The sequence below is a fragment of the Microtus oregoni genome, unplaced genomic scaffold (assembly GCF_018167655.1).
Source record: "Microtus oregoni isolate MIOR12 unplaced genomic scaffold, Mior012 000002F_ref0000024, whole genome shotgun sequence".
Lineage (NCBI taxonomy): Eukaryota > Metazoa > Chordata > Mammalia > Rodentia > Cricetidae > Microtus > Microtus oregoni.
In genome coordinates this window covers 85,043,413-85,187,591 of record NW_024543061.1, presented here as the reverse complement: position 1 = coordinate 85,187,591, position 144,179 = coordinate 85,043,413, and the positions used below count along the sequence as shown (strand labels likewise).

The 144,179-nt window shown below is 45.5% G+C and overlaps 1 protein-coding gene across 2 annotated transcripts; it reads left to right on the top strand.

Annotated features, from left to right (window-relative positions):
• Positions 1-71,397: 71,397 nt before the first annotated feature.
• On the top strand, positions 71,398-137,770 carry Lmntd1 (lamin tail domain containing 1). 2 transcript variants are annotated; one of them, XM_041643755.1, is made up of 9 exons: positions 71,398-71,446; positions 75,904-76,154; positions 79,122-79,314; positions 89,395-89,581; positions 91,413-91,532; positions 108,624-108,844; positions 109,513-109,685; positions 133,857-133,914; positions 137,221-137,339. In XM_041643755.1, exons 2-8 carry the CDS (start codon positions 75,926-75,928, stop codon positions 133,910-133,912), a joined length of 1,179 nt encoding a protein of 392 aa, XP_041499689.1. In that variant the 5' UTR covers positions 71,398-71,446; positions 75,904-75,925; the 3' UTR covers positions 133,913-133,914; positions 137,221-137,339. The 2 variants fall into 2 exon arrangements, with proteins under 2 accessions (XP_041499689.1, XP_041499682.1); XM_041643748.1 differs by lacking the exon at positions 133,857-133,914 and having other exon boundaries at positions 137,221-137,770.
• Positions 137,771-144,179: the final 6,409 nt, after the last annotated feature.

Genomic DNA, 144,179 nt, shown 5'->3' with positions numbered 1-144,179 from the left:
TGTCACATAGCTTGCCATTCTGATCCTCAAGATCAACCTGAGAAGACAGCTGCTGGGCAGAGCCGGGTCCACTGGGGAGGAATGAGCCATTAAAGCCAGAAGGCAATGTTTCTGGCAGTGTCTGGAAGAAAAAGTGCTTTATGGGGAATGGAAAAGGTCCTTCAAAAGCTCTCTGCCAATAAAGGAGAGAATGTGCTATATGCAGAGACAGCACATAGTTGTGATGTGCTCAGTTGACTGGCAGAAGCATGATCATGAGAAACATCGAATCATGGTTTTCTACAAGTTACAGCCAAGCCCTTTCTTGTGTTCTAGTTGGAGATTAATGAGAGAAAACCCACCTTGGTTGGTAGGACTTTTGTGGATAGAGATGAGTGGATCCTGGACAAACGTGGACAATTGGTCCTTCCTGCTAGATTGTTCTGATTTAGAGTATTCTGTGCATTAGATGTTAATAAGACATCAGGTTTCTATGCTTGGCACGTCAGAGTAGGTAGCACCATTCCTCTGCTTCCCCTTAATAATGTAAGTCTTGCCCATGGAGACCTGTGCCAACAACGGCATAGATAAACCCACCTAGGTGGGGGAACACACCAGGACTCAAGTACCTTGTGGCAGCAGGTGGTAAACCAGAGACACCCGTGATGCATTCAAGAGACATTAACAGTCTGCGTCTGTACCTTGAGGATAGTTGGGAGAGAACTTGGTCTCAAAGGTGGATACAAGGCAAAGCTTCAGTTCTCAGAACTGGAAAGAGTAAGACAAGGTCAAGTCTCAAAGACCGGTGAGCAAGAGAGACCCACTGTCGAAACGAATGGTGATGGAACTGGGGAGAGGTGGGATGTGGACCAGTGCTCAGGGACGAGACCCTGGATTTCAGGGCAGAAAGCGAGGTTCACGTGAGTCAGCGGACACCTCCCTGGGTATTCGTCTTCAGTATTTTCCCAACCGCAAAGAGATCAGTGAACCCTGGGTTATTTAAACATGTCCTGCCCGGGAAGGGCAGAACTTGACATATCAGAACCAGCCAAGGGGGACAAAGAGAAAGGAAGTGACCACTCATTACCACTGGGTACTTTGAATCCCTAGGCTTTGAAGCCCTCATAACCCTCCTACTAGACCTAGCTACATGAGTTCTGAGTGAGGAGCCCACTCCATGTATCAAAGAACTCAAACCGAGCTAGGATCACATAGATGTGGCAATGACCTGCTAGTAACAACAGGGTTTGCAAATGCTGAGTAGCGGGTAAACGGAGGGTCAGCATTCTCCATGATTGCCCAGGACTCATCCAGCTTTAGCCCAGACGTCCCTCAGAGTGGATAAGCAGATAAGAGTAGAGGTCGACATGGAGCTTTATGTGACTTGACATGATGTGCACAGATGTAAGGGGAAATGGAGAGTTTTGGTAAAGTTTTCATTGCATTGAAGCAGAATTTACATGTAGAGAATCCAGGTTGTTGTTCATCTTTGAGTTAGCAAGATCTGTAGTAGGAGCTGCGGGTTGCATTCTGCCACCCAGCTCCCGCCACCGGCTAGCTTTACCCGAAATAACAACACACAAATTGTATTCTTTTAAACACTGCTTGGCCCATTATATCTAGTCTCTTCTCGGCTAACTCTCGCACCTGGACTAGCCCATTTCTAATAATGTGTGTAGCACTCCAAGGTGCGCTTACCGGGAAGATTCTAGCCTACATCCATCCTTGGTTGTAGTTTCATCGCGTGTGCCCGGGAGAGGGCAACATGGCCTCTGCCCCAGAGAGCAGAGCTGTCGAGTCTGATCTCACTTCCTCTTCCTCCCAGCATTCTGTTCTGTTTACTCCACCCACCTATGTTCTAACCGATAAAATGGGCCAAGGCAATTTCCTTATTAGCCAATGACCTTCCTCCATCAAAGATTTGCTCTTGGAGATTTCAGGGCTAAGACTTGCAGCCCTGCACATTCTGAACCCACATGAAAGCCCCTGGGCTGAACTAGTCTGGTGTTGAGTTACGACACTGAAACCATTGCACCACCATTTAAATGGTGCAAAGCAATAGCCCTTGTAAGTCTCTGCTAAAATACTGCATCTTAAAGCAAGGCATCTTACAGAGTATTTCAAATGGCTAGAGAGGAAATGAAGAAATTAATCACCCTGAAAAGCACCAATTAATGTGATTCTTTATGTTATTGGAATCTTACTGAACTATCAATTTTAAAAAGTAATAAAAACTCTGGGACTTTCATGGCTATCCTTCAACTGGAGACTGTTATCCCCCAGCTTAACCGCTTACTGATTTGTATCACTGAAACAACATGCTTGTAATCACTTCTTTTATTTGTGAATTGCATCTCAGATGTGATTCTTTGCCGGAAGTTCTTTCAAAGTAAGATCTACAAGCAGTGAGAAGATAGATTTTTCTCCAGAAAGGGCCTAAAATGGGTTCTTTGGGCATCACCTTCCTGCTGCTCATTTACCCCCAGAATTACCCCATTACTCAGAAGTCTACTGGAGACACTTTATTTCACAGTGTAGACAGTCTCAGGGCTTTACTGTCTCCTTGGTTCTGTTCAGACACTCTCTGGATCATCTTGATAGCCATTATTAATTCAACTAACATCTCTAAAGGAGGACACGGAACCTGTAGCTCTCCCTCTAGAGTCTGGTTTGGATGCAGAAGCTCATGTGTGGGGAACCTTGCCGTTCTCTGCACCACGTTCTAGTTTCACTCTGTTGCTGGCACAAACACTCAGGAGAGAAGGAGTTTTGTTCCACCCTTCAGGTCGCTGTCTATCTCTGAGGAAAGCCAGGACAGGAGCTCAAGCAGGGACCTGAAGCAGGAAACTTGGAGGAAGCTTCTTGCTGCTCATTCAGTTTACCTGCCTTGGGAATGGTGCCACCCACAGTAGGCTGAGCCCTCCTTTAGGAATTAACAGCCTAGAAAATATCCCAGAGAATTCCACTGGCCAGCCAGATTTAGGTAATCCCTCAGTCGAGGCTTTCCTGTGAGATCCCATAGCAGCAGGGTGGCTCTATCTTGCTGTGTGATTCCCCCGCTTTGCCATGATGCAGTAAGACGCCTCTCACCAGGGATTAGGCGAGTGTTGGGAACATGCTCTTGGCCTTCCCAGCCTTCATATCTGTGAGAAAATTTAACCTCTATTGTACACAAAGTGCTGTGTTTTCCACAGCAACAGAAAGTGCAGTAAGACACCAGGTTCTCTAGAGCTCTCAGCTGCCTTTGCTGTGTTTTCCCTGAAATGCTTCATGGGTATCTTAGAAAGGTGGAAAGCCGTTCTCAGCTGTGCCCCTTGTCAGCTGGCACTACCACCTAGTAACTGGGATGGCCAGAAAGTGTGACGTCTCTTAGACTTTACTTTTTCTGTGGAGTGTCTTTCCTAACCAATGTTCCTTGAAGTCTTCAGTGGCTGCCTCAGAAGACCATCTGCCACAAACCTTCCTGCCTCGTGTGGCCCTCTGACCTCCTCACAGCGGGTGATGCCACCTCCTTGCACTGCTAAAGTGCCTGTGGAACACGGTCTGTAGAAGAGAGGCTGGAGTGAGCCTTCCGTGCCTTTCTTACCCATTTGTGAGTTCACAAGGCCTAGCAGAGACGATTCTGAAGGCAGCCACCATGCCACACACTCGTAACATTCTTATACTTGACTTCAAATGAGTTCCTTTGTAGTGATGAGGCGAGCAGGCCTGCTTTTCATCCTGCCCGGCTCCTGCACAGCTAGCTTTTCACCCGAAATAACAACACACAAATTGTATTCTTTTAAAAATTGCCTGGCCCGTTATATCTAGCCTCTTCTTGGCTAATTCTCATATCTTGCTTAACCCATTTCTAATAATCTGTGTAGCACCATGAAGTGGTGGCTTACCAGGAAAGAGTCAGCATGTCTGACCTGGCAGCTGGCTCCATTGCGTCTGCCCTCACTTCCCTTCTTCCCAGCATTCTGTTCTGTCTACTCCACCCACCGATGTTCTGACCTATCAGGCCAAGCAGTTTCTTTATTAATTAACCAATGAAAGCAACAGATAGACATATGACCTTCCCACATCATTCCTTGGCCAAAGCTGTGCATTCTGAGTTCTCTGGAAGGTTTGAGGCCATCAGTTCTTCACTCATCCAAACCGGGCTCAGAGCGGAATGTCAGTCATCTGTGTGGACAAGTGATGTTTGTACCTTAAGGCCCTAGACAGCACCCAGGTAGCTTTGTTTTAGCAGCTTGAGGCTGTGGGATAACAGCAGCAGGTGGGTGCTCTTAGAACGCTCTGAGAAGGGTGTTGGGGTTGGCAGAAGAGACAGGCACTGGCCCTTGTCTGTGATGCTAGAAAGGAAGACTTTGCTGGATGGTGGCATCCAGGGACCTCTGCCCACTAGAAAAGAGTCAGCCATGGAATGCAGAGATGAAAATATGGACCCTGCGTGTCATCTTGTGGTCTCACTTGGAGTCTTTGCTGAGTCTGCTTGTTTGCTTTGGTGATCACCCTGTTAGCCAGCAGACATTGAACAGGGCCCAGACATTGAACAGATCATCTCTGCTGGCACTTTAGTGTGGAACTTAACCCTTGCAGACCTTCTGACCCATTTGAGAAGAGTTGGCCTATCCGTGCTAACCAGCGTGTATCACCATGACCCTGACCCCACAGCTATACGAGCAGTCCAACTTGTGTTGTCTCACTGAGCGCTGGATGGAGGGCCCAGCTCAGCAGGTTTGGCATTCTGTTGACAGTGGTTCTGGAATCGCTGTGCTTTCCAGCACTGCCTGCTTAGCTTTCCCTTGTTATCAGCTTAGGAAGCATGTTGGAGTTTATCCTCATGTTCTGTGCCTCCTCCTTTTCCCAATACTCTTTCCTCCGTAGATGCCCAAATAGCTGAATATTTGATAAAGTGCTCCCCAACCCAGTCCTCCTGGGCAACAGATGTGTGGGGTTTGCAAAGGATGCTGAGTGAAACTGAAGAGTATTGTGTTAAATGAAATAGGCCAGGTTCAGACAAATGACTATTCTGTGTTAGTGCTTCTGTGTGGATCATAGATTACTCAATATCCCAGAATAAAATATATGACAGAAAAGGAAATCAGAACAGGGCTGTATGCAACAGGAAGGGGCTTGTGAGAGGGAGAATATCTTTAGGAAAATTAGTTTATTAATAAAACTGAAAAATATACCGACCGTGAATCTGCTAAGGCTGGGTGCTGGGTATGCTTAGCCTGGATGTGTTTGTTTATGGACCTGGCCTTTTTCCCAGTCATGCAAACCTAAGGAGGACATTGCCCCCTCCCCAGGCACCTCTAGCTGCGGTGAGGGGAATGAGATGATTTGACTGACAGGGCCCTGGGTAACAGATCTTCCTATAAAGACCTGGCCTGCTGAGGCCTCTATTACAGAGGGCACCCCAGTCCTGCTTCTCTTCCAGACTACTACGAGGGCCCCTTCTTTCCAGGTGCTATTTGGTTTAGCCATGTGCAATAGTGTCCTGCAGTCCCAAACTGCCCTCCCCTTCTCTCTCCTCCCCTTCCCTCCCCTCCCCTCCATTTTTGGGGCATCGTGCTATCCTGTTTCACAGCTTCATCCACTCTGGGCTTCCCATGGCTTCTGCTAATCAAGATTTCTCCATGAAGCCAGAACAACATCTCCAACTGTTTCTGGAAGTCTCAGCATGGGTATCACACCAGGAAACTTATCACTTCCCAGACTAGATTTATTAAATTGTCTCTCAAACCTGTTTTTCTCTCTTCCTGTGTTTCTTATTTTGTGTGTGTGTGTGTGTGTGTGTGTGTGTGTGTGTAGCATTATCTTTTTGATTCCCTCAGCCCCAGGAAGTCATCTTTCTTCATTTTTTTCTTCAATTAAAGACCCAGTGGTACTTATTTTATATCCCGTGAGTGTGTGAGGAACACTGCCTAATAGATGAGGCCCATGTTCTCAGTGAGTCTGTGAACCACACCCCGTGTTCGTGGATTTTTACCACTAAGTGGTTAAACTTAGTCTTGGAGTCCAGACTTTGGGTTACTATTTCCAAAGCTAGTGCCTTGATACAGTTTTTTTCTTTTTTATCTTTCTACCACTGTTGTTGAAGCTCAGGTCTTACAGAAAGGCCTATTACCCAGTGCTCCATTAGCAAAGTCATGTCATGAACCGCAGTCTCCAGCCATCCGCCACACTCCTGATGGAAGCTCGTAGACCCTGCAGGCAGGGTGGTATCTGCCTAGGTTTGTATTGCTGTGGAGAAAAAACATGACCAAAAACAAATAGAGGAAGAAAGAGTTTATTTTTGACTTACAGGTCTTTATTATAGCACAGCCCATTGAGGGAGGCAAAATCAGGAACTCAAGCAAGGCAGAGTCCTGGAGGCAGGAACCTGGAGGCAAGAACCATGGAAGAGCACTACTTAATGGCTTCCTCACCCTGCCAAGGGGTAGCGCTATCCACAGTGGGCTGGGCCCTTTCGTATAAACCATCCATCAATCAGCAAGTGGCCCACAGGCTGGCTTATGTACAGTCTGATTGAGGTGTTTTTCCAGCTGAAGTTTCCTCTTCCCCAGTGACCCCAAGGCCATATTTTTACAGGCACACAAAAGTGGCATCTGCCAGAAATAGTTACTTAACACATTACATCTCTGTTTATTTTGGAGTTCCCGACATCCAGTGTCATCCATTTTGAATCTCAGACCTGGAAAAATTCAGTTCAACATTTTGGAAAGACATGAGAGAGAGAGAGTGGCTGAAAATACTGGAATCTAAATAGATAATGGGAGAAATTAAACCAAAAAGGGAACTGGAAAAACCGCACAAATGTTTTGAGGATTTGCACTAATGTTTTTGTTTTCATTTTAAATGTGTGGACACAGAGCCATAGCTGGAGCTTACACAGGAGAACAGCGTGACAGCTCTAGTTCAGCATGATCAAGGAGGCGTGTCACTCATATGATGGATGTCTGTGTCACTATGTGTCACCTTCGTACAAACTAGAGTCACCTACAGGAGGGAACCTCAAGTGAAGAATTGCCTTCATCAGATTTGCCCATAGACAAGTCTGTGGGCCTTTCTCTGACTGATGATGGATATGGGGGAGTCCCGCCCACTGTGGGCGGTGCCACCCTGGCAGGTGGTCCTGTAATGCACGCACATTGAGCAAACTGCAGGGAACAGGTGCCTCAGTCCCTGCCTCCAGTAGCTGGGTGAACTGTCCAAAGTAGAAACTAAACTAGGAGGCCCTGTGCTTCTCCAGTTAAAACATAATGGCTAGAAGAAGCACTAACGTTTCTCAGTCAGCATTTAAGAAGCTTTGCAAGTGTTGGCTGACAGAATCCGTTTCTGGTTTACCAAGAGAACTTTGGCTTCAGTCCCTTGTCCCCTCATACAGTGACAGAGCTTTGATGTGTCCCCATGACTCCTGCCGTCATTTCTCCCAGTGAGCTGACTTCGCTAGCTGACTCTGGAGGTGTCATACTCACGTTACTGCACGGTCATCCCGGTCATGACCTTCAGTAGGAAGCTGCAGTCTGAGGAGTACCAACGGCTGACGGCCCACTCCTGCCCTTGCCTGCTGCTCTCCACACAGCGCTCCGGGTTCGCTCTTGCTTTCTAGAATTCTCTCAGAGAGCAGCCAGTGGGCTCCCCTCTTGCACCTTACCTCCCTCCCTCCTGTGCACATTTCCTGCTTCATGGTGAGAAGGTCATCACTCAGAGAAGTGAAATCTTACAGAAGTGCTGAGAGCACGAAGTAAATTTACTTGGTTGGATTCCAAGAAATAGTATCAAGAGTTTTGCGCATAGTCTCTGGGGTGGTGGCGGACGCAAGGCTCGTTTGTCTTTAGCAATCAGAAATTCGGCATCCTCTGTATGCGCAAGACAATTTAGTAAGGCTCCGATGCTGGCACCGAAATGCGACTGTGATGGCCGTCGTCGACGTGTTTACTCGGAGAGTGCCTTGCTCCTGGATGGCAGGCAGCGCCGGGATGTTGGGTTGCTGTCTGAATTCCTTTTCTCATTACTGTGATAAAATGCCTTTAAAAAAGTAACCAGGAGAGGAAGGATTTGCTTTGGCTTGTGATTTAAGAAGTATAGTGGATCTCAGTGGTGGGGAAGGCGTGGCAGCGGGTGGCTCTCTGGGATAGGAGTAACTTTTGCCCCCCTGGTACTCCCAGAAGTTGAATGGCAAAGGAGGGTTAAGCTGTAAACCTCAAGGCTCACCCTGTGACCCACCTCCTAAAGATTCACAGCCTTCCACAACAGTCCCGGTGGCTAGGGACCGAGTGTCCTCACCTGTGGGTCTGTGGCAGCATTTCCCAGCCATCCTCAGCAGTGTCCTTGGTCTACTTAATGTTCTTTCTACAAAGTCTCAGCCCCACTCACCAACCACAGCTGCCCCTGCAGCGCAGGCCTCCTTAAAGGTCCACTTCAGTTGGAGGTCATCTGCTGGCTCCCAGTTGCCTTAGCGTATTTTCCTTGGGGGAGATGCCATCCGACATACCTTTAACCCACGCCCTGGAAGCCTTGGCCCTGTCTGCTCTCGTTCTACCGGCTCCAAGGAATGGGGACTTCCCACAGTTCTAGGGTCAGCTTTGCTCTTCCTTAGCCCACCATAGTATTGTCAGTGTTTCTATGGATGTGTATGGAATATTGAATGGATCTGGGATATGTAAAGAATGTACCCCTTCAGCTCCAGATGTTGTGAAGGGTTTGTCCATATGCACTATGCCCACTTTACTTCCTGGTCACTTCTTATCTTCAGCTCCCCAAGGGCTGTTTTCCTGGAGGCTACAGATTACTCCCTGGTGCGATTTCTCTTAATGCTGATGATCTAACCCAGGGCTGTGAGCATGCTAGACCAGTGACTGAGTGTATCTCAGTCCTGCTTAGTGCTGTTTAATATTCTTGTCTCATTTTGATGGTGAGATCTTCTGGGGCAATGAACAAGCGTCTGCTCACCACATATATGCCATCAACAAAAATCCGATTCCATGCAAGTATGGTTTGGTGAGCCGTTGAGCTTTTAAGTTGAATTAGGATTGAGCAGGAATGTGGGCAACTTGTGAACACCACACCACTGAAGACAAGAACTCTGTCTCAGGACCAATAGCTCTCAACCACGAACTACCTTTAAATCCTCAGAAATAGCTGGCTGCTCTCAAACCCCGTCTCTGCAGTGACGGACCATCAATGTGCCCAACGTGGTGCTGGTCGCATGAAGAGATGACATCTGTAGAGAGGTCGAGAGAGCAACGGCTGTGCCATGCCTGAAGGACAGCATTCACAACAGAGTTGTTAACCCTGGACACTGCTCTTTAGACCAGTCCCCACCTCACACAACCCTCCCCTGTTTCCGTGACTCCTCTTCAGCCCTCAGCCTGTCTCACACACTTCTTCGGGCTCTTTCTCGTGCCATCTGAAATAGATGTCCGGCACATACTGTGTGTTTCTTCTACAAGCACCCATGGCAATACTGTTACCCTCGGCCCCATCACCACTTTAGCTCTCCAGATGCACCTGAATGCCTCCGGAACCTCTTTCCTCAGCTCTCAGCAGCCACAGGACCTCCGTCCTCCAGGAGCTAACGGTCTTCTCCTACTGCATTTTTTATCTTTGTGAGTGGTGCCATTGACCATCCTCTTCCTGGAGCACTGGTGCAGCGTCCAGTCCTCTTCCTGGAGCACTGGTGCAGCGTCCAGTCCTCTTCCTGGAGCACTGGTGCAGCGTCCAGTCCTCTTCTTTGCCCATCAGCCAATCATTTCCAAAGCTCTGCCATCTCTGCTTCTGAAATATTGCTCAGTCCACCCCATTCCCCCATCTCTTTTGTGTTACTATAGTTACTATGGCTCAGTCCCTGTGTGGCATCCTGGAGATTCCTGAAGCAGTGTTCAGTGTGGGCTCCTTGCTACCATTCTGGCTCCACTCCAATTTGTTTCCCAGGCTGCCACAAAAATACCTCTTTGTAAGCATACAAGGTAAACTTAGCCACGCCCCTTCCTTCCCTCTCAGTTCCTGTCTCTGCTCAGCAGGCATTCTGATGCCCAGCCCCCAGCCCCAGCTTTGCCACTGCTGACATCTGGTGACGCTTCAGTTTTTACACTGTTCCCAGGCCTCCTCTGTGGGTGTTTATCATCTCCACGAGTCTGTTCCCTCCAGGAGGACTCCCTCCCCAGGGCATACACACGTGTATGTAAGTATGTATTATATTATCCATTCAACATAGTATATACCATGTTCCACACATTTTTCCAGCATCAGTTCCCACAGGAGGGAGAAGTCAAGCCTTGTCAGCCAACTCATGAGGCTCAGAGAACACTGTGTAGCTGGATCCTTCCCATATGTTCCTCCTGTACCCTTCTGCTATACACCTTTCCCAGCTCTCCATTTTTCTGTTCATACATTGTGTGCGTGCATCCGTGAGTGTGTGTGTGTGTGTGTGTGTGTGTGTATACAACTTGGAGCTGGTCTCTCCTTCCACCGTGTGTGTTCTTGGAATTGAACCCAGATTGCCAGGTGTGGCTGCAGGCACCTTTATTCCCTGAGTCCCCTCACTGGCCCCTGCTATATCTAAATCTAACAAGGGGACAGTGCACAATGTCCTTTGCTTGTCTCAGTGTGGAGACTCAGCTTCAGTGTGGCCTGGTTCACTGTGACCTCTACCGTGAGCAAAGCCACACATCAGAGAACAGTGCCGGCTTGGGGAACTATTTGGAGGGCCCTCCGCATTCTAGTTTGGTGAGTCACGGTCTCTCTGAGCTCGGTTTCTTTCACCTGTCACAGGGGCTGTGACAGCCTCCCACTGGAACACTTAGTTTCCTTTCTGTATTTATCAGCCATCCATTGACTTCTCAGCCCAACCCAGTGTGTGAAGATAGTCTGCTTATGATGCGCTCTTCATCTGGAAGCCCTTTGCACAGGCTCTCATTTGCTGAGATGCCCCTGACGGCAGAGAAGGAAGCTTAACAAGTCTGTCAAACATGGTGGAGGAAGGAAACAGTATGAGAAGGCAGAGGCCAGAGGAGCCAGGCATTTAGAGCACTAGAGGAAGGAGATGATGCACGTCGTGGACTCACCGCTTCAGATGCTTTGTTATGTGACTTGCATGTATCACACTTAAGCCTCACAGTAGCCACGTGAGTTGATTTGGTAAGCACCTGGTCTGAGAGATGAAGGGACCAAAATCAGAGAGATTAAGTAACCATCAATAGTGTTCCTGGGCCACCTGGCCCCCAACCCAGGCCGGGGCACTGCAGAAATGAGCTGAGCCTTCCTGCTTGCTGTGTGCATTTTAAGTTGCATTGCATCCCATGGCTAACTATTTGCCTGAAAAGCTTCGGGACATGAAACATTTCCCTGAGTGTTGGTTAGGCCAAAGCTCGAAGATTTCAGTGAGGACAGCTGGTGCCCTTCTGTGCTTCTTCCTTCCCTGAGATCTTCAGTGTCTCCTCGTTGACCCCACCTAGTATGGAGCCTCGTTTGCCTGCTTCAGGGTTTCCTTCAGCCCATCACATTAACCCTTCCAAGTTATTTCTTCTTTCCTTCTCGTTGTGCAATATATCCCCATCAAACTGACTTGCTCTTGGTGACTCCCTTATTTCTTCTTGAAATAGCCTTCTCTGCATTTCCCCTCTAGATGTCTTTCTGAGTACTACTGTCATGCTTAAAAACCTCCCCGCCATCTTGATGTTCTCACCACCCCACCTGTCTTTGAACAACAGCAGCTTTGCTTGCCAACCCCCACTTCTGCCGCGCACAGTTCAGGGTGTCAGTTGTTTCTGTTGTCTTGTGCTCTCTGCTGTCGGATGTCTGGAAGTTAGGTGATGGGAAATAATGAATACAGTTTGTGTGTTGTTATTTCGGGCATAAGCTAGCAGGCGGCTGGGGTGTTGGGGACGCAGCCCCGCCGCCGCTCTTATTACTACAGAAGTGAAGCCGGACAGAGCTCTAAAGCCTGTGTGCCCGTGCTGACACTGGACTTCAGACATAGCAAGTGAACTTCATATTGGAAGCTCACAGATGTGATGATCCCACCACCACCGAAAAGAGGGGCCTCCTTGCCAGATGTGCAAAGTCAGCATAGGGCATGCAGAAGATAAAAAGGCAGATAACAGACCAGCTCGAGACAAGAACAAGAGCTCCAGCCACAGATATCCACATACTGCACAGGAGGTTAGAACCCAGTGTGCCAGCTCACAACTGTAGTCTCAGCACTTGGGGGCCTGAGGCAAAAGTTCAGTAACCAATGTTGAGTCCAGGCTAGCCTGGGCTACAAAATGAAGCTATATCTCAAAGAAAACTGGAAGTTAAAGATTACCTTAACAATATTCAGATGTGTGTGTTATATGTGCATATTTGTGTAGGTGTATGTGTGTGAGCGCATGAAGTGGGAGCTCCATGGTTACTGTTGTATTTAGTCATGCACTACCTCATTTCTTGAGGCAGGGTCTCTCACTGAACTTGAAACTCATCAACTTGGCTAGGCTGGCTGGCTGGCTGACTAGTTGGCCAATGAGCTCCAATGATCTACCTGTCTCTGCGTACTACCCACAGTTCTGGGGTGACGTATGTATACTGCTGCAGCCGACGTTTTATGGGCACCAGGATCCAAACTCAGGTTCTCGTGATTTCATAGTGGGCATCTCACCGACTCGGCCATCTATTCAGGGCTTCCCGTGTTTAAAGAATCTCAGGAAGCGCAACATAGCATAGACAGGCAAGCTGATGGAATTCAAAAGACAGTTCATAACCAGAACAAGAAATTCAGCAATCACTAAGAAAGGACCAATCCAAAGTCTTGGAGCAGAAGAACTCAACAAATGAAATAATAGAGTTCAGAGCCTCAAAAAACAGACTAGATCAAGCAGGAGTAACTTAGGAGTACACCAACAAAGGAGATGAACAGCCTCTACAGTCAACAGTATAAAGCACGGACGAAATTGAAGACAATGGAATGTAGAAGGGTCTCCTGTGTCAGGATCAGCAGGACTAATAGTGTTAAAATGTCTGTGTCTGAGAGTGGCCTACAGAGCCAGCTCGGAGCCAATCAAAACAACCAATGATATTCTTCACAGAAAATAGGAAAAAGAAATCCTAAAATTCACATCAGAGAAATACAGTTACTTAGCAGGTAATGCGTAAGAAATTGGAGAATGAAACCAGATCCTTACCTATCACACAGCACAGAAATCATCCCCAGGGGCCGGAGAAGGATTCAGTGATTGAGAATGCTGGCTGCTCTTTCAGAGGACCCAAGTTCAGTTCCCAGCACCCACATTGAGCATCTCACAACCACCTGTAACACCAGGTATGGGGATACAATGCTGTCTTCTGATCTCTGCAGGCACATGCACCTATGCATGCGCGCGCGCACACACACACACACACACACACACACACACGCACGCACGCACGCGCACACACACACACACACACACACACACACACTGAAAGAAAGGTATTAATAAATTTCTAGTGACACAAAATAGTTCAAAGGCTTTGGTGTGAAAATACCATAGAAAATACTGTGGTATTCCTTCAAGATATGCATACTATACATGTAAGAAATAACTCTTTGAATGGGACTCCAACAGCTCAGAAAGTAAAAGCCAGAGTTGACGAATAAGATCACAACAGACTAAAGGGCCTCTGCCCAGCCATGGAAGCCATTGCTGGAGTGAGGAGACAGCCTGAAGCATGGTGGAAAGCCCTTTCCAGCTCTCCTCCAAAGGTCTAATGTCTTGAATATATAGAGAATTCGAGAACTTGAACACTATAAGACAAGTAACCAACCAACCAGTGGACAAACTGACTTGACAGACTTTTTTTTTTAAAGAAGTACAGATGGCCAATAAAGGGAAATTCAAATCAAAACTGCTCTGAAATTCAGTCTCACCAGAGTCAAAATGACCACAATAAAGGAAACAAACAACAGCTGATGTCAGTGAGACACAAGAAAGGAACACTATACAGTGTGGGTGGGGTGTGAGCTAGTACCGCTACTACCAAAAACAATTTGGAGGGGCTCCAAAAACCTAAAGCTGAAGCTTCAATATGGGCAAACTGTCTCATTAAAATACACCAGAGTGAAAGTTGGCATTGCACTGAGATTCTAGAGCATCTGTATTTACGGTGGTACTACCCTCTAGGGCCAAGAACTGCCATCCGCTCAGGTTTTCATCAGCTGACAAATCGATTAAAAAAATGATCTAGATACATGACAGCGCACTAGTCACATAAGAAGGCCCAAATCACGTCATCCCAGGAAAATGGACGGAACGCGAGATCATCGTGCTGAGTGAACTAAGCCAGGCTCAGCGAGGCAGTAACTGCATGTTTGCCCATGTGTGGAGCCCAGAAAAGATGTGACATTGGAAGTGGAGCGTTAGAGAAGACACGGGAGTCGGGGGAATAGTAGGAGGGAAGAAAGGGTGTCTATGATCAGAGAGCTTACATGCATGCAGAATGCTATAACAAAGCCGACAATTCACATACATAGTAGATATTAATAAGAGTCTATGGAAAAGGAAAACATAAAATGTAAGAAAGGAAGGTTGGAGGGTGAGCCAAGAGACTGCATGGTATTTTTTGTTTTGACTTGGTATGTTACATTATGTATGTGCATGTGTGTGAGTGTGTATACATTATATATCTGAAGTGAAATTACAGAGGAAATGTAAACTCAAAAGCCATATGAAGCAATACAATCTCTCCACAGTATTTGCAGAGCAACAAAATGGTGTTGTCTAGTTACTGAGAGCACCAGTCTGGGAAGTTCTTAAAGCCATCTCTTCAGAATGGTGCCCTGAGACTCTTCTAGCTTTGAGAGCCAGCTGCTAAAATCATGGCTCACTGGGACAGGACAAATCCAAGTCTCTCTGGGTAGTGATGTTTTAACCAGGAAGTATTTTCTAACAGTAAATTCTGATCCCGCAGGTGAGTCATGACTCACACTGGGAGCTCTGTTGGAATCCATGGCCATCTCCAGTGAGTCAATTGAAAGGGAATTTGAATATTTTGGCCAGGATACAAATATAATGCCTTTTGCAAGTGTGCAGGGAAATTTAACTCCAGGCACGGAAGCTACTCTGCACCACCATTGTTATGATCCACTCCTCTGCATCCCCAACGAGCAGAAAGATGTGATCCACTTGTGTGGGCTGAAAGGGAGATGGTGGTGATTTTGATTTCAGCTTTTCGAGACATGGTATCATGCGTATCCCTGGATGTACTGAAACTGTGAAGACCAGGCTGGCCTCGGACTCACAGGCTACTGGCCACATGTTTTCTTTCTCCTGTGTGTCACGTACGCACCCTGGACAGTCTCTTTTTATAGAATGCTGTCAAGGAAGGCTGCAGTGCTGCAAGGTGAGGTGGGATGAGCAACTTGTGCCCCTTTGCTGTGCAGGGCTCCTTGACAGAGGGCCAGTCCCCACTTGAAGTGGAGAGATGAGGGAGTGGAACCCTAGAAAGGACTGAAGCTCACCCCACTTTATACTTCGAAGCAGGGCTTCAGACTGTGCTTGTGTTAGGTTTCACTAATTGCCCAGGCATTTTTAGAATACATTGCACATTTCTGATTAATTCTAAATTAAATATAAGGTGTTCTGTTTTCATTTCTTGCTGTTCTGTTGTGCTCTAACTGTGGACTTTGCCAGGTGAGAGACGCTGGATGAAAAACAACATGACATTTATGTTTCTGTTCTCAGAACTCTTAAATGCTGAGCAAACAAAGCTACTAAATGTAATGGCGTGAGTCGTTCCATATTGACAGTTTTATTTTGGCTTATTCCTATCTCTCCAGAACAAACACACGTTATTTCTAAAGGAAAGTAATAATTTGTCAATTCGACTTAATAGATTATTAGCAATAACTACTCGCCAGACAGTCCCTTCCCCAGCAAAGTGTAGCGCTGGTTAATTTTGGCATCTGTTAGAGAAAGTAATTGTGTCATGGGAAGTCTGTCCTGCAGAGCTGGAGATGCAGATACGTATGCTAGGCAAGTACTTGGCCGCTGTGCTCCAATCCCCAGCAAGTGAGAACTTCTCAGCTGACAGGCAGAATACAGATAGACTAGGAGAGGGAGGGTAAGTCTGGAAAACACAGAAGGCCAGGGCTATTAATCTTGCAGCTCTGAAAGCTACTTTTAGGAAATTTACTCATGAATCTACTTTAGCACTCTTCTGTGCCCTACAGTTCCATAATCATATGTGCATATGTGCACACACATGCACACGTATGGGGCAGAGCATCACTAATTGTCAGCACTTGTCTGAGGACTTCTCCCCAGGGGCTTTGCCCAGTTTTCTCCTTTTATAAAGTTGTTTTTTAAATTTTATGTGTACAGGTATTTTGCCTGCATGTATGTCTGTACACCATGGGACTGAACTAGATCAACCATAATCTGTTACTTCTCTTTGCCCAACTGTAAAATGGAAAGCAGGCTGACTTCATCTCTCCTCTAAGGGCTTACAGCCTGAACAAGCCTCTCTCAGTGACTCACTGATAAATAGCTCCCTCTCTAAAATCTTTTGGGGAAACCAAGCACAGAGCATGCTGTGATGGAAAGGAAATCCTGCCATGCATGGTCTGGGCAGGAAATTTTGCTCGCTGGCTCTTAGGTTGAAGCCTGGGTCCCTCGATGATTGTCAGGCGCTGGGTAGGTTGTTGGAAGCTTCTGAAAGTGAGACCTTGTTGCGCCAATTTTGTTGTAATGAGTAGCAGTGGGCTGCGTCCTGCCACCAGGCTACCTTAACCTTGAAATAACCACACAGAAACTGTATTAATTAAATACTGCCTGGACCATTAGTTCTAGCCTCTTCTTGGCTAATTCTTTCATCTTGATTCAACCCATTTCTAATAATCTCTATTCACCACGAGATCATGGCTTACCGGGAAAGATTCAGCATGTCTGACCTGACGACTGGCTCCCTGGTGGCTCTCTCTGACTCTCCTTTCTTCTTCCCAGCATGCAGTTTTGTCTCCCCACCTAAGTTTTGCCCTATCAAAAGGCAAATTATCAAATAAATTCTTTATTTAACCAATGAAATCAACAGAAATACAGAAGGACCTCCTACAAGACCTGACTAAAGGAAGCTGCTCCTTGGGAGCACCCTTGCAGACATATGTCGCCCTGGCCCTTCCTGTTGCCCCCACCCATTTCCTCCTGCTGTGAGGTTTCCTCTGCTGAGTGCTTCTACTGTGATTTGTTCTGTCTCAGTACAGTCCCAGAAATGTGGAGCAAAGCAGCCATGGGCCAGAAGCTCTGAAGGTGCAGCCAGGGCCGTAGATCCCCAACCACTTCTTCCCTGTGTTTGCCACCATGGTGCACAGCTAGCACAGTCAAGTAGGTGTTTCAAGAGTAATGTAGTCTTTCCTTCTGTACAAGGAGTACAAATTTTGAAAAAGATGGAGAAGCTGTTCTCTCTGTAGATTAATGAAAATACTGGCTCTTCACTTAAGAAGTCAGGTTTGTTACTGTTACTATGGCAACAGCCTCTGGGCCCCAGCACTGGGGTTTCTCTGGCCTGGCTGAACATGTTATTGCTGCCTTTGTTTAGTTAGTTTTCACACCTATATTTTCAAGCTCTTGAGTGGATGTAAAGTTAGGGAATCTGTAAGAGGAATTAGACCTTGCCACCTGAGACCTGCTGACCTTGAAGCATCCTCGGGACCCTCATCCCTTGGCCGTGTGAGCCTCCATCTTCTACTTGTTTCTAAAGTGGGCAGTGCTGGTTTGGTGGGAGCATGTGGGTGCAAGCTCATCCAGCCGTCAGGAGGTGGGAGTGCACGCTGGGTGTCCGGCACTATCGGCCCATCGTAGTCTGCCTTCCTGTGCAAAACAGACAGACGGACAGACCAATGCGTGGTGCAGACGGTGGTGGCTGCTGTGAAAAAGGAAAGTATTGAAAAACAGTTATAGAGAATTTTTTTAAAAGAATGAAGAAATAATGAAAATTTTAAAAACTCATGATTTTTTTTTCATGTGTGATTTTGGCTTACTTGTCAAAAATTGGGCATGCATAGGAATGTAGACAGATAGCTGGATCTCAATTTTATTCCTTTGATTAATGTACCTGGTTTTATATGTGTCCACACTGCTTTTATTACTATAACTCTGTTGTTTAATTTGAAATCTGGGATGATGATATATTCACCAATGATTTTATTATTTGGGATTATTTTTTATATCCTAAGTCTTTGTGTTTCCTTATGATTTTTGAGATCAGTTGTATAATTTCTGTGAAGAATTGAGTTGGAATTTTGATAGGGATAACATTACATCTGTAGATTACTTTTGGTAAAACAGCCATTTTACAACGTTAATCTTGCCAATCCAGGAGCATGGCAAGTCTTTCCATATTCTGGTTTCCGATTCTTTCCCCAGGATCTTGAAGTGTGCATTGAACGTGCCCTTCACTTCATTGGATAGATTTATTACAGGAGTTTTTGAGGATATTGAACAAGATACTGTTTCCCTGATTTATTTCTCTGTATGTTTCATTGATATATAGGAAGTCTCCTGTGTGTGTGAATTTTGTACCCGACTGCTTTGCTTATCAGCTGTAGAAGTTTCTGGTTGAAGTCTTACAGGTCTTTAACTTGTGGTGTCATTGTCTGCTAACATGGACATCTGCTAACATGGACACTTCTGCTTCTCCCTTTCCTTCTTTTATCCCCGTTCTCTCCTCTTGTCCAGGATTGGGCAGGGTTGGAAGGAGTGGACAGCCTTGTTTTGTTCCTGATTTCATAGGCACATACTTCATATTTTGTTCCATTTTCTGTGGTGCTGGCCTTGGTTTGACGTGCATTGCCCTTACTGTGTTGACACATGTCCCCTGCATCACTGCATTCCTTGGGGACTCGGAATTTCGCCAAAGGCCTTTTCTTCATCTGATTTCTGTCCTTGAGTCGTTTTCGCTGTGGATTGCATTTGTTAATTACATACATTGAACCATTACTGGGATGAGGCCAGCTTGGCTGTGGTGGGCGATCTTTTGAATGTATTCTTGAATTTGATTTGCAAATATCTTATTGAGAATGTTTGTGTCTGTGTCCATCAGGTTACTAAGATGGCGGGAAATTTTACTCTCTGCCTCAGCCTCCTCAACCAGGTTCCTCTGCGAACCTCTGCCCTTGGAGTAGTGACAGAGAACACAGATAGGACTGGGAGCCGTCCCTTCATGTGCTTCAGATGGCCAAGCCATTCCAGCAACTGAGAAATTAGAGGTCTGGAATCTGTCTACAGCAAGGGAACCCACATAACAGAGGCCCGGCCATGGCACTGAAGTGATTTCACTCTTCCAGTTCCTATGTCTTGGCCATGTGCTCTCCGTTGGTTAGCCCAAGTCCTTGGGGTGGGAATGCCTGGTTTCAGCCCTGTTTTCCTGACTACACCCCATGCACCGAGCCCCCAGAAATGTGTTGAAGGAGTGTGGCTCATCTCCGTGGAGCAGTCAGGTGTGCTCAGGGATTTCTGTTCACAGGTGACATCTAAAAAAGAAATGGGGAAAAAGAAAAAGGAAGTTAACAAGCATTTTTTAAAAAATTCTATAAACTGAGGGTGTTTCTTGTGGTTGTTTTGAGGCAGGGTCTCCTGTAGCCCAGGCTGGCCTCAGTCTCTCTCTATGACTAAAGTTGACCTCCAAGTCCTGGTCTTCCTCCCTTCCTTCCAAGAGCTGGACCTGATTCTCTTCTTACTGAGTTAGTTATCTGCATCCTCTGAAGACCAGGAAGGATCTTTGGGGTGCTTACCGCAGTGTAGAGACTGTGGCGTCTGAAGGACCCCTCACCATTGCCCCCTCAGCCCTGTGCAGAACCGGCTCCTTCCGCAGAGAATCCCACACCCCTGTCCTGAACCGCTTGTCCGTCTTCAGCACTTCATGTTGTCTTGTTCAGGTCATCGTGACATGCTGCAGCCTGTCTTAATTGTTTCCTTCCAGCCTTGTCTGTGGTTCTGTTTGGTTAGATGTAAGTGGTCATGTTGGCCTCACATGTGGAAAGCTTACAGTGGTGGGTGCCCCGGGCTGGTGGGCTCCGAGGGCTGCTGGGCGATGAAGGGGAAAAGGCCCGCTGCACGATAATAGCAACAGCTTCTCCCTCCTGTAGAGGGACAGAAGTAACTCCTCCCCCTGGAGCTCTGGGTGATGGAAAGGGACCATCTCCCATGAGGATTTCCCCAGAAATAGGAAGGACCCCGAGAGACTGCTACACGGGTCAGCCTGGGTTTAATTTCAAATCCGTAGTTGGCAGAGGCTAGGTGAGACACGAAGGAGGTTAATAGATTTTGGGAAACATGCATTTGATTTGGTAAAGCCCTAATCATGTCTAGCTTCCTCCCTCTAGGTTTTAGGGTTTCATAAGGGGTTAATTTAAGAACAATTCTCCCAGGAGCCTGTTCCATCTGGGGAGGAGGGACAACACACAAAGCAAAGGGCCCTGTAGATCAGAGCTGCTGATGAATCTGTGTGCAGGTGACCAGTGCGAGCTCTTCCTGCCTCCCACAGGGCACCTGGACTTCCAGGGCTCAACCAGGCCATTTTGAACATGCCAAGGGAAGGCAGAGGCCCATCCATAGCCTGCACAGATGCCAGAGACGGTGTCTCTTTAGGGTTAGTATGTACGAGGATAGCAAGATGGCACTGCTGAGAAGAATGACTGGGCCTGGCCTGTTTGGGGTCCTTTGACCCTGGTGGTCCCCTGTAAAGAATGAGTTCCCGTGGGAGCCCTGTGTGTCAGGTCTGGGTGCCGCCATGGCCAGCCTTGGCCCCCCGTTCTCGCCTAGCAGGGATCGGGATCTGTTTAACTGCTACTGGGTAGGACGGGGGTTTTTAACTGACGGTTCAGCTAGTTACAAAACCTCTTCCTTCTGCCCTGGAGTGCCTTTGGTGTGCGTTTCTAAGGAAAAGACATGCAAAGTGCAATGTTTCACTTAGTTCCAACTCTCGCTGTGCAGGTATCGGGCAAAGAGGCATGCTAACCAGCTCTTCGCCAGCCCCAGTGTGGGCTGCTGTAGAAACACACGCCGGACTTGCTCAGCCTGCTCAGCAGGGACCACTGCCCAGATTATGAACTGGGGCCCCTCTGCTGTCCTCATTACTTCGGTTCTATCTCCCTAGGCTCTAGGAGAGTCACCATGAAAGGTGACCCCTGTCCCAGGTACCACAGCCACTCACCTGTCTGACCTCTCCCACACCTGCTTGGCACTGAACCAGGGTAATTTTCACTTACCCAGGGCCAGCTGTGCTCTGGCTGCCCTGGCTTGGTCAGGATCTGCCTGTGGGCTCTTGTGCTCGCTGACCCAGCCCAGCCTGAGAAGGTAAAGTTGGGCTGGAGCTGTTGACCTTCATCCAGCCCTGCATTCCTTAGCCTCCCCGTCTGCAGCACAGATGCATTTCCCCTTAGGATTTACCCAGAGATGGTGTGCTGAGGAGTGCTCAGCGGATCCCAGAGCGCTGCAGTGGGGATTGCAGGGTAGTCCTGGTTGGCATGCTCTGTCAGGGCCACTGTCTGCCTCTCCGTGCCTCTCAGGGCAAACAGAGAGAAACTATGGGGCTCACTGGCTCCTCTCCCCACTCCAGTCTGCAGAAGTTTGGGATTCGTCTTTCAGATAGGAAAAGGAGATGCTAAGGTCTGGGACTAACCTCCCTGAGGTCTTGTGCTGTCCAGGCTCCTTTTATGATGGTGCTGATGCCTCAGATGTCTGTCTGTCTGTCTGTCTGTCCAGCATGTCAATTCTCTCAGGTGTTTTCTCATCTCTGTGGCCTCAACTGTGGCTCTCCCAACTAGTGGTTCCCATTTGAGCCTTTAACCCCTAGGGCTGTATGTGATGCTAGGACCTTAAACAAAGGTGTTCCAGATAAATGGGGCTGTGATCCAAAAGTGGAGGGCACACCTGTGAGGGATTTCTTCTGATTTGAAGTAGGACGATCCGCCTCTAATCTGGATCTTTGAGGTAGGAAAACCAGATCTTTAATCCAGATCAAACCTTGTGCTGGAGGCCCTTGTGTGCACCCGGAAGAAGGAAGCTTTCTCTTTGCCTTCCTAGCACGTCCATTCCCTCCTCACATCAGAGCCCACTTCTTCAGGATCCAGCATATGGAAACATCCAGCCTGCTGGGCTGAGCAGCAAGCGGGTTCCTGGACTTCCCACTCAAAGCCAACGTTGCTGGATTAGCGGGACTGCAGCCTATAAACCGTTCCAATAAACCCCCTCTCTATACAGAGAGGGAGATTCGTTCCCTAAGTTCTGTTCCTCTGCAGAGCTCTCCCTAATACACACCCTTAGAAGGAAGGAGTGGGAGAGATGAGCTTTCTGCAGAGGTTATGAGAACACAGCAAAGGTGGCTGCTTGCTGGCCGAGGGGAGAGGCCTGCCTGAAACCACCTCCTCCATCTTGACCTTGCATTCCTAGGCTATAACTATGAGGAAATGAATCTCTTCTATTTAGGCCACCAGAGCACGGTACTCAGTTACCATAGCTCACAGAACTCCCGTCTCTGCAGTCAGTTTGGTTGACCTGCTGGTCTGCATCCTCCCCACCCCTGGGGTTGGCTCAGCTTTAGTGCTTTGCCTGTAGTCCTGACCCACAAGAGTGCCTTTCCTGGGAGGTCACGCTCCACACTGCCTGCCTGGAATGTTGCCTCCTGGAGCTTTGGGTCTCCTTCAGTGTCTAGGACTGACTCAACCTTGATTTGTACGCACTATTTTGAACTGTTTGTGGGTGTCAACCAGAAAAACATAATTTTCACCTTAAAGGGACTAAGCAATAGTTTGCTCTGGAGCCATTGGACCATAGCACAGAGCACAGATCTAGGTTACCCCAAATCCCATTTTCCACTGTGGGAGCAATTTCATGAAGAACAAAGAAAGTCATAAAGCAAGTGAAATTTAAAATACATGGGTGGGTTGCAGGGAGGTGGTAACAGCAGTGTGGGGGAGCCTTGCTATGGGGTGTGGATGCTGTCTGATGCTGCCCAAAGCCAGTAGTCTGCTAAGCTAACAGACTCCACGAGATGTTAGCTCTGACCCAGAGGTGAGCTGGCTGTCCAGGGTGCCGAAGCTAGCTTGAGCACCCGCAACATTCCCACCTCTTCAGGCCACTGTGGTCTTAACCAGTAAATCAGTCTTGGTGGGGCAGCTTTGTTCTAGGAATTCTTGTCTACTTTATGGGAGGCTAGAGGCATGGCTGAGTACATATTAGACTAGATACGTTATATTTAAAAAACAAAAACAAAAAAACAAAAAAAACCCCAAAAACAGCAAAATAAAATAGTCAGAATGGGGAAACTCGGAGTGGGAGGAGTTAGGGGAGAGAGAAAGGTAAGTACGCTCAATGACAGCGTGCTGGGGTTACCATGTGAAATTACCAGACGTGAAAGCAAAGCTTTCTGCTTGACTGTCTGTCTGGTGGAACTGACCCAGGGCCTCTCATACACTAGGTAAGCACTCTCCCACTGGATTCTATCCCTAACCTTCCAGTCATCTTTGACTTTGACACTGGGCCTCACCAAGTCTCCTACGCTGGTCTTAAACTCACTTCCAGGGCCTCTGGCTTGCCATCCTCCAGACTCCGCTCAGGAGTAGCCAGGAACGGAAGTCTGCACCACCAGGCCTGGCTAAAGCTAAGTGTAACTGAGCAACAGGCTCCAAGTGTTGTTGGGCCACAGCTCAGTAAGAGGGGATGAACGGGGCGGGAGGGCGATGCTCATAATGCAGACGGTCTCGGCCTTCCCAGCCCCAGCTGCCATCCATCCTCGGCTTGAAGGACCTCAGCCTCTGTCACTTAACCGTCTGTCTCCCATTGTCCCCAGTGTGGGTGCACCAGTCCCTCTGCAGAGAAATGGGAACGAGACGTGGGCTTGGGGCTAAGACTCGGCACCTGTCACTTTTAAGCGGAGTGACATGCTCATAGACAAACTGTTCAGAGACGGCAAAATAAATAGTTCAAAGGCTTCTGTACCATGGAAATCACTCTCTGGCTGCCTGTAAACATCAAACAGTAACATTTGTGTAAAGTACTTTCTAAAATGCCCAACGTAACAATCCTGACTTCTCTTCCCTCCTTCCACCTTTCACATTCTCCCCAAAGGGAAGGATCGCTTCTCAAAGGCCCCGGCTCTGCCGTAGCCCACACATCTGCCCTCTAAGGAGGACAGACATCCCTCGCCAGGTGCTTCCTCTTCCACCTTTGATGAGCACCACACACCTAATTCTAGAAAAACATTTGTGCCTGATAAAGTTCTGAAAGCCTTTTAAAGGCAGTAGTAACCAGGAGTGTGCCTTTGCCACCAGTTTTCCTATCCCAGCTTATCTCCTTAAACTTGAATGACCTAATAGTCCTTCTGGAGGGTGTCTCCGAAGTCTGGAATGCTCTCTTTCCCACCTGGGAGAATTTCTGGCAAGTGAGGAAGCCTCACACCCCGCAGATACCAGAGCAGTGGTTGAGGAATTCAGCATGTTAGACCTGTGGCCCTAAAGAGCAAAGTGTACATCATCTTATATTTTTGTTATTAATAAAAATAGTATTTCTGGGCCTAGAGCGATGGCTCTTGTGATGACCACTTATAACTCTTTGCAGAGGACCAGAGTTCACTTCCCAGCACCCACGTGAGACAGCTCACAGTCTCCTGCAGCTTCAGCTTCGGGGGATCAGACATGTGGCAGATACACAGACACTCACAAACACATATGAATAAAAATTAAAAATTGACAACTTGGATTTCTGAAGCAAGACATACATGTCAATTACTCAACAAAGCAATCCCACAGTGCCAGGCTCGGCAGCCCCCGCCTGTCTTTCATGCCAGCACTGAACACTGAAGACGGGCACAATAAACGTGAGCCTGCCTGGGCTGCACTGGGAGTCTCAGGTCAGCCTGGGCTGCACCGGGAGTCTCAGGTCAGCCTGGGCTGCACCGAGAGTCCCAGGTCAGCCTGGGCTGCACCGAGAGTTCCAGGTCAGCCTGAGCACCCATCAAGATCCCATCTCAAAATAATCATTCTAATAATCCCACAAGGAGGAGACTTCCAGCTGTTAGTACACCTTTAGGAAACATCTGGCCCTGGGACCAATCCCTTCTGAATGCTTCATGCCTCACAGGTTTGATAATTATTGGCTTTTACCTAATTGCTCCCTTGACGCAAATGACCTCCATTGCTTCTTTGTCTAAGACACCTGACCCAGTCAGCACAGGGTGGAGGAGGGAGAGGTGTGCTCACACCTACACATTGACTTGTAAATTAATAGTTCAAATTAAAGGGTAATTTCCAATTTCAAGGCGTGTGTTTTAAAATCAAACCAATCTGGGATACCGCAAGCACTCCTCAGACAGGCACATTGCTGAGATCTGTGGAGCTGAGCACGGGCGGACCATTGTCTTTAGTAGCTTCAGCTTGCAGTCTGCACAAAATTGTGAAGGCTCACCATGGACAGTCTCTGAATATGCCTGTTTTTCTCTTACATCATGGTGTAAATTGAAGGACTTTACCTAGTTAAGAAACGAGCGTGCGATTCACAAATGTCCCACACACCCTCCGGGGGCCTAAGGCCAAAGTTTGTCTCAGTCACCTGTGGATTAGATTCTCTTTTCCCTACAAAGACATAGTTACTTCTTGGCCAGCTCGAATGACCATTCATAAAAAGATGACATAGTTGAAACTGCCTTTCTAGTCAGAGGATCTGAAGGTGAAGGGAGGAAGGATGGAAATGTATCCACTTCCAGTGTAAGACAGACAAGCAGAGCAAAGCCTGAGACACAGGAAGCGATTCCCCGAGGCCTGATTTCTGTAGCCAGTGAGAGGCTAAGCAAGAAAGGACGCTTCTGAGAGACTGTGGGATGAGGAGGCACAGACACATCCGTGAAGGGATTCACGAAGAGTTTTCTCACCTCGGATGACAAAATAATACAGAAAAAAGCAAATAACCAGAAATACTTTATCCTCATTAGTTGATTTTCTTTTCTTTTTTTGTTTATTCATGTATTCTGTGTGTATACCATATGTATATGGGTGCCCATGGGGGCCAGAGAGGGTGTTGGATTCCTGGGAGCTGCCCGTCACGAGTGCTAGGAACTGGGACCCACGGGGCCATCCCTCCAGCCATCGCTAGTCTACACATCTGAACCCTGCCGCGTTCTTTTGAACAGTTACTGTGCGCATCATCGTGTTTCATTTTTGTGAATGAGTTGGTCAGTAGTTCTTTTCATTTGGGGTTTTATGAATCAAGGATTTAATTAGTTACAACGACAGAAAAGAGATTTATGGCATAATTTTGATACATTAAAAAGTTTAACAAGTGTTGGCCTTTTATTGGTAAGTGGAGTCATAGCTAGATACCGACATCTGGCCAGGCTAGAGTGAGCTGCTAGTTGTGCTGATTATAAACTGCACAGATTTATTAGAGCAGGTTGTCTGAGATGTTTCTCTCACTTCTTTCATGATCTATGATTATTCATAACAAAAACATAGATCCTTCCATTTTAACTTTTCACTTACATTGACATGACTTGTAGTATACAGCTGTTCTTACAGTAAGCTCAGGGGACTGCACTGTGATGGTTTCTGTCTCTGAAATACAGCATTCTCTGCGTGCCTCGCTTCACTCTGCTTTTTCTCCTGTGGTAGCGAGAGCTGGGGAACACTGAAAAACAGGCTTGCCCACACCAGACACAAGCTCTGCAGACGGGTTGAGACCCAGCAGCACTCCAGGGGCTCTGAGAAGAGGGTTCAGGGCTGGGCTGAATACCGGCAGCCCATCAGGAGAAAAGCAGGGGGCCCGTGAACAGGAGATTGGATGCTCTGAGTCAGGGTCACAGGAGTGAGCCAAACAGCAAATCCTAAGCATCTGGAGGGATCCTGAAAGGCAAGGCGAGGGGCTGCAGGAAGGGAGACGCCAGTCTTAGAACTGGTTCAGAAACACTGGCTTTGCCATAGACAGCCTCTGCATAGTGGCCTTGTGCTACCAGAGGGGTAGACTTCTCCACCTAAACCACCGTGACTGTCAGCATCTGCTAGAAATATCCGTAAAGGAGAAGTGTGTGTCCACAAGATGAGGGGATCAGAGAGATCACATAAAGCAGTTGCCTTGTGGAGGAGCAGCACAGGAGAGGGCAAGGGAAACTGCTTGGGGAAAATCGATGTAGCGGGCATGGTGGGAGATGCTTCATGCATGACTTCTGCTGTGGTTTGTGTGTGTGTGTATGAATGTGAGCGCAGGGGCCCTCAGAGACCAGAGGTGCCCGGCTTCCCTGGGGCTAGAGTCGGAGACTGCTGTGAGCTGCCTGGTGTGAGTGCTAGGAGCCCAGCTGGGGACCTCTGGAAGAACAGGGGGTGTCCTGAACCACCCAGTCATCTCTCTGGCCCTGGTTTATAGTGCTTCAGTGTACCAGACCCAGGGCACAAGCATGCCATTGAATTTAGACTACATGGCAAGCAGTGCAGCCTCCAATTAAAAACTACTTTTGTTTATCCTTACCTTGTCCTAAAATACCCTTGAGTTTTGATGAAAGTGAACTTGCAGTCTGATTTGCCATGAACTTTAGCCAGAGAGATTTGAAAAACTACTTTAACCTTGTGTAGATTATTTTCTTAGGGTTAATACTTCAAGTGAGAAAGGGGCAGGAGGTGGAATATAGACACCCCTTGTGAAGATACCCTCATGTAACATACTGCCATGTATTAGTAGACTGGATATTCACATCTTGTTTATAAGATGAAACAGACAAAACCAGACTTCCTAATACTCGGGATGCATACTGGCCGCCAAACCTCTACCTGGACCACTTTAGAACATTAAGGAGCGAGGTGGGCACCGTGAGGACTGGGTGTTCAGGCTTGATGTCAGTACACACTGGTTCTTTGCCAAAGGCCATTATTCAAACACTGTGATCCACTTCTGTGTAATTGGACTTCCAAATGATGTTAGCTGTCATTAACCAGGCTTACCCTCACAAAGCGGTCACATGGTCAAAAGGAGGCTTATAGAGGATCAGTGGATGGCAGGTAACCCACAGATGGGAGAAGAAGAAGATAATCACCCAGCAGACACATCTCCTAAGGCAGACCTATTTCCCGGTAACATTTATGAAATTAAGACAGCGATGGTCTAATTAGGTAGTGTGGCGGACCTCTCGAACGGCGAGAAAGAATGACCACCACACCAGGATTCCACTCAGATCACGCTTTTACTGGAGTGCCCTTGATTGATGGGGAGCATGGAATGAGGGGGCGGGAAAACGAGGAACAGGGAGCAGACGGGAGAGGCAGCAGGAAGCGAAGGGACCAGGGTGCACTTAGGCAGCCGCTTAAATAGGAAATTGGCACACGGGTAGCCCTGTGATTGGCTGCCACCAACAGCTGACACCAGACCGCATCGGGATAGGCTCAAGGATCCTCATCCACTGCGCATGCGGAAAGCGGGGAAGCGCAGCTCTCAAAGCCATAGCCAAATATGGAGTTGTTTATAACCAACAAGACAGGATGTCGGCGCCATCTTGTAATGGCGATCCTGTCCGGCTCACTACAAGGTAGGACAAGCGAGATTCAAATTATCAAAGGATTATTTCAAATGTGGGCTAGTATCAGCTGCCATTAATAAGCCCTAAGTATACGGCAGGCCTTGAAGTGTTAGCCAACAGTAGCTCACATTATTTTAGAATGCAAACGCCTAAATCAGAGGTCAAAGCCACTCGCTATAGTGATGGATAATGGTTAAAACTGCCGAGAACACCTCTTTAGAGAAAGACACAGTTCAGAGCGGCAAAAGTATGTTTAGGGTCATTTCTAAAGTTGTTGGAAATACTGCCGTCACCCCAAACCCAAACTCATTTAATGATTATTGAAATGAACCTCAAATCAGCAACTCAAATAAGCAATTTTTTATAATAAAATATTATACATGATACAGTCCAGAGGTAAATTCATTTGGGGCTTAACTTGCTGAGAATTATGGTCAGAAAATAGTGAGAGTTTCTTTCCGACGATCAAACTGCTCTGGTCCTTTCAGAACAGAAGGCTGTGTACATCCAGTGGTACCGCCACAGTTCACAGCCCCAGCAGTCGCCCTTGTGAGCCGGGCATTTGTGGCAGTGTTCACTGCATTGCATGGCACGGCAGGATGCAGCGTCAAGCATGTACGTGTGCTCAGACCCAAAGCTGTAATGCGGGTCTATGGTACAACACAGGTGAGCATACTCAGAAATACTGCAGACTTGCTCCATGTTGGCTTTGAGTTCATCTTTGGTCACTGTGTTCTCGGTCTCTTACCAATGCCAAGCTTCCCCAACTCCTACAATCAGTTATACAACCTCGAATGAGGTCACAACCCACCATGGAAGAAGCTGCATCATAGAGAAGTTCTCAGATTTGTAAACTTAGAACATTTAAAGACTAAAGTGTAATAAAAGGAACTGATTCATTAAGAAAAAATAAGAAATACTGTATCATGAATTAAAAAGAAAAACCCAGAGACAGATATTGGGATTCAAGCTGAAGATCAGAAAAGCAAACCACTAGAGAGACCTTTTACTGCTACCAAATCTTCAGACCAAAAGGGCGAGATCCTGTCTTCATGAATCCTCAGACTCCACACTCCACTGGGTTCCTGTCTCTTCCCCTGTATAATCCTCTCTCTGCTGAGTCGTATTGCTCATGTCTCTGCCTCCCGAGTGCTGGGACTATATGTATGTGACTCCCAAACTCTGGGATTAAAGTTGTGAACCACCACCACCTGAATCTGTTTTTGGATTGATTCCTTGTAGCTTAGGGTAGCCTGAACTCACAGAGATCTGTCTGCCCCTGTCTCCTGAGTCCTGAGTGTATGTGCCACCACTGCCTAGCCTCTAGTGGCTTAATTTTGGATTCTGGTCCTCAGACAAATTTTATTTATTAAAATAGAAATAAAATACCACTATGAAAGATTGCAGTGCAAATAGTCTGGAAAGAAAGTGTTTGGGGGCAAAGCATACTTGCTGTTCACCTTCGTGAACTACAACAGAGGCATGCCTCTCACTGTGCCACCTTCCGGGGACACTCTGGAAGTTGTCTCCGGTTCAGCTAACAGTCATCTCTCCCTGAAATGTGCTTGATTCTTTGCTTTGCATATTTTCAATCTGCTTTTTCTCCTCTACTTATCAGAGCCAGGCTCATGCATGGCAGACATTACCCTCACTCCCAACTCTGCCAACTTAGGGGCTTTAAGAAAACCACAAGGAGAAATGGATCTCAACTAGCTCTCTGTCAAAAGAGAAGCAAACCTTGGAAGGAAAGATCAGACTATAAACAAGACGAGCGTGGGGAGACAGAATACTCAAATGACAGCTCGGGCAGGTGAGAGGTTAGCGCATCCTAAGAGGGTCATGAGAGATGGGAGATCATGGAGAGAAGGCTAGTAGCCGGCCTCAGAACTCATTTACAAACACCATTGAGTGTGTGAACAACAGTTCTTGCGGGTAGGGCAGGTCTTCATCAGACAGCCTACTGGCATTTGCCCTTCTGGATGGCCTGTTCTTTCCACACCTTCACTGAAGCTTCCCACAGTGGACGTACAACTCCCTGCAGCAGTGGGGACTGAAACCTTTTTAGTGGTAATTAATATTTACTGGTGACCTATTTTTTGCTTGCAATTTGCATACATTATCCTTTTTATGTCCCTAGCAGCCCCATGAAGCAGGGAGTATCCCAGCTGTATTTGGCCGAAACAGAGGGTCCGGCATACACAACAGGAGAGGCAATCCGGAAGACACCGCTCCATGTTGGAAGCAGGTTGCTCTAGTTCCAAACCCAGCTTCTTTTGCTTAGCTTCTGACATTGTCCTGTTGTTCAGATTCTCTGTATCCATTGTCCCATGTTCTTGTTCAGTTAGCATGTTAATAATCTCTAACTGATTGGCTGCATCTTAGGACATAACTGCTGGGGGACAATGGTTTTACCCTGTAAAGATTTGTTTCTTGTACTTGTTTAATAAAATGCTGATTGGCCAGTAGCTGGGCAGGAAGTATAGGTGGGATGACCAGTCATGAAGTAGAGGCGAGGCAATGAAAATAGAAGAATTCTGGGAAGAGTAAAGCTCAGTCAGCAGTCATCACCAAGACACAGAGGAAGCAAGATGAGAATGCCTCGCTGATGAAAGGTACCAAGCCTCATGGCTAGCACAGACAAGAATTATGAGCTAATAAAAGTTAAGAGTTATAAGAAGTCTGAGCTAATAGGCCAACCACTTTATAACTAATGTAGACCTCTGTGTGTTTCTCTGGGACTGTACAACTGTGGGACCAGGCGGGACAGAAATCTCAGTCAACACATAACTGTGCTCTTTGATCTGTTTGAAGCAGTCAAGGTGCTTGGAAAGTAGTAGGTATGAGCAATCCCACACTCAAAGGGAGGTGTCATAGTGACCACCGCTGATTCTTCCTGCCTTGCACTGCTGAAGCTCCTGTGTGTGGTGACTTCACACTTTGCATTTCCTCGGCTTCCCTACCCTTGCCTCTGTTCTCACCCAGCCTAGATACATGGCCTGGTACTGAAACCATGCATGTGAAAGCACTGAATTCTTTGGCCTCTGTCCACGTGCTTACCCAGCTAGTTCCCAACCCTTTGTGTACCACCAAACACTTCTATATCTGCACCTACTGCATCCTTACAGGAACCATGACACTGAGGAAGTCATCCGGTCAACAGTTCTGCCAATTAGCTGAGCAGACAGATCTCCAAAGAAGTACAGACAACCAGTAAATGTTTGGACATGTCTTCAGGCATCTGAGAAATTCAAAATAAAACTGCTTTTGAGAGTCTACCCAGTCAGAATAATGACTATCAAGAAAATGATTGACAGCCAATACTAATGAGGATGGGGATGCAGCATCCTCTAAGCACAGGACATTTGTGTTGGGGGGGGGTGGCTCTGGGTCTCTTTGGCTTGACTGTCTTGTCATTAAACCTCTATGCTAAGAACAGTTTGGAAAGGAACTGATGAAGACACAGTAACTTTGCCCTGTTGTTCCTGATGCAGAAGTTACATCGTACAAGTGTAGGGCTGTGTGAAGGGAGGAGCTGCTGAATAATAATGCTCACCACTGGCTCACACATTTGAGTCCTTGGTTCCCAGGTGGTAGAACTGCTTGGGAAGGATTAGGAGGTGTGGCCCTTTTGGAGGAGGCATGTCACTTGAGATGGACTTTGAGGTTTCAAAAAGCCAAGTGCCATTCCCAGTGAGCTCTCTCTCTCTCTGCATCCTACTGGCTCATCAAGATATGAGTTCATCAACACAAACTGCTTGTGTCGCCATCATGGACTTTTACCCTTGAGAGCCATAAGTCACTTTAAACACTTTCTTTTCTTAGTTGCATTGATCATGGTGTTTAGCACAGAAATAGAAAAGTAATGAAGACACCAGTATAAAGTCAACAGGAAGGAGCCTTTCAGATGTAGAGAAAACCTGTGTGGTGGCATTTCTTTTGTATTTTATTTAAAAAGCTTGCCTGAAGATCAGAGTGTAGAGAGCTGCATGGAGCCGCACCTGATGGTGCTGGCTTCCGCCCTCCGTGATCCCGAAAGTGAATGCTGTCTGTGATAATCAACTCCTGATATGGCTAAGGCCTGACTCATGCTATTATCATGCAATGATCGTCAGCTGCTTGCATTTGCGTGGACCTATGGGCAGTGCCCACCTGGCAATCCGGGGTTGGCGGCCTGTGCCTTTTTAAGGGCTGGGAGAGGTTTGCCCAGAGAGAGAGAGAAAGAGAAAGAGAAGGAGAAAGCTTGCTGTGAACAAGGTCCTGAATAAACTGCTTGCAAGAAGAGCTCTGGTGTTGCGTCTTCCTTGCTGGTAGAGGCGGGCGTGACATCAGAGAGTAAAACAGTCTCACTGGCCAGCCTTACAGACCAGATAATGGTAGCTAACACCTTTAATCCCAGTAGCCACACTAGTTTGCCATAGAAACCAGGTGGTGCACACTTTTAATCCCAGCCCTAAAGAGGGATATAAAATGGGAGGAAGCAGCTCTCAGACACAGTCTCATTCTGAGATTCTTGAAGGCAGGATTACCATTTAGCACTGAGGTAGAGGTAAGAGCTAGTGGCTGACTATTTTGTTTTTCAGTAACACACAGAGGTTTATATTAATTATAAACTGTTTAGTCTGTTAGCTCAGGCTTATTATTAACTAGCTCTTACAACTTAAATTAACCCATAATTCTTGTCTATGTTAGCCACGTGTCTTGGTACCTTACTCAGTGAGGCATTCTCATCTTGCTTCCTCTGCATATGGCTGGTGACTGCAGACTGAGGTTTTTCACTTCCCAGTGTTCTTCTAGTCTGGTCACCCCACCTGTATTTCTTGCCTGGCTACTGGCCAATCAGTGTTTTATTAAACCAATATGAGTGACAAATCTTTACAGGGTACAAAAGCATTACCCCACAGCAAACCTGTCCTTGTCTTGTCCTGCTCTGAAGAAGGTCATCATTTTCCTGACTGGGCTCCACAGCTCAGGTCTTGTTCCATTATTGAGGATCTTTCTCTTTCAACTCCCTCATACTGTTTTGCATTCATAAAGTCTACACCTGTGCCATCAAAGATAATCTTCCATATCAAACGCTTAACATCTTTAATTTATCTGTAAGCCATATGAGGAATTATTTCCAGATCCAAGATCTAGTGAGAAAATAAGATCATTTTAAGTATGAAAGGATCTACAGTCTTCAAAGATATATATAGCTTGGGTTGGTTATAAGCATGCTGAAGGCCATGGTCTCTCAAGTCCTGTTTTGCAATTTATAGTGTAAATTGTTAAATGAAACATGATATTCATGCTATTTGTTGTTCCTAAGCTGTAAGTATAGGTGAAAAAATAGCTTTAAAAACACATTTTTTTTTTTAGCAAAAATAACTGATCAACTGAAAGTAATAATAGGCAACATGGTCATGGCATTAAAATTTTATCTTGAATTCCCTTGTCTTTGTAAAGAAAATAATTGGCTACAAGCAAGATGCTTTTCCTAATTTTATTTTATTCATGGTCATGAATGTATACAATGTTGCCGTGTTGCTGTGAAATCAACACACACATTTAGGAAATTCATGAGTAGTGTTTTCTAGAGTGAGAAAACTCACTTCTGACTTCAGAAGGAACCAAGACAAATTGATGGGCAGAGCTGTGTGTGGTGTGGGAGGATGTCTTTCCAAAGAACATTTCCACAGTTCATGCTCATATTCATAAGTACATTCTTCCCCAGAGCATTGTTCTGTGGCTGCTCTGCTTCCATCTCATGAAGGGCAGTCTGGGCATGGTGACATTTATCTTTTGACATCAAATGACCTATGAAAAGAACACACTGATTGTACACAAAGCTTTGGGGAAAGTCGTCCTGGGAGTAGAAACTGTTCTTTTTAACTTAGAGTTCTTTCAAGCTGGAGGGGAGGAGGGAAAAGAACAGTGAGGAAGAGGGGGGCAGAGGGAGAGGAGGAAGGGAGGATGGAAGAGGAGTCCCCTGTGGGTGCATGAGAAGACAAGCGATGTGCTGCTCGAGTTACAGGGAACGATCATAGCCCATGGAAGTCCACTGCCTTGTTAGCATGTGACATTTCCCCTGTACCAGCTGAGAAGGGAGTTAGTGTGGGGTCTTTGCAGAACCCGAAATATGGCTCTGTGGTATAGACCTTTGTTACAGAAGAATGTACCTTGTATATAAGGACTGACCTTATGTAAGCATGAAGATGTCTAACTCTGCTCATGTGGTAGGACCTAGACTGTCCCCTAAATAATCACTGAACACATCTCTATAACCAATAAAGATTATTGTTTAGTAGTAACTCTCACTGGTAGGATAATAAATAATTTCTAAGCTTCGTATACTCCACACGGACACCTCATTTCCTTAAAACAAAGCGGTGCACTTGGTCCTGGTCACTTACCTGCCTGCTGTCAGGCTTGGCAGCCTAACTGCTTCTCTATTTTAAAGGAGCAAAGGTCTTTGGTTTAATCCTCACATTGGCCCTTTAGGATGGTGTCTTTGTAGACAGACTGATGACAAACTAAGTATACCATTAGCTTTAAAGTTAATGATGTAGTGAGTTGGTAGTTCTGAAAAGAGAACCAGGGACTCTGTGCTGGCTAAATTTGTGTCAACTTGACACAGGCTGGAGTCATCAAGAAGTGGGAACCGCAGTAGAGAAAATGCCTCCATAAGATTGGCCTGTGAGAAGGACCGTAGGGCATTTTCTTAATGAGGGATTGACGTGGGAAGACCCACCTCTGGGCAAGTGGTCCTGAGTTCTATAGGAAAGTGGACTGAGCAGGCCACGGAAAGCAAGCCAGTAAGCAGCACCCTCTATGGCCCCTGTATCAACTCCTGCCTCCAGGTTCTTATCCTGTTGGAGTTCCTGTACTGACTTCCCTGTTCTTCCCATGTTGCTTTGGTCATGGCATTTCATTACAGCGATGGTGACCGTAACCAGGACAAGCCCCATTGGTAGTATGATGTTTTGTCCTTCCAGTTCAGGAAGGACTTTTTTCTCGGTGTATGTTGAACATAGGGACAGTTGGAGAAAGCGTGATGGTCACTGTTGTCCTGTGCTTCTGGTCACGCTCATGGGGGCTCTCTGGGTTGGGTTAGTCTCTGGTCACGCCCCTCTGGATTATCTTAATGGAGTTATTGACATGGGAAGACCCGCCCACTGTATACTGACATCATTCCCTGGGCTGGGGTTCTGGACTGTATACAATGAGGACGTGAGGTGAACACAGTCATTCCTCGCTATTTTCTTCCTGGCTGGATGCAATGTTGTCAGCTGCTTAGGCGTCTGCTGTCTTTTCTCCATGACAGGCATCGCCACAAACAGTGAGCCACAGTGAACCCTCCTTAAGTTGCTTTTCTTGGGTTATTCTTATCATAGCAGTGGAAAAGGAGCCAAGACCAGGGGCCTCTAATAGGCCCCATCCACGCCAAGCCAAGTCTGTGGTCCAGCTGTACGGTATTTTCATTAGACTGTCTCAGAGTTTTCCAGCATCTCTCATAGAGCTGTGCTTCACAACAGTGACACCTCCAGGCTTGCTGGATTCTTATCAGTTCCCAGTCCTTGCAGGAAATGGTGGTTCTTCCTTAGATTGTGACACTAAGTCAAATATACCAACAAAAATAATAACTTTTGTGTTGCAATTCTTTGTTCTCTCAGTGAGCAGTTGTTCTCTTTTGGCTGGCATCCATCCTCTTCCTGCCACCTTCACTATGACTGGTCTGTTTGGGACCACCCGCTCAGGGTTCCTAAGCTCACTGTAAGAAAAGGCATCCCGAGAAGCTGGTGCTGTAAGCACAGGAATGTAAGAATAAGGACCTGTATGTTGAAATAAGAGCGGCGGGCTGGGCTGCGTCCCGCCACCCGGCTAGCTTTACCCGAAATAATTACATGGAAACTGTATTCTTTTAAACACCGCTTGGCCCATTTCTATCTAGCCTCTTCTAGGCTAGCTCTCGCAACTGTACTAGCCCATTTCTAATAATCTGCTGTAGCCCACTAGCTGGCTTACCAGGAATGATCTTAACCTGCGTCTGTCTGGAGTGTGAGAATCATGGCGACTCACTGACTCAGCTTCTTTCTCCCAGCCTTCTGTTCTGTTTACTCCACCCACCTAAGGGTGGGCCTATCAAATGGGCCTAGCAGTTTCTTTATTGCTTAACCAATGAAATCAACAGATTGATATATGACACTCCCACATCACCTGTACCCCAAGCTCACTGCTTAAACCTCTCAGGAGCAGGCCGTGGGTCTGCATGTTGTTACCTATGATGTCACAGCAGATTCAGAGGTGTCATCCCCAAACATGTGGGTTCTAAGGGATCATAAATGTCATCCCCAAGCATGTGGGTGCTAAGGGGTCGTAGGTGTCGTCTCTGAGCACGTGGGTGCTAAGGGGTCGTGGGTGTCATCCCTAAACACGTGGGTGCTAAGGGGATTCTTATCATCTGTAAAGTTGGGGTGAGGTATCTACTGGCCTTACTGTGTATGTATGTATGTATGTATGTATACACATGTATACACATATATGCATAATGCATATATACACATGCTTATTTATACACACATACATATATATATATATATGTATGTATATATAGTAATGATACAATGCAGATAAAACATACAGTACAGGCTCATATATACACACATATATATTTGAGTAATCATCATCATTTATGCCCTGGCAATGCTTAAGCATGCATAGGCAGCCCATTTATGGCAGTTCTCCCGTTGTTCCTGTCCTGGGCAGTCCTAGGTGCTTGTGTTATTGTCACACCCAAGGTTCTGCAGTCTTCCTTTATGCTGTCTATCCAGCGTTTTTTTGACCATCCTCTTTGCCTTATCCTGTGCACTCCTCCAGGCAGTGCTATCTTTGGGCATTCACCATTATTCTTTCTTAAAATATGGCCAAAGTATATAATATATAAAGTATAAATAAACTATATAGAGGGGGGCGAGGAAGACCAACAGCCTTTACTGCTTGACTTCAGTGTACCCACCCTGTGTGTCCTTGACACATCAGCTATAATCCAGGGATCCTGAAGCCGGCTTTCAACACAAAGAAAAGACAAGGACATGTGCTCAACTATGTTCATAGCAGCTTTGTTTGTCATAGCCAGAATCTGGAAACAACTTAAATGTCCCTTGACCAAAGAATGGATAAGAAAAATGTGATACATTTACACAATGGAGTACTACACAGCAGAAAAAAATAATGACAGCTTGAATTTTGCAGGCAAATGGATGAAGCTAGAAAACATCATTTTGAGTGAGGTATCTCAGACCCAGAAAGACAATTATCACATGTACTCACTCATAAGTGGTTTTTAAACATAAAGCAAAGAAAACCAGCCCACAAATCACAGTCCCAGAGAACCTAGACAACAATGAGGACTCTAAGAGAGATATACATAGATCTAATCTACATGGGAAGTAGAAAAAGACAAGATCTCCTGAGTAAATTGGGAGCATGGGGACCTTGGGAGAAGGTTGAAGGGGAGGGGAGAGGTAGAGAGGGGAACAGAGAAAAATGTAGAGTTCAATAAAAATCAATAAAAAAAGAAAAGACAATGATCCAAAGAAGGTGAAATGGAAAGACTGGCCTGTGTCGTCCCTGGAGAGGGCAGAGGCTCAGCAGAGTCACACCAGGGTTGCCTGGTGGTGGCAGGAAACAAAACGTTTCCTCCATACGGTTAAGCACTAGTAAATGAAGCTGGTATATGTTGAGAGTAGACATTCCACTTCCACAGAGAAATGGCCATAGTGTTCATTTTGGTGAGTGTGACAACAGAGGCAAAGAACATTGAGTGGCGTCAGACCGAGAGGGCACTGGAGTTCACTGTCACCCAGGAAAGCTGGATTTTACAGACAGGGACTTTGAAAATACTGTATGGAGAATCACTGTGTGTGCTGTGGGTGTTCTCAGGAGCAAGACCACAGGAACCATGACTCCCTCTCACTGTCATGCAGAAAGCTGTGCACCAAACCAGTCTCTCCCTCCCTCCCTCCCTCCCTCCCTCCCTCCCTCCCTCCCTCCCTCCCTCCCTCCTTCTCTCTCTCTGTATCTCTTTATCTATCTATCTATCTATCTATCTATCTATCTCTATCTCTCTCTCTGTATCTCTCTCTCTCCATCCCTCCCTCTCTCTGTAGTCCATTTGTAGTTTAAATGAAGTTTAAATTCTAAGCACACATGACAGTGTACATCATCTCCTGAATATTTATAAAGCTAAGACTTCTGAAGACTCAGAGCTGCAAAGGTTCCCTAAGAAGCACTGGACACTTTCTCTAGTTCTGAGGATTTTATTAAAGACAAAAATCTTACAGCCAACATTTCAAAAGAAAGCACAGAACCAGCACTTCTGTGTGGTAGGGATGGAGCTTCTATTTTTTATTTTATTTACATTAACTGTTCACAACATAAGCATCCATTTTGACAAAATTGGCCTATGGCTGGAGGAGGAACAGGGAAGGGAAAGGCAGAAGTGCCCAGGAGGGCTCCAGGAGCTGGGCTGGGAGTTGGCTCTGGGAAGACAGCAGGATCAATGACCATGGGTCTCCGGGAACCTCAGCCAGGCCGCCCTGAGTAAGTGTCTGCAGCTGAGATGGGAATGGGACTCCTGTGTCTCCCATGTCTGGGATCCTAGCACAAAGGGCAACCCCGGGGCTGTGCACTCCTGTTGTATGCTGTGCTCTGCATTCGTGTGTGGTCTTTCTCACTTGGCACTTCCATACATTAAGTCAAACTCCCCTGTTCCTTCAGGTTCAGTCTTGTGTTCTACAGCCATTCTCCACAAATGACACTTGGATTATGGTTGTGCATGGCAGTGATGCCATCGGGCTGTATTGGAGCTGAAATTTCCACTTATCTGCATTCAGATGTCGCCAGCATCACATCATAGCAAGAGGTGTGACTGCCACGTGTTTGTTCTGATGCTGATGTGGCTAACTAACATACTGAGGCACCAGGTGTAAGAAGCGTGGTGCACACAGTGTGAGTGTGTGGTACCTGGTGCTGGTGGCAAACATGCTGACAGTGTTCACACATGCCTTGTGCCCCCTCCCTTCTCCTTCCTCTAACGGCGGCTGCTGTGAGACAGTGTGCCACGCCACACCCGCACTGCGAGTGGTCAGTTCCTGATCACATCAAGAAGCCAGATCCAGCAGCTGGCCTGTTCACATAGGACAAAGTTATTGGTGATGCTGTTCTCAGATCTGTGTCATTGGGCAGTGTGTGACTGCATTTAAAGTAAGGTGTTGGAAAACTGTGTGTATGTGTGTGTGTGTGTGTGTGTGCGCGCGCGCGCGCGTGCTTGCCCACGTGTGCATGTGTGGAGGCTGAAATCAATGTCAGTGTCTTCCTTGAATGCGCCTCACTTTAGGTTTTGAGCAGGGTCTCTCGCTGAACCTGAAGCTAATCTGTTAGACCAGGCTGATTGGCCAACAGACCCGGGTTCTTGCTGCCCGCCCCCTCCCTATACCCCCTCCCCACACTGCCTCCCTGGTGGGGGTGGGGTGACAGGCACACACTGCTGTGCTAGATCTCACCTGGGCGCTGGAGATCTGAACTCAGGTCCTCATGCTGGCACAGCTCCTCAGTCCTGCTGTGTCATGTTGAATAGCAAAAGCATTAGTAATTAGCATAAACGTTACTGGCAAAGCCAGTGGTGAAACAGATCTGAGGGTTCACAGATTGGCACGCCAGACTGTTGACCAATCAGAAACTTGCTTTCCTTTGGGGTGCAAATCATTTCATGATGCTAAAGTTGGCTGCTGAATTTTTCTCGTTTACTTAGTGATTACAGGTTTTAAGTACTGTATTTGGTTGCTGTGACTGCATCCAGACAGAAGTATTGTCTTCTCCAACTTTGCCCTCTTTTGTGCTTCCCAGCTGTTGTGTGAACTTTCCCTGAGTGGGGTATAGAACAAATGTCTGCTCCACCCCAGGTGGGGCACCGACAACAAACCAGAGAAGCAATTCCACTCAAAGCTGGCTTGGAGAAACAGCGAGTTTAGAGTTGCTTAGAGGAGCACAGGCAACCTGTGATCCTTTACCCCACTGGTAAGAGTGCCCCCTCTCCAGGCAACCCTTAGCTACTTACATATCCTCAGAGAGAGGCAGAGCCTCCCCACCCCACCCCCATCCATGCCCTGCCTGGAGGACGGCGTTCCCCCACAAGGCACAAAGAACCCTGACATTTATTCAAGGCATCATCACGACATTTCCACAGCTGGCTTGGTCTTAGCCATGATTATTGAATCACGTCTGGATTCACATCGAATGATTTTACCCCTTAAGAACAGATTCTTGGTTTCATCTTCAAGCCTGGCCTCTCGCATCCCTTAAGGCCTTTCTCTCGGGGATATTTGCTCTGGTGCTGGCTCCTCCTTACCTTATGGTCTTAGTGATTTTAGAACAGGGAAAAGGGAAGTCGAAGTTATGCCCACCCAAAGAGCAGTGTGTATTTTAAGGAAGGAAGTTCTTGAAGCCTTAGGATTGCAAGTATCACTGATGGTGTTGAGCGTCCCTCGTCTGCCTGTTCTGCTTCTCGTCACCTGCGCCAGGGGCTCCCACCCACCATTGTGATTCTGTGAACACGGATGCCCACACTTCAATCAAGACCCAGTCGGTCAAGATCCCAAGGGTTCAGCCTGGCACGTGGAGCTGCTAAATGCTCCCCTGGTGCCTCTAATAGGCAGGTTTGGCTGAAGCCGATCAAAATGTCCTACTTGGGTGAGTTCCTGCAGTCTTTTGGCACATATACAGTCCCAGAACAGACAGCACGAAGTGTGGAGGGCAGCTTTGAAATTGTGGTAACTGTAGTCTGAAAAGCCTGCGGCAGAACCTGAAAGAGCAACTCGAGTGGGAGGGGCTCAGAGTGTACACACTTGCCGTGTGAGCCTGTCACATGGGGGCAGTGACCACACCCACTACTGTAGGGGCCACTGTGCATGTCCACTGTATTGGCTGTGTGATTTGGGGCCGTTGTGCATGTCCACTGTATTGGCTGTGTGATTTGGGGCCACTGTGCATGTCCACTGTATTGACTGTGTGCTGTGGGGCCACTGTGCATGTCCACTGTATTGGCTGTGTGATTTGGGGCCGTTGTGCATGTCCACTGTGTTGCCCATGTGCTGTTGGGTAATTATACATGTCCACTGGGTTGACATTGTGCTGTGAGGCCATTGTGCATGTCACCTGTATTGACTGTGTACCATGGGGTTGCTGTGCATGTTGACTGTGCTGTCCATGTGTGTTAGGGGAATTGGACATGTCCACTGTGGTGATCATGTGCACGGGGGTTGCTGTACATGTCCACTGTGCTGTGTGCATCTACTGTACTGTGCGCGTCCACTGTGCTGTGTCCACTGTGCTGTACATGTCCACTGTGCTGTGTGTCCACTGTGCTGTGCGTGTCCACAGTGCTGTGTGTCCACTGTGCTGTGCATGTCGACTGTGCTGTGTGCATCCACTGTGCTGTGCGCGTCCACTGTGCTGTGTGTCCACTGTTCTGTGTGTCCACTGTTCTGTGTGTCCACTGTGCTGTACACGTCCACTGTGCTGTGTGTCCACTGTGCTATACATGTCCACTGTGCTGTGTGTCCACTGTGCTATGCGTGTCCACTGTGCTGTGCGTGTCCACTGTGCAGTGCGTGTCCACTGTGCTGTGTGCATCCACTGTGCTGTGCGCGTCCACTGTGCTGTGCGTGTCCACTGTGCTGTGTGTCCACTGTGCTGTGCGTGTCCACTGTGCTGTGCATGTCCACTGTGCTGTGCGTGTCCACTGTGCTGTGTGTGTCCACTGTGCTGTGTGTGTCCACTGTGCTGTGCTGTGTGTCCACTGTGCTGTGCGTGTCCACTGTGCTGTACACGTCCACTGTGCTGTGCGTGTCCACTGTGCTGTGCGTGTCCACTGTGCTGTGCATGTCCAATGTGCTGTGTGTCCACTGTGCTGTGTGTCCACTGTGCTGTGCATGTCCACTGTACTGTGTGTCCACTGTGCTGTGCGTGTCCACTGTGCTGTGTGTGTCCACTGTGCTGTGTGTGTCCACTGTGCTGTGCGTGTCCACTGTGCTGTGTGTCCACTGTGCTGTGCGTGTCCACTGTGCTGTGCGTGTCCACTGTGCTGTGCATGTCCACTGTACTGTGCGTGTCCACTGTGCTGTGCGTGTCCACTGTGCTGTGCGTGTCCACTGTGCTGTACACGTCCACTATGCTGTGCGTTTCCACTGTGCTGTGCGTATCCACTGTGCTGTGTGTCCACTGTGCTGTGCGTGTCCACTGTGCTGTGTGTCCACTGTGCTGTGCGTGTCCACTGTGCTGTGTGTGTCCACTGTGCTGTACACGTCCACTGTGCTATGTGTCCACTGTGCTATACATGTCCACTGTGCTGTGTGTCCACTGTGCTATGCGTGTCCACTGTGCTGTGCGTGTCCACTGTGCAGTGCGTGTCCACTGTGCTGTGTGCATCCACTGTGCTGTGCGCATCCACTGTGCTGTGCGTGTCCACTGTGCTGTGTGTCCACTGTGCTGTGCGTGTCCACTGTGCTGTGCATGTCCACTGTGCTGTGCGTGTCCACTGTGCTGTGTGTGTCCACTGTGCTGTGTGTGTCCACTGTGCTGTGCTGTGTGTCCACTGTGCTGTGCGTGTCCACTGTGCTGTACACGTCCACTGTGCTGTGCGTGTCCACTGTGCTGTGCGTGTCCACTGTGCTGTGCATGTCCAATGTGCTGTGTGTCCACTGTGCTGTGTGTCCACTGTGCTGTGCATGTCCACTGTGCTGTGTGTCCACTGTGCTGTGCGTGTCCACTGTGCTGTGTGTGTCCACTGTGCTGTGTGTGTCCACTGTGCTGTGCGTGTCCACTGTGCTGTGTGTCCACTGTGCTGTGCGTGTCCACTGTGCTGTGCGTGTCCACTGTGCTGTGCGTGTCCACTGTACTGTGCGTGTCCACTGTGCTGTGCGTGTCCACTGTGCTGTGCGTGTCCACTGTGCTGTACACGTCCACTATGCTGTGCGTTTCCACTGTGCTGTGCGTATCCACTGTGCTGTGTGTCCACTGTGCTGTGCGTGTCCACTGTGCTGTGTGTCCACTGTGCTGTGCGTGTCCACTGTGCTGTGTGTGTCCACTGTGCTGTACACGTCCACTGTGCTATGTGTCCACTGTGCTATACATGTCCACTGTGCTGTGTGTCCACTGTGCTGTGCGTGTCCACTGTGCTGTGCGTGTCCACTGTGCTGTGTGCGTCCATTGTGCTGTGCGCGTCCACTGTGCTGTGTGTGTCCACTGTGCTGTGTGTCCACTGTGATGTGCGTGTCCACTGTGCTGTACATGTCCACTGTGCTGTGTGTCCACTGTGCTATACATGTCCACTGTGCTGTGTGTCCACTGTGCTATGCGTGTCCACTGTGCTATGCGTGTCCACTGTGCTGTGCGTGTCCACTGTGCTGTGTGCGTCCACTGTGCTGTGTGCGTCCACTGTGCTGTGCGCGTCCACTGTGCTGTGCGTGTCCACTGTGCTGTGTGTCCACTGTGCTGTGCGTGTCCACTGTGCTGTGCATGTCCACTGTGCTGTGCGTGTCCACTGTGCTGTGTGTGTCCACTGTGCTGTGTGTGTCCACTGTGCTGTGCTGTGTGTCCACTGTGCTGTGCGTGTCCACTGTGCTGTACACGTCCACTGTGCTGTGCATGTCCACTGTGCTGTGCATGTCCACTGTGCTGTGCGTGTCCACTGTGCTGTGTGTGTCCACTGTGCTGTGTCTGTCCACTGTGCTGTGTGTCCACTGTGCTGTGCGTGTCCACTGTGCTGTATGTCCACTGTGCTGTGTGTGTCCACTGTGCTGTGTCTGTCCACTGTGCTGTGTGTCCACTGTGCTGTGCGTGTCCACTGTGCTGTTCATGTCCACTATGCTGTGCGTGTCCACTGTGCTGTGTCTTTCCACTGTGCTGTGTCCACTGTGCTGTGCGTGTCCACTGTGCTGTGCGTGTCCACTGTGCTGTACATGTCCACTGTGCTGTACATGTCCACTCTGCTGTGTGTCCACTGTGCTGTGCGTGTCCACTGTGCTGTGTGTCCACTGTGCTGTGTGTCCACTGTGCTGTGCGTGTCCACTGTGCTGTGCGTGTCCACTGTGCTGTACGTGTCCTCTGTGCTGTACGTGTCCACTGTGCTGTACATGTCCACTGTGCTGTGTGTCCACTGTGCTGTACACGTCCACTGTGCTGTGTGTCCACTGTGCTGTGTGTCCACTGTGCTGTGTGTGCACTGTGCTGTGTGGCCACTGTGCTGTACACGTCCACTGTGCTGTGTGTCCACTGTGCTGTGTGTCCCTGTGCTGTCTGTGCACTGTGCTGTGTGGCCACTGTGCTGTACATGTCCACTGTGCTGTGTGTCTACTGTGCTGTGCGTGTCCACTGTGCTGTGTGTCCACTGTGCTGTGTGTCCACTGTGCTGTGCATGTCTACTGTGCTGTGCGTGTCCACTGTGCTGTGCGTGTCCACTGTGCTGTGTGTCCGCTGTGCGTGTCCACTTTGCTGTGTGTCCACTGTGTTGTGCGTGTCCACTGTGCTGTACATGTCCACTGTGCTGTGCGTGTCCACTGTGCTGTGTGTGTCCACTGTGCTGTGTGTCCACTGTGCTGTGCATGTCCACTGTGCTGTGCGTGTCCACTGTGCTGTACATGTCCACTATGCTGTACATGTCCACTCTGCTGTGTGTCCACTGTGCTGTGCGTGTCCACTGTGCTGTGTGTCCACTGTGCTTGTGTGTCCACTCTCCTGTGTGTCCAATGTGCTGTGTGTCCACTGTGCTGTACATGTCCACTGTGCTGTGTGTCCACTGTGCTGTGTGTCCCCTGTGCTGTACACGTCCACTGTGCTGTGCATGTCCACTGTGCTGTGCGTGTCCACTGTGCTGTGCGTGTCCACTGTGCTATACACGTCCACTGTGCTGTGTGTCCACTGTGCTGTACACGTCCACTGTGCTGTACACATCCACTGTGCTGTGCGTGTCCACTGTGTTGTGCGTGTCCACTGTATGGATCTATAGCCTTTTGATTTTCATCACTCTAGTTCTGCTAGAAGTTCCCCAGCTCTTAAACCCCTTTACTAGGAAGGAGGCGTGCTCTTCCCAGGTCTTGTCCACCCTCAGTCGCAGGGAGGATAATGGGCACAGTGTCACCCAATTCTTCCTGGCCAAAGGCATCACTGGCCACTTCTCAGTTCTCATCTAGTATCCAGAGGCTGGAGAATCTCTATGAGCCCCTCATCTGTTTCAGTGAGCTCCTTTCCTCTTATGATGCGGTGCTGTCCCGAGCAGCTGGAAGGTCTACTAGCCAAGAGATCTCAGGTGCTTCCAGTCTGCCCTGTGGACACCTGCCTTCTGAGGCTGGCGCGTGTCAGCCAAAGCCTGGCTTGTATAGCACCTCAGAACCAAGGGACAGATGGCATGGAAGGCATAGGAACTCAGAGTTCTGCTAAATTCACCTATTTCCCTGCACTGTCGATAAGTGTGTGCCCAGCAGAGCCTCCACTTGGATTATTGAAGTAAATATTAATAGCGGCAGGAGGAAGCATAGTGCAGACAGCCAATGCCTGTGCCAGGGACCTCACCTGTTTGGGCCTCAGTTTCCCCTGGTGTGTGTTATTAGGATGCAGCGAAGCAGAGCTGAGCTCAGGTATGGCCACATGCAGACTACCTGCTAGGATTCATTGTTTAGACAGGACTGGAGGGCCCTCTGCTGAGAGCTCTGACAATGTGACCTTGGTCCTGATGACTGGGTAGCAGTTGTCATGATCTTACATTGTGCATATGTGTGTGCCTGTGAGTGTGCATGTACGTGTGTGCGCATGTGTGTGCTTTTGTGTGTGCGTGTACATGTGCACGTGTGTGTACCTGTGTGTGCATGTGCGGGTGTGCTCTCTTCCCCCTAAGAAAGTAAACTCTTTGAGTAGAGGTATTGGACTAGACATGGAAACGTACCCAGCAATTTCAAAACAAGGCACTTGCCACTGAGCCTGAGTTTAGTCCTTGGAACCCATAGGATAGAAGAAGAGGGTCGACTCCTGAAAGTTGTCTCCTGACCTCCACATGTGCTCTGTGTACAAGTGGGTACACACACAGAGAATAATGTTTTCAAGTTTCTAATTTGTTAAACAAATGAATGATTATATTCTATATGTTGCTAACTTGAGGTGGTTCATGTTGAATTCATTGGAAATAAAATGTGCCTCTTAAAATCTACCCTAGTAACTTCAGTTTTTTAAAAAACTCATATTGCTGTAAACTATCCTCTGCACTGAACCACTAGCCCTAAGAAATAGTCTTGGCACTCGACACGTCTCAAATCTCTGCAGCTTGCAGAACCTCGATCCCACTAGCTGCGGCGAGTGTTTGGAGAGAGAGATTTCTGACCCTCAGTCCCCGAATCCTCATTTTCTAATGGCTCAGAAGTTGTGATTCTGCGAGGTTCTCTTCTGATCTGGTCCAGAATCTCTGCAGCCTTCGTTGGCTGGACTTGGAAGGAGTCCAGGATTGGAAGGATGCTCTCAATGGCTCCCCAAAGTAGCTGCTGACAGAACTCAAAAGCTCCACTCTGGTCTATTTATACACCCAGGTGTTGTGCTCATGGGTTTGGCAGAATTACCACTGACTGGTCAGCACATCTCCCCAGTGACCTCGGGCACCTTTTCTCTCAGTTGCATATACCCGTGTCTGCTGAGTGGAGATTTACCCTGCCCCCACCTCATCCCGCTCCGGCTGAGGCCATTGGTCTCTGTTGTCAACGTGACTGCATTAAGAGATCTGGACTGAGGCATGCACCGGGTCCCTGGGCTTATTTCCAGCAATGACGGTGTTGTGGGGCAGTGACTGGGGGGAAGGACTTACCCTGGATGGGGGTAAAATCGCACTTTCAATGGGTACGCAGCACAGGAGACAGAGGGCATTAAGTCTCCAAGGTCCTTTCTTTTCCCAGTGGCTTTCCACTGTCTTCCTGCCTGCATCTGGCTGCAGCTTCTTAGGTCTTTCAAGGGGGACTCAATAGCTGCTCCTCTGCAGGGGCATCTAGGCCTGCATGACACTTCTGAGGGATCCTGCTCTGGGTTGGATCCTGGTCTCTGCCTCCCCAGCTTGAAGTTAGCCATTGCTGGATTACCAGACCCATTGTGTAAGCCAATCCAGAACCTTCCATTTTTAACAGATTCTTCTCTGGAGAGCTCTGCCTGATACAGTAGACTCCAAGGGCTAAGTTGATCTCACCTCCTAATTCTTGTGTTGGATTCCAAATTCAGTGGAGACGGGGTCTCTCAGTGGTTAACTGTCAGATGAAGTCATCACCATGGGCCATAACAGTACGACTGGTGTCCTTGCAAGAGGAGCAAAACCGGGCACAGACAGAAGGAAAAGCCAGAGGTTTCCACCAGAGACACACATGGGCCTGGGAGAAACTGACCCTGCCGATGTCTTGGTCTTGATCTTGTAGCTTCCAGAGAGCTAGCTGTTATTTGACTTTCTGGCCTGTGGTGCTGTGTTGGTGAAGCCCTTTCAAATTTATAACTGCTTTCCAATCTACCAAGCTCCTTTCCAAGTGGTCTTCTAGGCACTAGGGAGAGTCCTTTGGTTTTGCTGTTCCCCCCACCCACACCCATGTTCTTTCTATTCTGGGTTCGAAATGGTAACTTAGAAGTAACATACTACACGTGGAGTGGGCTCCACGTTTACAGGACACGGCTCATGTCACAGGTGGGAGAAATTCTCTAGCCTGAGCCTTCCCTGACAGTTGTCAGGCTTTTACAGATACTCCCTGGAACTGTCCTCATAGATGCCCCCAGAGGGGTACCCTGCCTGCCGTTCTAGTGATTCCAAACCCAGCCAAGCCGATGTCAACCTCACAGCTTCTGCCAGTCTCCCCATCTCCTTACATGTTCATGTGATCACGTCATCGTGCTAACCCGATAATTCAGAATAATCTCACTCCAGATCCATTATTCAAAACCTCTGATCAGATGAGTCAGCATTCACAGATTCTCTCTCTCTCTCTCTCTCTCTCTCTCTCTCTCTGTCTGTCTGTCTTGCTCTCACTTTCTCGTGTGTGCGTGTGCGCGTGTGTGTGTGTGTGTGTGTGTGTGTGTGTGTGTGTGTGTGTGGGACCTCAGAATCCTCACAGCTGGCTAAGCAGGATGAACTTTGATGCAAGCTGTTTATTCATATTTTAACAAAAAGCTTTCAGTCCCTGAAAAATCCCAGTTTGCTGTCTCCACATCAGAAACTGCAGTCATTTCCTTAGCTCTGTTGTCAGCAGGGGAGAGAGGATCCCTGCATCAGTGAGCACACAGAAACCCCGAGTGGGTACAGTTCTGTCCTGGCCGCCATGGCGCAGCTGCTTAGCAGGCATCCTCTCCACACGGAGAGCTCATTGCTGCAAGGACTGTCTCGGCAGCAGGCTTTTGCTTTCAGGTCCCACCGCACATAATGCAGAGAAAGCATGGGGAGACATTAGGGGCAGAAGCTGTGGCCAAAGGAAGCTGTGAAGAACACTAACATTGGACTGGTGGGTGACAGAGACTGCATTTTAATGGAATTTGTGAAAGAAGGACCCTTCATGCCGAGGAAATGGCTTACTTTCTAAGACCATTCGCTTGGGAAATAGAACCAAAACTATTTCATTCACAGCTGTGGCTTTGTGCACAGGTGTATACAGCAGGGATGTGTGCGCGCACGCATGCGTGTGAATGTGTGCAAGAGGCAATTATTTTTTCTTGTGTCCTAATGAACTTTGTTCACTAAGGTGATGTCCTAAGAGCTCCTCTAAAGCAGAACACCTGACAGCTGGTGCTGGCACATCACACAGGTAAGGCTCTAGGGCTCTGGATGGCTCATCCGGTAATGGTTGAAGCCTGGTACCCATCTGGTAGAAGAAGAGAGCTGAACCCAGCTGTCCTCTGACCTCCACAGGTACACACACACACACAGAGCACACAAACACGCATGCACGCTCACACACACCATGAAGTAAATAATTTTTAAAATGAAATAAGACAATAGGTTGTGCAAACTCACCAGCCTAGTCAAGCATTCCATGTGAACTTACTTTCTCATCCTGATTCCTCTTCTCCTTCATCCTGATCCCTCTTCTCCTTCATCCTGATCCCTCTTCTCCTTCATCCTGATCCCTCTTCTCCTTCATCCTGATCCCTTCTCCTTCATCCTGATCCCTTTTCTTCATCCTGATCCCTTCTCGTTCATCCTGATCCTTTCTCCTTCATCCTGATCCCTCTTCTTCTTCATCCTGATCTCTTCTCCTTCATCCTGATCCCTTCTCTTTCATCCCGATCTCCTTCCTTCACTGTATCCTCACAGACTTTTCTCAGATCTTTCCAGTCTAAAAAGCAAAATTAAACCAAAAAGTGCCCTACTTTATCCTGTTAGTTTTGATTAGGAAAGTTTTAAAAAAAATCTTTGTGTTTTCCCCTTCTTCATAACTGAGTGGTGTTTGAACATCCAAACATGATTTCTATCCCCTACAATCACCTTTAGTGATAGTTTTTCTTAGTGTCCAAACGTGATGGCTCTGGAGTGTGTCTAACGTGTCATGTCTCCATGTCTGATGATGAATAGGAGCATCCCCTTACACCCCTGCCTCCCTTACACTCCTGCCTTGCGTGACCCTTTTTTCTGCTTCTCTAGCTCCTGCCATCCCTGCACTTTCCCAGAGCCCCTCCTTTCGGTAAAGATGCTACTTTGAGACCCCAACCCTAAACTGTGCCACCTAGGATGATAACTTCCTGCTTTCAGTCCGAGTATCATCTGTCACCTCAAACCTCTTATGACCAAATCCAACAGCCCCTTCCCGGGAGCTAGCCATGGCAGACTGCCTCCTCCCTGGGGGCCTCCTCTGCTGCTGATCATTTTGGAGATCCAAATTCAGACCTTCGAAAGCAGCTCACCAACTGAATATTCCCCCTACCCCCATTTGTGGTCTTTGAGGAGCATTTCCCCTCTTCGTCTCAGACACTGCACAGGTGACCGGAACCCTGTCCTAGTCAGGGTCACCTCTGATGTGATGACATCATGACCCAAGCATCCTGGGGGAGGAAAGGGCCCTTGTGGCTTGCAGTTACACACCACTGTCCATCATGGAAGGAAGTCAGGACAGGAGCTCACACAGGGCAGGAACCTGGAGGCAGGAGCTGATGCAGAGGCCATCCATGGCTTGCTCAGCCTGCTTTCTGATAGAACCCAGAACCATCAGCCCAGGAACAGCCCCATCCACACTGGGCTGGGTCTTCCCACATTCATCACTAATTTAAAAAATGCCCTAGTTGTCAGCAGCCCAGGATTATGGAGGTATTTTCTTTTTTTTTTTTTATTGAAAAAAAAATCCGCCTCCTCCCAGCCTCCTATTTCCCTCCCCCTCCCATCACTCCTCTCCCTCTTCCCCCACTCCTCTCCCCCTCCCTCTCCAGTCCGAAGATCAGTCAGGGTTCCCTGCCCTGTGGAAAGTCCAAGGTCCTCCCCCTTCCATCCAAGTCTAGGAAGGTGAGCATTCAAACTGGCTAGGCTCCCACAAAGCCAGTACACGCAGTAGGATCAAAACCCAGTGCCATTGTCCTTGACTTCTCATCAGCCTTCATTGTCCGCCATGTTCAGAGAGTCCAGTTTTATCCCATGCTTATTCAGTCCCAGTCCAGCTGGCCTTGGTGAGCTCCCAATAGATCAGCCCCACTATCTCAGTGGGTGGGTGGACCCCTTGCCGTCCTGACTTCTCTGTTCCTTACTGGGACCTTGGGAGCTCAGTCCGGTGCTCCAGTGTGGGTCTCTGTCTCTATCCATGGCCAGATGAAGGTTCTGTGGTGATATGCAAGATATTCATCAGTATGGCTATAGGATAGGGCCATTTCAGGTTCCCTTTTCTTAACTGAGGTTCCCTTCTCTCAAATGCCGTTAGCTTGTGTCAAGCTGACAACAAAACTAGCCAGGACAGCCTCTCTACTCTAAAGAACAAAACCATAGGTACTGGGCTAAGGAAATAGCTAATGTGGAAAAAAAAAATCCTTGCCTGACAAGAATGAGGAGCTCAGCCAGAGCCCCCAGAACCTACATAGAGGGTTAGGTATTGTGGAATTCTCTTGTAATCCCAGGATGGTAAAGAGGCAGAGACAAGGCGGACCCTTGGCTCACTGGCAAGCCAGCCCAACCTGCTTGATGAGCTTCAGGTCAGTGAAAGACCTTGGCTCAACAAAACCATAGCCTGAAGAGCAGCACCCGATGTTGTCTCCTGCCTCCACATACATAATGCACGTGTGCACTGCACACATGTGGGCACACATACAAATATAAACATAAATATGTCTATTAATATGCTTCTAAATATTATTTAATCATTAGTGTGCAAATGATGTCGCTGCCCCCATATTGGCCATGAGTGCAAGGAATTAGGCATGCCAATGTCTGACCAATTTCTCAAGGAAATTTTTTAACCCTGATTTAAAAAAGCAGACGACTTCATTTTTCAAGCACACTTGCAACATTCCTTTGTAAGATATCCAACATGTGTTCCTTATAGAATTTTGAACATTAAAAGAATTACACATCTGTTTTGTTTTTATGAAATTAAGCGACATTAAATCAGTTCCCCGCAAAAGTTAAAGGTCGTCTAATTGAGAGTATCTAAAAGAAAAGCCCCGAGCTATGGCAAGACGTGAGAGGGGACCGCTTGCGCTTGTCCACCACCCCCTTCTTCCTGCTCTTTGAGGTCCCCTGGTGCAGGGTTCTGTTGGGTGAAGCACTGCCAAGAGCCCAGATGTTTCTCAGCATGAGAAGATGGATGTGTGTGTTGTCAAATCCAGAGGAGAGCTGTCAATAGCTGTGGATTAAAAAGAAAAACAGAGCACATCACACTGAAGAATAAACCTGAGGTTTGGGTTTTGATTTCCAGCTGATTCCCTTCTTTCTTCTTCTCATCTGCACCCAGCTCCTGGGGTAAACTTCTACATGCAGAGGGAGATGGGTGGAAAGAGTCAATCTGGCACTTTATTATCTAAAGATAGTGTTACAGTCAGAAGAGCCATTAAGAAAGACTTAACTGGTCTTAGTAAACGGGAAACAAGAAGACTGAAAATTAAATATTGATTTTCTTTTCTCATAAACTGGTATCTTGGCATCAAAGGCATTAGTTTTCTTTTATGGGAGAATTGAATCTTCTCTTGGATTAATCTTCAAAAGCGTGCTGAGCCACCATAGGTATGCAGGACATGGCTACTGCAGGTTCAGCCGTGGTGTTTGACACCTTCTGACCAGGAGACCCCAGAGGAAGAGGTTGTGGGGTGTCTGCTAACCAGTGAGCAAGCTCTTACAGCTGCAAGCTCTTTAGCCTGATCTGTAGAATACAAAGCGTGTGTGGAACACCCCTACCATTAGGATGAAATTCTCTTCAGTTCTTCCTGGAAACTTGGCAAATATCTGGGGATCAAAACAGTGATCTTCTTTCCCTGCCTCCCCCTTCGTGTGTGTGTGTGTGCGTGTGTGTGTGTGTGTGTGTGTGTGTATGAAATGTGTGTGTATGTACGTATGAAGTGTGTGTATGCTTGTGTATTATAAAGTGTGAGTGTGTGTGAGTGTGTGTGTGTGTGTGTGTGAAGGTGTGTGTGTGAAGGTGTGCGAAGGTACATGTGGAGGCCAGAGAACAACCTCAACTCTCATTCCTCAGGCACCATCTCCCATGGGGTTTTCATTTTTGTCTTTTGAAACAGGGTATCTTACTGGTATATCTTCTTAGCCATCAAATTATTTTTAAATTTTCAAAGTGTAACATGACATATATAACTAATTAAGAATGTATCTGTGGTTTTAAAACAAGATGAACACTTTCATTCCAGCCACGGTTTGGCTCAGGAAATGGACCCAGACATTAACATTGTTGATGCCCACGCTCACGCCAGTGCCCGTTCCCCGGACTGGCATCCTCCGCCATGCTCTGGGACCTTGTGTCATCAGACCTGCACATTTCTTGAGACTTTCCCTGTTTGTGCAGCCTGGCCCATGCTCATCTGTGTGCTGATGTATGCATCTCACTTTGGGTTCTCTGTGGGGGGCCCTCCTTCCTGGTAGCATGTTTATTTGGCTTGTATGTGACGTTCCTCCACGTAGGGTTTTCTGGCTTCAATTGGTTGATTTCTACTGCTGTGCACACTGCAGGCTTTACTCCTTCATCTGTTGATCAGCTCTTAGAGCCTTTCCAGAACACTGGGATAATGACGTCACCATGAGCATCACTGTGTGTGAGCCCTGGACATGTGTGGGCTGTGGATTGTCTATAGTGTCACCATGAGCGTCACCGTGTGTGAGCCCTGGACGTGTGGGGGCTGTGGATTGTCTATAGTGTCACCATGAGCGTCACCGTGTGTGGGCTGTGGATTGTCTATAGTGTCACCATGAGCGTCACCGTGTGGGGGCTGTGGACTGTCCTATCTATGTTTGCAGCTCTGCTAAGACACCCCGATGCTTGTTACATCTCACTGGTGTCCAGATGCACACATTTCCGTCCCTCCTCTGTTTCATGGACACTGGATATTGACAAACTCTCTGAGCATGTGTGCTGAGTTTTAAATAACATAATACTGTGCCTTTAATCTGCACATTTATTCGTGATATTGAATTTACTTTTTAAAATCGAATGAGCGTTTTTTGTTCATTTCTTTATAGAGCCTTTGACATTTGTCCACTAATATGTATGTTTGTTCCTTTTAAACTGTGAGCAATGGTGTGTAAATAGGAATATGCATTATACACTTATAATTACATGTGTGAGTGAAGGAAGCAGCGAAGTTATCATAAATAGTATGTGAACAGAAATATGTAGGTCATACACGTATAATTAAGTAGACGAGCCAATGAAACAGCAGGGGAACTGTCACAGAAGTCAAGAAATATGCATTTCTAAGGCCCTGGAAACCCATCTCTAGCTCATCCCCTCTTTTGATCCAGGGGGAGCCCTGACTGTTTTGAAAGTTATTTCCTTGTTTTTCTTGGTAGCTTACTGCCTGTGCAAATGGCTTAACCCCCAGAGACTGATGGGTTCTTCTGAAGGTAGACTGTGAACATGCTTTTGGCTTTGGGTCAAGATTATTTTTGTGAGACATAACATGAGCTCTCTGTCTTAAAGTGTCTGGGATTTGGCGTGAGGGTGTGTCTGTCTTATGTTGTTTTTACAACTTTGCCTGTATCCTAAATCTACCCTGGATTATCTGAGTTAAAGTGTAAATAAACCTAAAGCAAGGTAACAGTCACCTATTTTAAGTTATCTTTACTGGTGTTCACCTAGTTTTCCTGTTCTCTGTCCCGTTGTCCCAAAACAGTCTGTCTTCTACTTAAATTAGCTGAACTTGACAACTTCTGAGAGCCTCCCCAGATGTGGACATAAAGTGCAAGGGCAATTGTTAAAGCAAGGACAAGGTCAAGGTCACCTTGATGACCAGCGAGCACCTTCCTCTCACCACGCTAGCCCCCTTCTCCCCCTGCCCCATCTGTACGTGTCACGCATGTGGGACAGTCAAAAGAGGGGATAGATAGATAGATGGATAGATAGATAGATAGGTAGATAAATGGGTAAACAAGCAGATTTCTGGAGAGATGGCTCAGAGGTTAAGGAAATATATCAAAGGAGGAGGGGGCACTCATGATGCTTTGAAAGGACAAAGGGAACGCTTCCTACCAGGGGACGGAGAATGGGAGAAGGCACAGTCCGTGAGGTCCCTATGGTCCGTGAGGTCCCTGTGGTCTGTGAGGTCCCTGTGGTCCGTGAGGTCCCTGTGGTCAATGAGGTCCCTGTGGTCCAGTGGTGCAGTTTACACAACACTAAAGCAGGAGGAGAAGAGGGCTGCTCATACTCTTGGAAGTCAGGCTGGTGATGCTGGCTTGACAAGGGCATTTCACTGTTGTCTGGGAGAGTGTGGAGCCATTAAGCAACGGGGGCACCAATGGGGGGTTCACAAATAAAGCCTTCAAAACATTGTGATATTTAGGCCATCAGATCTGTGTTTTTAAGGTTATTTATTTATGTGCACGGAAGGATTGTCCATGTGCACAGCTATGCAAGCGCTGAGAAGGCCACGAGAAGACATCAAACTCCCTGAGGCTGGGGCTACAGGGGTTGTGAGCGTCCATGTGGTGCTGGGAGCCAAACTTAGGTCCTCTCAAGGCAGAAAGTGCTTTGAACACTACGCCATCTCTCCAGCCCCGAGCTGTATACTAAGTATCAGGGTTTGTTTAAATAACAGTCACCCAAAATAACAGTACTTTCAAGTGAGTTTGTCAGAGCCTCCGAGACTCCATGATGTCACCAACTCAGCGTCCCCATAGGTCATTGTTGTCGTGTGTTGTCCCAACCAGGTGTCTAGGGTGGGAGTCTGCACAGTGCGCAGCGAGACTGAGAGAGAGAAGCTGAAGGAGATGAAGACAGCAGATGTCCTTTATAAAGACCCCCAGGGACCGCCAGTGATCCCTGTGGTGCCCTTCCCCTCATGCATGTGCACAGGTGTGCACACAGGCCATAGGTATCACTAACCCAACCAATAAACCACAACTGTAAAAGCATCCACTTTGAAGCTATTCATTCACTGGGGTTTCTTCCAAATATTTAGATTTTATGTACAAACAGAAAGTGTGACTCTAATACTCAGGCGGCAGTGGCCACTGAACTCCCCTCGGGACTCAGTTTCCACACGTGTGAGTCAGAAGAGCGCTGAGCTGGCTGAGCTGGCTGAGCTGGCGTCCAGCTCGGGTCACTCGGCAGACTCATAATTGTGCAGTCAACCTGTGCCTCCCAGGCCAGCATCCTTGGCCAGTGAAGAAATGTAATTGAAGCAAGATCTTCAAGTTCAAGTAAACACAATCCATCTGATTGCCTCACAGTTCTTCCCTGTCTGCTGGACACCTAGTTTAGTGTGGTCTGGTAGCATTAGACTTTGGCAAATTTACAAAGTACTTTAATCCAGTAGAGTGAGCTTTGCCAATTGTGTTTCAAAATTACATTGAGTGTTTTAATTTGGTGGGAGGAAGGAATGGCTGTTTCCTGCCTCTGAATGCAGCTGAAGGTCACGGACCGAGGCTGGAATGCTCTTCAAGTCAGAGCAGGACCCAAGGGTGCTGCCAGGCTTTAGAGACGGCCAGGGTGTCTCCATTAGCATGCAGTCTGGGGAGCATCAGTCTTTTGGATAGACCGTTTGACTCTGAGGTCCAGAATGCCTTGCACAGCCGTAAGGGTCCAGGGACCATTGGCAGAGTGTTTCAGGCTCCAGTCATCTTTATATCCTGTGGTCTCTGCCAACTAGTAGTGGCCATCAGGGTCTAACTCTTTAAACCACAGCAGCATAGCTGAGAACAAGCCGTGCCTTCAGCAGACACAGTCATTGCCTTTGGAAAGGATGCAGGCCAGATTTTCTTTGGTTTAAAAAATGTTTAGGAATCTGATATGGGCGTCATATTTTAGAACACAAAATTTTTATTTTTCAGCCAAGGAAAATATTCCTTGTTAAGCAAGTATTAGATCCCAGGCTATGGTTATATATATATATATGTATATATATATATATATATATATATATATATATATACACACACACACACATTTTCCAGGTGTCCAGGCTATGGTTATACATATATATATATATATATATATATATATATATATATATATATACACACACACACATTTTCCAGGTGTCCAAACAGGATCATAAATAATGATGGTAGGGTTGGCTTTGAAGCCACAGTTACAAGTTCCCCAAACCCCTAAGTGAGTCCCAGCCCTGCCGGGTGTGGTTTTAAATGCCGCAGTCTTGGCAGATGATACCCCACATTCCAAAGTGCAAATGTCTGTACTCTTTGCCAATGCATTATAGTCAGGCGCATTTGTAGGGCGTGGGACCTGCAGTTTTCAATTGCAACTGCTATCAAATGTTGAATACCAGATTAAGTTTACAAAATGCTCCCAAGTACATGGAATCTATAAATCAGAAGCGACTTCTCAGAAGTCAAAATATTATGCTTTCTGCGTACCAAAAGTCCAAGGTGGGTGTGGGCAACGTGCTGTTTCCCAGAACACAGCTTGGGTGCTTGGCATTAAGGCTGGCCCTTCCTAGCAAGGCAGCGGGTAAAAGTGACACTCTCGTACAGCTGCATAGTGATTGCTTTCTTTACAAACTAAGGAAAATCAGGAACATGCTACATGCTGGATCTGTATGTACATGTGTGCATGTGTGTGCATGTGCATGTGTGTACACATGACTGTGTATATGTTCCTTTGTTGCTCGGAAGTCGAGCCCTGGAATCATCCTGTCTCTTTCTCTCTCACCCATTCTGATCTACCAACAGATTCTGCAGCCTTCTTTTCCTGCTCTACCCGGAGCCTGACCGCATCCCATCACCTCCTCTGCTTCCAGGTGGCTCTGTCTCTGCCGTGACAAATGTCTCTTCCTCTTTGGTCTCCTGCTTTTTGCTCTTGCAGACTGTTTTCAATATAAATCCCGCGTGGTCCTCTAAACAGAAGGCAGAGCCGTCACTCCTCAGACACACTCAGGCACACCCCTGCTCATCTCCTGCCTCACTCGGTGACGGTGCCATCACTGCCACTGTCTTCCCTGCCACTGCCCAGCATTGTCAACCTCTTCCCCAGACCCACATGAGACCTCCGTGTGGCATCCTCGCTGCCAGCCGAGACCCAAGTGCCAGCCCAGTGTGAGTTAGTGCGAGCACAGCATAGTGGTCGAATCCATAGGAATGAAGAAGATGATGAAGCCATAGCATATTCCACAAGATAGCACTTAGTGCTAATGGAACAAGAAAATTAAGAAGGGAAAAAAAATCTGTGTCCCTATAGGAACTAAAGATTTAAAAAATATATTTTGTTATGCCGTTTAATTAACTTATTATGTGAAAGAATTGTTTTAGATCAGTGTGCATGTACAGTTAGCATTCTGGGGCTAGAGAGATTGCCTGGCTGGTAAGATCAATTACTGCTCTTGCAGAGGTTCAAGTTCAATTCCCAGGACAGACCTCAGGTGCTTCACAACTGCTTGTAACTCCAGCTCCGGTGAATCCAGTGGCTCTCTACAGGTTTATACACACTCAGTGTGCACATTTCTGTACACACACACACACATACACTTAAAAATTAAATTCTTGTTTTAACCTACAGTTAATCCTTTAGAATTCAATTTATTCCTATTGGAACAGCCTTCTGAGTTTGAACTCCATGTTGCATCTTCGTACAGCAGAATAATATATTTAGAACTTAGAACATTCATTTCTGGCTTAGTAATCTTTTCAGTTTAGGGGTGCTTGATGTGTCCAGGCACCTGCTTTGCTAGTCCAGCCAGTTCATGAAGTCTGGAGAGAGCTATGACGTCACTGCCCACCTTGCTCTCCGGCATTTGTTTTCCTCCTGCTCTTTGTAATTCATCAGCAAGAGAGATGCCTCAGTTGAAAGAGTTCCAGCATTTGAGGATGAGATGGGAGCTCCTGTGCTCATGCGTGAAGCTCTGCTGGGCGCAGGGTGTCCTAACAGGCAGAGTCCTCTGCAGTGACTTCATGGTGGCGTTTCTAAGAGACTGCCGGACATGTGCTCCTATCTGCCTTGCCCCACAAACTTACTCTTGGGAAGGCCACTGCTGTCTTAAACGAGCTTCCAGAAGGCAGCAGCTGGTGTTTAAAGGAGACTGTACACTGTCCCCTAAACACGTGATCTTACACTGCAATATGGGAATTCATGACTGCATCAACCCTGACAATTAGATCTCCATTTCCCTTTTTGAACAGGAAAAAAAAAAAAAGATCTCAAAGAGAAATCTCAGAGCTACACATTTGAGGGCTCCTGGTTTAATTATATGCCTGATACCCAAGTCTAGAATTTCCCCAAACAAAGAAAAGTCATGAGATGACTCAAATCACCTTCCTAAGTGGCCTGGATACTTACCAAATCTATGGTACAACTTCATTCATCAAATGACAATTTTGGCATAGAGCGGGTCAGTTTCAGAAGGTAAATATTTCAATTAAGAAAGTAATCTTTTTAATCCCAGAACTTGAGAGGCAGAGGCAGATGGATCTGTGAGTTTGAGGCCAGCCTGGTCTATGGAGTGAGTTCCAAGACAGCCAGGGCTACACAAAGAAACCCTGTTTTGAAAAACCAAAAAGAAAGTACTCTTTTTTTAAAAAAAAAAAAAAAAGAACTGATTGTTTACATTACGTCAATTTTAGGAAATAAGGGTCACATATATTTGCAGATATTTTTCTGGGCCCTAGAGCCATGAAGATACACAATTACACAAAGTCCATGCCCTTGATTTCCCATCATTATGGTAGGCAGAGATGGATTTGAAACAATAGTTACAATCAGAAGTGGTATTCAGAACATTCGATACTGAACCAAACAAGCAGGAACCAGTTGTAAGCACTGAGACTGTCAAAATGCAAGTTGATTGTCAGCCTTTCCAGTACACAAACACAGGGAAGGAGGCAGAAGGAAGGCATGGGAGTGGCCTGCTGCCTTAGTTTGGATTACTGCTGTTTGATGAAGCACCATCACCAAAGCAACTGGGGGAGGAAAGGGCTTATTCCACTTCCACATGGAAGTTCACCAGCAAAGGAAGTCAGGGCAGGAACCTGGAAGCAGGAGCTGGTGCAGAGGCCATGGAGGGGGAATTCTTATTGGCTTGTTCCCCAGAGCTTGCTCACCCTGCTTTCTTATAGAACCCAGGACCACCAGCTTAGGGATGACACCACCCACCATGGGCCCTCCCTCATCAGTCACTAATTAAGAACATGCCTTACAGGCTTGCCTACCGCCCCATGCTATGGAGGCGTTTTCTCAGTTGGGATTCAAGTTGACATAAAACCAGTCAGGACGCCTGCTATGGTTAGACCATGGGGCTCTGAAGAACAACAGCTTGACATGATGGTGAAGCCCTCTAGCCAGGTCAGGAAGCACGGAAGGCACACCAGGCAGTTTTCCTTCCCTCTGGACATCAGAGAACTCCTTGAGAAACTCTCTCTGCTGGAGATCCATCTGCTGGCTGCATTGAGGCACACGCCCTGGGGAAAGAAAACTTGTGAGGCTTTTCCTGGGGTCAGGAGAGATGTGCTGTCTGACTGTTTGGATTGCACACGTAGCTGGCTGAAATCATCAAGGAGAAGAAAGAATCAAAACAGAGTCCAGAGCTCTTGGCTTGGAAACCTGGCTGGTTTTTCCTGGGAGTGTGAGCAGATGGAGACAGCATCCTCAGAATGTTTGGAAAGTGAGATGATGAGCTTGGGTCGAGGCGCAGTGCGTCATGCGGAACACCCAGATGGAGAAGTCACACGGGCAAGAGGAAGTGTTTAAGATGACTAAGAGAACGTGGCCCGGGTAGTGAGATCATTAGATAGTGTGCGCGCCCGTGTGCGTGCACACACACACACACACACACACACATGGAAAATCCACAGCCTTAGTAGAGGTGCTCTGCAATGATGATTAGGGCCTGGGTGAGCAGTTTGTCTGGGCTTGAGGCTCTTTCTCAGCGGGTCCTTATTTCCCCAAAGAACAGATCTTCCCACACTGTATTAAGCTGTTATTGCCAAACTGAATCCAGAGATCACGTGTGTTTTGTAAGTGATAAAATGTATTCAAAGACAGAGGTCGTATGGACTTCATTGTACTAGTAAGATGAAAGTGGACCTTACATAGCTCTAAAGTTCATTTGCAGTTATGGGGTCCATGGTCATGTGATCCATGGTCATGTGATGGTTACATAAAGAAACCATGCACATAACTCCAACACTGGCTTGGACATTGGCAACGAGAGACAGTTGTCAAACAAATGTCTGTCAGAGTCTGAGTCCATGTGAATCCCACCCTGTGGTATTGGGTGTTCACACGGTGAGGGACACTGTGTCACAGTGCCCACCTTTACGTGGTTCTGCACTGGTGTGTGATGTCTCATGAGCGGTGTCTGAAGTTGCACTAAACACACCTTCTGTGTTACTTGTTGCCTGTTCCTGAGCAGAATCCCTGGAGACTGGAGAGGACCGTGTCACCCTTCATGGGTCACTCCCTAACTTCCTGGTGGCACTGTTTTCCTTTCCTTTAGGAGCTTGGCACTGCTGACTGCCCAGGGGACACCACCGCAGCGTCTGCTCACACCTGCCCTCTGCACACCTGTGTCACCGTGTCCTTAAGTGCAGCGTCTGCTCACACCTGCCCTCTGCATACCCGGGTCACCCTGTCCCCAACTCTGGTGTCACTTACTCTTCCATCCAGGGCAATGCCACATCTAGGTTTGTTCACAGTCACACCAACTGTTTGGTCAGTCTTCCCCTTGTGTGTGGGAGCATGCACATGTGTGTTCACAGTCACACCAACTGTTTGGTCAGTCTTCCCCTTGTGTGTGTGGGAGCATGCACATGTGTGTTCACAGTCACGGCAACCGTTTGCTCAGTGTTCCCCTTGTGTGTGTGTGGGAGCATGCACATGTGTGTTCACAGTCACGGCAACCGTTTGCTCAGTGTTCCCCTTGTGTGTGTGTGGGAGCATGCACATGTGTGTTCAGTCACACCAACCGTTTGCTCAGTGTTCCCCTTGTGTGTGGGTGGGAGCATGCACATGTGTGTTCACAGTCACGGCAACCGTTTGCTCAGTGTTCCCCTTGTGTGTGTGTGGGAGCATGCACATATGTGTTCACAGTCATGGCAACCGTTTGCTCAGTGTTCCCCTTGTGTGTGTGTGGGAGCATGCACATGTGTGTTCAGTCACACCAACCGTTTGCTCAGTGTTCCCCTTGTGTGTGTGTGGGAGCATGCACATGTGTGTTCAGTCACACCAACCGTTTGCTCAGTGTTCCCCTTGTGTGTGTGTGGGAGCATGCACATGTGTGTTCACAGTCACACCAACCGTTTGCTCTGTCTTCCCTTTGTGTTTGGGAGCATGCACATGTGTGTTCACAGTCACGGCAACCGTTTGCTCTGTCTTCCCTTTGTGTGGGGGAGCATGCACATGTGTGTCCCCTAGTGTAAAATGTTTGCTAGTATGAACGAGCCACTTTCTGCTCTCCTCTGTGAGATGGGAACAGGAAGATGCTGACCGTGTGGACATCCAGGGACAAGCAAGGCTGGAGAAGTTGTTCCTCATGTCCCCGTATCCACCGTTTTAGTCCTCAAATGCCCTGTCATGAGTGGATGGGACAGGACAGTGGCACCAGCTGAGACTGGTCATTTCCTACTTGGATTTTGATGGCAGGGAACTGGCCTGTCCTGAACACAGAGAAAGTTGTTTTTAGCTCTTGTCTTCTCCCCCAGGCTGCTTGAAGACCTGTCTTGGCGGAAATGATGTGTTGCGTTCTGATGGAGGAGGGTCATCTGTTTATTTCCGGTAAAGCTAGCCGGGTGGCGGGGACCGCCACTCCTATTTCTACAGAGTGGCGCCCAACGTGATAAACTGGATCCATGTAAAACCTGAGAGAGCTTAATTTTAAACACACACAAAAGAAAACAAAGTTTAATGCAGCTTTTTGCTGTTTGTGAGTGCCGCAGAGAGAATTTCCCTGACTCAGCAGCTGTGACAGAAAAAAGCTGCGGCTTTAAAACGCCGCTTCCTGGGCTGTACTGCCATTGCAATCTCTGTCTGGCTCCTGCAGATTTTGATGGCAATGTGGACTGCTGTGTGCCTGGAACTGTGTGGCTCATGGGCACCAAATGGCTCTGAGGCAGAATCGGCTCAGCTCTGCCATGCCGAACTGTGCTGGTCTCAGGCAGGAACTATCGTAAATATCCTAATAACAGCGCAATTAAGGTTTAGACTGGCAGTAAACAGGTGATACTGTGTAACCTCTACATGGCGCAACTTAAGTTTTTAAGAAGTGCTTTGCATTTTAAGAACTGTTCCTGGATAGTAAAAAAATTACAGATTCACAATAGGACAGATTCAGACATAAAAGACCTTTAAATGGGTCATAGTGTTAGACATACATAGGCTTGGGAGAGAGAAGAAAAAGAATATAGAGAATAAAGTTAATGCCTTAAAAAAGGGTAAAGTCTTTAAAGAGACAGAGTGCAGATAGTTATAGATTAAGAGAAATAAAGGAAAATAAGCCACATAAAAATGGAAAATTCACAAAGATTCTGGATTCTTTGTATTATTGTGTTTTTTTTTTAATCTTTTGACTGTAAAGGCGCTAAGTACAGAGGGACATTTCATTATATGGGCTACCAAGCAGAACCAGAATGGATTTCATAAGGGTATTATGACTTCAGAATTTGGGTCTAAGGATATGATGCTTTGGAAAGGAGTTTCTTCTTTTGTTTTCACAGAGGATGAGACCCTGTGGATTGCTTCTATCCTAATATGGTATGATAAACCACGCCCTCCTGAAAGGTTGCTGTGAACACCTTCAAAAAATTACTTCACTCAATTGCTGACTGAGATGAATCTAGCACACAGGTTATACCATGAAAAACCTGAATAACAGCACCCCCATTCAGCACGAAGCAGTTTGGAGAGAAATAACTGTGCCCATATTCCCAAATATTGTTTATAAATGTTCTTTTACATTAAAGGAGATATGATATAGATATGAATAATTTACATTGGTATAAATTTAAGGTCAATTTTGTTATATGTATATGTATTTCTGCTCTTGATTAAGGTATTGTGATTGTGTAGTTCATTTTTAAAATGTAATTTATATAGGTTGTTAATGGATAATAATCAATAATAGTCAAGCTTGTAGTCATGTTAGTTACATTTTCTGGATATATAAAGATATATTTCAGTTAGATAGGCATTCTTCATATCTTTCAAAGACTACAAAATATGGCATTTTAAATGTTTTAATAACTTAGGGCTTTTCATGACAATGAGACACGTCTGCTCCTGGCAGCACCATCTACTTCAAGAGGAAGATGGGCATCGAAGAGGATCCTTATGGAGTTTGATAGCGATTTGGGCAAGAAACTGCTCTTGCCTGGACTGATGCATGAACTAGACACAGAGAACCCTCAGAGAGAGGACTGCTGAACTTGCCTAAAGGTGAGATGATCTTTCAGGGTTCCTGATTCATGAGAGTCTGTGAGACATTCTGCAGGACACAGCAGATAGTGACTGAACTGTCTGTGAAATTTCCTGCTTCATGGAAAGGTCTGCTGGATACTATGGCCTATAGGCCGAAGATGGATGCTCCAACGGTACAGAGGAACTTTGGGTGACTGTCCAGGCAGCGAGATGTCTCTGTCATTTCTAGAGTTTGAAAGTTGCTTATTTCTTGTTTACTTAAGTAATGTTATATCCTTCTGGAGTCTTTGATGGAGTTGAAGAATAGATAGATAGTTATAGTTATAGCTTTCCTTAGTTATGATAAAAGATAAAGTAGATATAAATATTATAACTAATTATTGTTTCATAACTGTTTTGCTATATGTAATTTTACTATGTTAAAATGAAAGCCTTCCTTTTTGTTTAAACAGAAAAAGGGGAAATGATGGAGGAGGGTCATCTGTCTATCTGTTGTTTCATTGGTTAATAAATAAAGAAACTGCCTTGGCCCTTTGATAGGAAAGAAAATTAGGTAGGCAGAGAAAACAGAACAGAATACTGGGAGAAAGAAGCCGAGTCAGGCAGTCGCTATGATTCTCCCACCAGAGACAGACGTAGGTTAAGATCCTTCCTGGTAAGCCACCACCATCTCGTGGTGCTACACAGATTATTAGAAATGGGTTAAGCAAGATATGAAAATTATCCGATAAGAGGCTAGAACTAATGGGCCAAGCAGTGTTTAAAAGAATACAGTTTCTGTGTAATTATTTCGGGTGTAAAGCTAGCAGGGTGACAGGACGCAGCCTGCCTTTCCTTCAACAGCGTTCACTCTGAGATGCTAGCTCTTCAAATTCAACCTTTTGCGATCAACTCCACTGTGCAGTTAGGGCCGTCTCGTGACATCACTGTTGGCAGAAAAGCATTCTCTTGTGACAGTTCCTTAGGGTCCCCACAGTAAAGGCTGGCCACTGTAAAGTCAGTTCCCTTCCCGGGTACCTCTCGTCACACTGCTGGTTATGTTTAAAGTCCGCACCTGCTTGAACAACGGCCCAGGGTTCAGTATATTGGCAGCAGTGGGGCTGTGGAGTGGGGGGGGGGTGGACATGAAGGAGGTGGGGGTGTCTAGAGCTAATATTGACAAATGTAAGTTTTCTCTTTAGGAGGGTCAAAGGATCTGGCTTTATGTCAAAATCCTCTGCTAGTTTCCTAATTGAGACCCTTTTCCTGAGTGGATGATAAACACTAGTGAATGAAATGCAGCTGGGAAGATGGCTCAGACAATAAAGAACTTGCTGCCCAGGCGAGAGACCCGAGTCGGATTCCCAGAACACAACTAGAAATGCTGGGTGTGTAGTCCCAGCACTGGGGACCACTGGGTTCCTGGAAAAATAGATGTGGGTGGTACCTGAGGAATGACCGTTGAGGTTGATCCCGGGCCTCCATAGGAAAGCACACACGTGCATATACAATTGTATACACGAGCATGTCACTCCCCCACACACACACTAGCACAACATATGTACGTTCTTATGGAGGTGTGTAAGAACTTCTCTATTAGAACGGAAGCAGTTCCCTGGAGACAAGTCTTTCTACCTTGCTTCTGAGTCACCGCACTGCCTCCTCTTGTCTCTGCCAATCCTGGAGAGCCTGCCAGCCCCTCTGAGAACTGCCAGGTAATTCTTCAGACAGTGTTCAGCCTCTCATTTCTAGATATAATAGGATTTCTTAATTTGTAATTCCACCAAGACAAAATGTATGAGAGAGACTGAACTAATTCTATAATTACCGCCGTGGAGAGCATGGTTTTCCTTCTGCAAACACAGTGTGTCTGCTCTGGGCACGGGAGGAAGAACGTCCCACAGTGTTCCCTGCCTGTGAGTTTAGGATCTATCATGATGGGGTGAAGTTGCGAAATCGAGCTGTGCAGACCACAGAAGTTGACATTGCCTGGGTGGAAAAGAGAATGAGCTTCTGCTTTAGGTGATTCAGAAAACAATGTACAGGGAAGACAGGTGATAATGGTATTGATATTAATAATAAAAGTGGAGCCACCATTTGAAGGCACTGTTCACATTGTTTAATCCTTGACAAAGTAGGCATCCAGTCTGTTGTGTGATGCCAAAGTGTGGCTGGGGATTAGTGAAGAGATGGTTCTGTCTGGTTGTTCATTTCTGAGGTAGGAACGAGTGCAGCGAAACATGTTTTTATCCACGGGAATCGGCAGTGTCGAGACACAGGTGGCAGGTGGGGAAGCAGGCGGTATCTGCTGACACCTTGCAGGCTAGTTTGGCTGTAGCATTGGAAGGGTCAAAGCCAGTGACAGAAGGGGTGCAGTGGGGTCGCGATAGTGCAGCAGGGCCTTCACAGGGAATAGAGAACAAATAAGCCTGCTGTGGCACTTTCCCATCCCTGCAGTCAAACAAGAAGCAGGGTTTATATAGGTTCTGAGGGTCCAAACTAGGTCCTCGTGCTGTGTGCACAGCAAGCCACCCCCAGCCCTGGTGTCTTTCCTGTGACCGTGAAAGTTAGACGTGTCCTCTTCTTGTGAAGGGCGAGGCTCTGTGGCATCCTTGTTATTTATCCTGTCCTCTCAGGTGAGGGTTAAGCTTGCTGCTTCCCAGTTGAAATCTGTCTGTAGTTTATCTGAATACTGGAAATAGCACTATTTGTTCACACCATGGGGTCACTCAGGAGTGACTAACCCGACTATCCCCTTGAGAGGACTGTACCTGTCATGGCCACGCAGCTGTAATGACTAGTAATCTGAGCAGGAAGCAGACAGGAAACATGAGGGTTGTGGCCCCTTCTGCCTGCCTGTTTCCACTCGGGACTTACTTGGGCTCCGTCCACTCCTAAATTGACACCAGAAGCCATGAGTACAGGCCCTGATACTTCCTTACTCCTTCAGTCCGGGCTATACCTAAAACTTTAATCTCCTAACAAATGGCCCTCTGGCCTTCTCTGACAACCTCATAGTTCCATGTGACAATGAAGGAATGAAGGGACCCTGTACATTCCTAACCTGTTAGATACCATACAGTGGGAGTCCATACTCTGTGTATGCAGATAGAAGATTACATGTCAAACTCAGCCTGCGGTAATGGCCCATGGCATAATACTTTATGTCAGAACCCTCCATTTCATGGAGCCCACATGCATCCCCACTGCTGTAGAGGGAAGGAACGGTCTACATACATAACCTCCTCCACTCAGGTCATCACCCCCACTGTGCACACAGTCTCCACATTAGGGTAAGAAGCATGAGACATGGAGCATATCCTTTTGGGTTTGAGTCAGCGTCTCTATTTAGACCTTGCCTAGTACTCTCCATACAGGCCAAACTCACCTTGAACTCATGGTGATGCCCCTGCCACTGTCTCCCAAAGTCTAGTATTACAAGTGAAACTCAGTTTTTATCTAGTCTATCCCACATCTACTCCACAGGACTTCAATTCCCCATAACAAATTCTCAAACTTTTCACCGTGTGTGGATGCAAGTTTCTGTCCTGCCCAGTCCCACAAACATTCAGTCCCAAAGAAACACACAGACGCTTATATTAATTTTAAACTGGTTGGCCTATTAGCACAGACTTATTATTAACTAGCTCTTACAACTTAAATTAACCCATAATTATTGTTTATGTTTGGCCACATGGTTTGGTGCAGCATTTTCATTTTGAATCCTCTGTGTCTGGGTGCTGACTGCAGACTGAGACTTTCCTCTCCCCAGAATTTTCTTAGTCTGGTCACCCCACCTATACTTTCTGCCTGGCTACTGGCCAATCAGCATTTGGTTAAACTAATACAAATGACAAATCTTTACAGGGTACAAGAACATTATCCACAGCAACCATTGGACTAAGTGCAAAAATACCTGAAAGCCAGGAGAAAAATGCTTTCAGAGCAGAGAAGAGAACCGCAGGGTAGATCTGGCTCAGGGATGAACAGACTTCATGTCCATCACCACCTAAGGACACATCAGACAGGAGTCGAATGGGAATGAGGCAGTGATGAGAACGTCAGAGCAAACATGAGACCAACTCCTGCTGCATCCACTGGCCAATGCCTTTGGACAAGGTTCACGTAGGTCCATGTCATCACTTAGAGAAGGGATGCCCCCATCTTGCAGAGTTATGGTAAGCGACCCAGGCTGCAGGGCATCATCTTCCCAGCTCTTGCTTGGCCATATCCTTCCTAAAGTAAAGATAGTGGCAATGGAAAGACTCTTGGGATTCCCAGCAGCTGGGTTCTCCCTTTTCCAAAGCAGTGACCTACCAGTCTGGGCAGGGTATATGCCTTCCTTCAGTAACCAAGGGTTATTTCCTGTGGGACTTTGGTGTTCATTAAAGGTATGCAAAACTAGTTGTGAATGCATATGTAACAAGGAACTAGACTGCAGATTCAAAGAAAAATCATTTATTTTCCACACATGTGACTATCCGGCCTATCAGGTGGTATGTAGGAAAATCTTTTGCTAAGCAAGATTATGATGTAGGATGTCCTTCTGTATATGTGTTGCATTTATTGATTGATGAATAAAGCTGTTTGGCCAATGGCTTAGCAGAGTAAAGACAAGTGGGAAAACAGATTAGAGAGAGAGAGTAGGTAGAGTCAAGGAGATACCATGTAGATGCCGAAGGAGGATGGTGAAACCTTACCATAGGTAAACCACAAGCCTCGTGGTAAAGTATAAAGTAATAGAAATGGGTTAATTTAGGATGTAAGAGCTAGCTAGAAATATGCCTGAGTCACAAGACCAAGCAGTGTTGTAATTAATACAGTATTTTTAGTGTAATTATTTGGGTCTGGGCAGCCAGGAAACGTAAGCACATTCTCTGTTTACAAGATTATGTCATTATGTCAGGTTGTAGTGAGTCTAGTATTCTTGGCTTCTGTCCAGTAAAAGCCAATCCCTACACACACACACACACACACACACACACACACACACACACACGTGCATGCACACACACATGTGTGCACACACGCACACACTCATACATGGTGTAGGAGTATATGTGTATATGTGTTGCTTTCATTGGTTAAATAAACTGCCTTGGCCTTTTGATAGAGCAGAACTTAGGCAGGAAGATAGAACTGAATGCTGGGAGGCGGAAGGCAGAGAGAGAGTTGCCATGGAGATGCCAGGTCAGACTGATGAATCTTTCCCGGTAAGCCACAACCTCGTGGTGACATACAGATTATTAGAAATGGGTTGAATCAAGTTGTGAGAGTTAGCCAATAAGAGGCTAGAACTAATGGGCCAGGCAGTGTTTAAATGAATACAGTTTCTGTGTGATTATTTGGGGTGTAAGCTAGCTAGGTAGAATGGAACAAAGGGGCCCTGTGCCCCTCACAACCCATGCATGTACACACATCCATGAATCTTAGCTCCTATACCTTCACTTGCCTACAAAATACTCTTTGTGGTCCACTTTGTCCTTGGTTCAAAACCACTGCGTTTGCCCCAGCAGCAGCACAGGAGGAAGTTGGTTTTGTAATTCCACTGCATGGGGAGTGGATGCTGAGCCATGTAAGCTTCCAGAAGCTCATCTCAGCTCATCAAAATTCCCCGAGTACTATGAGAATTTGAACAGAACCTCTGAATGGACAAATGAGGTCACAATGACTTCAGGAGAGCATGTGACAGCTGAGAAACCACACGCACTGGTGGAGGCAGGAAACCTGGAAGTGACAAATCCTTTCTCAGCTCCTCCCATGAACCTCCCAATGAGATTGTTATATAACAGGCCCATGGTGTCCACAGGGAGGCCAGCTTCATGTTTGAGATGGAGAAGATGTAACCGAGTGTTTACTACCCTCTAGTTACTTTTTCTCCTTATTTATAATTCTTTTACTATTAATTTTTTTGGATTTAAATAGCGAAATATTTTGCTTCATCACTCCAGAAGGGGATGTGTTATTATCTAAGGGAACTAGGCATTACTGTCTGTAGCACCTAGCTACAGTCAGTCCCAGAGTAGACATTCAATTTCTGAATGAATTTATTCATCCCTTGCCACCATGAATTTTATATCTTATAATGTATTGAAGCCTTTAATTTCATATCTGGTCATCATATTCTCTGGAGTGTGATGTCATACACAGAGAAGAAATCCAATCAGGCAGGATTTTCCTTACTTGTGATCTTGGCGTAACCAGAGGGATTTTGGTTGTTCCCTGGCCATGGTTATCCCCACCAACAGACTGCTTTGTGCCATAGAATTACATGGTTTCTGTTTCTGTCCCAGATGTTTTCTGTCTGTCTAAGTCTTTGTCAGAGGGAGGGAGAAAGAAGAGAAGGGGGTAGCAGGAGAACGGACCAAAGTTGTACTAGATTCTCTCCAATATTTATATACTGACCTATGTTCTCAACCCATAGCAGGACATTAAACATTTCAGCGTCTGTTACATTACTTAAGGTGCACAAACTTCAGGGCAGGAGTGCCAAGAGTGCACTGCTCAGAGCCAGAAGCTCTGTCACCATGGAGACAAGGTTCTAAGAGGCAGTGGTGTCCAGATGTGAGGCTGGTGTCATAAAGGGTGCTTTCCTGGGTTACAGCTGCCCCCTGCCCCGCCCACCCTCTGTGGTTTGTCTCAGACACTTAGCCAATATAAATATTGGCTACATTGGCACTTATATTTACAAGAGAAATTTCTTTTTAGTGGCAGCGTGGCAAAGAAGTCATTAAATTTCATAAACTGCAAATAGTTGGATTAGCAGGTAAGGTCACTTTAAAAAGAAAGTCTCCCTTGAACGTCAGCTGTGGTCACTGCCTGATGCCATGATCTGTTACCTAGGAAAGAAAACAGACGCCTCTGCTGGCCAAGATGCAGGACACTCCGAAGGCCCTGACCAGTGACCCTGACGTCAATAAGCACGAGAACAAAACGCAGAAGGAAGAGATGTAAGGATGGCGTGCACGGGGCAAGCGGGGTCTGGTTTGGAGGGATGGTGAGGAAGTCTAGACTGCAGTGTTGAAAACCAAACCAGGTGGGGGGGGGGCTGCTGAGATGGCTGAGCAGACAAGGGTTGGCCTTGCAGGCCTGGAGTCTACATGGTGGAGGGAGGGAACAGCTCCAGAGTTGCTGTCTGACCTCCAGGTGCATAGCAGTGCATACACAAGCACTGCACCCCGACTCCACCCCTCCCCTCCTGCACTACCCACTCCACCCCTCCCCTCCTGCACTACCCACTCCACCCCTCCCCTCCTGCACCCCCCACTCCACCCCTCCCCTCCTGCACCCCCCACTCCACCCCTCTCCTCCTGCACCCCCCACTCCACCCCTCCCCTCCTGCAGCCCCCACTCCACCCCTCTCCTCCTGCACCCCCCCACTTCACCCCTCCCCTCCTGCACCCCCCACTCCACCCCTCCCCTCCCGCACCCCCCACTCCACCCCTCCCCTCCTGCACCCCCCACTCCACCCCTCCCCTCCTGCACTACCCACTCCACCCCTCTCCTCCTGCACCCCCCCACTTCACCCCTCCCCTCCTGCACTACCCACTCCACCCCCCTCCTCCTGCACCCCCCCACTTCACCCCTCCCCTCCTGCACCCCCCCACTCCACCCCTCCCCTCCTGTACTCCCCACTCCACCCCTCTCCTCCTGCACCCCCCCATTCCACCCCTCCCCTGCACCACCCGCTCCACCCCTCCCCTCCTGCACTCCCCACTCCACCCCTCTCCTCCTGCACCCCCCCATTCCACCCCTCCCCTCCTGCACCACCCACTCCACCCCTCTCCTCCTGCACCCCCCGCTTCACTCCTCCCCCTTGCACCCCCTACTCCACCCCTCCCCTCCTGCACCCCCCACTCCACCCCTCCCCTCCTGCACCCCTCCCCTCCTGCACAGCCACCGCCCACAGCAAAATGTGTGTGATGAGCAGTAACGCGTTACTAGAATCCAGCCATGGAGACGTCTGTGGGGACGGCATACAACATGTCCAGTGCTCTGCTACAGCCATGAAGTATTCTTTCTACCAAAGCTTTGGCATGGCTTTCGTCTAGTTTGCTAAAAAATGCTTTCAGCTTTTGTTGGTACAGGACTGGACGCCGTGTGGGCTCTCGGGGTTCAGGACTGGTCACCGTGTGGGCTCTGGAGGGTTCAGAACTAGACACTGTGTGAGCTCTGGAGGGTTCAGGACTGGACGCCGTGTGGGCTCTGGAGGGTTCAGGACTGGACACCGTGTGAGCTCTGGAGGGTTCAGGATTGGACACCGTGTGGGCTCTGGAGGGTTCAGAACTAGACACTGTGTGAGCTCTGGAGGGTTCAGGACTGGACGCCATGTGGGCTCTGGAGGTTCAGAACTAGACACCGTGTGAGCTCTGGAGGGTTCAGGACTGGACGCCGTGTGGGCTCTGGAGGGTTCAGGACTGGACACCGTGTGAGCTCTGGAGGGTTCAGGACTGGACGCCGTGTGGGCTCTGGAGGGTTCAGGACTGGACACCGTGTGAGCTCTGGAGGGTTCAGGACTGGACGCCATGTGGGCTCTGGGGGGTTCAGGAATGGACTCTGTGGGCTCTCAGGGTTCATGACTGGATGCTGTGTCTGCTCTCAGGGTTCAGGACTGGACGCTGTGTTGGCTCTGGAGGGTTCAGGACTGGACGTTATGTTTGCTATTTTAGACTGAGATGGCTGTGTTCACTGTCAGCACCAGTCTGTTGCCATGTTCTAGGTGAGGAGCAATACCTTAGTGTTTCCAAAGTAGCCTCTCCCTGTCCCCACACAAGCTCCTGCCATCAGTCCTATTCTAGTGTCTGTCAGTTACAAAGAGAGAAAACCACAAAGGCTCTTACCTCCATATCAGTCCAGAAATGGCAATCCTGCCTCGAGGAGTCTCAGAATGAGGCTGTGTCTGGCTGTCTCCTCCCATTTTATAATCCTCTCTAATTCTGGAATTAAGGGTGTGCACCACTACCGCCTGGTCTCTATGGCAAGCTAGTGTGGCTACTGGGATAAGAGGTGTGTGTCATTGCTGCCTGGTCTGTAAGGCTGGCTTATTTTCCGATCCCCAGACAAGTTTTATTTATTAAAATACAAATGAAATGCCACTGCATGAGTCGGTAGGAAGACCCCTGTCTCTCAAGAGTCCACAGATGGGTGAGTCGGGAGGAAGACCCCTGTCTCTCAGGAGTCCACAGATGGGTGAGTCGGTAGGAAGACCCCTGTCTCTCAGGAGTCCACAGATGGGTGAGTGCAGGGCGCGCGGCCAGCTGCACCACTGGAGTGGGGTCCTGGAGTCTTCAGTCTCTCACATTCCAGACTTCCTGTGTCCCTGGGCCGAGTTTCTGTGCTACACCAGGGCTTATTGCACATCTTTGCTCTGGAATTAAATATATTTGGAAGTGACGTTGTTTCACTGAAGGAAAAATTGGGGGGAGCTTACAAAATGAGTATGCCGAGAAGACTGAGCCACTGAGCAGTGAGATCCAGATGTGAGGAACACTGAAGCGCTTCCCAGGCTCAGTCCAGACAGCAGGAGGGAGAAGTCCTCCCATGCTGTCCTGTCTCTGGCTACACAGAGGCGGCACACGTAGAGTCTGCCCCTGAAGTCTCCTGCCTACTGCCATCACGGTCATACTCCAGAGAGCCCTCAGAGTGCAGGGCTCCTCAGCCAGTGCCATCACGCTGCATTTTAAAGCTGCTTCTGCCTTTCCGAGAGGCACACTGAGCAACATCTGCTGTCAACAATGGAGCTCTCCAGATAAAAGGTTTCCAAGGAAGGAATTCGCAGGTGAAGAATCAGGAATATGATAATTTGTGCTGAGGACATTGTGAAAGATGGTAGGGGAGGAAGCCCCAGGCCCTGGCTCACATAGAAACCACAATGAGGGCTGGAGAGATGGCTCAGGGGTTAAGAGCACTGGCTGCTCTTCCAGAGGTCCTAAATTCAATTCCCAGCAACCACTTGGTGGCTCACAACTGTCTATAGTGAGATCTGGTGCCCTCTACTGGCTTGCAGGCATACATGCAGACAAAACACTGTATACAAAATAAGTAAATATATCTTCAAAAAAAAAAATCCTCAGTGAATCAACCCAACCAGACATTGTCTTTTCCGGCCTTATAAGCTATGTCACTGTGGTAGACCCTGCAGAGACATCCTGCGGGAAGACATCGCATTTAGGCCATGGCAAGACTTAGACAGCATAGAGGAAGCAGAAGCAGAGCAGAGATGGGAGGAGGTCAGAGCAGGATATAAAACCCAGGACATTGCTCCATGACCCACATCCTCCAGCTTGGCCACCTTGTGAATCCAGCAGTGGATTCCTTGGGAAAGAGCCTCTTCCCTTGCCCTCTCTGCAGACTTAGAGACACATGCAGAGGTGTGACTTCCGTTGGTCCTCCTGGGCCTCTCTCGTGCCAGTTCTATTAGACTCAAGATTAGCCATGATATAAACTCTGAAAAGTCGGTCAGAAGATAGGCGATCTGGGAACAGTGGAGTCAATTCCTGATTCACAGTAAATACTGTGGACACACAGCCATGGCCTGGGGATGGCTGAACAGGCCGTATGTCCAGCTTTATAGAGCAACGGAAGAACGCATGGGTGTACAATGTTCCTGTTAAATCATCACAAAGATGCGCATGTGCACACACACACACACACACACACACACACACACACGAACACAACAGTTTCTCTGAGACCATTGGAATTGATGTGGAATCCATCACCAGCCTTTTCCTGAGGTCAGTCTTGAGAATACTGTTTGGGTTGTGCAACAAACAACTGTACTATAGTTTAGGGGCTTTATTCAATGATTGTGTGAGCCTAAATCAATGCTTTTTTTATTTTTAAAGAAAAAGGAAATTTGTGTTCCCTGAAAACTCACTCCTTACAGGGTGTTTGAATTCACTAGTCTCCCCTCTTTTCTGGTTTCCATGAGAGATGGGGTGCAGTTACCATCCACATAATTGTGTCAATATTGGAATATTGGAAATTTAGTCCAGCAGCTGCAGCAATTGAAGAAGAAGCCACGTCGGTGAACAGACATTAAGGTCCTCTGTGCCCTAATGGGAAGAGAAATACTCGTGTCTTGATTTGAGTAAAAGAAATGTATTAAAAAGCTAAGAAATAAATCCTAAAGTTCCTGACTGCAGACATTATACTGATTATTATAGATTTTTAATTTTCAAAACCATTAACAATAGAATGTGTTGATCTTTAACTTAAGAACGAAATATGTGAGACAAAGCTAATAATGTTTATTATTTACGTAGTTAGAACCGGAGTTTTAGAATGCCACTTTCTCCTGTTAGCTGTTTGATATTTAGCAAGCAAAATTCGGAGTAAAATCTCAAGCTTCCTATACTCAGACATTTTAATTTTCTAACTTTGTTCATTATTGTTTTGTACACAGAAGAGAAGAGAAATTTGAAAGTATGATAGCAGCCAAGCAGCCGTCTTCAGTTCACTTTTTCCCAATGATGATAGATCTGGACAACATGCAGATACGGTTGTCAGAGTCACTTTCCAATGAAATACCGGTCAGCTTCTATCAGATCACTAGCGCCCGGAACAGTGGTCTAACCATATCCTCAGCAGGACGGCTTACTTCTAAATCTACTATCATGAGCCTCTCCCAAGGAGATACCAGCCTGGCAAAGCAGAGTAAGTACCGAGTGTCCGACGCCCCACAGCACGTTTTGATTGGCTCTTTCCTTGCCTCCTTGCCTGAGGATGCATTATCCTGTGTCCCCAGTGAAGTTTGATTCTCAGTCTGTACCACATGCAGAGTGGGTTAGCTGTGGTCAGGAATCTTTGACTCTAGATCTGAAGTAGTTATAAATGCAGGTGGCCCAAACACGACATCTCCGTAAGGAAGAAGTCTGCAGCTATCGTGATGACTTATGGGTCTGCCGTTAGCATGTTCTAGAATTGTTAGAGAACCAAAACTTGCAATGTAGATAGGACCCTTCACTGAACGCTGCTAGAAAGATCAAGAGGCCTAGAGCTGCCATGATGACGTGTGGGCTGGTTATAAGCATGTTGTAGAGCTGACGGAGAACTCAAGTTCCATATATATATATATATATATATATATATATATATATATATATCTCCAGTGATCCTCCAGATGAACGCTCTATGAGGATTAAGCAATGTCTTCTCCATCTCTGTGTAAGATGCCTCGAGCTACAGTGACAGCTAGAGAGTTAAAGTGTCCAGAGTATAGCATGAAGGGCCATTTACAAACTACTGACAGACCTTGGGATTTCAGTCCGGTGCTCCAATGTGGGTCTCTGTCTCTGTCTCCTTTCATCACCTGATGAAGGTTAATATTCAGAAGGATGACTATATGTTTGTCTTTGGATTCACCTTCTTATTTAGCTTCTCTAGGATCGTGAATTATAGGCTCAATGTCCTTTATTTATGGCTAGAAACCAAATATGAGTGAGTGCAACCCATGTTCCTCTTTTTGGGTCTGACTTACCTCACTCAGGATAGTGTTTTCTATTTCCATCCATTTGGGGGAGCCTAGGCAGTTTGGATGCTCACCTTACTAGACCTGGATGGAGGTGGGTGGTCCTTGGACTTCCCACAGGTCAGGGAACCCTGATTGCTCTTCGAGCTGATGAGGGAGGGGGACTTGATCGGGGGAGGGGGAGGGAAATGGGAGGCGGTGGCGGGGAGGAGGCAGAAATCTTTAATTAATAAATAAATTAAAAAAAAATACTGACAGAATAAGCAATATCTTCTTTTGTGCTCTTAATAGATGCAGGGCTCGTGTACATGCAGATCAGACATCAGAAAGGGAAATAGCGCAGGAGATGCAGTAGCTGAGAGAACATGAAGGAGCAGCAGCAGGGTGCTGGCCCAGGTTGCTGTGGGCTATGCTGGCCCTCACGCTTAGCTGACGCTGTCCTGGCAGAGGCAGAACCAGCTCTTTTCTGCCCTCTACAGAGTGAGGAGGGAAGGCATTTCACACCTGCAGAGTGGAGAGTAAAATACCAGCTTCACAGGGTTCTGCTAAGCTTGGGGTGTGTGTGGGAACCCAGCACAAGGCCAACACGTGCAGCCGTTAGCCTACTTGTAAGCTCCTTCTAGAATAATCTACATTTGACTTGTGTGTCCATGGCTGTCGAATGCCTCACTCTCTCCTCTGTGGACATTTATAGTCTGGCTTGTTTTCATCTGTATTCTGTGTATGGCTGGTATTTTCCTAGGCATGATGATATATACGATTGTATATGGCTCCCATATACAACACAGTGTGCGTCAATGTTTTTGTGACTAAGTTGAATCATCTAAAGACTCTTGCTAAAATTCTTGCTGACCTTAATCCTTGACCAATATGCAGAATGTTAAACATACAAATACAAACTTTAGACCTAAGAAGGAAAAGTTGCCTTCTCTGATGCTATGCAGACCACTGTGTTTGCTGTGTGTTTGGGTTGAACTGTGGAAACCCCTGCTAATGGGAATGAAGCTTACTGGCTTCACTTTGCACGGCAAGAGGTGGGCTGGGATGCAGTCTTCTTGAGCTGCCGCAGACTCTTCTGCAGATTCAGGCCTGTAGATGCTGGGACATGATGTACCAGTCCAGTGCCATCTGTGGTCCTCAGGGAACTAAAAACAAGATCTTGGTTAATGCCTCGTTCCTTTGAGAACACAAGCACTTGTTCCTCAGGAGGGAGGATGCAGTGGATTACAGAAAGATTTACTGCCCACTGGGTTGCCAGTGCTAATTAAGTTTTCATTTCTTCTCAACAAAATCCCATGAGGAACCCTCTTCAGTCATCAGGGCTGTTCATAGAGCTGGGTGGTTCGAGAAGCTCATAGTGCACCTGAGGCCCTAGGCCCAACCCTGTCACTACAATGAAAATACTATTATTTATTCCTCTGGGTAGATCACCTTTCTTTGGTTTTGTTAAAGATACAAGCATCTAAAGCAAAATCTGAGTGGTTTGTATGCCTCCCAGGGTCACGTGAGAAAGACCCTTACCCTGTGAAAGGGACAGTGCCAGCCAAAGACCGGCACCTGATTTGCCTCTAGAGTCCTCATTTTCCTGGCAGAAAGTGGTGCTGCACAGGTGGGGCTTTAGTTTGGGAAGTATAGCAGGCATTAAATAGAATAAGATTGTATTTGTATATATATAGCAGGCATTAAATAGAATAAGATTGTATTTGTATATATATAGCAGGCATTAAATAGAGTAAGATTGTATTTGTATATATGCTACCCAAACTTGCCAGCTTCAGTGTTTACTCACAAATACAGATGGTTTCTAGTGCGGCTAAATAATCAGTTAAATACCCAGCATGCCCATGGTGGGGAATGAGGAATGAGAAGTCCCCAAGGATGCCAGGGCCAAGATGGCTACACAGTCCGTACAAATGCCACGCTACACGGGAACATTTTAGACAGCTAGATAATCTCTAAGAAATGAGGGTGCTGTTGAAAATGTTCACTTACTCATGCTTTATAGGCTCCCACCAGAGTTTCTGATTCTTCTCACCGAGTTTACAGGGATAGTAAACCCTCTAAAGAAAGATAATAGGAGCAAAGACGCCCTTGGATTCTTAGGATGTCTGTCCATATGTCTGTCTCACTTGCGTGTCCAATTTCTTTGAAAGGCTCAAACTTCATGGCTCCAAAGAAACACCTAATGAGCTTTGACTCAGCCACACTTGTTCTGGGGGAAGGAGAAGATTATTTTCTTTCTTTGTTTGGAGACTCGAGAAAACTCACGGCACGCTCTTCTCAATCCGAGGATGTCATCAAACACCTGTCTGTGATTCTCGAAGAAATCGGCCAGTTTACATCCAGGTACACATTCGAATAACTTCCCATCTTCTGCCGAGGTCATATCAGTACAAAGCAGAACTCTGAGCTGTTTTTGGATCCATTTATTTAAGAAAACCCCTAAGGAATTCCCTGAACTGTAACCCCCTGTGTTCTGAGCAATTAGAAATAGCTGACAGAAGTTTCTAGGGGACCAACCAAAGGGTGTGAGTTTTCCAAAGGTTGCAGAGACCCCAATGCCACAGAATTCGTACAGCGTCAGCCCCCTCCCTCACACACGATCATTCCCAGGGATGTAGTGGTTTCCTTCCATTGGGCTGTTGAGTTCACTACAAGAACAAGGTGAATTTTTATACCAGTTATCCTTTTCAATGGCCACCAGTTTCTATGAGAAGAGTTCACCAAGAAGAAGGGTGTCATTGGTTAGTCTGATTTCTCATCCCCGCTGTACTTGCTCTGAGCAAGTCTGAGCTGTGGGATGCTGCTGACACAAAGACATGTTGGGGGGGGGGCGGTCTGCGAGCTCTAGGGGGCAGGTAATCAGGGTGTGCAGTTCCCCTTATGCCGTGTTTCCAGTCACTCAGACCCACATGCCATTTAACAGATAATAGAGGAAACCTCAGGGTTTGTTCTGCCACCTGGAAACACTATCAGAATCATCCAGGGTCTGTCATAGTAAATGTGGTGATTAAGGCAAAGGTGTAGACTTTTTAATGCTTCCAAATAACAGCTGTGTGTGTGTGTGTGTGTGTGTGCGCGCGCGCGCGCGCGCACGCACGCGCGTGCGCGCATATGTAGGATTTTGCTGTGTTTCACAGGAGACATCCACCTTGTTTTGGGGGACAGGATTTCTCATCATCTTCGAGCTCCCTCGTAGGCTGGGAGGCCCATCAGTGAGCCCAGGGAATGTTCTCTGGATGTCCCCACCAGTGGGGCTCTAAGTGCATGCCACTACACCCAGCTTTTTACATAGGTTCCGAAACAACCCACGTCTTCATGCATACATGGCAAGCCCTCTACAGGCAGAGCCATGTTCTTCCAGGTTAGGGTGGTCCTGCAGGCCTGCCCAGGCAGTTGGAGAGAGCTTGTGTCCAGCCTGGGAGGACCTCAGAAGACAATGCATTGTTGTCCTGTCTGTTGGCATCACCCCTTGCCATGGACCAACGCCCTAATATCTTCCGGAACATTTGTGTTGATTGCGCTCTTACTGTTCCAAGCGGGGCAGATACTCCATCCCGCTTGTTTTGGCACAGTTAGGATGTTTCCAGTCAGTATTTCTTTTCCAACACCACCATCTCCAACATCTCCAGGGATCGCTTGAATATTTTCCAACAGGAGAAAAAGGTTTGTGGGCAAACAGGGCATGAAGCAGAGGGGTTGTTAGAGTTCTCACTACACACACATTTGAGCTCTCCCTAAGCTCTCACAGTCACGCGTGTGAGCTCTCCCTAAGCTCTCACGGTCACGCGTGTGAGCTCTCCCTAAGCTCTCACGGTCACGCGTGTGAGCTCTCCCTAAGCTCTCACGGTCACGCGTGTGAGCTCTCCCTAAGCTCTCATGGTCATGTGTGTGAGCTCTCCCTAAGCTCTCACGGTCATGTGTGTGAGCTCCCCCTCTGAGCCCTGCCCCACTTAGTTCCTTGAGAGCAGATGACTCTAAGGGGCGACCTTCCCGTCCACCCTCCTTCTCTACCTCCAATATAGTTTGCTGTCTGTTGCTGCGGTTAAACACTGACCAAGCAGATCAGGGCAGGAAAGGGTTTATCTGGCTTATACTTCCAGGTCAGAATCCACCTGTGTCGGGTGCCAGAGCAGGAACCATGGAGGAACTCTGCTTGCTGGCTCACCCTGGCTCATGCCTACCTGACTCTCCTAGATTTCCTAGGACCATCTCCCCAAGGAATGGTGCTGCCCACCATGAGCTGAGCCCTCCTACGTCAATTAACAATCAAAACCTAACCCCCCAGACCTGCCCATGGACAGTCTGATCAAGGCTTTGCGCTCAGATGACCTTCACTGTGTCATATTGACTACTAAAGCTGAGTAGTTCTCCCAAGGGATTTCCTCATTCTGTAGTCTAGAGTCAGAAGGGGCAAGCTCAGGGCTGAGATGGGCTCTGGCTGTGATTGGTGCATGGACTACAGAGGTCCTCCTGTCACCAGAAGACTCCCAATCAGACTGAGCACATCACCCTACCTGGTGGAAGTCTCTCCCCTCTGCACCAGGAAGTACGGCCCCATCCCATACACTCCCTATTACTAACTCAGATGCCACTTGTAACATTGTTGAGACTGTCACAGTCAGCAGAATGGACAGCAAGTCACTGAGCAACAAACTTGGAAGCCAGAAAGCACAGTCAGCAACCTGACACTACACAGGGCCATGTTTAAGGAAAACAGGTGTCATTCATTTCCTGGTGACATAGCCTTGGATCTTCTCAAGGTCCTTACAAATCAAATGCGTGCAAAAGCTGCAGACAGGAAGACAGCACATCAGCCTCCAGCTCATCCCACTGAAGATCACAAGCAGAGGTCTCAAGGCAACTGTCCCAGTAAAGACAAATGCAGACTTTTCAGGGAAGAGAAGGGACATCTACAAAGGCTGTGGCATCAGATTAGCAGCGGCCTCGGAATTTCCACAGCCGTGTGAAGCATTTCTCTGTAGCATTTGGTCTCGTGTCAGAAGGAGGCTGAATCAAGTTCCCTGCCATGAACAACAGCTTGTTCCAGACAAGCAAATTTGTCTTATTTATGTGCATAAACACAAAGTTTAGGACAATAATAAAGCTTCACTTGGCCATGCATGATTCTTAAAAAGCAACTACATCTACTTGTTTATATATGCTACAAAAAAGGGTCAACCTATATAATATTACCTAAGTAAACAAGAAATAAGCAACTTCCAAAACTCTAGAAATCACAGAGACATCTCACTGCCTGGACAGTCACCCAAAATTCTTTTGTACTGTTGGGGCATCCATCTTCAGCCTACAGGCCCATAGTATCCAGCAGACATTTCCATGAAGCAGGAAATTTTAAAGACAGTTCAGTCACTATCTGCTGTGTCCTGCAGAATGTTTCGCAGACTCTTTCATGAGTCAGGAACCCCAAAGAGTCATCTCACCTTTAGGCAAGTTCAGCAGTCCTCTCTCTGTGGGTTCTCTGTGTCCAATTTATGCAACAGTCCAGGCAAGAGCAGTTTCTTGCCCAAATGGCTAACCAACTCCATAAGGAGCCTCTTCAATGCCCATTCTCTTGAAGTAGCTGGTGCTGTCAGCAGCAGACGTGTCTCATTGTCATGAAAAGCCCTAAGTTATTAAAACATTTAAAATGCCATATTCTGTAGTCTTTGAAAAATATGAAGAATGCCTATTTAACTGAAATATATCTCTATATATCTAGAAAATCTAACTAACATGACTACAAACTTGACTATTATTGATCATTATCCATTAACAATCTATATTTCCTAATTATACATTACATTTTAAAAATGAACTACACAATCACAATACCTTAATCAATATTAGAAATACATATACATACAACAAAATTGACCTTAAATCCATACCAATGCAAATTATTCATATCTATATCATATCCCTCTTTAAGTGTAAAAGATCATTTATAAACAATATTTGGGAACATGGACGCAGTTTTTTCTCTCCAAACTGCTTCCTGCTGTATGGGGGTGCTGTTATTCAGGTCTTTTATGGTGTAACCTGTATGCCAGGTTCATCTCAGTCAGCAGTTGAGTGAAATAATTTTTGAGGGTGTTCACAGCAACCTTTCAGGAGGACGTGGTCTATCATACCACATTGGGATAGAAGCAATCCACAGGGTTTCATCCTCTGTGAAAACAAAAGAAGAACTTTTCCAAAGCATCATAATCTTAGATCCAAATTTTGAAGTCAAAGTATTTTCAAAATATCTATCTTGGATTAGTTCAGCAGCATTTGTAAACAAATATTGTTTAGCAGCTGTTGCTCCTTCCTCAGCATTCAAACAATTCAAAGAGAGCATAATAGCATACAGTATCAAGATTCTCTGTGGATTTTCCATCTTTATGTGCCTTTATTTTAACCTCTGCTTCTTTTATTTTTACTTTTTGAGGCAGGTTCTCTGTATATCTTTGTCCTGGAATAACTCTGTAGACCAGGCTGTCCTTGAACTCACAGAGATCCAACCCTCTCTGCCTCCCAAGCATTGGGATTAAAGGTGTGTACCACCACACCCAACTACTCTCTTTCTTTCTTTACTTTAAGAACTTTAACTTTTTTTTCAAGCCTGCATATATTTTTAAACACACTGTAAACCATTTCTCTAAATGGTTTTTTTTCTCTTTGAATCTCTCTTTACTGTATATCCTCTTTTTCTGACCACATGAGTCTTTATGGAGAGGATTAAAGCCATGGCTTTGATGACTGGATCCAGTCCATTCCTTAGCTTTCCAGCTTTATGGCAGAGGTACCGGCTGTAGCCATTTTTTATTGCCACAACTCTATGGTGTGTCAAGGTCCCTGCCAGCAAGCAAGCTGCAGCATTCTACTCACAGACCACACTCAGTCAGACTGCCTGAGTCAGTTTGTTCAGGAAGGACAGCCCAGAAAGCCGGCATTTTAAAATGATGCAGATTTTTTTCCTGTTATGGCTGAAAACCGAAAAGCATGCATTCGGCTTTTCATCAACACCCTTTAAATGTTTTGTGGCAGGACCTCTTAGAAGAGCTGCAGTGTTTTGCAGCTAAAGCTGAATCAGGAAGCTTCTCTTAGATGAGAGCGCTTGCTTGCCTCTAGCAAGCAGAGCAGACCCCAGAAGTTGCAGCTACCAGGAAAACATGCTTTACTCTATTCTTTCCCAAGCTTTCTCAGGCTTTCTGTGGATGTAGTTATCCACGTTGGGCACCATTCTGTACATGAGGGTCTGCTTGGCACACAAACATCTAGTCTCATAAAAGCCATTGAAATGCTTTAAAGCCAGAGTTTGCACTGGCGACACAGCCCAGGAACCCCCACAGCTTTTTTTTTCTGTCGCTATTGCTGAAACAGAAAATCTCTCTACGGCACATCCTAACAAACAGCAAAAAGCTGTGTTAAACTCTCTTTCTCTCCTTTTTAAGTCCTCTCAGGTTTTTAAGTGGATTTAGTCCATCACATTGGGCGCCATTTGTAGTGATGATGCGAGCAGGCCTGCTTTTTGTCCCCCTTGGCTCCCACACGGTTTGCTTAGCCCCAGAAATAACAACACACAAACTGTATTCATTTAAACACTGCCTGGCACATTATATCTAGCCTCTTCTTGGCTAACTCTCACATCTTGCTTAACCCATTTCTATTAATGTGTGTAGCACCACGATGTCGTGACTTACCAGGAAGATTTTAGCCTACGTCCATCTCGGAGAGGAGAGGCATGGTGTCTGCCTCACTGCCTTCTTCCTCCCAGCATTTTGTTCTGTCTACTCCACCCACCTAATTTTCTGCCCTATTAAAAGGCCAAGGCAATCTGTTTATTAACCAATGAAAGTAACACATAGACAGATGACCATCCTATATCATGCTTTAGAACAAAGGTCACATAGAGACCATTATGAGGTAAGACAAAGGAAATCTGAAAAGAAAAAAAATGTGTTCTATAAAAAATAAAAGTGGGTTTGAGAGTTTGATTTCAGGGGTGCCTATGATGGAGGGAGAACCAACTCCATAAACTGTTCTCTGACTTTACATACTTATAGCAGGACCTGCATGTATGTACACACACACACCAGCAGCACCTTCATGTATGTACACACACACATACACACACCAGCAACACCTGCATGTATGTACACACACACCAGCAGCACCTGCATGTATGTACACATACACAGACACACACCAGCAGCACCTGCATGTATGTACACACACAGACACACCAGCAGCACCTGCATGTATGTACACACACACCAGCAGCACCTGTATGTATGCACACACACACACACACACACACACGCATGCTTACACACACATGAATAAATGTAGTCAAATAAATAAAATGTAAAAATCTCATTATGGCTGTGGTTACGGAAGAGTAAGGAGGAAACAGAACAAATATGTGGATGAACTATTTTCCCAGGTGAAGGCATAAGTCACAAACAATGCCACACCAATTTGGGGTTATGATTATTTGGGTGGTATTTATTTAAAGGGGAAAAAACTTACAGATCACTGTCCCAGGCAACAGCCCTCTACGCAACCAGGAAAGGAGTCTAGTCGCCAGCGGAGCAGGAAGTGAAGAGAGAGAGGAGAGGGAAGTGGCCACTTTTTTAAAGGGAAAGAGACCACGCCCCAATGGGCTAGTATCTCAGCGGTGATAGGCTGGAGGAGTGGGAGGACCTCCTGCAACACCCAGGAACAGACAATTTCTCCCAAAGCACTAAAGACAACAAGCCAAAGATTCAACGACTGTTGCCAACTCACAGCACATATAGAAAGAAGCCAGCCAACACAGGTCCATTGTAAAGACTTCTGAAAGAGCATGCTTAAATATCTTCAAAGACACAGCGAAAACATTGCCGCACAGCTGATTTACTGTGAGGAAGAAGAGGAGGAGGAGGAGACAGTGACAAGGGACACTGAAATAAGTCTTCAAGAAGAGCATTGGGATGAAACCTGCAGGCCAGATAGGCAGCGGTTCTGACTTGGTGCTCCTAAATCATACAAGTGTGTGTGTGTTAGTTTTATTCTGTTGCCACCAGCTTCCTGACTTAAAATAAGCGGAAGAGCACCTCTCTTTGAACATAGTTTGTTATCTGTGTGTGAGAGAGAGGGTGGGCAGAGGGAGCGAGCACACGCATGTAGAAACTAAAGAACGACCGGGGGTTCCTGTGTCTCCTGCCACCGTGTGATTCCAAGCATAGAACTCAGGTCAGCAGGCTTGACAGCAAGGGCCTTTACCTGCTGAGCCATCTTGCTGGCCCTCACTAGAATTCTGTAGGTATAAGACTGGGTTGGTTTGCCTGACTTTTATTGTTAGAGTTTTACAAAGTCACAGCCAGGTATCAGACAGCTGAGCTCGGGGGAGAACCTGGGATCAAGTTCTTAGTTTTAATCTAAGGTCCTGGCTGAGAACCTGGGATCAAGTTCTTTCAGACTTAGCCAAATGCAGTTCCTCCGGTTTGGGGACTGGGGTCCCACTTCCTGGCCGAGCATCATCATGGAGTCCTCAGTGTTCACACACAGGCCCTGCAGCCACCAGCAGCAGTGTGCTCAGGTCGTCCCTGCTGCTCACTTGGAGTTACTCCCTGAACTTTAAGGACTCATTGGATTGGGGGCCTGTTAAAAAGCTAGGGTAGTCTCTTTCTTACAACCTACACTTTTGCGGCTGCAGAACCTCTCCTGTTTTTCAAGAGCATAGTCACAGGCCTCGGGGTGAAAGGTGGGTACATTAGGCTACCACAACAGTTTAAACGCAGCTAGCACAACACTGAAGAAAGAAAATAAGGGAAGAATTATCACAAAAGGAAAAAAGTAAATACTGCAAAGCAGTGTGAGCTGGTTGTTCATCCCAGGCACAGGCTGGAAGCCCCGTCAATAGAGCAGATAGACCCTCTCAGTGTCCAGGCCCTTGCTGCAACCAGCAGGGACAGCATGTGTGACTTCATAGCACAGCCGCGAAGATTAGCTCATACAGTCCCTGAACTGATTTGAGAGAGAGCTGTGGCCTCTGCCTTGGGGATGTGTGTGCATAGATTAAACATTATACTATCAATCAGTTATGAAAATGCAAAATAACTGATAGAAAGGTGAATAAAATGGTATTAAACGTAGTTTGCCAAAAAGGAAAACCAAGTGGCCAGGTCAGGGGCGAGCGCATTGAAATCATGACACATTTTGTAATCGTGGTACTGAAAAAGTTAATTGTTCTTAATGGAAGGGCTGGCAAGGATGTGGGCAGCAGGAGGCAGGACCAGCCTTGTGTTGGCCCTGAGAGACGTGTGCAGCCACAGGGATTATGCTTTCTCAAGGAATTCTCTATGGCCGCAGGCCAAGTCTGAGGTAGGAAGTGGTTTGGTCTCTGAAAGGAAGTCACAGAGTTTCCGGTAGGAATGTGGCACTGTCAGACTGGGACTGCACAAAGATTGTTCTGGAAGCTAAAGGGAGAGCATTTGAAGGGGGAAGAACTGGAGAAACCTGTTGGGGTGCTGTGACCGTGTCACACAGAGATGAGGGCCTGCTAAGGATGGTGGCCACCCAGACAAACAAACGGGGGAAGCAGGAGAATGCGGGCATGAGACATCATGAAGAGAAGAGAGGGGGGCTGGAGAGATGGCTCAGAGGTTAAGAGCATTGCCTGCTCTTCCAAAGGTCCTGAGTTCAATTCCCAGCAACCACATGGTGGCTCACAACCATCTGTAATGAGGTCTGGTGCCCTCTTCTGGCCTGCAGGCATATACACAGACAGAATATTGTATACATAATAAATAAATAAATATTTTAAAAAAAAAGAAAAGAGAGGGACATCAGGCCAGTTTTAGGCAGTGGTTCAGTTCAGTTCACAGCTGGTCAGAAGGATGAGCTCAGAGGTACCATTAGGGACTTGTGAGTAGTTGTCCCCAAAAGTTGTGTAGAAGCTGCTTAGGCTTAGTGGCTTCCTGCAACCTCAGTGCTCAGAAAGGGAAGACAGGAGACCTCCGGGCGAGGCTAGCCAGACCAGCTAAAAGAGCCATCTCTGCATTCAGCAAGAGCTGCTGCCTCGAGGGGATAAGGGCAGAGTGATCGAGGAAAACAGCCCACATCAAACTCATGCCTCCACACGCACACTCATGAGCATGTGCAAACACGTGGGCCTCCCACATATGAACAAGCAAATTCATACACATGTATGCAATAACTTTTTAAATTTGGCATATAGATAAGAAAATGAGGGAAAATAGAGAGATAAAGCAATGCAAATATGTTTTTGTCAAATGACTGATATGTGAACAACTTGAATTATTATAATCAGCTGAGAAATGTGGGTGCTGTTTCTAACACACTACCAGCCAGTCATGACCTTCAGGCGTGTTGCAGGCGACACTCTGAAAAATGCAGATGTGTCCATAGTAACACAGGCTCTGTAACATACTACAGTCTAGATAAAATTAGAGGCAAAAAACGCCATTGTGTGTGTATAATGTCGCATTCCAGAATTATTTTGAACTCACAGTGGCTGTTCATCCTCATGGTCACTTTATCAAGAAACAGCTCTGTGCTTTAACTTTTGGTGTCCGTAGTTTAAGACTTACTTTTTTATGCATATGTGTGAGTGCCTGCATGTATGACTATACCACATGCGTGTGATGTCCTTGGGGCCAGGAGAGGGCATCAGATCCCCGAACTGGAGTTACCAGAGGTTGGGAGTTATCTTGTGTGTTCTGGAAACCAAACCCAGGCCCTCTGAAAGGCCAGAGAGTGCTCTTAGCCAGTGAGCCATCTCTCCAGCCCCTTGATTTCCTTTTGAGTGTTTGGTGTCATGGTGGCTTCTCTTGAGAGCAAGACACAGAGCAAGCTGTAACCACGTTTTCCTGTAACACTGGGCACCTGAGCACATCTTGGGTTTCCTTTGTTTTATGTCAAATGGATATTATTACTGCTCTAATAGGTCAAGACTGTTTTCTTAGGTTGCTAAATACACAAGTTCGGGGGCTGGAGAGATGGCTCAGTGGTTAAGAGCACTGGCTGCCCTTCCAGAGGCACCAGGTTCAGTTTCCCCCACCTACATGGCAGCTCACTATTGTCTGTGACTCTAGTCCACATGTCCCAGTGGCTGAATACTACACACGTGTACTGCACAGACATGCATGCAAGCAAAACACCCATACACACAAAATAAAAGTAAATCATTAAAAAAATCTGCACGTACCATCTATAGCCTCTCCATTCATTATCTGGGCTTTATTTCATTTTGGGGCTCTCATGATGCCTTAGCTAGGTTGGAGCTTGCTGCCTAGACTAGACTGACCTTGAACTTGTGATTCTCCTGCTGCTCTTCTGAGTGCTGAGATTATAGGCAGGCACTGTATTACCGAGTTCTTACTATGTACCAAAGACCTTTCTACCCAAACCTACCTTCTATATCTTATATTTTAGTTCTCTCGAAGACATCAAAATAGCTGATGTAAACATCAAGGGATTGTTCGTGCGGCTTGTTAACTCTTCTGAAGACAAAGAAGTGGAGATTGGAAACCACATTCTCCAACAGAATGTGAACGGGCACGCAGTTTCCCTGTACCGATTCCCCCACAACGTCACTATGCAGGCCAGTTCCACGGTGACAGTAAGTATGAGCTGGAGCCATCATAAATTTGGAGTAACATGACCTAGAATCACCATCAGCTATGAACACTGTGAGCTGGGAATACCGTGAGCTGGGGACACCATGAGCTGGGGACACCATGAGGTGGGGACACCATGAGGTGGGGACACCATGAGGTGGGGACACCATGAGCTGGGAACACCATGAGCTGGAAACACTGTGAACTGGGAACACCAGGAGCCAAAAACACAATGATGTGAGAACAGTGTACATTGGATACCATGTAGAGATACAATGTCCTGGGAAAACCCTGAGCTGAGAACACCATGAGCTGAGAGTATCAGGAACTGGAAATGCTTTAAGCTAGAACCCCCATGACCTGAGAATATAGTTAGTGAGAATTCCTTGGGCCCAGAATACCTTGGAATGGAAGTCCCGTGTCTAGAAGATACAGTGGATTAAGAATGTAGGAATCCCAGGAGCTGAGAACAAGCTGAGCTGGGAATACCATGACCTGGGAAAGCTGTGAGTTAGGAGCCCTGGGAGCTAGAAATACAGTGAGTTAGGAGAACCATGTGCTGGAAATCTCAAGATTTGACCAGGATTTGAGAATACGGTGATCTGGGGAAAAACAAGAGCTGGGAATCACATTTCCTAAAATAGAGTGAGGTGGAATATCATGAGCTGGGGATATAATGAGCTAGGAACACCGTAGGCTGGGAATATGATGATGTGAGAATTCCAGGAGCTGAGAGTTCTGAGATCTGGTAAATATGATCAGTTTGAAATATCATGATCTGGGACCACCAGAAGCTGAGAACATTGTGAACTGAGAATGCCAGGATCTAAGATTATGGTGAGCTGAGGATGCTGTGAGCTGAAACTATATTAGTGTGCTGGGAATATCAGCAAGGAATATCAGGAGCTAGGGAAAGCTATGAGCCAGGACCACCTTGAGCTGAACCCCATGAGCAAGGGTACCATGAGATAATAATAAGGTGAGCTGGGGGATACCAGGAGCGAAGAAGAGTGAGCTGGGCACATTGTGAGCTGAGAATATCAGAGCCCGGTGTGTAAAGAGAAAACCCCTCTCCAGCCTGTGACTTGGCACAGCGGCCTCTTGGACACTTGGACTTTGTACTGTGATGTTTGTGATTTATGGTGGGACCAATAGATCCCACACTTTAATCTCTACACCATTCTCCAGTTTAGTATACAGTCTTAGTTTGTCTTGTCCACTAGCTACATCCTAAGTTCCTACACTAAGAGAACACGTTCTTAAAACACAAGCCAAGAGATTATTGGCCCAGAGAGCAGATGCTAAGTCAGTTCTTCACTCGGCCCATGTCTCTCTGAGCCTGGGGTGTCCAGTCCTTGGCAGTAGGGTATAGGAGTATATCATCTTTGTTTTGCATGACATTGTGATAAGACGTTGTCTTCTACAAAGTTCACATTGGACAACAATACAATCAAGTTACAAAACAAAACAAACCCTTAAAGATACCTCAGTAAGTTTACAATGTGCAGTTGGGCTGCCTTTGTAGCTATCCTGGGTCACTCGCAGCCCACAGGCCATGGACTGGACAGTTGTTTAAACTGTGCTCAGTCACTGTTTGTGTTCCATTATATTTTAAAATAACTTATAAGCACAGATAGTCTGGACCCGCAGGAGGCCATGACACAAGGATCCCGTGTGCCCTGGAGCCCAGCCCAGGCAAATGCAGGGAGACCTTTCTCATCTTTAATGACACTGAAAACCTTATCTGTTCAGAAAGATTAATAACGGTGTGACATCTATGGATCTAAGTGGAACCCCAGTGGCACTTGTCAGCAACAAACTGCTTTCTCAAAGGTATGGGCAGCAGCAGCAGAAGCAAAGCCCGAGCCACCAACAGACTTTGTTTGGAAGGAACAGAACAGGTTCCGATCCAGTCCTGACTGCACAACGATCCTGTGCAAACCCAACGGTGAGGTAAGTGTCGGGGTCAAAGGTTGTTACCTGGCAGCCAGCCCACATGTTCCCCTTCTGCTCTGTTGCTCTCACTTCCTGCAAAGCATAACTAGAGTCCCCTCAAATTCCGCAGCTGTCCCTCCCCTCTGTGCTCACAGCTAGCCAGCAGAGCTGTGGTGTCCTGTGTTATAAAGGCTGCTACAGATTCAGAGTCGGGAGTGGGTTTTGTTTTTGATGCTATCTGGAAGTGTGGGATAAGGAAGGAAATGGATACAGCATTCTCTGGTCAGTTTATGCAAATTATTTCTTGAGATTCTCGCCTATTCTCCAGGCTGAACTCGCACAAGAATTGTAACACAAAGTCTTGATCTCTGCACTCAGGAGGTGCTTAAGCTAATGGAAGGGCTTATACTCTTAATTTGAAATGACTGTCTTTTATACAGACTACAACTGGATATGTTAAAATCTGTGATTCTTTCCCAATGCTTGATACTTTTACGCTTTCCTTGGTATGATTCTAGCATAGTTAGTAACCCACGGACATACCTGTGGGATTTAACCATATCCCTCCTTATGACAGTCAAGTACTATTTGTTTTTCAAAACTGGTCTTCAGATTTTTCTAAAATTCTTGCCTTCTTATTCCAAGACAAATTTACTATGCTGCAGAAGCACTAGCCCCCACACTGTGTTGATCAGGATATGAGTTTCCTTCTTCCTTCATTGCATGGCCATACTGGGTCACTCTGCATGTAGAACAGGCTAGAGTGAGTTTTTAAAGATTTTAGTGTGTGTGTGTGTTTTTCTGTGTGTGTGTAGGTGTGTGTGTGCTATGTATGTGAATGTGTTCTGTGTATGTGAATCTGTGCTGTGTATGTGGTCTATGAGTATGTGTTGTATGGTATGTGTATGGTGTGTGTTTGAGTTAGTGCTGTGATGTGTATGTGTGTACCCACAGAGCGGGTTATAGTTTCTAGATTGAAGTTACAGGTGGTTGTGAACCATCTGGTGTAGGTGCTGGAGACTGAACCCGGGTCCTCTAGAAGAGCAGCAATCTTCCCTGCTGAGTTATCTCTCCTGCCCTTTGATGAGCTTAGGACTGGGAACTTCTAACAATTGTCTCTGACTGTAAACGTAAGGGTATGTAATCTAGGTGACTTACTCATTCTCCTGAGATATCATCAGCGAAACACAGACTGAGGCTGATGGTCGACCAATCAAATTCCCTAGATTAAGACTAATGATTAGCCAATCAAATGCCTCAGATTAAGATTTATGATTAGCCAATCAAATGCCTCAGATTAAGACTGATGCTTAGCCAATTAAATGGACCAAAGAAGCAAGCTGGTGTAACAATCCTAATATCCAACAAAATAGACTTCAAACCAAAATTATCAAAAGAGATGAAGCATACACCTTCTTCTCAGAACCTCATGGAACATTCTCCAAAATTGACCACATACTTAACCACAAAGCAAATCTTAAAAGATACAAAAAAATTGGAATAACCACCGTATCTTATTGGCTCACCATGGCTTAAAGTCTTAGTTCAACAATAGCACAAACTTCAGAAAGCCTACAAACTTATGGAAACCGAACAACACTCAACTGAATTACCATAGGGTCAAGGAAGAAAAAATTAATGATTTCCTAGAATTCAGTAAAAGCCAATGCAGAACATTCCCATACTTATGGGATACAATAAAAGCAGTGTTAAGAGAAAAGTTGATAGCACCAAGTGCCTAATAAAGAATTTAAAGAAATTTCATACTAGCAATTTAAAATCACACCTGAAAGCTCTAGAACAAAAAGAAGCAAACTCACCCAAGAGGAGTAGACAACAGGAAATAAACTGAGGGCTAAAATCAATAAAATAGAAAAAAAAGAGAACAATACAAAGAACCAATGAAACAAAGAGTTGGTTCTTTGAGAAAATAAACAAGATAGACAAACCCTTATCCAAACTAAATAAAAGTCAGGGACAGAATATCCAAATTAACAAAACAGAAATGAAAAGGGGACATAACAGCAGACACTGAGGAAGTCCAGACAATCATTAGGGCATACTCCAAAAAATTGGAAAATCTAAAAGAGATGAACAAATTTCTTGATAAATCTACATACCAAAATTAAACCAAGATCAGATAAACAATTTAAATAGACCTATAACCTCTAAGAAAATAGAAGCAGTCATTAAAAGTCTCCCAACCAAGACAACCCCAGGACCAGATGGTTTCAGGACAGAATTGCTGTGGGACAATGGTCTTGTACCCTGTAAAGATTTGTCACTTGTTTGGGTTTAATAAAAGACTGATTGGCCAGTAGCCAGGCAGGAAGTATAGGCAGGGTAACCAGAATAGGGGAAATCTTGGATGAGGAAAAGCTCAGTCTGTAGCCATCACCTAGTCGCAGAGGAAGCAAGATGAGAATGCCTCACTGGTAAACGGTACCAAGCCATGTGGCTGACACAGACAAGAATTATGGGTTAATATAAGATGTAAAAGTTAGTTAATAAGAAATCCTAAGCTAGCCAGGCGGTGGTGGCGCACGCCTTTAATCCCAGCACTCGGGAGGCAGAGGCAGGCGGATCTCTGTGAGTTCGAGGGCAGCCTGGTCTACAAGAGCTAGTGCCAGGACAGGCTCCAAAGCTACAGAGAAACCCTGTCTCGAAAAACTAAAAACTAAAAAAAAAAAAAAAAAAAAACGAAAGAAATCCTAAGCTAATAGACCAATCATTTTATAATTAATATAAGCCTCTGTGTGTTTATTTGGAACTGAACAGCTACAGGACCAGATAGTATAGAAACCTTTGTCTACACAGAATTCTACCAGACTTTCAAAGAAGAGCTAAAAACTAGTACACCTCAAATTATTCCACAACATAGAAACATAAGGAACATTGCCAAAATCTATGAGGCCATAGTCGCCCTAATACCCAACCACACAAAGACTCAACAAAGAAGGAAAATTACAGACCAATTTCCCTCCTGAACACAGATGCAGAAATTCTCAACAAATTAACTGGCAAACTGCATCCAAGAGCACATCAAAAAGATCACCCACCATCATCAAGTGGGCTTCACTCCAGAGATGCAGGGATGGTTGAACACATGAAAATCTGGCAATGTAATCCACTTATAAACAAACTAAAAGAAAAAAAAACCACATGATCATCTCATGAGATGCTGAAAAATCCTTTGATATAACCCAAAAACCCTTCATGATAAAAATCTTAGAGAGATCAGAGATACAAAGAAAATACCTAAATATAATAAAAACAATATACAGCAACCCAACAACTAACATCAAACTAAATGGAGAGAAACTCAAAGTGATCCCACTGAAATCAAGAATGACAAGGCTGTCTACTCTCTTCATATTTATTCAATATAGTACTTGAATTTCTAGCTAGAGCAATCAGACAACAAAAGAAGATCAAAGGGTTACAAATTGTAAAAGAAGTCAAAGTATCACTATTTGCATATGATAGTATACAAAAGTGATCCCAAAAAGGGAACTGCTACAGCTGATAAACACCTTGAGTGAAGTGACTGGGTACAAGCTTAGCTCAAAAAAAAAAAAAATCACCGACCCTCTCACACACAAATGATAAAAGGCTGAGAAAGAAATCAGGAAAAAAGTAATCCTCTGAAGGCGTAAGTCACAAACAGTGCCACACCAATTTGGGATTATGATTAATAGGGTGGTATTTATTTAAAAGGGAAAAAAATTGCAGATCACTGTCCCAGGCTACAGCCCTCTGCGCAACCAGGAAAGGAGTGTAGTCGCCAGCAGAGCAGGAAGTGAAGAGAGAGAGAAGAGGGAAGTGGCTGCTTTTTTAAAGGGAGAGAGACGACGCCCCAATGGGCTGGTATCTCAGCGGTGATAGACTGGAGGAGTGGGAAGACCTCCCGCAACACCTCCCTCTTTTGTTTAAATAAGAGAGTTCTAAACCTACTATGAAATTATATACAATAAGTACAAATATCCTATTCTAACTAGCTTAGGTCTTGTATAATAAATAACTTGGCCAAGTCATGAGAGAAAGTAACTAGATTTATATAGTCTTCAACCCCATCAAAGATCTGAGAAGGGAAATAATGTTACCTGGGTAATTAGGAAGTTCAGTAAAACAACTTCCAAAACATGCAACAAATCACAGAGACAACTGGCTACCTGGGCAATCACCCAAAGTCACGTTTGCAGCATTGAAGCAACCAACTTTGGCTAAGGCCTAACATAACTGACATACCATTTTCAAAGGCAAGCAACTTTTCAAAACTATCTTACCCTGTCTTGGCAGGATATGACAGCCCTGTTTTATCCATTGATGCATGCTCTGTATCTTTGTCAGTGGTTGAGGTATGGGCATTTCTTTGCCCCAAGGCCAGTTCTGCCAAAAAGAAGGCTCCAGGTGGAGTGTCTTTGGTGCTCAACATTCTCTCGGGAATAGAGTGGTGTTGCCAGGAGCAATTGTGTCTCACTACCACAAAACTCTGAGTTAGATTAAAGGCCATTTTCTACAGCTCTTTGAAGAAGTTGAAGATTATCTATCTATACTGAGTATAATCTCTATATATCTAAAGAACCTGATTAGTCTATTATAAATGACAAACTTAGATGACTATTAGTCTATATAATTCTCAATATCTATCTAACTTAAAGACTAAGACAATAAACGACTGTGAAACAAATGAGGACAATGACCTCCAAATATAAACAATGTACAAATATACATTGCAGTAGGTAAATATATATCAATACACAAACATTATATAAGTATCTTAATCAGAGGTAGAAATGTACACTGCAATATGGTAAATATATACTATATATTTATATATATACAATATATGTCAATACATAAAAATGTTTTAAACAGAGGTAGAAACATGCATGCATACAATAGTCAATATAATTTAACTTTGTATCAATATACAAGAATCTATACCAATATATTTGTCTAAAAACAGTAACTCACAATTACAAATCAATTATCCCATCATCCCTCTTTTTTTCAAAATGATCCCTGAGCTTATAAAATTCCTCCCCCAACCCTCAATCGTATACTAATTATAATCAACCCCTAAATGATGTCCCTAAATGCAAGGGCAAACTTTACTGGGAGAGGGGACGTCGTCCTCTAGAATTACTTCCAGCTGTCATGGGGGCGACGTTCTTTCTGGGGGATCCTGTGAAAGTAAAATGATGGTTAAATTTCAAGATCAATGTCTTTTAAAATTGCTAATAGTCTCTGAGTATTTTGTGCAGGTCTGGCCAAAATGTTGTATAAGATGTGCACCATTTCAGCTAACCAAGTTGGAACTGTCTTGTGCAGCTGGTACCCAAAGCAGGTCTTGTAGTAGCGCTATCAGTATCATGACGTCATATCAACCAGGTGGAGTTGTTGTTATGGGGCCCCATCTTCTTCCTGGAAACTTCAAATGTCACTTCAGGAAAAACTCATTGTTCATTGTGAAAAACTTAAACATTAATCATATAGACATATATACATATATTCACTGAAAGGAATGATAGATATATTCAATGAAAAGTATGATAGATATGAAGAAAAGCAAAGATGTTTTCTAAACCCATATTTCTTTCTGTCCCATATCATGGCTCTTGACATGGGACAGAAACTCCAGAAACTCTAGGTTTTTCTCTTACTAACAGGCTTGGAATTGGAGAGGGACTGAGCCAGAGTCCAACTTCAAAACCAGCTTTATAAATTTAGAAATATGGTTTAATATATTTTACTTACACAACTCATTCAGTTTTCTTGATATTTCCTATTGGGCAGGTATTTTTCCATCTGTCAGTATCCAAACATCCAGGGTCCCTTGAATTTTTCAAAGATGAGTGTTTTCCTGTGGAGATAAGAACAGAACCCTGCCCCCATTCTATATGTTTTTCTTACCACCTGTATGAATATCATCATTGTGGATAAATTGTCATTTCTCCTTTCCAAGAGGTTTCTCCTCTTCAAATCGAAACTTTATTAATTTTGATGGTATCCACATTTTTTCTTCTCCTGTGGAAACAAGAGCAAAACCCCTTCCCCAACGTAGCACATCTCCTGGCTTCCATTGAGAGGTCAGCACATCTTTGCAATAAATCGGTTGATTTAGTTCAGCAGACTTTTCCATTATCCAATGTCTCTCTGCTGCTGTCGTTCCTTTCTCATTAGCGTTAAGAAAATTCAAGGTTAATAAAGCATTATGTAATCTATTTCTGGGGGTATTTTCGGTCCCTTTCTGTTTTTTCAGCATATCCTTTATAGTACGATTTGATCTTTCTATAACTGCCTGACCTGTAGGATTATTTGGTATACCTGTAATGTGTTTTATATTATAATAATCAAAAAAGCGTTTCATTTTCTTAGATACATATGCTGGACCATTATCTGTCTTTATTTGTGCAGGTATACCCATGATGGCCATAACTTCCAATAAATGTGTGATTACTGAATCAGCCTTTTCTGAGCTCAGGGCAGTTGCCCATTGAAAACCTGAATACGTGTCTATGGTGTGGTGTACATATTTTAATTTACCAAATTCCATAAAGTGGAACACATCCATCTGCCAGATTTCATTTCTCTTAGTACCCTTTGGGTTACTCCCTGCAGGCAACGGTGTTTGATTATAGAAAGAACAAGTAGGACATCTCTTTATAATGTCCTTAGCTTGTTGCCAAGTAATGGAAAATTCTTTCTTTAGGCCTTTACTATTGACACGATGCTTCTTATGAAATTCTGAGGCCTGCAACACACTTCCAATCAATAATTGATCAATCTCAGCGTTGCCTTGGGCTAGAGGACCAGGCAGACCTGTATGGGACCGGATGTGTGTTATGTACATCGGACAAAGCCTGTTCCTGATTATGTCTTGTACCTGGATAAACAATGAAGTCAACTCTGTATCATCTGGTATAAATTCAGCGGTTCCAATATGCAAGACAACTCTTTCTGCATATTGTGAATCTGTAACTATATTAAGAGGTTCTTTAAAATCCCTTAGCACCATAAGAATGGCATATAATTCTGCCTTCTGGACAGAATTATAAGGGCTTTGTTCCACCTTACTCAATTCATCTGACTTGTAACCTGCTTTCCCTGATTTATTTGCATCAGTATAGAACATACGGGCTCCAGTTATTGGAGCATCACGTACAATTCTGGGAAGAATCCAAGAAGTTCTTTTTATGAGGTTAAGTCTACCACTTTTGGGATAGTTGCTATTAATTTCTCCCAAAAAATTAGCACAAGCTCTTTGCCACGGTTCATTGTCTTCCCATAACTTTTTTATTTCTTCAGTAGTAAAAGGCACTATAATTTCTGCTGGGTCTATACCTGCTAGTTGACGAAGTCTCAGCTTACCTTTTATAATTAATTCAGAGACTTTTTCCACATAAGTTTTTAATTTTTTACTTGGTTTATTAGGTATAAATATCCACTCTAAAATAACATCTTCCCTCTGCATTAGAATCCCTGTAGGAGAAATTCTGGAAGGCAATATGACTAGGATGCAGCTAAGATTTGGGTTCACCCTATCCACATGTGCCTCCTGTAATTTTTCCTCAATCATTGTCAGTTCCTTTTCTGCTTCAGCTGTCAGTTTTCTTGGACTATTCAAATCTTTATCACCATCTAAGGTTTTGTTTAAATGAACTATTAGATCAGGTGTTATCCCAACAGCTGGTCGTAGACTGGAAATGTCTCCTAACAATCTTTGGAAGTCATTAAGAGTCTTTAACCGGTCTCTCCTAATTTGTGCCTTTTGCGTTTTAATTTTCTCTAACCCAATTCTGTAACCTAGGTAATTAATAGAGTTTCCTCTTTGAATCTTTTCAGGGGCAATTTGTAATCCCCACCTAGGCAAGACTTTCTTTACTTCTTCAAACATCCTTTCTAAAGTATCTTTATTTGAATCAGATAACAAGATGTCATCCATGTAATGATAAATTATGGACTTGGGGAATTGTTTACGAATTATTTCCAATGGCTTACTTACAAAATATTGGCACAGTGTAGGATTATTGAGCATACCCTGTGGGAGGACAGTCCATTGATATCTCCTATTAGGCTAAGAATTATTATAAGTAGGCACTGTGAAGGCAAATTTTTCACTATCCTTTTCTTGTAATGGTATAGTGAAAAAACAATCTTTCAAATCAATAACTATAAGAGGCCATCCTTTTGGTAACAGAGAAGGCAAAGGAATTCCAGATTGTAGTGGGCTCATAGGTTGAATTACTTTGTTGACAGCTCTTAGATCTGTCGCCATTCTCCATTTACCAGATTTCTTTTTTACAACAAACACAGGAGAATTCCAAGGGCTGGTTGATTCTTCAATATGGTGAGCATCTAGTTGCTCTTGCACCAGCTGTTCCAATGCCTGTAGTTTATCTTCAGCTAGGGGCCATTGTTTGATCCATATTGGCTTCTCAGTTAGCCATTTTAAAGGTAGGGCTGTTGGTACCTCTAAAGGTTTGGTATTTGCTGTATGTTCTTGTACAGCCTGAATGTCTGGTGACCGTTTTCCATAATACCTCATCATATCCTTCCCAGAATTATGAGTTCCTGGAAATACAGGAATGTTAATCTGGGTATTCCATTGCTGTAGCAGGTCACAGCCCCGTAAATTTATTGCAATATTGGCTATATATGGCCTTAGTCTTCCTATTTGCCCTTCGGGCCCTATGCATTCAACCCATCTTGTGCTTTGTTTTACACGAGATAGGGTTCCAATTCCTAGGAACTGAACATCTACCTCTTGAAGAGGCCAATTCGGATGCCAAGATTCTGGGGTAATGATACTTACATCCGCACCTGTGTCTAATAAGCCTTCAATAAAAGTGCCATTTATACAGACTCTTAGCTTTGGTCTTTGATCATTAATAGAAGTCTGCCAAAATATACGTTCACTCTGTCCTACTGGGTTTTTTGACTCATCCTCCATGTGTAATTCATCATTTAGACCAGTATTACTTTTTACAGCAGAAATTGGAGCTTTTAATTTTCTTGTTGAGGCACGTTCTCCACTGTGATTGGGAATGACTGGGCCACTGTTGGCTTGGGGGCCTGCGAGAGGCCCCCCAAGGACTTTCCCGATGATTTCGGATTGCCCCATCTGTCTGTTGTTGACCTACATTCGTTGGACCAATGCCTACCTTTACCGCATCTCCTACATAATACCTGAAGGCCAAGGTCTCCTATTTTTGTCATTCCCAGAAGAGATATTATTCCTAGAAATTCTTTGCCTGCAATCCCTTTGCAAATGTCCTAATTTACCACAATTAAAACACCTGGCAGTTTGATGTCTCCTCATTGCTTTGGAAATCACTTCTCCTACCCAAGATTCATCATTATAGCTAAACGTCTCAACATTCATCGTATGCTGAATCCATTCATCCATAGGTGCTGATCTAGACTTTAAAGGCCCAATTATCTTTTTGCATTCTATGTTTGCATTCTCAAAAGCTAGAGATTCAAGAAGTATTCGTCTAGATTCTGGGTCTGTTACCCCTATGTCCAGAGCCTTAATTAATCTTTGCAAAAAGTCAATAAAGGGTTCTCTCTGTCCCTGCCTAATTCTGGTATATGATTCAACCCTTTTTGCTGGATCTTGTATCCTATTCCAAGCATTTAAAGCTGCTTGGTGACACAGACACAGTACTTCATCGTCATAAAGAGCTTGGACCTGTGGATCAGCATATTCTCCTGCACCAAGAATTTGATCTTGGGAAACCTCAATACCTTTTGCTCTTCCTTGCTGTTCCATATGTTTGGATTCTTCTCTGAAATAAATTCCAAACATCAAGGAAGGTCCATTATCTAAAACTGCAGACACTAACTGATGGAAATCATGGGGGGTAGCTCTAGCATTAGAAGCCCAAGTCCTTATCATTTCCTTTACATATGCATTGTGCAAGCCAAAATTAACAACAGCTTGCTTAATTTCTTTCAGATCATTCATTGCTATTGGTGTCCATCTAGCTTCTCTGACTCCCTTTGAGCCTTTAGAAGTTGACGCTTTGTCAGAATTAAGTATAGGGTATGACGCTAGAACCCTGGGTAAGCCAGTTCTAATAGCTGGTGGTGGCATTGTATCCTGTCCTTGTGCCTCCTTACTCTGTTCACCAGCTGCAATAATTTCTCCAATCTTTTCAAATCTTTTTATCATTGTCTCTCTTAAATCCTGAATCTCCTGACCTGTATATATTTCCAGTGATTTCACTGAGGTATCAATTTTTTGGTCCCCATTCTGCACCTGTGATTCCAAAGCTTTAATTTTTTCCTTCAAAGATAACATGTCCTCCTTAAACTTTTCTTGTATATTATGTAGATTCACATCTTGGAGGTACATTCTTTCTGTTACCTTATCAAAACTTAGTGATAAAGTCTGAAGGTCAAATTCAACAGCCTGAACTCTTTCAGGTAACTTTCTAATACCCTTGGATATGGAATCAATTTTGTCTGTCATAGTATCCACTTTTTCAGATAACCTCTGATTTTCAATAATTTTAATCCTTTCAATTAGTTGTTCATTATTAGTTCGTAAAGATTCTATCATTCTTAGGAGTGCCATATTCTTCTGTTCATTATTAGTTTGTAAAGATTCTATTGTTCTTAGGAGTGCCATATTTTTCTGTTCATTATTAGTACGCAAAGATTCAATTGTTCTTAGGAGTGCCATATTCTTCTGTTCATTATTAGTATGTAAAGATTCAATCGTTCTTAGGAGTGCCATATTCTTCCTTAATGATAGAATATGGAAAAGAAAACTGAAGCCTAGTAACAAGCAAATTAAGGTATCCCCATAATCATATAAACCTTGTATGATGTAATTCATTGTATTAGTAAATATAAATTTACTAATCCATTGTATTAGTGAAAACAAAGCAGTAAAATTTGCGTTAGAAATGAAAACTGCCATATTACCTATTATCCAGCAGGTGGCGCTGTTGCAGAGTCGTGGTGAAAACATGGTCCTGTTTCAGTGCCTTAGTAGATGTTAAAAACTGGAAAATGCAAGTTTCTCGACAAAGTAAATGTAATTAAATCAATTCCTGAGACGGAACCAGAAACCCAGAATCCAGGGGTAGAGAAGAGCAATCTGGAAGCCGCTTATGCCTCCACGTGACAGAGTCACCCTGAGGGGTTGCAGCTTTCAGCAACCACGTGCTCTGGTTCGCGCCACTTAAGAGCTGTGCTTGCAAGGGAGATTTAAAAATGACTCAGAAAAGAGCAAACCACACAGCAGAGACTACATGGGCCTATGGAGTTTAAATCCACGTGGGGAGGCCAAGGCCGCCGGAGGCTGAGGAAGGGAGGGCTCCTGCCAAGCCGAACTCCCAGCCGGCAGCCGAGCGGGGAAAGGAGACGTTCTAAAACCAAACGTTGGGTGCCAAATTGAAGGCGTAAGTCACAAACAATGCCACACCAATTTGGGATTATGATTAATAGGGTGGTATTTATTTAAAAGGGAAAAAACTTACAGATCACTGTCCCAGGCTACAGCCCTCTACGCAACCAGGAAAGGAGTCTAGTCGCCGGCGGATCAGGAAGTGAAGAGAGAGAGGAGAGGGAAGTGGCCGCTTTTTTAAAGGGAGAGAGACCACGCCCCAATGGGCTGGTATCTCAGCGGTGATAGGCTGGAGGAGTGGGAGGACCTCCCGCAACAATCCTCCACAAACAATATAAAATATCTTAGTATAACTCTAACCAAGTAAGTGAAGGACCTTTATGACAAGAACTTAAAGTCTTTGAAGAAAGAAAGTAGAAAAGAAAACAGAAGGTAGAAAGATCTCTTATATGCTCATAGATTGGTGGGATTAACATAGTAAAAAATAACCATTTTGCCAAAAGCAATTTACACACTCACTGCAGTCCCTATCATAATCTCAACACAATTCTTTACAGACCGCAAAAGAAAAATACTCAACTTCATATGGAAAAACAAAAAACCCAGGATAACTAAAACAATCTTGTACAATAAAGGAGCTGCTGGAGGTGTCACCGTTCCTGATCTCAAGATCTACTACAGAGCTATAGCATAAAAGTAGCATGGCATTGGCATAAAACAGACACACTGACCAATAGAATTAAATTGAAGACCTAGAAATAAATCCACACACCTCTGAATACCTGACTTTTGACAAAGAAATCAAAACTATACAATGGAGAAAAGAAAGTATGTTTAACAAATGGTGCTGCATTTCTGGATGTCAGCCTGTAGAAGAATGCAAATAGATCCATATCTATTGTCTGGCACAAAACTCAAGTCGAAGTGAATCAAGACCTCAATATAAAACCAGATACACTGCACCTAATAATAGAAACTGGGGAATAGCCTTGAACACATTGGCACAGAAGGCAGCTTCCTAAATAGAACACCAGTAGCACAGGCATTAAGACTAACAATTAATTAATGAAATCTCATGAAACTGAAAAGCGTCTGTAAGGCGAAAAACACTGTCAGTAGGACAGAACAGCAGCTACAGAATGGGAAAATCTCTTCACCAACCCCAAATCTGACGTAGGGCTGATCTCCAAAATATATAAAGAACTCAAGAAACTAGGCATCAAAAAAAATAATCCAATTTAAAAATGGGGTATTGACCTAAACAGAGAATTCTCAACAGAAGAGTCTCAAATGCCAGAGAAATACTTGAAGGGATGTTCATCAACTTTTGCCATCAGTGAAATGCAAATCAAAACGACTGAGATTCCATCTTATATTGGAGACCAGCCTCAACAAATACAACTCTTGCCAGGGTAGGCTCATGGGGATCAGAAATGTAAGTAAAGAACACAAAGACATGTTTAAAACTAATGAAACAGAAACCATAGAATAGTACTGGGAGGGAGTTTCGGTGAATACTGAAATCACCACATTTAATTTTCCATACACTTTTATACCCCAGTACCAAAGGGAGAAGGCAACAAAAGACTTCTTTAACATGATCCAAAGGACAACTCAACAGTTAATTGCTTCAACACTTTCAGATATCAAGTCATTAGCATTCTGTTGTTTAGGCAGTGAAGCCACCCTAGACCAAGTATCCTGAAGGAAGTCATTTCCCAGGTAAACTCATTTTACAAAAGAAGGAGCAAAAGTATGCTTTCATATCCTGACCATCTGTCAGGATGGAATGGATCTACGTGCATGAGCCATCGTAATGTCAAAAGACCCGAGTAATCACATCCTGAGTCAGGATGTGTAGCTACACTTGCTTCAACAATATTGAGCAAACTCCAAAGTCTCTGACCATCAGACAAGGTGGAATAGGCTCACATTTTTGGGCCTCCACAGTCTTACACCTATCAGAATGGCTAAGATCAAAAACAAATAACAGCTTATGCTAGAGAGGATATGGAGCAAGAAGAACACTCTTCTGTTTCTGGTGGGAATGCAAACTTATACAATCACTTTGGAAATCAATATGTTAGTTTCTAAGAAAATTGAGAATCATCTACTTCAAGATCCAGCAATACCACTCAAATGATGTTCAATCATACCACAAGGATACTTGCTCAGCTATGTTCAGAGCAGCTTTATTTATAGCAGCCAGAACCTGGAAACAACCTAGATGCCCCTCAACCAAAGAATAGATGGAGAAAGTGTTGTATATTTACACAATAGAGTATTACTTAGCTGTTAAAAATAATGACATCAGGAAACTTGAAGGCAAATGGATGGAACCAGAAAATAATCATCCTGAGTGAGGTAACCCAGACCCAGAAAGACAAACATGGTATGTACTCACTCATAAGTGGATATTAGCTGTAAAGGATAACCAAGCTATAATCTACAAACCCAGAGAGACCAGGTAACAAGAAGGGCCCAAGGGGGAGACACAGGGATCTCCCAGAGAAGGGGAAATAGATCTCCTGGGTGGAATGGGGGCAGGTGGGCATGGGAACATGAGGGATCAGGTTGGGGGGGTCAGTGCCGAGAGAGATAAATGGAAAGGGGGGCTTTATGGAGTCCCAGATGCAAGGAAAACTTCCACAAGTCTATAAGGATGGCCCCAGCTACGATTCCTGGCATTGATGGGTGCACAGCCTGAATGGTCCATCCCCTGTGATCAGATTGCTGACAACCCTGGTTGTCATCAGAGAGCCTTCATCCAGCGACTGATGGAGACACATGCAGAGACCTGGAGTAGTAGGAACAGCGGGGTGCTTCCCGCCACCCGGCTAGCTTTACCCGAAATAATTACGCGGAAACTGTATTCATCTAAACACTGCTTGGCCCTTTAGCTCTAGCCCTTACTGACTAATTCTGATATCCCGATCAACCCATCTCTAATAATCTGTGAGCACCGATCTTACCAGGAAGATTCTAGCCTGCGTCCATCCTGGGTCGGAGCTTCATCGCGTGTGTCTGCCCAGGAGCCGGGAGCATGGCGTCTCTGCTCCAGAGAGTAGAGCTGTCGGTCTGAGCTCACTTCCTCTTCCTCCCAGCATTCTGTTCTGTTTACTCCTCCCACCTATGTTTTAACCTATGAGGGCCAGCCAAGCAGTTTCTTTATTTAACCAATGACCTTCCTCCATCAGAGACCAATGGCTAAACATTGGGCTAGGCTTGGGGAGTCCTATCAAGGAGAGTGAGGAGGGGTTTTAGGAGCCTTGGAGTCAAGGACATCAAAGGAAAACCCACAGAAATGGCTAGCCTGGCTCATGGGAACACACAGATATAGTGATGAGGTGAGCAGGCCTGCTTTTCGTCCCACCCGGCTTCCGCATGGCTAGCTTTACACCCGAAATAACAACACACAAATTGTTTTCTTTTAAACACTGCTTGGCCTATTAGCTCTAGCCTCTTACTGGCTAACTCTCACATCTTGATTAACCCATTTCTAATAATATGTGTTGCACCACAAGGTGGTGGCTTACCGGGAAAGATTCAGCATGTCTGACCTGGCGGCTGGCTCCATGGCATCTGACCAACTTCCCTTCTTCCCGGCATTCTGTTCTGTCTTCTCCACCCACCTATGTTCTGACCTATCAGGCCAAGCAGTTTCTTTATTAATTAACCACTGAAAGCAACAGATAGACAGATGACCCTCCTCCATCACAGAGTCTGAACCAACAACCAGGGAGTGTACATGGGACTGACCGAGGCCCTCTGTATTTATGTGACGATTGTGCCAGGGTCCATTTGCAGGACTCCTGGCAATGGGAGCAGTTATGTCCCTGGTTCTTTGGCTGGCTCTAGGGAACCTGTTCCTCATGTTGGTTTGCCTTGTCTAGACTAAATACAGAGAGTGGTGCTTGCTATTACGGAAGCTTGATTTGCTTTGCTGATGCCCCTGGGGAACCTGCCCCTTTCTGAGCGAATACTGAGGATAAGTGGGAGAAGGGGGGTGGTGTGAGGTGGGGAGGAAATGGGAGGAGAGGAGGGAGGGGCCTTTAATAGGGATGTGAAATTAATTAATTAATTTTTAGAAAAGTGATGGTTGGGATGTGAAATGTCAGGACACCTGCCTTCCAGTAGGGGGCACTGTATGAGGGGGTTTGGACTTTTGGGAGGTTGGTCTTCTCTGGAGGAACTGTAGATGGCTTCTTCCTTTTGTGCCTTCTGTGTCTTGGTCTTCCACGGTATGAGGGGTTCTGCCAAATCCTCCCATCACCATGGAGCCACTCTATCATGCTCACCCACCACAGGGGCTGAAATCCCTGAGACCACGAGCCAGCATCAGTGATACTTTACTAGCATTAATGCCCGTCATCCGACTGTCGCTTCAGAAACCGTCATGGTCCTCCAGAGAATCTCTTCCTCCCTTCAGTCATTGCATTGTTTTGTACTTGTCCTGGTGGTTTATGTCAGCTTGACACAGCTAGAGTCAGTCATCTTGAAAGAGTGGACTTTAGTATAGAAGGTGGCCTATAGTGCAGGAGAGCCCAGCTCCCTCTGGGTGAGGTGACACTGGGCAGGTAAGCCTTGCCTAACTAAGAAAGCAGACTGAGCAGGAGCCACGGGGAGAAAGCCAGTAAGCAGAGTTCCTCCATGGCCTCTGCTTCAGTTCCCCATCCTTGGGTTATATCCCGTCAGAAAAACCCAGCTGTGATAAAGCAATGGCATTGCTCATTTAAAAAATGCACCCTTAATGAGAAGGTGAGAAGATTCTATGTCCAAATGAGACCCTAATAAAAACAAGCAATTCTAAAAAAAAATTAAAAAATAAAATAAAAAATTTTAAAAAGATCACCCCATTCTTACCTCAGTTGAAACTCGTCCTCACTCTGCAATCACGAGAAAGGTCTTCCTGGGAAATCTATTCCTATCTACCTGCTGACTGAAGCAGACAGGCCTGAGGTTCCACCAGACACCGAGTGACAGTAAGCTGTGGCCATGAATCCTGTATGACTCCAACATGACCAGTGGACAGCATCTTGCCCTGTTTTTAAAGTCCATAGACTCATGGCACATTGCTGATGATGGTATATAATCTCATATTTGTAGGGATCAAACAGAATGATGCTTCCTACAAAACTGCAGGCTTTCTGGCACTTTATGGTGCTTTCCCAGGCCCTTGTTTTGCATTTACCCCTTCTTCACAGTGGGAGTTCAGAGGAGGGCTCTTTAAAGGAATCACAGCAGGATTGCACTTGACCCAGAAGTGTCTCTGCTGGTGTGTACCCAAAGAACATGGAGAGCACAAATAGTCTGGAGAACTAATGTGTGGCACATGGAATATAAGCAATAAAATGGCATTGGATCTGAAAATTTCTAAAGTAAATTTCACTAGCTCTTATCACAGATATGTTTAATATATATGTATGTATAAATGTATATATTCTGTAATTAATGTTGAAAACTTAAAAAGACAATAAAATTTATTTTTAGAAATATATTCTGAAGTGTAAAGTTCACATCTTTAATCCCAGCACTCTGGAGGCTGAAGCAGGAGGATCACCATGACTTCTAGAATAGCCTGAGCAACCCAACAAGTGCCAGCTCAACCTAGACAGCAGAGTGAGAGCCAGAGCCTACCTCAGACAGAAACCCGGAACCAAAGCTGAATAACAGCGCAGTAGGCCTGTGGCCGTATAGACATACAGCTCCAGTGATATTTGATACTGAGCCCTCTTCGTTTCTGTTAGGCGATCGCCTGGTACACTCCGATCCACTGGAAGCAAGCTTGGGAGAAGTTAGAGACCGACATTGAATTTGAGAGATGCTCAGTAGTGATTCCAACAGTGAAAAGCCATCTGTTTGGGTGGAGAGTGGCATCTGCGTCCTCCATCAATAAGGAAAAAAAGGAGTCAGCAAAGAGAGAGTCCTCCCAGTGCCAGATAGGGCACACCTGCCCTGCTCTTAGGAGGTAAAGAATACTTCATTTCCTATTTATTGAGCCCTTCCCCATTAGTACCCGAGCCTGTGGGATGCCCTGGGAGCCCATGTACGATCATCGGTCAATAGGCCATGGCTCCAGTACAGTGTAGCACTGTGAAGAGAGCGGAGACCTGCGTACAGGCTCTGAAGGGTTAATCCTGAGGTCCCTGAGCCCCTTAAGAAGCTCTTGGCACTGCAAGAGGCAAGGTAACTGTAGAGAGGTGGGAAGGTGACAGCGTCTCCATGTGCTTAGCAGGTAGAGTGGAAGCAGAAGTATGCAATGAATTTATCCTCCAGCTAGCTGGGGACAGAGTTGCAGAATTCCATTCCTCTTTAGCCAAATGCTATCGGTGACGCAATAAATACCCTGGCTATCAGATCCAGGAAAGACATACTCTTTCTAAACATTATTATGGTTCATTTCTATCTTATGTATGGGTGTTTAGCCTGTAGCCACAGAGACTAGCAGAGGACTTCTGGGAGTTACAGATTGCTAAAAGCCACCGTGTGGGTGCTGGAAACTGAAGCAGGTTCTCTGGAAGAGTGGCCCCCTCTAGGTTCCTTAAATGGGCTTTCTCTCTCATCGCACCTCCAATACTAACACTACTACATAAAATAAATGCCTTTGATTTCAAATCGGTCTTTCTCTTGTTGCAGAGAAAAGGAAATCTCGCCGACCGTTTTACCCAACCGGAGTCCTTGGTGCCGCAGTCCCTACGCCTCTCCGCATCCCTACTGTTCGCTCATCGAATCAGAGGACTCAGACTTTTCCCAGAGCAGGTTGGGTGCGCAGCTGAAGCCTCAGCCAGCCAAGCCTGAATCAGCCCCAGGTAAGCCAAACGCAAGCTTATGCCAGGAGAGAGGAAGAGATGAAGATTCGGGGGAGAGGAGAGAGCAAGGGGACAGCTTGTGCTCATGTGCGAAGTATTAAACACTACTCAGCCCCACGTGCCAGACTGTTTGAGCTCTTTGTCTCGACTATTATCTGAGAGAAATAGTTTGAAGAAGATATTCATTTTGGCTCATGCAGAGCTAGGTAGAGGGCTGTGTGATTTGCCTGCTTTTCACCATGACAGAAGGGGTGGGGTGGGGGGAACTGTTCACCTCACGGCAGCCACAAACAAAAAGGAGCTGTGTCTGGAAGCCGCCAGCCTAAGATTCAGCCACAGGGGAGCTCCGTCCTCCATCCAGCCCCCATCTGCCAGTTCCGTCTTTCGAGTCTATTCAGATTTTGCATCCTGCCCCCGCCCCCGAATCCTCTCTCTCCGATTCTCACTTCTAAGCACGATTAGTGTTGGGGATTAAGCCATACAAGAATCCTTTGGGGGAACTGATCATCAACTCTATAACAAAGGCTCTTACAGCAAGTATATAGGTTGTTTCCTTGCAGTGGCTGTAGTAGAGTAGCTAACTTCCTGTTATTGAACCGATCAGCCATAAGAATCACGTGGCCAGCATGTGGCTGATCTGTTTAGGGGGTGTATTTATTTTGAAAAATGATCTCACTCTATATATCCTGAAATTCACTCCTAGACTGTCTGAAAACTTAGGACGGTTCCCCAGTCTCAGCTCCTGTAGTAATTCTTGAAGGCTGATGAAAAGTGGTCCCATGGGTTATACTGTGACAGAAAACCAATAGCCACCACTTCTAAACAGAGCCCAACAGTGACCCCAAGTTATTGTTCTCTTTCTCCCAGGAGTTCCGTCCTGAATAGGATCTTAGACTGGGTGGTTGTTGTTGTTTTACTTTTTGGATTTTTGAGATAGGGCCTCCTAGATGTCCCCAAATAGCCTTGAAGTCTTGAGCCTCCTGCCTCAGCCTCCTGAGGGCTGGGATTACTAGCATGCATGGCTGTGCCTGCCTGAGCTGACATTTTTAACCCAGACTCTGTGATTGGATTTTGATAAGTCCCTGGGCCTTCTATACTTGCTACAGAATTGTGTTTGTGTGACTTCTTCTGGTTGAGAGTATTTGAGGCTCCCCACAGGCCCCTAAACTCTTGAGAACTGAATTTGAAGAACCCTGTACCAAGAAGGAACCAGATTCCAGTACAGTACTGAGATAGTTTCACACAGTGGCTGTAATCTGGAGACGCCATAGCTTATAGCCTTGTTTGGCAGTCGTGCATTTAAAAATAACTCTTAGGCAGAATCCCAGCGTACAATACACAGGCATCTCTGTCCACAGTGAGGGACAGATGGCCATGCTCAGTGCTCACAACCTTGATATTCGTCCTTGTCTGTGACCTCTAAGAACCATGAACCTAGAATTTCCTATTAAACACTAAAAGCCACAGTGTTAGAGTTGCTGGTACCTCCTGGAGAAAGAATGACTAGCCCCCTTTAGAAGTGGAATAATGGGTTCTAATAATTTATAATAATTAGTAGATATTATCAGTGATAATCCATTTTCATAAAACTGCATGCTAGTTGTATGCCCATGCTTTCCCAGCTATGAAATAAGATCTGAATCTGAATTGTCAAGGTTTTCCTTAAGCAAAGATTCTCTGTCAGAGAGACAAACGTGGTTCTTAGGACTGTGTTGTACAAAGGCTGCTTGTTTGTTCCTAGCTGCTCAGCCCCGAAATAATCACACAGAAACCATATTATTTGCAATACTGTTTGGCCAATAGCTTAAGCATATTTCTAGCTAACTAATATCTTAAATTAACCCATATCCATTAATCTGTGTATCTCCATGTGGCTGTGGCTTACTGGGTAAGGTTCCTGCATCTGTCTCTGGCAGGGCTCCATGGCTTCTCACTGACTTCTTTCTCCCAGAATTCAGTTTAGTTTTCCCCACCTAGTTTTGTTCTGCCCTGCCATAGGCTCAAAGCAGTTCTTTATTAATCAATGGTAATCACAGCATACAGAGGGGAATCCCACATCACCTCCCCTTTTCTGTTTAAATAAAAAGGAAGGTTTTAACTTGAACATAGTAAAATTACATATAACAAAACAGGTATCAAGCAAGAATTATAGTTACAATATTTATATCTATCTTTTATCATAACTATGGAAAACTGTAATCATAACTATCCATTCTTCAACTTTAACAAAGATTACAGAAGGATATAACATTACCTAAGTAAACAGGAAGTACATTGTAGGCAACTTCCAAAACACTCGAATTGACAGGGACATCTCGCTACCTGGACAGTCACCCAAAGTTCTTCTGTAATGTTGTGGGCTCCCATCTTCAGCCTACTGGCTCACAGTATCCTGCAGACTTTTCTGTGAAGCAGGAAATTTCAAAGACAGTTTTCCTTCTATTGGCAGTTTGTCAGTCACAACAGACATTGCAGAATGTCTGGCAGACTCTTTCATGAAGCAGGAACCCTGAAAGACCATCTCATTTTTAGGCAAGTTCAGCAGTCATTTCTCTGCAGATCCTGCATCTCCAATTCACACAGCATAATATCAAGCAGTCCAGGCAAGAGCAGTTCCTTGCCCAAATGGCTAACAAACTCTATACAGAGCCTCTTCAGTGCCCATCTTTCTCTTGAAGTTATTGGCACTGCCAGGAGTAGATGTGTCTCACTGTTATGAAAAGTCCTAACTTCTTAAAACATTTAAATGACATATTCTGAAGGTCTCTGAAAGATTTGAAGAATACCTATCTAACTGAAATATGCCTCTATATATCTAGAAAACCTAAATAACATGACTACAAGCTTGACTATTATAAATGATTATCTATTAACCTATATTTCTTAATTATACATTGCATATTTAAATCAGTTGCACAAACACAATACCTTAATAAAAAGCAGAAATATACATGTAACAGAATTGACTTTAAATTTATATCAATAAACCAAGATCCATACCAATGCAAAGTATTGATCTCTATATCATATCCCCCTTTAAATGTAAATAAACATTTATAAACACTCATTTAGGGAATTTGGGCATAGTTTTCTCCAACCTGCTTCCTGCTTTTTGTTGGACAAAGTATTTTGGGGGTTATTCACAGTGACATTTCAGGGAGTCTTGGTCCCTCAAACCATATTAGTCTGGAAGGATTCCACAGGTTCTCATCTTCTGTGGAAGCAAATGTAAACCTCTTTTCCGAAGCAACTTATTCTTAGACCCAAATTCTGAAGTCAAGATACCTTTATGCTGGTTTAGCTTAGCAGACCATAAAATGAAATGTCTTTCTGTACTTAGTTCCTTCACAGTCAAAAGAATTCAAAGAAAACACAATGATATACATAATCTAGACTCTCTGTGTATATTCCATCTTTACATGGCTTATTTTTCTTACTCTATTACTTTTTCTACAAGTTTAGTATTTAATTCCTTTAATCTATGACTCTCTGTACTCTTTTATATTACGTTTACTGTCTCTGTCCTCCTTTTCTTCTCTCTCCCGAGCCTACATACATGTTTTAAACACACTGTGACTCATTTAGAGGTCTTTTATATCTGAATCTGTCCTATTGTGTATCTGCAATTATTTTCTGTCCAGAAGCGCTTCTTAAAATGCTAAGTGCTTCTGAGGCGGCTTTGCCTTTTGGTTCTGCCCAGTCCAACATGGTGGGGCAGAGATCTGTTTAGCACAAGCCATATTCACAGCCCAATTTTCAGGCACACATTGGGTCTATGTTGCCATTAAGCAAGTTGTAACACTCTGCTCACAAACCCCATTTAAATATTTGATCTCCTGAAAGAGTCAGAGTTTGTACTCCAGCATGGCCCAGGAAGCAGCTGGTTCAAAACTCTGTAGTTTCTTTTTTTTTTCCGACTACTGCTGAATCAGGAGCAGCCCATTTAGGAAAAAATGTGGCTAAACTTTGTTTTTTAGTGTCTAGAATTCTTGTCCAAGCCCTCTCAGATTTTATGTGGATTTAGCTAGCACACATTGGAGTGTCAATTTGTAGTAGGAGACCATTCGCTCTTTCTCAGCTTCCCAGCCTGGAATAATCACACAAAAAACATATTATTTGCAATACTGTTTGGCCAATAGCTTAAGCATATTTATAGCTAACTCATATCTTAAATTAGCCCATCTCTATTAATCTGTGCATCCTGGGGCCAATTTGTTGTACAAAAGCCACTTATTTGTTCCCGGCTGCTCAGCCCCAAAATAACCACACAGAAACCATATTATTTGCAATACTGTTTGGCCAATAGCTTAAGCATATTTCGGGCTAACTCATATCTTAAATTATCCCATCTCCATTAATCAGATTTCATGATTTTTACATGAGAGTTTCAAGATATCTAATATGGTTTTCTCCAATGAATTACCATCAATAACTTGCTTTGCGAATGAATTTAGTTTCAACTTTTCCTGAAGCAGCTTTCTGTTGTGACTCAGAAACTATTTCTCTGTGCTATGAATATGCACAGATAAATATGCATCAGAATTGCCAGGATGTTCTTTTGGTTTCTATTGCGAAAGTCAGTCACCAACAGACATGTTCTAAATGATAGATGGATAGCTGGGGAAAGAAATTCCTGAGTCACTGCCTCATGTTATAAGGAAGCCGGGCGGTGGTGGTGCACACCTTTAATCCCAGCACTCCGGAGGCAGAGGCAGGCGGATCTCTGTGAGTTCGAGGCCAGCCTATGCTACAAAAGCTAGTTCTAGGACACTCCAAAGCTACAGAGAAACCCTGTCTCGAAACCTCCCCCCCCCCCCGAAAAGAAGAAGAAACGTATAATGAATTCTTCAAGGGGATGTTACCTTGTATGTTCATCCTCTGATAGTGTTTTTGGATCTTTTCTAACATGCGCACACAATCATCAAAAAGAAAGCAGACCAGCTGACCAACCACACCTGCAGGCTTCTCGAAGTCCTGCTCTTTATCCGCTGTAACAAACAGGCATTTGCTGGGTCGCAGAAGAAAGACACTTCAGCAGAGTACAGTGGTTTTGCCTCTAGTTGTTTCTTAAATACAGTGCAGGAGCTAGAGACTAAAGAATAGGATAATTTAGAGAAAAGTCTACATACACCATGCCTAATTAATACCAACCACGGTTTTTGAGGATGTGAAAATATGCAATAGGATATAAAAGTCGCCCTACGCTAACCCCTCACAACGGATGGTGCTCGCATTCTGTCGTGATGACTGCCACATCCACTGCCTTAAAGCCTTTGTCCTGGTTCTAGTCTGGAGTGTATATCAGACCACACCACTCTGGCCTTACTTCTGGACATTAACTGCACATGTAAGGATCTGTAGACCAGCACAGGATGGCAACTTTGCTTTTAACTTCTGGAAAGGGCATTGCACAAGGCGTATCTGCTCTTTGTGATAAAATCATACAGCATAAAGGAACTAACTCTAGTGTTACGTGGAGAGCTGATCCCATTACCATATCACTCCATTTTAATATTATTTTCTGTTCTCATATTGTCTTGTTCTACAGCAATGTAAATGAGCATTCTACATCTACCACAGCAGCTGTGCGTGCGTGTGTGTGTGTGTGTGTGTGTGTGTGTGTGTGCTTATACACAGATGCTAAAGCTGCTTTAAGAGGGCTAATCAAATGTTTTTAGTCCTCCACCATCCCATGAGTGTGTGCTCAGCCGTTGTAGTCCTCCACCATCCCATGAGTGTTTGCTAACCTGTTGTAGTCCTCCACCATCCCATGAGTGTTTGCTCAGCCGTTGTAGTCCTCCAACATCCCATGAGTGTGTGCTCAGCCGTTGTAGTCCTGCACCATCCCATAAGTGTGTGCTCAGCCGTTGTAGTCCTCCACCATCCCATGAGTGTGTGCTCAGCCGTTGTAGTCCTCCAACATCCCATGAGTGTGTGCTCAGCCTTTGTAGTCCTCCACCATCCCATGAGTGTGTGCTCAGCCGTTGTAGTCCTCCACCATCCCATGAGTGTGCTCAGCCTTTGTAGTCCTCCACCATCCCATGAGTGTGTGCTCAGCCGTTGTAGTCCTCCACCATCCCATGAGTGTGTGCTCAGTCATTGTAGTCCTCCACCGTCCCATGAGTGTGCTCAGCATTGTAGTCCTCCACCATCCCATGAGTGTGCTCAGCTGTTGTAGTCGTCCACCATCCCATGAGTGTGCTCAGCTGTTATAGTCCTCCACCATCCCATGAGTGTGTGCTCAGCTGTTGTAGTCCTCCACCATCCCATGAGTGTGTGCTCAGCCGTTGTAGTCCTCCACCATCCCATAAGTGCTCTGCCGTTGTAGTCCTCCACCATCCCATGAGTGTGCTCAGCCATTGTAGTCCTCCACCATCCCATGAGTGTACTCAGCTGTTGTAGTCCTCCACCATCCCATGAGTGTGCTCAGCCATTGTAGTCCTCCACCATCCCATGAGTGTGCTCAGCCATTGTAGTCCTCCACCATCCCATGTGTGCTCAGCTGTTGTAGTCCTCCTCCATCCCATGAGTGTGTGCTCAGCTGTTGTAGTCCTCCACCATCCCATGAGTGTGTGCTCAGCCATTGTAGTCCTCCACCATCCCATGAGTGTGTGCTCAGCTGTTGTAGTCCTCCACCATCCCATGAGTATGCTCAGCCGTTGTAGTCCTCCACCATCCCATGAGTGTGTGCTCAGCTGTTGTAGTCCTCCACCATCCCATGAGTGTGTGCTCAGTCATTGTAGTCCTCCACCGTCCCATGAGTGTGCTCAGCCATTGTAGTCCTCCACCATCCCATGAGTGTGCTCAGCTGTTGTAGTCCTCCACCATCCCATGAGTGTGCTCAGCCGTTGTAGTCCTCCACCATCCCATGTGTGCGTGTTCACTGTGCGGCATATACAGCCTCAGTTTTTATTGTCTACGCTTCTCTAAAGAGAGTTTGACCATCTCCCAAAAGTGCAGGAGGAGAGTCCTGTTTCCCTTGTTCCCTGTAACTTTACATGGGCAAAAGCTGACAGATGCTGACAAGCTCATTGCTATTTCAGGATGAAATTCTTCTGAAAAGTTCAGATGTGTGCACGTCCTAAGAAAACAGACAGATGAGTTCCACATTCCAGGATGAATTGTATCTTGTACTACTCCGAGAACTCTTAGCTCTTCAGTCCAGTTGAGGCAGATGCAGCTAACCTCAGATGTTAACGAGGATGCATGAGACAGCTTAGCCCAGACTAGAGGACAATGTGTCACAGCCGTGACATTGTAAGGCACATACATCGTGTATTTCCTAGCGAGGCATTTCTGGTGTGCAGGTTATCTAGAATAACTACCGCAGGCAAGTTAGGTTTATTTTTTAAATGGTTTAACCTTTAAAACGTAATCGTGGAGCAGGAGAGACAGCTCAGCAGTTACAAGCACTCGCTGCTCTTGCAGAGGAACAGTGTTCAACTCTCAGGATCCACATGGCTGTCCACAACTGACTGTAACTCCAGTCCCAGGGGACTTATTGCCCTCCTCTGTCCTTCAAGGACAACAGGCATGCATGTGGTGCATACACACCGGAAAATGTTCATACCTGTATAGTAGAATAGTAATAATAATATTTAACCATGTGTCACATAAAAATGTTGAGAAAGTTATAGCTAGTGATCTCAATTGATATAAAATATACACCTTATAAAGTTCAATACTTATCCATAAGAGTAAAAATATTAAAAATTAGAACTAAAAAATTTCAACTTGACAAATAACAATCCAAAATCCTAAAGCAAGTTTCTTGCAAGTCTAGAGAGAGGCAAGAATTCTCATTACCGTGACTGATGTTCAGTACTGTGCTAGAAGCCCCAAATGTAGAAGTCAAGAAAATGGAAAATTCTTACATGCTATTACCCCTTAACTCCATAATTCTTTTCTTAGTGACTCTATATGCTTGCAAACACATTTGTTATGACACATGCCATAATGGCAGCTGGGTCTTGATTGATAATGCTCTGACGCTGGAGGCATCCAGTCCATCACCCACCAAATAGATGAGTCCATTAGACATGGAATGAACCGCTGCAGTGGCATCAGTATACACTGTCAGCATCCTTCTGAGCCAAAGGTCTCAGCCAAAGAAGTCTACTGGGTGAGACCGTGCACATAAAACTCAAAACCTTACCGTGGTCTCAACAACTGGGAGAGTCCCATGTGACTGAAAGAAGAGGTATGGGGCCCTGCCCAGAAACTACTTGAGGAATGAGGAGACGTCCTGTTTCTTGGCCTGCATCGTGTTTATGGTGTTAACTGTCCTCAGGCTACACAGTCGTGGTTTGCAAACTTTCTATCCTTTTCGATGTGATGACAAGGCCTGGGCAGGTAGATCAGTCAATATAGTACTTTTCTTGCAGGCACAAGGACCTGAGTCCCACACCCCAGAACCCAATTTCTAAGGCCTGGCATAGAGTGACAGTGTTTAGACTTACAGCTCTGGAGAAGTGGAGATGGGAGGAGCCATGGAGCTCGTGGTGCAGCTGCCCAATCAACCGGCAAGCTCCAGGGCTATGAGAGAACTGCCTTCAAGAAAACAGACAGTGTCTGAAGGATGACACCCAAGGCTGACCTGTGGCCTATGCGTGCACCATGTTGTGTGTGTGCTCACACACACACATATACACAGATACTTACTGCAGAAAGATAGGAAGGAAGGTGCAGTAATGAGAGATAATAACTGTGCTCTGCCAAGGGTGGAGAAAGAATCCATAGGTGCTCATCGGTGACCTCAGTGGATAACAATGGTGAATATTAATGATGTGAAACTTCTTTAACAGGAGGAAGTGGCCTCCCAAGTAAGTCAGAGCGGCCACCCACTAGGATATGCTGGGCACTAATATTAACGGAGTTTGTAGCTCAGTGGTCTCCAGGCTCCCCTTATGGCACAGATGGCTAATCAGTAAAATGTTGTTCCTTTAAGGTGCAAGACCTAGAGGTCCAGAGATACCCAGACATGAGGCTTCCAAGAGTAAAACTAATTCCACCCCTGCTACCACTAACAGAACCATGTTGCGGCCCACATTCCGAACAGCAAACTATAAACAAATTCTGAACACAGCATCTCCTTGAGATCTTTGGGTTATGAGTCTTCCCTGTGGCACCATAGAGCGGGCAAAGCTATCCTAGATGCAGCCATGTGCTAGGTGGAGGAGCCTGCCTCTATCAGCATGTCTTCCGGGCTGTTAACCGAGACACTGATGATCTTGTTCACGCCATCCTTAGGTTGGATTGTTGCTTCTGAGACAGATGACCTCCACAGAACTGTGGCCACTCTAGACTTAACTTCAGTTAGTGGGCTCCTGGTAAGAAGAGAAAAGGGGTTCACAGCTAACAGATGTTTTAAGGGCAGTTAAATACAGAACAGAGAGACAGTTCAGTTCCCAGCACCTGTATGGAAGGATCACAACCACCTGTAATGCTATTGGCCTCAGTGGGCAATAGAAGTCATAAGCACACACACTCACATGCACATGTACACACACATGCACAAACATACACACAAGCATGTGCAGACACACATACACATTCACATGCATGCAGGCACAAACATGCACAAGCACGCACATACACATGCACACATGAGTGAAATCCTTTAAGAGAGAGAGAGATTTGAATTAGGACATGAATTTTGGGGTTTTTTTCCATTTTTTTTATTGAAAAAAGGAGAAAAAAAACAAGTTTCCACCTCCTCCCAGCCTCCCATTTCCCTCCCCCTCCTCCCCCCCTTCTCCCCCTCCTCCCACCCTTCTCCCCTTCCCCCCACTCCTCTCCCTCTCCCTCTCCAGTCCAAAGAGCAGTCAGGGTTCCCTGCCCTGTGGTAAGTCCTAGGTCCTCCCCTCTCCGTCCATTTCTAGGAAGGTGAACATCCAAACTGGCTAGGCTCCCACAAAGCCCGCACATTATGTAGGTTCAAAACCCCGTGCCATTGTCCTTGGCTTCTCATCAGCCCTCATTGTTCGTCATGCTCAGAGAGTCCAGTTTTATCCCATGCTTTTTCAGTCCCAGTCCAGCTGGCCTTGGTGAGCTCCCAATAGATCAGCTCCACTGTCTCAGTGGGTGGGTGCACCCCTCGTGGTCCCGACTTCTTTGCTCATGTTCTCCCTCCTTCTGCTCCTCATTGGGACCTTGGGAGCTCAGTCCAGTGCTCCAGAGTGGGTCTCTGTCTCTATCTCCATCCATCACCAGATGAAGGTTCTATGATGATATGCAGAACACATTGAACCTGATAGAAGAGAAAGTGGGAAGTACCCTACAGCAGATGGGCACAGGAGATCGCTTCCTATGTGTAACCCCAACAGCACAGACATTAAGGGCAACATTGAATAAATGGGACCTACTAAAACTGAGAAGCTTCTGTAAAGCAAAGGACACTGTCACCAAGACAAAAAGGCAACCTACTGACTGGGAGAAGATCTTCACCAACCCCGCAACAGACAAAGGTCTGATCTCCAAAATATATAGAGAACTCAGGAAACTAGACTTTAAAATACTAATTAACCCAATTAAAAAATGGGGCACTGAACTGAACAGAGAATTCTCAGCAGAGGAAGTTCAAATGGCCAAGAGACACTTAAGGTCATGCTCAACCTCCTTAGCGATCAGGGAAATGCAAATCAAAACAACTTTGAGATATCATCTTACACCTGTCAGAATGGCTAAGATAAAAAACTCCAATGATAGCCTTTGCTGGAGAGGTTGTGGAGGAAGGGGTACCCTCATCCATTGCTGGTGGGAATGCAATCTTGTGCAACCACTTTGGAAATCGGTGTTTCGGTTTCTCAAGAAATTCGGGATCAACCTACCCCTGGACCCAGCAATACCACTCCTGGGAATATACTCAAGAGAGGCCCGATCATATGACAAGAGCATTTGTTCAACTATGTTCATAGCAGTATTATTTGTAATAGCCAGAACCTGGAAACAACCTAGATGCCCTTCAATGGAAGAATGGATGAAGAAAGTGTGGAATATCTACACATTAGAGTACTACGCTGCGGTAAAAAACAATGACTTCTTGAATTTTGCGTGCAAATGGATGGAAATAGAAAATACTATCCTGAGTGAGGTAACCCAGACCCAAAAAGATGAATATGGGATGTACTCACTCATAATTGGTTTCTAGCCATAAACAAGGGTCACGGAGTCTACAATTGGTGATCCCAAAGAAGCTAAGTAAGAAGGTGAACCAAAGGAAAAACATATAGTTGTCCTCTTGGCTATGGGAAGTAGACAAAATGGCCGGAGAGACAATTGAGATCTTGGGGGTGGGGTGGAATGGGGGTAAGGGGAGATGGGGAGAGAAAAGGGAGAAGGGGAGAATGGGGGGAACTTGGGGAAAAAGGAGGATTGAGATAAAGGAAGGGTGGATAGGGGAGCACGGAAGCACAATTCTTAGTTAAGGGAGCCAGCTTAGAGTTGGCAAGAGACTTGAACCTAGAGTGGCTCCCAGATGCCCAAGCCAAGGTCCCCAGTTAGTTCCTTGGGCAGCTGAGGATAGGGAACCTGAAATGACCCTATCCTATAGCAATACTGACGAATTTTGGGTTTTGAGTGTTGTTCTGTTCCTGCGTGTTGGTTGCCTGTACTTACCTGGCCTGTTCTTGGGAAAGCCATACTGGAATCGTATGTGGTACGGAGCAGTTCAATGATGGAGCAGCAGAAATCATATAAAGGTGGGGAAAGGTGGACTCTGGGAGGTGAGCGATGGCTGTGGATGGCGTGTGCATGACTTTCCTCATTGGCGTGACCAAAAATGACTTCAGAGAGGGTTTCTCTGGCAGTGACTGTGGGGGCAGGAGTGGCGGGGGCCATTGACTGTCTCCTCACATGTGGGAGTCAGAGCCGACAGAGAACAGTGCTGGTGCCCACCTGGTTCCCTCCCTTTCTCTTACCTTTGTGATGTGGGAGTGTCATATATCCTTTGTTTTCATTGGTTAATTAATAAAGAAACTGCTTGGCCTGATAGGTTAGAACATAGGTGGGTGGAGTAGACAGAACAGAATGCTGGGAGGAAGAGGAAGTGAGCTCAGACACCATGCCGCTGCTCCCCAAAGCAGACGCAATGAAGCTCCGACCCAGGATGGACATAGGCTAGAATCTCCCTGGTAAGCGCACCTCGTGGTGCTACACACATTAATAGAAATGGGCCAAGCAGTGTTTATATGAATACAGTTTGTGTGTTGTTATTTTGGGGCATAAGCTAGCCCGGCAGCCGGGAGCTGGGTGGCAGGAATGCAGCCTGCAGCTCCCTTCAACACCTTTGCTTTCTTTTTTCCCTGTCTGGGACCCCACCAGTAGGATGGTGATGCCCATGTGTAGGATAAGTCTTGTTCCCCAACTTGTCCTCTCAGGAATTGCCCACATTGTCAGCCAAAGTATATACCTCACTAATGGCTGGGCTTTTACAAATTCCCTCAGTTTGGTCATGAAAATTTTCATCACAGGTAGAATGTTTACTGATATTTTCTTGTTGCCCAAGATTTCTGTCCTGCCTGGTTCCCGCAGTCACCAGGCCCCAAAGAAAATCACAGAGGTCTACATTAGTTATAAACTGATTGGCCCATTAGCTCAGGTTTTCCGTCAACTCCCACCATTTTCTATGTGCTTGGATTCTTTTAAGAATTTTTAATTCTTTTATATGTGTGTATGTGTGTGTCTGTTAAGTGTAGCAGCTATTTTTTATTTGTGTACATTTGTGTGTCTGCCATGTATTTGTATGTATGTAGTACCTATGGAGGTCAGGAAAGGGTCTGATACCCTGGAACTGAAGTCACGGGCATCTGTGAGCCTCCAGATAGGATTGCTGAGAAACAAATTCAGGCCCTCTGCAAAAGCAACAAGTGCACTTAGCACTGAACCCCCTCTCCTAAAACTAGCTTGCAATGAAAGAAGGAAGCAGAAGGAAGCAGCTGAGGCATTCTTGGCAGAACTGCTGAAGTTTGCTGAGCACAGAATCGCTGAATGAAGGCGGAGGCCACTCCCACGCAGATGTGCCTGCAGCATCCCATCAATAGTCCTCTAGCATAGCATAGCGTAGCACAGCATGGCACAACACAGCAGTGCTCAGCCGTGGGTCACCAACCTTTGGGGCCCTGTATCAGATCTCCTGCATAGCAGATATTTACATTGCGATGCATAACAGTAGCCAAATTGCAGTTATGAAATAGCAATGAAATAATTTTATGGTTGGGGTCTCCAAAGCATGAGGAACTGTATAAAGGGCTGCAGCATTAGGAAGGTTGAGAACCACAGCCAGAAGCCCTTGCCAGTGTTGCCGTTAAAGTCTGTGTGTGGTGATATTTTGTTCATGATCTAACAAGTAAAGCTTGCCTGAAAATCAGAGTGTGTAGCTAGGCACTAGTTAGTCATAGAGGCCAGGCAGTGGTGGCACACACCTTTAATCCAAGCACGGAGACAGTTAGACAGATCTCTGTAGAGTTCAAGGCCACTCTGGGCTACATTAGATTGATCCAGTCTCAAAGAGAAACACAGCCAGGAGTCACAGGCCTTTAATCCCAGCACGAGGAAGGTGGAGACAGAAAGGCATGTGGCTGGCAGGAGAGAGGTTAATAAAGTGGGAAGAAATAGGGGCTCCAGGCCTGAGGATTCGGTCTGAGGATTCGTAGAGACAGGATACCCCATTCGCTCTGAGGATTCAGTAGAGGTAAGAACGAGTGGCTGGCTGCTCTGCTCTTATCTTTCAGCTTTTGCCCCCTAACATCTGATTCCAAGGTTTTATTATTAAGATCAATCAGAAATTGCGGTACATCTGTGGGCGGCTTTCTCAGTGTCCTTGTGCAACTAGGTTTAACAGTGAGAACCAGCCCTGAGCATGGTGAAACAGAGCAAATACGAGCCTATTGTGGTTTGAACTGAACTGAAACCCCACAGGCTCCTGTATGTGAACACTTGGGTCCCAACTGGAGACTGTCCTGGAAGCTTAGGTAGGTGGAGCCTCCCTGGAGGAATTGGGATCCTTGTGGTGGACCAAGACAGCCTCTCTTCCTGTCTGCTCCCTGCTCTCTCTGCCTGCTGACAAATGTGACCGCAACCATCTCATGCTGCTTCCACAGCTAGTCCCTTCTTCCCTCAAGTTGCTTCTTGTCAGGTATTGGGTGCATTAGGAAGACAATAACTTTTACAGTTTGTTGTTGACTGAGGTTTTTGTCCCACCTGGTCTTGTAGCCATTCCGTACCAAAGAAATACACCAAGGTCTACATTAATTATAAACTGGTTGGCCTAGTAGCTCAGGCTTCTTATTAATTAATTCTTACATCTTACATAACCCTTTATTCTCGTCTGTGTTAGCCATGTGGCTTGGTACCTTTCTCGGCGAGGCAGTCACATCTTGCGTCCTGTGTCTGGGTGGCAACTTCAGACTGAAACTTCCCTCTTCCCAGAATTCTCTTTGCCCCACATTTATTTCCTGCCTGGTCACTCTGCCTATACTTCCTGCCTGGCTACTGGCCAATCAGTGTTTATTTAAAATACAAGTGACGGGGTACAGACCTTAGCCCCACACAGTTTGTTACTGAGCAGGCTTTGTGCTGCATACTGATTAAGGCACCTGACCCATCAGCCATGATGCATGTTGTGTTCTGCAGTGAGAATTCATTTTAATTGTGCACAGTACAGCTGCTGCCATTGTCAGCATCAATGTTATTGTGGTAATAACAGTTCATCTTCCTCTCCGAAGGTTGCAGAGCCAACTACTAGAAAATAAATGAAGCCACAGCCTAATGCAGCAATAAGGTGTTTAAAGTCTCATCAGTGTAAGGTCTATATCCCAAGATCATGCCTTGGGGACTTTACATCAGCTGGACTCTAGGCCATTACTCGTTACAGGTCATTAGATCTGGCATCTGTCTTGGGATCGAAAAATTTTCCACAAGGAACCACACGTTTGATATGAATTTCCTTTATGTGTTCAGGCTAACATCTGTTCATTAGTGCTTGCTTGTTTTATGGGGTCTAAATTTATTGTGTTAAGAATTTGGAATGTCTGAATTCACATTTCTATGGCTGGCAATGTATCAGGCGTGTGTTTTGGGGGAGATAGCTTAATGAGTGAAATGCCTGCCGTATAAACACGAGGACCTGGATTCGGATCCCCAGCACCCATGTGAAGCCAAGCATGGTGCCACACAACTATAACCCTAGTTCCCAGGTGGGTGGAAACGGACACAACTTGACAAAAATGTATGAATCTTTATACAGGAAGTTTTAAACAACAGAAAAGCCAGCATTTCCTGCAGAACAGAAAGGCTGGTTCCTGTCAGTGGGAATAGGGAATGACTTGAGAGGACACTGCAGGGTGTCCAGGTATCTGTTCATGTTCCCTTATCAAACTAAGAACACTTAAAGAAGAGCATGTCACCCAGTGTCTGAGAATAATAACATTTCTACCGATTTCCAGAATGTGGACTGTGATTTTATAACTTTTTTAAAATAATGAAGCAGAGGTGTGAGGGCAGCATGGTGTGCCTCTCCTCACATGTCTTTAATAGTCACAGTCCTGATAGAATAACCAGGGCCATCACGACTACATCTTTTACCTCCAAACATTTCAACACATGCTATAGTCTGCTCTTAGTGAGGAGCAGACGTAACCCCACTTACGGAGAATTATGTCTTCAATGATCCATTTCCTTACACAATTCAAGCATTTCAGTTAAATTAAGAAGGGGCTAAACATCTCAGCGTCAATTACCCAAAAACTGCTGTCACCCTCCAAGATGGAAATGGAAGGATGGAACCTCGTCTAAGTGTCTGTAGAGCTGTGTCCCTGTGTTTCCTGAAGTACAGACTTCCAGCATCCAAAGCCCTCGTCCTCAGGCCAGACTGCAAGGACATACAAGAAATCCATAAAAGGTCTACTTCATGCCCACAGAGTGTTCGGGAAAATGGGCAGTGATGTCTTCCTTCCTTCCTTCCTTCCTTCCTTCCTTCCTTCCTTCTAGATCTATGCTACTGCCTGTGGCAAGTCCCTTAGGACCCTGGTTATAGCCCAACCCTGGGAATTTTCAGGAAGGTTACACCAGCCTGTGCCAAATAGAATCCTGATTCAGTGGCTGCAGGAAACTGTCCATGGCTGAGAAAGTCACTGCCGGTGATGCATCTGCCACCTGACACACTCACAGCCAAGACCTGAGGGTGTTCTTCGTGATCAAACACTGGAAAAACCTAGTAATTGTGGATTGTTGGGTATGCCCAGGGAGCATTTCCTGTTGTGCTAAGATGTTCTGTCTATCTGGTTGGTGTAACCCAGGCAGGCCTGGAATTACTGTGTAGCCAGTACAACCTGAAACTCTGGTCTCTGTTCCCATGCTGAGATTGGAGCACACATCACCACAGCAATCTACCTAGGACATTGGCTTTCTTATTTGTTACTTTTCTGGTTAAAAGTGATCTCATTTCTGACATGAAAGTAGTCTGTACTTAGTGTTATTCAGTTCTCCACTCTTTGGTTTGATACACTGGTTCATACGTAACCATTGTGTTTATGCAATATGACCTTCAGTTCCATCAAGTAGAGTCATCTCTCCTAGGCTCACGGTCCCTCCACAGACTTAACCAACTTCAAATTGACAATCACAGAATAAAATATTCAGAAATAAAATACTGACCATATACATGATAGTTGGCAGAGGTTTCTGTCCCACCTGGTTCTGCAATAAACACACAGAAACTATATTATTTACAATACTATGGCCAATAGCTTACACATATTACTATCTCTTATTTCCTAAATTAACCCACCCCCATTAATCTGTGCATCACCACAAGGTTGTGACCTACTGGCAAAAATTCAGCGGGCTCCAGTGGAGGTGTCGGTCCCCAGTAGCAGCTACATGACTTCTCCTTGACTTTGCCTGCTCTCTCTATATATATCTCTTCCAGCCTGACTATATTATGTTAAGCCATTGGCCAAAAGCAGCTTCTTTTATAACCAGAAAATGCAACATGTATACAGAAAGACTTCCCACACCATTTCCCCTTTTCTTTTTAAATAGAGAGGAAGGTTTTAACTTGAACATAGTAGAATTAATATAACAAAACAGGTACCAAACAAGAATTACAATTACAGTATTTATTTTGACTTAATCTTTTATCATAACTAAGAAAAACTATAACTATCTATTCTTCAACTCCATCAAAGACTCCAGAAGGATATAATATTACCTAAGTAAACAGGAAGTGCATTGTAAGCAGCTTCCAAAACTCTAGAATTGACAGAGACATCTTGCTGCCTGGACAGTCAGCCAAAGTTCTTCTGTACCATTGTAGTCACCCATCTGCAGCCTACTGGCCCATAATACCCAGCAGTGATGTGGGAGTCTCCTCTGTGTGCTGCGATTACCATTAATGAATAAAGAAACTGCCTTGGCCTGCTTATAGGGCAGAACTTGGGTAGGTGTGGAAGACAGAACTGAATCCTGGGAGGAAGAAGGCAGAGTCAGAGAGACTCCATGGAGCTGCCAGAGTCAGACATGCTGAATCATTACTGGTAAGCCACTGCCACATGGTGAGATACAGATTAGTAGAAATGGGTAAAATTAATATAAGAGTTAGCCAATAAGAAGCTAGAGCTAATGGGCCAAACATTGTTTTAATTAATGTGGTTTCTGCGTGGTTATTTTGGTTCAGGGTGGCTGGGACAATCAAGTGGCCTCCTTTCTTGCAACAGTATGGCACACACGTAGACAACTGCATCCACATAAAGTCTGAGAGATCTTGGGAAGTAATTCCAGACAGAAAAGAATACAGTTAAGCATGGCTTATTGATAATAGCATTTTCTCAGGTGGGCTCTGTTTGCTAGAGACAAATGTGTCTCATTTAAGAGAGGCTTCCTGACTAAGCTTTAGCTGCAATAACCTTGCAGCCCTTTTAAGAGACTCTGCCACAAAACACTTAAATGGTGTTTATGAATAGCCTACAACATGCTTCTTGGTGGTGGCACAGACCTTGAGACTCCATAGAGTTGTGGCAGTAAACATGGCTCCAGCCGTTACCTCTGCCACAAGGCTGGAGTTTCAGAAAGCTAAGGAATGGGCTGGATCCAACCATCAAAGCCACAGCTTTTATCCTAGCCATATCACTTAGCAAATTAAAGGCTCATGTGCTCAGAAAAAAGATATATATATATATATATAGATATATAGATATAGATATATAGAGATATATAGATATATATATAGAGAGAGTTAAGATAGATTATTTTAAGCGAAGTGAAGAAAACCTCTAAACGGTTTAGAATGTGTTTAAAAATATATGTAGGCTTGGGAGGAGGCAGACATACCTCTCTGAGTTCAATGTGTGGTGGCGCACACCTTTAATCCCAGCATTTATTTGGGAGGCAGAGGCAGACATCTCTGTGAGTTCAAGGCCTGGTCTACAGAAGGAGTTCGAGGACAAAGATACACAAAAAAGCCTAAAAATAAAAATAAAAGAAATAGAGGTTAAAATAAAGCCACTTAAAGATGAAAAATACACAGAGTCTGGATACTGTATATTATTATGTTGTCTTTAAATTTCTTGACAGCTGAGGAAGGAGCAATAGCTGCTAAAAGACATTTTAATATAAATACTTCTGTATTAATAAAACATAAATATTTTTAAAATACCTTGACTTCAGAATTTAAGTCAAAAGGTACGTTACTTTAGAGAAGAGGTCTTGCTTTTGTTTCCACAGGAAATGAGAGGCTGTGGATTTATTCCAGGTTAAGAAAATCAGGTTTGATCAAGGAAGACCCCTTGAGAAATCTCTGATAGAAGTAGATGACCCCGATGTCTGAGTTCTACATCCAGAACTGACTCAAGACATCTGACTGCAATGATCAAGCCTCAGAGGATATTCCACTCATAACTTGATCATAATTTTAAATTTTCTTTAAGTCCCATAAGATTATCAGCACCCCAATTCAGTAGGAAGTACCTGGAAAACTACACCCACATTCCCAAAAAATGGACTATGGATATTTTCCTTTGTTTAGAATGTTGGTTACAAGTTGTTACAGTTAATGGTCAGGAAAAAAGCTAAACAAGGGAGATTAAATTCAAAGTTCTTGTTCTTTAAATAAAAAGGGAAGAGGGGAATTGCTGTGGGACAATGGCTTTACCCTGTAAACATTTGTTGCTTGTACTTGTTTAATAAAATGCTGATTGGCCAGTAGCTGGGCAGGAAGTATAGGTGGGGCGACCACTCAGGAAGTAGAGGTGAGGCAATGAGAACAGGAGAATTCTGGGAAGAGGATAGCTAAGTAGTCGTGATCCCAGTCATAGAGGAAGCAAGATAGCAAGATGTGACTGCCTTGCCGAAAAAGATACCAAGCCACATGGCTAACACAGACAAGAATTATGGGCTAATATATGTTATAAGAGTTAATAAGAAGCCTGAAATACTAGGCCAATCAGTTTATAATTAATTTAGACCTCTGTGTGATTTTTTGGGGGGACTTAACGACTGTGGAAACCAGACAGGACAGAAACCTCAGTCAACAAATGGTGCTGATGTGGACAACTGCATCCACATAAAGCCTGAGAGAGCTTGGGAAGTAATTCTAGACAGAAAAGAATAGAGGATAGGACAGCTTATTGACAGCAGCATTTTCTCAGGTGGGCTCTGCTTGCTATAGGCAAGTGCTCTCATTTAAGAGAGGCTTCCTGACTCAATTTTAGCTGCAAAATCTTACAGCTCTTTTAAGAGGTCCTGCCACGAAACACTTAAATGGTGTTGATGAAAAGCTGACTGCATGCTTTTTGGTGGTGGCAGGGACCTTGAAACACCATAGAGTTGTGGCAATAAACATGGCTCTGGCTGGTACCTCTTCCACGAGGCTGGAATCTCAAAAAGTAAAGAATGGGTTGGATCCAGCTGTCAAAGCCGTAACTTTAATCCTAAACATTTTGCTTAGTAAATTAAAGACTCATATGGTCAGAAAAAGAGAGAGAGAGACAGTAAAAATAGATTCAAAGACAAAGAAAACTTTTAAATGGTTTAGAATGTGTTTAAAAATATATGTAGGCTTGGGAGGAAAAAAAAGCATAAAAGTCCATAAAAGAAAAAAGAGAATAGTTGGGTGTGGTGGCACACACCTTTAATCCCAACATTTGGAAGGCAGATGCAGACAGATCTCTTTGAGTTCAAGGTGTGGTGACATACACCTTTAATCCCAGAACTTGGGAGGCAGAGGCTGGCAGACCTCTGTGAGTTCAAGGACAGCCTGGTCTACAGAAGGAGTTTCAGGACAAAGATACACAGAGAACCCCTGTCTCAAAAAGTCAAAAATTAAAAAAAAAATAAAAAATAGAGTTTAAAATAAAGCCATATAAAAATGGAAAACACACAGAGAATCTGGATACTGTATGTTATTATGCTCTCTTTGAATTGTCTGAATGCTGAGGAAAGAGCAACAGCTGCTAAAAGTTATTTGTTCACAAATGCTGCTAAATTAATCCAAGATAGGTATTTTGAAAATACGTTGCCTTCAAAATTTAAGTCAAAAGGTATGATACTTTGGAGAAGAGGTTTTGCTTTTGTTTCCACAGGAAATGAGAGGCTGTGGATTCATTCCATGTTACAAAAAATCAGGTTTGATCAAGGAAGACCCCCTGAAAAACCTCTGATATGAGTGGATGGCCCAGATGTCAGAGTTCTACATCTAGACCAGATTCAAGATTGCTGCCTGAGATGATCAAGCCTCACAGGACTTAATCATAATTCTAAATTTTCTTTAGGTCCCCATAAGATTATCAGCACCCTCACTCAGCAGGAAGTAGCCTGGGATACTACCCACATTCCCCAAATTGGACTATGGATATTTTCCTTTATTTAAAATGTTGGTTACAAGTTGCTATAAATAAAAGTCAGGCAAAAAGCTAAACAAAAGATAATAGGTTCAGAATTCTTGTTTTAAAAAGGGGGGAGTGCTTTGGGACAATGGTGTTTTATCCTGTCACTTGTATTATTTTTAATAAAATGCTAATTAGTCAGTAGCCATACTGGAAGTATAGGTGGGGAAACCAGGCAGGAGGTAGAGGGGGGGCAATGACAACAGGAGAATTCTGGGAAAAGGAAAGTTCAGTCTGTAGTTGTGACCTAGTTGTAGAGGAAGCAAGATAGCAAGATGTGACTGCCTTGCCAAAGAAGGTACCAAACCATGTGGCTAACACAGACAAGAATTATGGATTAATATAAGTTATAAGAATTAATAAGAAGCCTGAAATACTAGGCCAATCAGTTTATAATTAATGTAGACCTCTGTGTGATTTCTTTGGGACTTAAAGACTGCGGGAACTGGGCAGGACAGAAACCTCAGTAAACAAAAACCTTCCTTTTTATTTAAACAGAAAAGGAGAGGTGATGTGGGATTCCCCTCTATATGCTGTGAATATCATTGGTTAATAAAGAAACTACTTTGAAACTGAATGGTGGTGGTGCATGCCTTTAATCCCAGCACTTGGGAGGCAGAGGCAGGCAGATCTCTGTGAGTATGAGGCTAGCCTGCTCTACAAGAGCTAGTGCCAGAACAGGCTCCAAAGCTACAGAAAAATCCTGTCTTGGAAAACCAAAAAAGAAAAAAGAAAAGTAACTGCTTTGAGACTATAGCAGAGCAGGGCAGAACAGAGTTAGGCAGGGAAAACTAAATTGAATGCTGGGAGAAAGAAGGCAGAGTAGAGAGAAGCCATGTAGTCCCACTGGAGACAGACACCAGAACTTTACCATGAAGCCACAGCCTCATGGCTATACACAGATTAATGGAGATGAGCTAATTTAAGATATGAGTTAGCCAGAAATACACTTAAGCTATTGGCAAAACAGTATTACAAATAATATTGTTTCTGTGTGATTGTTTTGGGAGTCTGTATGGCCGTAAAATGAACAATTGGCTTCCTACAACATATGACTGTCTATACTCTTTTTCCTCTCTCAAGGCTGCATATATTTATCCAACACTGTGCCCCATTTAGAGGTTTTTTTAATCCGAATCTGTCTTTATTGTGTATCTGTAATTATTTTCTGACCAGGAGCAGGTCTTTGTTTGTTTGTTTTTTAATGCTAAATGGGCAAAGCTAGGATCAACTCTGCCATATTGCCTGCTGGATGCACCAAGTCCAACATGGAGGAGGCATCTTCATTGCCTCTGAGTCATGTACATTGCCTGAGCTCCAGGGTCACAGAGGGTCTTTGTCACCATTAAGCAATTTGTAACATGCTACTATAGACCCCATTTAAGCACTTGGCCTCCTGAAAGGGCCAGAGTTGTTTGTGCAACTAGCACAAACCAGGAAGGGCATCCTTTTGAAACTGTGCAGGGTTTTTTGTTTATTTGTTTTTGTTGCTGCTGCTGAATAAAGAAGACCTCTCAGCAAATAGAGCAAGAAGCTGCATTAAATTCTCTCTCTCTCTCTCTCTCTCTCTCTCTCTCTCTCTCTCTCTCTCTCTGTGTGTGTGTGTGTGTGTGTAGAATTTCTTTTCAAGCTCTGATGTGTGTGTGTGTGTAGAATTTCTTTTCAAGCTCTGATGTGGGAGGGTCTTCTGTTTTGAGTTGATTTCATTGGTTAATAAAGAAACTGCCTTGACCTTTGATAGGACAGAAAATTAGGTAGGCGGAATAAACAGAACAGAATGCTGGGAAGAAGGGAAGTTAGGCAGACGCCATGCCTCTCCTCTCCAGGGCAGATGCAATGAAGCTCCAGCCCAAGATGGACACAGGCTAGAATCTTCCCGTAAGCTACCACCATGTGGTACTACACAGATTACTAAATATGGGTTAAGCAAGATATGAGAGTTAGCCAAGAAGAGGCTAGATATAATGGGCCAGGCAGTGTTTAAAAGAATACAATCTCTGTGTAATTATTTCGGGGCATAAGCTAGCCAGGGGGCCGGGAGCCAGGCTGCAGGAACGCAGCCTGCAGCTCCTTCTACAAAGCTCTCTCAGGGTTTTTATGTGGATGTAGTCAGCCCAAGTAGGCACATCAGTAAATGGACACTGTTAATTTCCAGCTGCCCAGATCACAATGTAATCACTCAAAAACTATATTATTTGCAATACTGTTTGGCCAATAGCTTAAGCATATTGCTAGCTAGCTCTTATATCCTAAACTAACCCATCTCCATTAATCTGTGCCTCACTGTGAGGTCATGGCATACTGGCAAATTTTTGGCAGATTCCAGAGGAGATGTCTGTCCCCAGAGGTGGCTACATGGCTTTTCCTTGACTCTGCCTTCTCTCTCTCTGTGTGTGTGTGTGTGTGTGTGTGTGTGTGTGTGTGTGTGTGTATCTTCCAGCCTGGCTTATTCTGTTAATCCATTGACCAAAAACAGCTTCTTTATTAACCAATAAAACAACACATATAGAGAAGGATCTCCCACACCACACAGGGCAATCACACTGTATATAGTGTTTTACAAGTACTGCAGATGTGGTTCAAAGAAAAGTGTGGGTTATATGCAAAGTCTGATGTTTTATTCAAGAGCATTGAGCATCAGTGAGGCTGACAGTGACGAGACACATGTCACCTCACTTTGACTGAGGTGGCAGATAGATGACACAGTGTCATTTCCCTACCCCCTCCCCTGGTCACAGGGTCATTGTGGCCTGTGTGAGTGTTGATACCACTAGGGAAATACCGTGAACAGCGTGTTACTCTATAATTATCTGCTTAAAAAATATTTCTCAAGAGGCTAGTCAGGGAAGGTATGAGTTCAAAGCCGGCCTGGGCTATGCAGCTAGTTGGAGGCAACTTGTTCCAATCTCCAAAAACTTAGAAAATTAGATAGAGGACTGGGGATACTGCTCGGTTCAGAGCACTTAAGCACATTCAGTCTGTCTTCAGTACTGAAAATAAATTGCTTGCACACACACGCACACTTTCTAGAGTTATATTCTTCTCTTGGTTTTTATTATATTTTGAACATAAATTTTAAATTGCTCACTGATAACTTGGACTTCACAATAATTGGAAACCACTTTTCTCAAGTTGCTAAGCTACTTGCTTCAAGTTTCCACTAAACACAGCCTTCAAAACACAGATTTATCCACATTAAATAAAACCCTGTTAGCTCACACTAGAACTGGCTTTTCTGTGAAAAGTCGACACTTGGAACATAAACCTAAACTCCTGCCCTTTTTATTTCTAGGGACCAAGAAAAAGAAATCAAAGTCAGAAAAAAGTAGAAAAAAGCTCAATCTGTGAAAGTAAGTAACTCTTGTAAACTTGCTTTTTCTGTAGAAAAACAGTACCACAAGTAACTATAATACATTTTTGAGGGTTTCGTTTTATGGCCAAAGCTGACCTCAAAATTGTGTTAATCCTCCTGCCTCAGTCTCCTGATGTAATAAGGTCTTTATAATACCTCAGAAAATGGATTGTTCTTTTTTTTACTATCTTTGTGTTTTAAAAACCAGGACCTGGTGGCATAGCTGTGACTGGCCTGGACTTTGCTGTGTAGAATATGCTGGCCTCCAACTCATAAAGATCCACCTGCCTCTGCTCCCTGAGTGGTGAGATTAAAGTTGTGTACCCCAAGCCTGGCAACATATCTGTCATCTCTAATTTTCTGTTGCTTTCAAACCCATCAGGTTTTGTTTTCTTGTTAAATGATGAACTTTTAAGAATGAGATATAATTTTCCCCAGATCTTCTTTTTATCCTTTTTGATAGGTAAGTAATATGCCACTGAAATCTAGAGTCTACATGTGAACTCTACATGTGAATCAACGTGATTCATTCTGTGTGAGCCATGTGTATTAGTGGTATACCAGAAACTTCTCTGGCTTAAGAGCCTGCAGGGCTCCATGCTGGGACATTGTTAATGATACGGAAGAGTGGGCGTGCCATCATCTGTGACCCAGTTCCTAATGTCTCGGCATCACTTAAGAGGTCACTTTTGGTGTTGCTTCATCTTTGTTTGATCAGATCAACACCCAAGTTTTTGAGTCCAGGGAAGACATCAAGGAGGTGTCAAGGAGGAGTGGCCCCCATAGGTTCTGATGTTTGGATCTTGGTCTATAGTTAGTGGAGTTTTAGGGAAGGATTAGGAGCTGTGACCCTGTGGTGTGTCACTAGCTTTGAGGTTCCTAACACCCACACCAGACCTGGGTAGCTCTTGTGCCTCACGGTCCTGTCTCAGGATGTGGGTTCTCAACTACTGCTCCCATGCCATGCCTGCCTGCTGCCATGCTCCCTACCACGGTGGTCATGGATGCTAATCCTCTGGAACTGTGAGCCCAAAATAAACACCTCTTTTATAAGTTGTCTTGGTCATAGTTTCTTATCATAGCTGCAGAAACAGACCTAAGAGTTCTGTGCTAGACAGGAGCTCAGTGAGGTGGGTGGGTGATCTGCCTGGTTTTAAAAGGGGGTGCTGTGAATCATCTTAGGGCACCTGGATGGCCTGGCTTGACAAAGGTGTTTAGGGTTGATCGTCTTCCTCAGGTGCTGTTGCTCAACTGTGATGGCTGCAGACTTGTTCCTGAGTTGGTAGCTTTAGTTTGGTTTGGTTTGGTTTGATTTGGTTTGGTTTGGTTACAGTCTGCTCTGCTCTGAAAAGTTCAAGGCCTCTTACCTTCCTCTGTCTTCTCGGAATCTCTGCCTGCCTGCTGGTGTCTCTGAGACACGGCTTCTCTGGTTCTTGTTGCCATCTCTGAGCAGTCCTGGGTGAGCTGGGCCGTGTGCTTGTGCCTGAGGTCAGGGAGGCAAGTGTACAGTTAAAGAAACCTTAGCTCTCAGAGCGTCAGTAACTAAGTCATTAAGGTATTAAGTGACACATTAGGGCTGAGTCTCAGCCTATGGCCAGTGTCCCCACCTGGGCTCTAAGGTTATCTCTGTCTCACTGCCCTACCCTACGGCCTGTCCAGGATAAAAACACCACTGGAAGAGACATGTTAAAGTTTTATTTCATCTTTAATTATAAACAGGGATAGGATAGACGGGTAGCTAATGTGTGTGTACAAGCAGGTATGTCCCCGGAAGCCAGAAGAGAGGTCGGGTCCTCTGGACCTCGAGTTCTAGACATGAGCAGACTGACCTGGGGGCTGGGAAGCAAACTTAGAACTGAACTCAGGTCCTCTTCAAAAGCAGTATGCACTTAACCCCATGAGCCATATCTCCAACCCTAGAGAAACATCCTCATCCCCAAAGGAGTTGGCCACTCTGAGAGTCTTAGTGTTGCAGAAACCACAAAGATCCAGGCCTCACTTCCCATGTGACTAATTCAATAGGTTGCTGACTATTGAGACAAATGCAAGCAAATCCAACCTCTGCCCCAGGGTCTTGGCAAATAGCATGTCTGCATGACAGTGTGCAGTCTTGCTCATGAACCTGTCTTTACTCAGCCCTTGGCTCAACCGTGTGAGACTGTGACTGATCTGGTGGGGATCCAGATACTCTGAAGAGACAATTGTCTCTCCAACTGACTATCAGACTGTTGAAACAATGGACCTCTGAGAATTGAGGGTTTCCCAGGAATCTCTCACAGAAGAAGGGAAAGGCATCAGCCAGGGGGATCTTATCTCTGGGAGAGAGATTTCTCACAGCTCTGACAACTCGTGAGACCCATTTACAGTGAGACTGAAGCCCAGACAAGGCTGGGTCTGTGGTGGGCAGGACCACATCTTGAGGAGGACTGCTTAGATCTCCATATCCCTGGCCCTCTGTTTAAACTTTGATCCCACTTCACAACCCTGAGGACTCTGGGAAATGTCACCATATCTCTTTGTCCCTCTTCCCAGTGTGGCCACATTGAATTAATCTCCTTCCTCTACTCCCCGCTACTAATTTGGCTCTCTTTTTATTGGCTAATGAGTATGGGTTGCCAGACCTGACTTGGGGCACAGGTCATGAACCCCCAAGTTGATAAGAGGCCTGAAGGCTATATAGGTGAGCATGTCACAGAATGCTGCAGAAACAGAACTTCCCACACACGAGAGTGCACAGGGACGGCGGGGGGCTTTCCCCATTGGACTAGCCGCCTGCCATGAACTTGAAGACCTGGGACAGCACACCGAACAGAGCCCAGCAGACAGTGTCTAGTCACACATCACCCACCCTGCCTCAGGCATTGTCACTGCTCTAGATCTATAGATCGGACAAATACCACTAAGGCAGTGTTAACTCACAACCGGCAACAGCCCCAGGCTCCACAGGCACTCTAGTGCCTGGATTAGGTACTCCTAATGACATACTAGTGAAAAGTCCTGGGAACCAAGCTGTGGGCATCAATCCTTGTTCATCCAACAGCCCACACAGGAGGTAGGGTGTCCTTACAGCCTGCAGACACCCTCCTTCAGACCCTGACAACTGCAGCAGCTTTTCCTGGGCTCAGTTTTTCTAAGAGGGATGTCAGGATACAACAGCTCAGAAAGAAAACGTCCACTGTTCCTTACTATGGCAGCTTGTTAATGGCCTTGGAAATGTGGTTGCCCTTCCTGGCAGCAGTGTTCCTGTCTGTTTTCTGTGATGCAACCTCCTTATCTCTGCAATAATCTTATCATTTCCTTTCAGCCCCCGGTGATGCATCAGTTTCCAAAGTTCTGTCGCCATCTCACCACCATCTGCTGGCCACAGTGGTTACCGCTGGCTGCCTGTGCCGTGCCGATCCTGTCTGCCCCGCTTCCTCCTATTGCATCACGGTGCACTGTGTGGGAAGCATGGAGGGGCCAGCAGGCTGCGCTCTCGTCATGCTGGTTAAAGACATTACATGGTTTAAAGGCAGCAGATTGCCAGGGAGTATCTACAAGTTTTTACCCACAGGCGAGACCAGAGCTCAGGCAGTCCCAGGCTGAGGCCTCCTGCCTAGACTTTATAGAGGCCTCAGCCTGTTCAGGAGGAAAACAAAGCTGTGTCCTGTTTGTTCCATTTTAAATGTGTTACCTGGTTGCTGTAGGTCTGGGGTACACTTAGACATTCCAAGGAAAAGCTAGCTTGGTGCCAATATAAAGGGAATGAGAGGTGGAAACGTCTGGTAAACCTGTAACCTACCCTAGACTTCTGGTCTTTCTGTTCAAAGCTCAGGATAAGCCATTCTTGTAACACAGCTAGAGTCTTAGCAGTAGGGAAGTTCTGCCGAGCAATAAAGCTGTCGCCTAAGCGTGCATGTTACAGAGTTGAATTAGTGAGGGGAAACATGGATAACAGAACCTTGGCGAAGGCAGAAACAGCACAAAATGATTTCTCCTCCGTGATTTCTCTACACGAGTGTGACAGAAACAATTCCTCCATGATCTCCCTACACATGAGTGTGACAGAAACAATTCCTCCATGATTTCCCTACATGTGAGTGTGACAGAAACAATTCCTCCATGATTTCCCTACATGTGAGTGTGACAGAAACAATTCCTCCATGATCTCCCTACACGAGTGTGACAGAAATGATTCCTCCATGATTTCTCTACACATGAGTGTGACAGAAACAATTCCTCCATGATTTCTCTACACGAGTGTGACAGAAACAATTCCTCCATGATCTCCCTACACATGAGTGTGACAGAAATGATTCCTCCATGATTTCTCTACACGAGTGTGACAGAAACGATTCCTCCATGATTTCCCTACATGTGAGTGTGACAGAAACAATTCCTCCATGATTTCTCTACACGAGTGTGACAGAAACAATTCCTCCATGATTTCCCTACACATGAGTGTGACAGAAACAATTCCTCCATGATTTCCCTACACATGAGTGTGACATGATTTCTCCTCCATGATCACCCTACACTTTGCCTCTGGTCTCTCTGACCAAATGTCTAACAGATAGAACTTGAAGGAAGAGGAATGTGGTGCAGCCATGGTCCCCATGCTCTTGAACAAACCCTAGTGCATGTCACAGAGACATCACCCCACTTAGAAGACAGGGAGTAGCAGGAAGAAATGGGAAATGGCCAGGATGACACAACCCCAAGAACCCAACTCCCACATTGCCCTGCCTCCCAACGGGACTTTATGAATCCATCAAGAAATTGATTCATCCATCAGGCCAGGCCAACTGTCTTTGGAAGCATCTTCACAGATACATGCAGTTCTTGTGCTTCCCTAACCCCTGTTTTAGTACAGTTGAGTAGACAATCACAACTTGCAGATGGATGTCTTTTCCACCAGCAGCCTCAAATAACCCCATGGAGACTTCTTATTAATTTTGAAAGCTTGGCCTTCAGTATATGCTTCTCTCAACTAACTCTTATAGTGTAAATTCTCACGTTTATTATATTAACCTACATTCCATCACGTGGCATCACCTCTCTTTCGTCTTCCCCCTCCTGTTTCCTCTCCTTCTGGCTGATGATCTGCCCCTTTTTCCCAGAGTCCTCTCTGTCCCCAGAAGTCTCACCTAGCCTCTTCCTAGCTATTGGCCATTCGGCTTTTGTTACGCCAGGCACAGTGGTGCATTTTCACAGTGTGGGATGTCCCACAACTGAACAGCACAGTGAGTGAGCCAAGATCTGCTAATTCCCGTCTGTACTAGCAGTGACACTAGGAAGTCCCTGACTGGATCAACTACATTTCTGTGACAACTGAAGCACATTTCCAGCCTTCATTTTTAGGTACCTTTGCCATTCAAGACAGTATCCATCAACAGATAAATGGATTTGTAAAATATGTGCTTCTATACAATTTCATCTTACTGAGCTGTAAAAAGATGAGATTCAGACACATGAGCATGAACTGGCGTGAGCTAGACACAAAAGGGCAAGTAGTTTGGGGGCAGTGCTTTATCTGATGGAGAAATGACAAGAGCTAGAGAGCACAGCTGTAGGAGGAGAGAGCTTGTTCTTCCGGGCCGCCCAGAACCAAAATAATCACCCAGAAACTGTATTAATTAAATCACTGCTTGGCCTATTAGCTCCAACTTCTTATTGGCTAGCTTTTACATCTGAATTTACATCTCCATTAATCTGTGCATACCACGAGGCCATGGCCTACCAGCACAGTTTTAGCACATCTGTCTCTGTGGCAGCTCCATGGCTTCTCTCTGACTCCACCTCCTTTCTCCCAGCATTCCATTTAGTTTTCCCTACCTAGCTCTGTTCCCCTATAGGTTGCTATAGGCAGGCCCAAAGCAGTTCCTTTATTAACCAATGATATTCACAGCATACAGAGGGAAATCCCACATCACACAGCCCAACTTTCCAGGAGTTTGTGGTGGAGAAAGAGGATGGGGAAGCTACTTTATGGGTACACAGAGTCTGTGGGGGTACTGAGAAGGTTCTAGAAATGGAGAGGGGATAGCAGCTGTCCAGAGTTGTGGATAGACTTAAGGCTGATGTACTGAATATTTTAAAATGATCAGAATGTTTGGTACCCACATCTGGTATCTCTAGCATCTCCAAGATGAGAAGAAGCCACAGCACAGTCTAAAGTATCTGAGAAGAGAGCCCTCACTTGACAAAGTGATTCCTCATGTGCAGTGCTGGTTCTAAAGGTTCTCAGAGGCACCAGCCATGTGTGGTGTGGAGTAAGGACAGCCTGGCTGAGACACATAGATCATGCTTTCTCTGAATTCCCCAAACTCAGGCCAACTTGAACATTTTCAGAAACTCGTCCTACTTTATGCCAAGGTGGCCAGAAGGCATCACCTCTGAAATCCAAACTGGCTAAGTTGTGTGGGCTGTTGTGTTCCGTGGTTGCTATGGCAACAGTCACCACAGTGCTTTGGAGACACTAGAAGGAGCCCTTAGAGTGCACAGTGAGTGTTGACTTGGCTTCCAATCTCTTCAGCTCTCTGCGTGATGACTCATTTGCTCACACTAGAAATAAGCACACAGCCAGAAAGGTTTGGCTGATAAACAGTCTCCTAATGGCCTTCCGTGTACCCTTTCCCTCCAAACTTGTGGTAAAAACACAGAAAACAAGGGTCCACATAAGTCTTGGGTATCTCCAGTTTCCTCTCCTGCCAGCAGAGGCTTCCTAGATCCAAAACATCGCAACTCGGTCTTCCTCGTGTTTGTGGACTGTGTTGTGGAGTCATTTCTTCTGTGTCTCTGGCTCCTTGGTGCTTTATCAAGAAGCTGTCTCCTTTCAATACTTCTGCACATCATCTCCTTCAGTGGTCAAAATACGCCCTGTGTGTCTGCTACTCACTCCTGTGAGTGTGTTCTGAGGAGTACAGCCCTTCTCTAGTGGTCAAAATACAGTCTTTGTGTGTGCTGCTCACTCCTGTGAATGTGTTCTGAAGAGTACAACCCTTTGTCCTTGCCAAAGCCAAGTACACCCTTGACTCTGGGGTCCTCACTAGGTTCCTTTCCAGTTCCACCAGTCAGCAGGAGCTTCCAGGGCATTGCCTCACTGTCTTCCGACACTGGGAGTGTCCCCTAGGTTGGGGGCTCTGGATGAGGTTAGCACATGTCCACAACCACACAGGAACATTTAGGGGTCATCACCTTGGACCCCCTGTTTTCCTAAGCTTCCCTGAATGAACGTTCAAGGATTGGCCTGAGTTCAGTTTCAACAGGTTTGGAGAGCTGCAGACTTCATCTCCAGGATCAGAAATGGGTCCCTTCTGTGCTGTCCAGCAGGGCCACAAACGTGAGGGCTGTCCTTAGCCTCCATTAGCCTCTTGTCTGTGTAAATGAAGTACTAACTCTCAGAATGCCCCTGGGAGTGCAGTTTCCAAGGGTTAAAGTTACCTTTGAAGCCAGCCTGGATGTCTAAGTCCCCATAGTTCACCCCCAGCACTGCGTAAATGAATATGGTGGCAAACGCCTGTGATCTCAGCCTTTAAGAGATGGGCCCGAGGCTCAGGAGCCGCAAGGTCATCCTTGGTGACATAGTTCAAGCCAGCCCGGGCTACTAAAGCCCCTGTCTCAAACAAAAAGGATAGAAGTTTAAAGGGGGGGAGTAAAAAATTTATCACTTGCCCTCTCCCATAATGGGAACCCTATGGAACCCCAATATCCAGGGCTTTTGTAAGAAGTTGAGTTTTCCTCCTTTTAAAAAGGATGAATAAGAGAAAAAGCACAATTCCTGCAGAGAGTAAATTACACAACACTCTTATCTAAAGCTTTCACATGTTGGACGACGTGGTAACGGAACAGAGAGCACAAAGGATGTTTTTTCTGAACCAGTTTTTTACTTAAACAGACATGGATTTTACTTAAACAAAAATAAATTCTGGTTTCTTTGGGGTTTTATTCGTAATCTTTACATGATCTCTCAGTGTGAAAAAGTCTGAACGGTTGACTCAAACCAACAAACTTATAAGCACATTAAAGATTTGGAAGAAACATGTTGAATTCAGTGCATCCACCCCTGATATCCCGATTTCGTCTCCTTTTGCTTTTAGTGACATTGTGTTTTTTTTTTTGTAATTTTATACCAAGTGTGTACAGACTTCATAAACAGCTCACACACCATTGCACCAAAGCCCTCGTCATTTATTTCCATTCATTTATGGGATAACTAAATGAGTTGTTTTTTGTTGCAAATGATGCTTCAAGAAACATTGGTGTGTAGATGATTTTTTCTTTGGGCCACCAGATTACAAAAAAAACAACATAGAGATTTATTATTAATTATGAAAGTTCAACCTATAGCTTTGGCTTCTCCGACTGGCTCTTATAACTTAAACCAACCCATTTCTATTCATTTCTATTAATCTTCGTTTTGCCTTGTGGCTTTTTATCTCTCTCCCATCTTGCACCTCCTGTTTCCTCTGTGTCCTCTAGTGTCTCTCCCATGCCTAGATTCTTCTTCTTCTCTCTCTACCCAGAAGTCTTGCCTAACATCTTCCTGTCTCGCTATTGGCCATTCAGATCTTTATTAAACCAATCCAAAGGCACCTTGGCAAAAACACATCTTTACAGTGTACAAAATGATTATTTCACAACATTGTTGGATCCTTTTATCTGTTCTAGCTTTATGTCTGTTGCTGTGAATAATAAAAATAGGAAATAAAAAATAACTTTAAAACCTGACAAAAAGCAAGTTGTGGAAAAAAGTTTACTTCAGTTTATAATTCTAGGTTATAGCTCATCGTTGAGAGGAAGCCACAGCGTGGGGACCAGCCACATGACATCCAGTCTAGAACAGAGAGAAACAGATTCACGCATGCTGCTTGTTCCATTGTGCTCAGCTAGATTTCTTGATTTCTCCACTTTGTGCAGTTCAGGGACTCTTGCCTAGGGGATGGTGCTGCCCACAGCAGGCTGGGTCTTCTTATATCAGCTACGACCATCCCACACAGACCTGTCCACAGACTAAACAAATGTAGATAGTTCCTCCCTAAGACTCTGTCCAGGTTATTCTGGATTTTGTCAAGTTGACAAAAACAACCACCAAATATATAAATATTTAAAATGCTAATGGTCACTTTTCTTTTTAAAAGTACTTAAAAGTGGGCTCTGCAGAGACAGCTCTGGTTATAGAGGACCCAGGTTCAGTTCCCAGCACCCACATGGCCGCTCACAAACCTGCAACTCCAGTCCCAGGGGACCCAATGCACCGTGCTGGCATCTCCAGGCATTGGGCTTGCCTTTGGTGAAGGCATTTACACATACACATAAAAATAAATCCTAGAAAAAAATCACTTTATCACATAAAAGAGATAAATAAATCCTAGAAGTGCCTAGAGAATGTCCCTTTAACTGAAAACTCTAGTGGATAAGGTACAGATATTTTCTATATTTAACTGGAAACTCTATTGGATAAGGTACAGATATTTTCTGTATTTAACTGAAAACTCTAGTGGATAAGGTACAGATATTTTCTATTAACTGAAAACTCTAGTGGATAAGATACAGAGATTTTCTATATTATTTGCACTTCCCATCCTCAACTTTCTGGTTTCCAAAAGATAGGTCCAAGCTCCAAAAGCTGCTGTCTTTTTCTCAGACTCTTGCTCTCTCCCTCTTCTCCCCCGTCTGCTCCCTTCCCCTTCTTTCTTCCTCCCTCCCTAGGCCCACATGTCTGGCCAGTTTGAGGAAAGTTCCCTTGGTTCCCTCATTTGATCTGTGCAAACAGACCCGACCTTGAAGGCTGGTTAGGGGCTCAAGCGGTCCTGCCGTCTGTAAAGTATCCACAGCCTTCAGAGTAGGCGTGTCGGGAAAGGGGTGTTTTAACCAAGGAGGTAAATACCTACGGTTATTATGCATAACTTTCCTGCCCCCTAAGCCTACATCACAACCGTTAGTCCTCCTTCAAGACACCCTGATAGGCCTGATGGCCATTTTATTCTCTGTTGGTTTTCCTCCATTTTTAGGGACACGTCAAAACCTGGGAGGAAGGGCCATAGTTCTTAAAGAAATGGCGATCAGACTGAACTGTGCGAACATAGCAGGAAAGGGCAGTGAACTGGGCGATGGTCATTTTACAGTCTTTGACCGAAACATTGGCGTGGTACTGTGCCAAGGGAGGCGGGCAGCAGAGAACGTGCGCCAAGCGCACTGCAACCCGCAGCACCTGAGAACAGCCTCGGAGCCTCGGAGCCTCGGAGCCTCTGTTGACAAAGGATAATTAATTTAATTGTCGAC

Excerpts from the sequence above, each read along its gene's own strand:
- Lmntd1 (XM_041643748.1), top strand. The coding sequence starts at position 75,926 with ATGATAGCAGCCAAGCAGCCGTCTTCAGTTCACTTTTTCCCAATGATG. Across the intron at positions 89,582-91,412 it reads AGGCCAGTTCCACGGTGACA|GTATGGGCAGCAGCAGCAGA; the intron begins GTAAGTATGAGC and ends GCTTTCTCAAAG. Across the intron at positions 91,533-108,623 it reads TGTGCAAACCCAACGGTGAG|GCGATCGCCTGGTACACTCC; the intron begins GTAAGTGTCGGG and ends CGTTTCTGTTAG.